Below are 144179 nucleotides of genomic sequence, written 5' to 3'. Positions count from 1 at the left end.
CACCAGCAGCCAACCAGAAAATCCCCACTTTATTCCCACTCTTTGCCTTCTGTCAGCCAGCCTTCTAGTGCCTTTCCTGTAATACCATTAGTTCTTATTTTGTTTTGCAGCATCATCTGTGGCACCTTATCAAAGGCTTTTGAAAATCCCAGTAAACAACACCCACTGACTCTCCTTTGTCTATCCTGCCTATTATTTTCTAAAATATTTCCAACAGATTAGTCAAGCAAGCTTTCCCCTTTAGGAAACAATGCTGACTTTGGCCTATCTTATGTGCCTCCAAGAACCCCGAATCCTCATCCTTCATAATAGACTCCAGCATCTTTCTAACCACTGAAGTCAGGCTAGCTGGCCTATAATTTCCTTTCTTCTGCCTCCAACCCTTTTAAAAAAGTTGAATTACTAAGACATAATTTAATTTACTTTAATACTTATTAAAGTATTATTAAGACATTTACAATTTTCCGGTCCTCGGTAATTGAGAGGGATTTACTCATGATGTACTAGATCAAATCCATTACTTTTTGTAGGCTTTTTCAATCAAGGGCATTGGTGTTTCCATGCCAGGCTGTGATGTATTCAGTCAATATATACTCCATTACACATCTGTAGATGTTCGTCAAAGTTTTACAGAATCTCTGCAAACTCCTAAGGAAGTAGACACAAGAAAGCTGGGCTTTCTTAACAATTGCACTTACATGCTGGGCCTAGGACAGGTCATCTGAAATAGTAACACCTAGGTATTTTAAGTTACAAACCTTCTCCACCTCTGATGTTCTGATGAGGACTGGCTCATGGACCTCTAGTTTCCCTCTCCTGAAGTCTGTAATCAGTTCATTGGTCTTGCCAAGAGGTTGTTATTATGACACCAATCAGCCAGATTTTCAATCTCTCTCCTATATACTGATACATCAGCACTTTTGATTTGGCCCATGACAGTAGGATCATCAGCAAACTTGAATATGGCATTGGAGCTGTGCTTAGCCACAGAGTCATAAGTAAAATCATTAGAGCAGGGGGCTAAGTACACAGCCTTGTGGTGCACCGATGCTGATAGTAATCATGGAAGAGATGTTGTATTATGGTGGTGTCAGTGATGTTCTGTGGGCTGCAGAAAATTGTTCCAAAGATCCTTTTAAATTGTTTTGTTTTATTCATAACAATTGCATTTATTTACAGTGCATCTTAGTACAGCTTTGTCTTAGCGAAGTTGGGTTTACTCAGATCATACATGCTGTTTGTATAGAGCTTGCACATTCTGTCAGTGGCTTGGTGTGTTTCAGCTAAGTATTCTGGCTTCTTTTCAGATACCAAAATCAAAGTACTCAAAGATGATCTGGTTCCTGTAAATGACTCTTTAGTTTAGGTCTGTGACTGAAGAATCAAGGGAGAGTTAGTGAGCACACAGGAGGGGAGAGACTTAAAAGAGACCTGAGGGGTAACTTCTTTATCTAGAAGTGGACAGTTCCTGGAAAGGACTGCTAAAGGTAAGTACAATTGCATCAATTGCATCATCTGAGGCTTTTGGATATATATATATATATATATATATATATATGGAGGGTAAGGATTTGCAGGATTATGGGCTGAACATGGGCAACTGGGACTAACAGGGAGGATACTACGATCAACATGGACAATTCAGACTGTAGAGCCTGTGTCTGTAATGTATTTCTCTAGGAAGATGACTCTATGAGAAATAATTAGTTTCAGGACTGCGGAGAATTAAGGAGTGTGGAAATAGAGCTGATGGAACTGCTCTGCCGGCTGCCCTCTTCTTGTTATTACGATCGGGAAGGAGGTACAGGAACCCAAAGATATGCACTCAACATTTTAGAAATAGGTTCTTCAGCTCTGTCATCAGATTTCTAAAAAAGTCAATGAAAACTACCTTGCTATTCCTCTTTTGCATGACTTATGTTGTATGCATTTATTTATTTATTTGTTTGTTTGTTTGTTTTCTTGTTTATTAGTTTTTTATAGAAACTTCTAGTGGTTTATTTATGTCTTGCACTGTACTGCTACCACAAAGCAACATATATCAGTGATAATAAAACTGATTCTAATTCAGATTGATTCAGATTCAGTTTATTATCAGTTAGAAACCACAAATGCAATGCAGTTAAAAAATGAGACAACGTTCCTCCAGAATGATATCACAAAAGCATATGACAAAACAGACTACACCAGAAAATCCACATAAAGTTTGGCAATCCCCAATCCAGAGTTCAGAGAGGCTGCTGCGTATTAATATCACGCTACCATCTTAGCGCATTTCCCGGAAAGGAGCTCCAAATCCACCAGACAAACAAGACCAAAAACTAAAGCTACAAGATTTGCACAAAACCATATAGTTACAACAGTGCAAACAATAGCATAATTGATAAAAAAAAAAGACCATGGGCACAGTAAAAATAGTCCAAAGATGTTAAAGGACTATAAGTTCAAAAGAAATCATCACACAGTTTCCACAAGTCTCTAGGGTCCCGACGGACTCACCATCCCACGCTGGCGGCAGAAGGGAATACCCCCACTATGGACTTCCACGGCATCACCCGACTCAGCCTCGCAGACGCAGCACACACTGAAAGCGATCTGACTGCAGTGGACTCCGAGTCCGTCGAACCTCCGAGCCAATGACCATCCCCTCCGGCACAGCTTCTCCGAGATCATCCTTTGCCGAGGGTATTAAGACCAATGGCCATCGGCAATGCGATCCCGAGGACTGGGGACCTGTTCTTCCCAGTAGAGTCCCGGACCTCACAGCAGCAGCAGCAACGAAGAAGGTCTTCCTGGAGGTTTCCCGATGTTCCTCCATGCTCCCACGTCCATTTTCAATCGATTATGATTGCGCATGGCACCCCACTTCACAAATAACAGATAATCAGCTCCGGGGTGGTCACTGCGAGCTGCATCGCGCCGCCATCTTGGAAATCAATTGATGATAGACTGATTGCCTCCTGTGACAAAATAAGTAGCTAAAAGACATTGTACTACTATTTACCAGGTTCATATTACATCAGTATGTTCTTCTTCTATTAGTACAAAGCTAGTGCACTGAAAATGGATCATTGTGTGAGATGTGTGCAATTTGGGAGACTTCCAGTCTCTCTGATAACTACACCTGTATGAAGTGCATCGAGCTGTAGCTCCTTTGAGACTGTGTTAAGGGACTGGAACTGTAGCTCAATAACCTTCAGCTCATATGGGAGAATGAGGACGTAATATATTGGAGCTACAGGGAGGTAGTCAGCACTAAGTTGCAGAAGGCATGTCTCTGGATGACTAGCAGGAGAGGGAAAGGGAATAAGCAGCCAGTGCTGAGTACTCCTGTGATCATTCCCTTCAATAATAAGTATACTGCATTGGATATTGTTTGGGGACTGGGGTGACTTTATCTCTGGCACCGTGTCTAGGATTCCATAATTTGAGTAGCAGAAAGATTCCATGGACATGAAAGAGATGTGTGTGCCTCTCAGGTAACAGGGTCAGGGATGTCTTGGATCAGGTCCAAGGGCATGCTAAAAGTTGTGGGACATATTGGTACAAATGACAAATTTAGACAAGGGAAAATGTCCTGAAGAGAGAATATAGGAAGTTAGGTAGAAAGCTGAAAAATGAGATGTCCAGAGTAGTAATCTCTGGATTGCTGCCTATCCAGGTGCTACTGAGGGAAAGAATAAGATACCTTGGCAGATGAATGCATGCCTGAAGAATTGGTGCAGGGAGCAGGATTTCGAATTTCTGGATTCTTGGGATCTCTGTGGTGAAGATATGACATGTATAAAAAGGACAGTTTACATCTTAAACTAAGTTGACCAGTATCCTTGCAGACAGCGTTGCTAAATCTGTTGAGGAGGGATTAAACTAATCTTGTAGATGGATCACCATTGGAGTGATAGGACTAAGGATGGTGCAATTGGTATACAAGTAGGTACAGTGTGTAGTGAGACTCTTAGAAAGGGCAGGCAGATGATAGGACAAATCTGCACCTAGTAAGATGAGCTAAACTGTAACAGGGGCCAAAATCAAAAAGACTATGAATATAGAACTGAAGGTGCTATATGTAAATGCACAATGTGTACAAAATGAGGTGGATGACCTTGTAGTGCAGTTAGATATTGGCAGGTATGATATTGTAAGCATCACTGAGTCGTAGCCGGAAAAAAAAATCATAGTTGAGAGCTTAATGTCCAATGGTACACATTGTATGGAAAGTACAGTCGGGTAGCCAAAGGGGATGGGTAGCTCTATTGGTAAAAATGAAAACAAATCCTTATAAAGAGGTGAACTAGGATTAGAAGATATAGAATTGTTGTGGGTAAAAAGACCCTGATGGGAATTATCAGAACAATAGCCAGGATGTGGGATATAAATTTCAATGAGAGATTGTAAAGGCATGTAAAAAGTGCAATGTTGTGATAATTACTGGGGATTTCAACATGCAGTTACTTTGGGGAAATCCAGTTGGTGCTGAATCTCGAGGGATCTTTCTAGAGTGCCTGTGAGATAGATTTTTAGAGCAACTTGTGAGTAAGCTCACTAATGGAATGACAATTCGAGATTGGATGTTATGTAATGATCCAGATTTTATTAGGAAGCTTAAAGTAAAGACCCTTAGGAGGTAGTCTTCATAATATGATAACATTCATCCCATAGTTTGAGAAAGAGAAGCTAAAATCAGATGTATTGGTGTTACAATGGACTGACTAGAAGTAATTACAGAAGCATGAAGAGGAGCTGGCCAAATTTTATTGCAAGGGAACACCAACAGGGATGATGCAAGAATAGCAATAGCTGATGTTTGTGAGGGAAATTTGGTAGAAGTGGGAAAGACACAACTTAAAGAGGAAGAAGTATTTTAAAGGGAGACGGTGGCTGACAAGGGAAGTAAAAGACAGAATAAGAGCAAAAGGGAGGGCATATAATATAGCAAAAATTTGTAGCAAGAAAGAGGATTGGGAGGTTTTTAAAAACCAACAGAAGGCAACTAAGAGGGCCATAAGGAGAGATGAAATATGAAGGAATGCTAGCCAATCATATAAAAGAGGATACTAAAGGTTTTTGTCAGATACACGAGTGGATATCAAACCATTGGAAACTGCTGCTGAAGAAGTAGTAATAGGGACAAAGAAATGTCAGAGAAAACTGTAGAAGACACAGCATGCCAGAAGTTCAATAGCATCCGGGGGTAAAAGTGAGAGTCATTGCTATTACTAAGGAGAAGGAGCTTGGGAAGCTGAAAAGTCTGAACGTACATAAGTCACCTAGATGAGATGGACTATATCCCAGGGTTCTGAAAGAAGTAGCTGAGGAGATTGTGGAAGCATCAGTGATGACCTTTCAAGAATTAGTAGATACTGGAATGGTTCCTGAGGACTGGAATTATGAAGACATAATTTAATAAGTATTAAATACTAAATATTAAATTCTTACTTGGGATAACTCTTTAAGAAGAAAAACTCATTGAGAAAATCGCCAGGATACCCTTTATTTATTTGGGTCATTATATTGTTTAATTGGGAAGGACACTGCTGCTGAACAGTTTCTAGTTAGTGTCGGTCATGTACACTTGCAAGACATTACACTGATTTTTGAGCAAATATTCTTTAAATAGCACGAGTTGCATGTGCTTGTGTTCAAAAAATCTGTGATTTTTGCCACTGATAGTTGGTGAGAAGTAAGCAGTAAGACAATTCAGAAATCTTTTGTTCACTTTGATTTTAAGCATTCACGCTTGGAGATGCCAGAAATGGCCAGGAGTGAACATGAGATGATTTCACTATTTCAGCAAATTAGGAACTATGAAGCATTTGAAGATTTTGGCAATTATCTTGAATTGAAAATAAAGATTTGGAGGATGCAATCATTGAAGGCATTGTATGAAAGCAGTCCTTTATCTGCACTGATTTTGTTCATTTACAGTTAATCAGAAAAAATATGGCAGTGTACACTAGATAAATTCCTTTATTAATAACTATTAGGAACTAATACAGTTTTATTGTACTGTAGTCATATTGGTAATGTTCTGTATTTCATTTAAATACTTGATTTGTTACTCAGTTAAACAGTAATTTATCTCTTTTATACCTTTTTAACTATTTCCTAGAAACTTTGGCCAATTGGGGCAGCAGCTTAATTGAGACAAAATGTATTAATCTCAATGTTTCCCTATTAACTGGAATCAACTGAATATATTTATTGGCAGCACAGTAGCAAATTGGTTAGCATAATGCTATGACATGCTATCTTGCTGTATCTCAAAATAAAATGGGATACCCATTGCGTCCACATAATACTTTTATTTCATCCTTTGCAGGAGAAACAGGGCTTACCTTCATGTTGAATGTATAGATATTTAAATGAACTACAGGCCAATATGTCTTGAAGATGGCCTGGATAAATGGAACTGCGTATTTGTGTAATCTTTTGCTGATTTGAAGTTCCATTCATCTGTAATCTAAAAAGAAATGGGAAACAGATGGCAAAAATCAATAGTTAGATATAATATGTAAACGTCAGCTGAATGTGGGGGTGGACTTACTTAGGAGGATTGTTATAATATCAGTGTTGTGCAAGGGTGTTAAATCTGCCTCCTCTCTGCCAGCTTTCTTCTTTTGTTACAAGAACACCCAAACAGCTGGCAGAATAATAACATCCCTAGCTTCACACTACATGGGGTGGTTAGTGTTGGTATTGTTTAAAAATTTGCTGCTTTTTGGAAGTCAGTTGCTATTAAGATATTGGACTGTTGCTATGTAAGCTGAAATCACTTAAGGGGCTAAAATTTGCAGTCAGCAGTAAGCCACCTGTGCTCACCATGGATTAAAGTGTAAACTTAGAACATGAGAAACTCAAGAAATAAGGCTACCAAGCCCCTTAAGATTTTATCCTCTTTCAATATGACTATGGCTGATTGACATTGGTCTTAACTATTTGTCCATGTAAGTTCCCCACAACCGTCTCTTCCTTGATCTTTCAAAGATTTATTTATAACCTTAATAAATATTTTTAATGACCTGCTCCTCACCAACTACAGGGGTAGGGAATTCTAGAGATTCCCTACCATCTGAGAGAAGAAATTTCTATATATCTCCTTTTCAGGTAATTATGTCTTCTTGATGTGATTCTTCTGCCCCATAAACCATCTCAGTATCTATCTTGTCAAGCTCCCTTACGATCATTCATATTTGAACAAAGTCAAACTTCTAAACTCCAATTTTAAAAAACTGTCTAGACCCTTAATAGAACAATTCTCTCATCCTAGGAATTAGCTTGGTGACTATCCTCTGGATGCCTCCAATCCATTATATCCTTTTTTCAGTTATGGTGACCAAAATTGTAAACAGTATTTCAGGTGAAGCCTCACCAACACCCTATACAACTCTAACAAAATATTCATGTTTTAAACTCTATTCCTTTTGTAACAGAGGAAAACAATCCATTTACCTTCTTAAGTACTTGCTAGACCTGCCTGCTAACTTTTTTTGTGATTCTTGCACTAGGAAACCCAGATCCACCTGAACTTCACTTATTTGCATTTTCCATCCAACTAGAGAGTAATCTAGCTTTTGAACCTGCTTATAAAAGTGCAGAACCTCATACTTGCCTGAATTAAACTGTATTTGACCATAAGACTATAAGAGCATAAGCTATAGGAGCAGAATTATACTATTAATGCCCTTATTAATCAAGAATCTATCAAGCTCCATTGTAAATATACCCAATGACCTCCTTGTTAACACAGCTTCTACCTTTTTTCATAAAATCCCTCTTTCTAAATGGGATGAAGCAGCTGTTCATCTCCTGATCTGTCTCTACTAACATCAAAGGTGAAGCAGTCCTGATCCCAGGTGCAGAGCATTAATATTGATATCCCACCCAAAGTGATAGAAGTCCATCAGTGAAACATGCTCAGAGGAGGAGCAATGAGCTAGGTAAAATCTGGGCCAAATTTTTGAAGTGTAAATAGACAAAGGTTTAGCCTCACATCTGGGTGAGGTGTCTTCATTGCACAGGCGGACTGAATCGTTATTTTTTGTCCCCTGAGATCTAGATTAATTGCTTCTGACAGAAATGAAAATATCTGGAGGAATTTCACCAAAGTTAAAAGGGCAAGATCAGAAAAATAACTAACAATTCTGGGAATCCGTCTGTATCACTGCAAAAACAAAGAAAGTACATTCAAACAGAATGATACAGATCAGCCGATATCACATACTGTATATATTTGAATGCACTAAGTTGGATCATTATGAAATCAGTTCTTTTATAATAGCATAATACATGAATTATAGAAAATTGTTCTGTATTTTTCTTAATTGTTGGCTGGAATAGAGTAGGAATTATGAAAAATCATTGAGTGAAGAGGAGTCAGCAATTAACTGACCTTGACTGTCTAGCAAGTATATATTCTTTAACCACAAAAATTATGTCCAGGTCAACAATATCCCAAGTACTTTAAAAAAATTTTGACAATATATTACATCCTCAGAGCTTATAGTATAGAGTAATTTTTATTACTACATGAGGTTATTCTGTGAATGATTTTCATTTAAATCTTTCCAAATTAGAATAATCAAATCACCTGAAACAGCTGGATGATAATTATACTTAAAACAATTCAAAGATCAAGCAAACCTTATTTACAATGCACAGCTGTAAATTTGCATTTGATGTAAATTTACACCTGACTAGCTGTTTCAACGAAAATAAACAGGAAATGTATCTAAAGACAAAGGGCATTGTTAATTGCTTTCAAATAATTAGTTTGCAACTTTGAAATAAAATTGAATTATAAACTGAATTTAAGTCCTCTCCGTCTGTTAATATGACTCACAGTATCCTCCCTCCACATGATCACAAAAGTAATCCACACAATTCGGAGATGCAATGGAAAACTATAACCGTCTTGGTCTATACAACAGCCAGTGGGAATGAAAGCAAAATACTTAACAGTTACAGAATATAATCTACCATCCAGTTCCTTGAATATTCAGCATTTGGTTCTTTGGGCTGAACAAACTCAATTTCAATTTACTGGGATCCCAACTCTCAGTTTCCTTTTAACTTACAGTATGCCACTTTCAAAGCTTCTTTTCAACATATAACCATATAACAATTACAGCACAGAAACAGGCCATCTTGGCCCTTCTAATCTGTGCCGAACGCTTACTCTCACCTAATCCCACTGATCCGCACTCAGCCCATAACCCTCCATTCCTTTCCTGTCCATATACCTATCCAATTTTGCTTTAAATGACAATACCGAACCTGCTTCTACCACTTCTACTAGAAGCTCATTCCACACAGCTACCACTCTCTGAGTAAAGAAATTCCCCCTCATGTTACCCTTAAACTTTTGCCCCCTAAGTCTCAACTCATGTTCTCTTGTTTGAATCTCCCCTACTCTCAATGGGAAAAGCCTATCCACGTCAACTCTATCTATCCATTTAGCAAGTCCTGTTAAGCAGGAAGAGAAATGTTAAAATTTCAAATTATTAAGATCAATATAAATGCTCGCAACACAAGAGAATGCAGATGCTGGAATGTAAGCAAAAACAAACTGCTGGAGGAACTCAGCAAGTGAAAAATCATCTTTGAGGGCAAAGGGATGGTTGACCTTTCAGGTTGAGATTTTGCACCAAAGTATGAAAAAGAAAGATTAATGCTGCCGAGAGATATCTTGATTGATAGAAACTGGCCATTGAACATTATCAAAACTAGCAGAACACATCTTTAAATTTAGATATATCAATGAGCGAATGTAATTTTATGGTTGCTGCTGGGCCATTAAAAGCCCTTAGACACAGCTTAGTTGGAAGCTAATCACTCCTTTCTTCTCCCACAACCCTGGCTCAATAAGAAGAGGGTATTTTTAAAGGTGTCTGTGAATCTGTGTTCTATAAAGATTTTAAATACACAAAACAAGATGAAAATATGCAAACAAAATATATTTTAAAAAAAACATCAGACTGAATCCCTATTCTCTGTAAGAACTTATCTATCTCTTCCAATAATAGGTTTTGCTCAGTAAAGGTCTTATCTGAATATTTTCTGAAGGAGTTTACAAATTGACTGTCATCTATCCTGTGTTATTACATGTCAAGAATGCTCCATTGCCTGTAAAGCTCTTTGGGAGGCCTGAAGCACGCAAAGGGTACTCTTAAAATTCAGCTGGCGGATTTCAATGGAGATGATACCAGAAAATTTCATTTTTGCTACAGATAGACTTGACAATTTGAAAATTAAAATTTGTGCTTTGCTTTTAAGTGTTTAGCTGCACTTCTGCTATCTCTGATACTAGTGCCTTACTGACACTCTCTCTCTTTATATATATATATATAATTTATTTTAAATATTGCTTTGCTGCAGCAAAAGATGATGTTGTACCCCATTTTTAAAGGGAATACCAACCAGGCAAACAAGCCTCTAGAGAAATTCCTTTACCTTCCCGGAACATGAGAAATAAGCCATTTTGAACAGAAGGATTCATTAAGGAGGAGATAATTTTCACTTATCAGCCAAGTACTTGGTTTATTAAAAATAATATCAACAGGAGTCTTCTGTTTTCTTTGCGGCTATGAGGAAATATTCTGGATAAATATGTTTGTTACAGTAGGTGCAATCAGCTGCCCTTTTTATGTTAAACAGTTGCATATGCACGATGTACATTGTATTTGCCATCTATAACTTCAAGTATGTTCTAATTTAATACTTATAGGTTAGATGCCAGTTTAAAATAAATAAATACTAGCTTTTAAAGTTGCAATGTGTTACATGTAAATCGTATATCATTTTCATATGCATTAGTTAACTTAAATTCCGGAAAACTGTAACTCTTATCACACCTCAGCTCTTCCCTCTGCAGCTGGATCCTGGACCTCCTAACAGACAGGCCACAATCAGTCCATGTGGGCAGAAGCATCTCTAGTCCCACTACACTAAGCAATGGCACTCCCCAAGCTGTGTGCTCAGCTCGCTGCTGTTCATGCTGCTGATGCATGACTGTGTACAGGATTCAGCTCAAACCATGTCATCAAGTTTGCAGATGACAAAACAGTGCTGGCCTCATCAACAATGACGATGAGTCAGAGTACAGAGAGAAAATGGAGTGCCTGGTGGACTGGCGTGAGAAGAACAACATAAGTCTGAATGTGGAGAAGAATGGGAACTTCAAGAAGATGAGCCATCTCCCTTTGTGAATACCTGGCTCCTCTATAGAGAGAGTTAAGTGCACCAAATTCCTGAGAGTTCACATCATGCCCCTTAATATCACCACCCTGAATAAGAAGGCACAGCAGCGTCTCCACTTCCTATGGAAATTGAGGAAAGCAAAGCTCCCCTGCCCCAACTACACATTATAAGAGCACCATTGAGAGAGTCCTGGCAAGTTGCATCTCCATCTGGTACGGGAGCAGCCGAGCATTGTCCAGTGTTGTAAAATCATCTTTTGATGTTGATAGATATTGGGAAAAATGCATTCATGATATTGAAAAATCTATTTTTATATGTTTCTGAGCCATTGCATTAAATTGGATCTGCAGGAAGAGTAAACTAAGGGAGAAGGTGCATGTTGCAGGTGTGGACTTCCATTGTGTAGAATATTTTTATTGAAGACGAAATGAAATAATGGGTCTGATCTTGTTTAGATCCCTGCAGTTCTGCAGATTCAAGTGGTGTGAGTTCAAGAATGCATGTTTAGTGGTAGAAACCTGCCACTAGTTTTGAAGTTCCTCAACACTGAAGAATCTGCTTACAGATCCTGCTCCAAGTTAGATCTTAAGTGAGATCAATATTTTCATTTTAATGAACAATATGCAGCCTTAAAGAAGATAAGGAAAATGTATTTATAGTCTATAAAAGTTTTGTTTATATTATTACTTACCGTAGATGTCGGATTATAAGCCGCTACTTTTTTCCCACATTTTGAACAGCTTTGAACACTGCGGCCCTTACTACGGTGCGGCTAATGCATGATTTTTTTTCATGCCGCCAAAAACATTTAGCCTCGTAACAGTAGACGAATAAAATTGATGAGTAGTTCACAGAGGTCCAATGAAATTGTACGATAAATCAAGCGCACTTTCACAATTAAATTATTGTAAATCAGTCATTTGTACTCACCCTCATCAACATGAAAAACACTCGAAGAAAAGCATTGTGCTGCCTTTATGGCAGTTATTTAGTTTATAATATTTTCGCTTAGTAATTCATTTGTTAGTATTTTCTAGTTAAAGTTAGAAGTACTACATCCCGGGATACTATGACGTCACATCCGGTTTCGCTGCGTCTTGTGGGAAATACCGGTTTGCGATAAACGGGAAGGTGGGGGGGGAGCGGCATTAGACCTGATCGAAAACGCTGCTTTTAAGTTAAAGGCGATCAATAACTTTTCCTGGTAGGCTGCAGTGTATATTTTTTTTACCAGTCCTAAGGAGATATTGGAATGTTGTTCGTGCACTGTTCAGTAAAAAAGTATACGCAACGTAATTTGTGTGTTACCGATACGTATGTATATTTAAAAGTAGCCATGTTAGAGGCACGGTTATAAAAAAAGCATTTACAATATGTATTTGTTTATGTTACCACATGGATTTAATTAAAAGTTAAAAAATCCTCACGTGTAGTATCTTTCTGTGTAAATATCTCATATTACAACGTGGGACACCTGCGGCCTAAAATCCGGTGCGGCTTGTACAAGTACAAAATTGATTTTCTTTCTAAAATTAGAGCCAGCGGCTTTTAATCAGGTGCGCTCTGTAGTGCGAAATCTACGGTATAACACTTTCAAAATGTATTTGCTGACTTTTAATTTTCAAGCACTATGTTTTTAATTTTTTTGAATTTTAATAGTTAGTGATTGCTTCTGACTTTCCCATATATCCTGAAGTACTTCAGTAGCAGGACAAGATGGCAATAATGGAGCATGACTTTGTCATCTGTCAAATATATTCCACAAGTTTCTTAGACAGGGTTTATTCTGGTTGGCACAATCTGTTGTATGATTTGCCACGTGGATCAAGGATGCTGTCACTAGCAAGCGTTATGTTTAAAAGCAAGTAAATATGCAGCATTGGCAATCTGAAAAGCAAGAGGCAGAGGTGGGCTCCACTTTGCAGAATCAAAACTTCTGACTGCTTATATCTTACAGATTCATGATTAAAAATATGGCTCTCTTCTTAATGAAAGGACACACTGATAAATAGAAAGAGATATTCCTATATAAGGTTACTGATCTAATGTATTAATCTGTTTCTCACTGCAAAAATGTTGCCTCAATCCGAAGTATTTCCAGCACTTTCTTTAATTTTATTTCAGGTTTCCAGCATTTGCAAGGTTCCTGCAACAATGTAAAATAATAAATGCATTTCTCCAGTTCTCCCGATAATTTTTTTTGGGAACATATAGTGTGTTAATATTCAGTAAGATGATAGCATGAGATGATATGTCAAAACATTTAAGTCTCCTCCATTTGTTTTTCTCAAATAGTACCTTCCCTGAACTTATCTGGTGTTTTGGAGATCTTTATTTAGCAATGCAGTGCAAAGAAGGCTCTTTTAGTCATGCCACGTCAGCAACCCACGACAATCCCAATTAACCTGAACCCAACATGGAACAATATACAGTGACCAATTACCCTACTAACCTACTAATTGGACTTTGGGAGGAAACCGGAGCACCTGGAGAACACCCACACATTCCACAGGGAGGACATATGAACTCCTTACAGACAACACCGAACTCCGAACTCTGATGTCTGGAGCTAGAATAGTGTTGTGCTAACTGCTACACTACCATGGTGCCCAAATGTTGCTGGATTTGGATATTTATTACTCATTAAACAAGCCAGAACTCATAATTAACAGCTTAAATATCTTAATGGCAACATAATCACTACCACAATGCCATTGCCATCTGCAGCACAGAAAGTGAGCAATTTAAGTTCTTTACTGCAGTTTGTAAACTGCTAGACATTTAAAAAATGTTGAATGTCTGACAAAATTATAGTTTAACACTAGTGCAGATGAACAATGACTTTATCTGGTTCAAAATTCTGTATCGATAAGGTCAGTCAAATTCTATTGAAAATCATACAATGATATAGTATGATTGTTATTCAAATTTAATAAAATATGTGCATAATAGGCACAATCTTAAATGTGCACTATTCCAGGCATAAGTAGGAAGTGTGTTTTTAAAGGGAATGTGCAAAGAATGCCAGTTTGTTACACTTTGAGAATCACACCAACTGGTTAGTAGGAATGTGGCATCAACAAGAGAAAGGGTGTGAATGAGGAAGTGAGACTGGATCCATTTTTAGCCTGCAATAAAATAATATTATTTTTCTATTTGCTTCATGGCATGAGGAAAAGTTCAAAGTTCAGAAGTTCAAAGTAAATGTATTAAAAATGTACGTCACCATTTGCTACCTTGAGATTCATTTTCTTTCAGGCCATCACAGTAGAATAGAGAAACACAATAGAATCAGTGAAAAAGCTACACACAAGGACTGACAACTAATGTGCAAAAAAAGATCATCTCTGCAAATAAATAAAAAAAAAAATAAACAAACAAATAAATAAACACTGAGAACATGAGTTGTAGAGTCTGTGAAAGTGTGTCCACAGATTGTGGGAACATTTCAATGACCGGGCAAGTGAAGTTATCCCCTTTTCTTCAAGACCCTGAGGTTGAGGGGTAGTGTCAGTACCTCCAGTTGAACTTTGTCTTTTTGTGTGCTTTCCCTCTAGCCATCAGTCTGTGGTTTTGTATTGCCATGTGCTCTTGTTTGTTTTCACATCCCATGAGCTGCTGTCCCCACTTTGGCCCTACTCTGGCCCCTGTATCACTGAGTACTCCGTCTCTCACCTGTTTCTCATTGTTACCTGTATTGCTGCCATCTGTGTCTCATTGTGCTCCACCTATCATCTGCCTCTCTGTTTATTGCTCAGTGTATTTCAGTCCTGTGTTTTTACCTGTTTGTTGCCAGATTGTGCCAGTGAATTTTCCAGAGCCTTTCCAGCATTCCGATCTGTATCCTGTCTGTCTGAATATTGACTCTGCCTGTTTCCCGATTCTGGTTTTTGGATTTTTCTGGATATTTTGATCTCAGCCTGAACTTTGATGCCAACTTTATTTCTACCTCAGAATATGTCACTCAGTTAATATTACAATGTGTACAGTACTGGGTCTGTGATTGGATCCCTGCTCCATAGTCCTGACGGGTAGTAACTGTTCCTGTTATTATGTGGTAATAACCTGGTTGTGTGAGTCCAGAGGCTCCTGTTCCTTCTTCCTGATGTCAGCTGCAAGAAGAGAGCATGTCCTGGGTGGTGGGGGTCCCTGATGATTAATAGTGATTTCCTGTGACAAAGCTTTGTGTAGATGTGCTCAATGGTGGGGAGGGCTTTACCTGTGATGGACTGGGCCATATCCATTATTTTGGTAGGATTTTCCATTCTAGGACATTGGTGTTTCCATTGCAGGCTGTGATGCAGCCAGTCAATATACTCTCCACTACACATCCAGAGAAGTTCGTCAAAACTTTAGATGCCATTTGTGACAAGGAACACAGGCAGGGAGAAATGATGGCAACAAGCATAGGAAAGGGGACTGTAGTGCAGATTGTTGCAGATGTTTGGGAGTAGTCTGGATTTATGTCAATATTGCCAATATTAATTCAAACAAGAACTGGTCTTTGGTTCTTATTGACAATGCAAGTAAGTTTGGGAAGCTTGCAATTAGGCTTCGGTTTTTTTGGGAAATCACAAGCAGTAAATTAAAGTTAAAAGCACACACTGCTCCACAGACTAAGAGGCTGAATATGCTTGAGTCAAATGTTAAGACAATGGGGTTGTATTAATTGGCTTGCATCAAACAAGGCAACATGGCTAAACTACTTGCACTATTGTGAGCTGAGTTCAAGCTGGCAGACCAGATAGAAGTTGTCATTTAACATGTCAAACATGGTCACAGATATAAGGTAATCAATAGTTTTTGTGTACTTAAGATACTAGTGTACTCAGAGACAGCCCTGATAACATTACTTAAGGGGTCTGGAATTTCTGTCCCCAGAAGCTTTGACTATATGTGTGAATTAGTTTGTGACAAAGGTGTTTGAATATTCAGAGATGCCTGTCCTTGTAGATGTGTAATTCAAAGGAAGCATTGTCAACCTAAAATATTGGAGAAAACAATACCTTTGTAGCTATTGAAATTGTATTGGATCTGCTAATGTTACCTTTGATCTTAACAATATAAAAATGGGATGTAACTTTGCAATTGTGAGTCACTATTGAGAGTATTGCCAGAATGGTGTCTGCTTGTTGTGATGAATAAAGACTTCTATATTACTAGTTTCAATGACTCTCTAGTGACTTCGTTCACAGTCACAACAGAAGACACGGTAGCAGAGATGCAATTCTGTGCACTTGACGTTACATCTTCAAACTCCAAAACAATCTGCAAACCAATTATTTTTGTTTTTCAGTCTTCTAAATGATTATGATGACCATTATTGACCATAATGGATATCTGTCTTACATAGGTTCAACTTCATTGACTGTGCCCATTTTTAAAAAAAATCATATTTGACACACTTTATTTTGTGTTCCAGAAACTATTATTTCTCTTGACTAAACAACTTAAATACAATAATTTGAAGAAACTTGTGTTTTCACTTGAATCAGCTGAAATTTGTATAACTGAATTCAAAACTACAATCTGAATTGCACCTGTTAGGAAATGCCTTTCATCTTTACTAGGAATAAGATTAAACCATGATGATGACACCTTTTGATCACTAGAAAAAAGTCTTTCAAGAGACATGCTCACCAATTTAAAGGGCTGATCAATAATTCAGCTTAAAGGTTGGCATGTCATCTCATAAATGTTAACCAGGATAATCTGTCTTTACAGCTTCAAAATATACCAATATTAAATACAATATAATGTTTCCACAGGAAACAACAGTTCAAATGGAAATAGAACTTTCAGAAGTATAACCTGGAATGCATATGGTGTCATGAATGTGAAATTTTGAGAATTTCCCTAAATTATACCCCTTTCCTCTAATTGCACAGTTACATCTTTCAGGTGACAACAAGGAATTTAGGAAATTAAAGGACAGATGGGAAGAAGGATGTGGTGAACTACATATACCTGTCTGGACTGCTCCTGTGGCTCCTCCCACAGACCCCTGTATAAAGGCGATTGAGGCCTGAGCCCGGCCTCATTCTCCAGGATGTAGTGTTGTTCATTCTTCCAGTCAATAAAAGCCAGTATCTCGCTTCTTACGTCTCAGAGTGAGTTATTGATGGTGCATCAAAGGACCAAAGTCTTTAGGAACTATATACACCAATCCCAACCCTATTAGTCCCACAATTGGGTTTAAAAAAAGCAATAGCTAGTTTTTAGCTTGTCCACACCCTCATCAATAAATGTAAGTGGCTTGATGTTTGCTAAAGATAACTAGCAATATCTCCTGTAAAATCAGTTTTCTGAGTTTCATGAAAGTAGAATATTTGAATTGAATTGACTTTATTACTTGCATCCTTCATATACATTTGTACATGAGTAAACATTTTTACATTACATCTCTGTCTAAATGTGCAAATTATTGTAATTTATAATAAATATTATGTACAATAGGACAGTCAGTATAACATAGAAATACAATTGCATCAGCATGATTTAATCAGTCTAGCCTGGTGGAAAAAGCTGTCCCAGAGCCTGTTGGTCCTGGTTTTTATGCTGTGGTATGGTTTTCTGAGTGGTGCCAGCTGGAACAGTTTGTGGTTGGGGTGACATGGGTCCCCAGTGATCCTTCGGGCCCTTTTTACACACCTGTCTTTGTAACCACCCAGAAAGTACAAACAATGAGGAACAATTTTTACAATGATTGATTCTTTCAAGCCAGCTTGGAAACAAGGCACTTCCCTTAATGACAATATATCATTATACTTCATTGATAAATTTCATTGTGAATCACAGTGATTCAGGAGCATCAAGAGAAAAAGCTAATTTATATGCAATCATATTTTTCATGTCTTTAAGTGTACTTCTGGTGTCTTCGCATTGTTGCCTGGTGACAAGATATCCAAACTTATTTGTTTGATTTTATATCACTTCCTGCTGACATTCACTGAAATTGTGTTCATGATTTTTATATGGGAGAATCCAATTATGAAATGCACATTTAAGCTGATTCAATGCCATTGTAATACAATATGTAATGGAGCAGATATTTGTAGTATGTTTCTTTTTTCACAATAAGTATAGTTAACATATGTATTAATGGTTATCGTGTTTGTGCTAGTTTTATTGCATAAATTGGATACTATAGCACAAAAGCACAATTTCTCATTTCAGCAAGAAAAAATACATAATAAACTTTCTAAAGGCTAATGTTTAAGCTGTACAGCTGGATGTTCTGATTTCTGTTTAATGATAAACTTATCCGACCCAGGAAGTCTCCTAGTGTAAATGACAAAAAATTGATTTGAATCTGAATCTAATTCTGAGGCAGCAGCATACAGCTTTTAAAAAGAAGCTGCATAGAGGTTGGAAGGTATATAATGATCATTTTTCAAAGCTAATTGGTGGTGATAATACTTGAAGCAATGGCTGAACATGCAAGGTATTTGCTTAACAAGATTCTCAATCAATACACTATCCTTCCTTGATATGAGGGCTACAATATAAGGGTGCCTGGGTGGCATTTGGGAACAGGTGCATTCACAAACATTGCAGATAGATGCTAATGAGACAGGGGAAATAATTAACCCAGGGACATTGTTTCAAAGACAATAGGATCCACTATACTATGCAGGAAGAAGTTTAATCATGATTCAAATTACCAAGATGAAGTAATTCATTTTTCAGTGGACCTTCCTACTAACTGTACTATCAACTTCATGTACAGCATGGTTCTCTAAACCTCTATCACCCATTTATGAACAATCTCTGTCAGGTCTGGAGTAATCAAATGATATATTTTTTTGCTTATTTTCAAATGACTGCAAATTCAGTGTTTGTAACATACAGCTCAGTCTTACTGGCAGTTATTCAGCCATGACAACCACAACACCCAAACAGACTGCATGACACACTCACTGACACCTTTTCCATTTGCAGGGAAAGGTGACACATAGCAGGAAGCAACAGAAAAGGTGTGGAGGAGGACAAATATGCATACATTTTAATGCCCATACAGTAGACAGTGATTGGCATAACTGGAAACAATAATATTGTGGCTATGACTTAAACTGGTACCGAAGACATTAATGTTAACAGAATCCACATGATTAGCCTAGCACCAGTAGAGTCTCATTCAAGTTGTAAACCATTCTATTTGGAATTATATTTCTGTTCATTCACTTTTTTTAAGTTAAAGTCCTGTAACACAATACCACCAAAGCTTCAAAGTATATTTATTATCTACGTACCGTTGCAGTATACAACCCTGAGATTCTTCTTCCCCACAGACAGTCACAAAACCATGAAAACCATGGAACTTGTTCAAAGAAAATTGTCAAACCCACTCACACGCACAAAATGAATTGCACAAAACAGCAAAAAGAAACAAGCAAAAAATGCAGATATAAAAGACAAAGTCAAAGGAGTATTGATTTCAGCTCGGTTCAGTTCAATCTAATGCTGTGTCCATTCATTATTTGCAGACCACCATGATCGAAATCGCCCAAGATAGCAATGGGAAAAGGAGTGCCCAGAAACCAGGAACACATCATAGGGTGAACTACAAAGTCCAAATCATGAACCACATCAGTTAAACCCTGCCTAAGACCCAGAACTCTGGCACCATCCACCTACAGCGTTGAGGGGGAGAGAGAGACCCTTCAAATGCAGGGCCCTTCCTCTGGCAGCAGCAAGGGAGAGGCTGATAGATGGCACTGAACACCTGATTGCCTTGATAATTTCAGTCTTCCTCAATGCTTTAATCAGTGAGAAATGGAGTCAATCATGGGCTTATGTCCCGTCTTCAGGATTCTCATTATCAAGCCACATGCTTCACTCAATTCCTCACTGAACACCCTTGGAGACAGCAAAAAGCCAGATCTCTCAGTCGGCCCAAAAACCCTTAGCCAAAGTATAGATAACTGGCCCCAACAGTAGCAAAAACACACTTGAGGGAAATAAAGAAGAGAAAGAGAACATTCTGGAGAACATTTACCAGAAGAGTCACAATGAAATGCTTCCCAAAGCTATTGAAAGTAGTTTAGGAATATTTGCCTTTTCAACAATGTGCATAGACTGCAAAGTAATTACAAAACTTCACTGAAAAATTGTTCTGGATGTACATCACTCACACACAAAGGAAACAGCATGTCTCAGCTCAGGAAAATCACGGAGTTATCAAGAAAAAGAAACTTTCAATCCACACAGGTCCTCATCGAGGCATCAGTGGTGGAAAGCGTGAGTATCTTTATATCTGGGATGTCAAGACAATGCAGTTGCTGGGGTGTAATGTTAATGGCAGCACTGAGTTAAATTAATATTGCTTACCGATACAGATCATAATCAGTATGCCATGCATGCTCTGGGGGTTATCTGATGACAACAGACCAGTATATCTTGGACCTGATTTTTGTTTTGAAATATCAAAGAAAGCCCACAATCTTCATTCTACGGAACCCAAATTGATCCTGAAAATGTTTTCTTCTCCTCCTTCCCTCGATCCTTGCATGTTTCACTAATTAAAATATTGGTGTAGAATCAAAAAATGTAAAGTCTGCAAATGCTTCTAGCATTGACCCATGAAATTTATTTGACACCCATTTCATTAAGTTGTTCATCAAAATATTAATATTAATCTGCATGATAAATTAGTGCCCTAATATACTATTCTCTGAAAAATACTTCCAGTTGCAGTTTCAGCCTTTTTTTGTTCATTTCTCTAAAATAAGGCAAAACCATACTGTTATCTGTTTACTTTCCCCGCTAATGCTTGATGGTGTGCTGCATTTTGCAGAATTTGCTGATTTATTTCTGGTGTGCAGCTTTTTTAGGTTTTTGCTGATCACACTTATCTGTCCAATTGCTGGTTATTTCTCACATACTGCTTAGTACTGAGGGGGAAAGGAAACAAAGGTTGTGAGATCGTTCATTTGGTTCCACTCTTTTCACCAATTCCCTCACATATCTCTACACCTCTTTGTAAATTGTGTTACATTATCTGACCCCTCAATTCCCTGTAGCCTATTCTACGTCATGATCTTTTTCATGAAAATGTTTCCTTTCTCTCCTTTCCTTTGAGCTTGGACAGAAGCTCCATTCCAGTTAGCAGAAAATTCAAAACACGTGTACCTGGTTTGATCCACTTTCACTGAGGATGTTGTCTAGTAGAGTTATAACGTGCTTCTGGTGAATCCAATCAGCAACAAAGGAACAAGATGAAGGCAAAGCAAATAATACCCAGATGCTGAATATTATGTTTGCTTTTGGGATTTCCATATGAGGAAGGTTTTCCAACTTGCATTTAAAGTAATCTACCTGAATATGAGGCTCATTTGCAATGAGATGTGAGAAAACCTATATTTTTCAACTAGATAGGGGATTAAGAAATTCAACAGAGAGATGCAACTTTATGTAAGTCATTAATGAAGTTAATTATGGTAATAATATTTTGTTCCCTGACCATTTTTTGGCAAAGGAAAGACAGAAATACACCCAGTGGCTACTTTATTAGGTATACCTGTACACCTGCTCATTAATACAAGCATCAAATGATTTGGCAGCAATTTAATGCATAAACATATGCATATATAGTCAAAAGGTTCATTTGTTGTGCAGACCGAACAACAAGAATGGAGAAGAAATGTGATCTAAGTGACTTTGATAGTCAAATAAATGTTGGTGACAGATGGGGTGATTTGGGGATCTCAAAAACTGTTCATTTCCTGGTATTTTCATGCACAACTGTTCCTAGAATTTACAAAGAGTGGTTAAAAAAATTAAAAAACATCCAGTGAGCAGCAGTTCTGTAGGCAAAAACACATGGTTGATGAGTGACATCAGAAGAGAATGGTCAAATTGTCAGACTGGTTCAAGCTGACTGGAAGTAGACAGCAAATCATATAACCATGCATAACAACAGTGGTGTGCAGAAAAGCATCTCTGAATGTACAACACATTAAACCTTAAAGTGGATGGACTACAGCAGCAGAAGATCATGAACATACACTCAGAGGCCATTTATTAAGTACCATCTGTATGTAAAAATTGAGCCTCAAATCTTCTTTAAGTATTTCTCCTCTCACCTTAAATTAATATTATCTAGTTTTAGGTGACCCTACTAATGGAAAATAACTGTGACTATCCCCTCTATAAATGCCCCTCATGATTCTATAAACTTCTATTATATTACTTCTCAGATTCCCGAGGTCCAGTGAGAATAATTGCAGACTATCCAATTATTCTTTACAAGTACTCCACTCCAGTCTGGTTGACAATAGGGAAGAATAATTCTCTTAGGCATTGTCATAAAAATGGACATACAGTGTGTTTAAGTTTTTATGCCTTTTTCAATGTGAGGTTAAGATTTATGTTTTTGTCAAATGCTATCCGTCAAACATGAAGTCATTGACAGTGCAAGACAGTTGTCAAGTTCAAGTTTAATTATCATTCAACTGTCATGAATATAGCCAAAAGAAACAGCGTTCCTCTGCGGCCAAATTACAAAGCACATTACCCACAGCACACTGCACATAAAACAAGTAGCACATAAAGCTACAATTTCATGTACAGTGGATACCATTTAATTGGGCCATTGATTAATAGGGGCAGACACTTATTTGGGACAAATCTTAAAGAACAAAAATTAATCAAGAAAATAGCTGGGATTCTCTTAATTTATTTGGGATACCATACCACTTAATTAGGTCAGGAGCCTGTTGCTGAACAGTTCCTAACTAGCGTCAGTCATGTGCGCCTCTTGTGGCAGTTAAGACATTACACCATGCTTAGAGTGAACAATTTTTAAATTGTGCTACTTGAGTGTGCTTGTGTTTAAAAGGCAGTGTTTTTGTCACTGATAGTTAGAGAGTAGTAAGCAGTAAGACAATACTGGACTGTTTTGCACACTACGGTTTCAAGCATTCAAGCTTGGAAATGCCATATAATGACTGGGAGTGAACATTAAAACATTTCACCACCTCAACAGTTATGAACTATAAAGGATTTGAAGGTATCGGTAATCTTCTTGAATAGTACAATCAAAATAAAGTTTGCAGGATGCAATCGTTGACAGCATTGTTTGAAGACATTCCATCATCTGCACTGGGTGTCTGTGATGATTTTGTTCAATTACAGTTAATCAAACAAACACAGCAGTGTCAATAGATGAATTCCTCTGTCATGACTATTAGGAACTAATACATAGTTTTATACTACTGCAGTAATTTTGTTAGTGCTCCAATTTGTTCTGTATTTTATTTAAATACATATTTTGTCAATCAGTTAAATGGTAGTTTTTTTAAATTCCTTTTTAACTATTTCCATGAAACTTTGGCTAATTGAGGCAGTTACTTAATTGGGACAAAATATACTAGTCTTGATATGTCCCAATTAACCAGAATCTACTGCAGATGCAATCCTCCAGATTCAGGTGAAAATGCATTAATTATTAAAAAGTAAAAAAATATTTTTTTCCTATATATGAATAAAGGAACAATGCTGAAAGAACTATCAGCTTCATGATAGCATGATAATTGGTTTCTCATATTTATTTATGATAAAGTTTAAGCAAAAAAACAGCTCAATATAGAGAACTTCCTTGAAGGGACACAAATCGCTCTAAATGATTTCCTCAATATTTTGATCAGAAGGTTGACAAATTATGAATGGGGGGGGGAATTTTTGAAATTTTCTTGAGGGTCCATATTAAAGTTTGGAAAAATCTGTTTTATGTTACTTTAAGAGTTACCCATTCTATTGGACTGGCTTTACAGATTTAATCTACTCAGTGATCAACATACTAAATTATAACCCTAAATATATCCCAGTTAAATCAATAGTGATGTGATGAAGTTTTTGCAATGAGTGCATTGTAATTTACTCTTAATCTTTGGAATTACTTCAGTCACTAAATCAAAGTAATAACACTCTAAACACACATTTGATTTCTACTAAAGAAAATCAGCATTTATTTGAAAGCAGAAAATGTATTAGATTCTTTGTTACAGAACACATATGCTATAAATGGAAGTTTCCTGTACTTCCTTTAATGGCTGTAAAAAGAATCACTGCACTGTCATGAATCAAAAATTAAAGCCTAATCTATTTCACTTCAATTAGTTAAAATCTTCTCACTTGACTTTTAACAAATTTCATGGAAAAATTGATAGTGCAGAACATTTTTTTGAAATACACTTTTCAGATCACTTCTGAAAACTGAGTGCTTAAAATTTCCAGATGTTGAAGAGTGTTTGGTTTATTTTTCTGCGCTTTGCATTACAGAATCAATGGCAATATTTTTTGCTTTATTTATTCACTTGATGTGGCTTTCACTGGCAAAGAAAGCATTTATTGTCTATTCCATGTTTCCCTTGAGAATGTGGTGGTGATTGATTGTACCATTGTTTCCCTGCGGTAGAGATATACCAGAGTGCAAAGGAGTCTTGTCAAGCTATTTCAACTTCAGTTTTAGAATTGATCACATTGATGTTAGTCTGAAGTCAAATAGTGCCACATCTTCCTAAAAAACATAATAGCTCTTCTGCTAAACAGCAGTTAACATTATTGACACCAGCTTTATTCTCCAAAGCAGCTTAAGTAATTGATTTCAAATTCAATAATGGGACTTTAACTCATAAAAGTGGATGGCTTGATATTGGGGAAAGGATAAAATATGAGAAAACTATCAAGGCACAAGAATGACAGTACAGAATTCCAGTGGGAATGACTGGGAATCTCCTGGGGCCAAGGCAAGTTAAGAATTTACTGTAAATAGGTTAATAGAAACATAGAAAACCTATAGCACAATACAGGTCCTTCGGCTCACAAAGTTGTGCTGAACATGTCCCTACCTTAGAAATGACTAGGCTTACCTATAGCACTCTATTTTCCTAACATCCATGTACCTATCTAAAGGTCTCTTAAAAGACCCTATCGTATCTGCCTCCACCACCGTTGCTGGCAGCCCATTCCATGCACTCACCAGTCTCTGAGTAAAAAACTTACCCCTGACATCTCCTCTGTACCTACTCCCCAGCACCTTAAACCTGTGTCCTTTGTGGCAACCATTTCAGCCCTAGGAAAAAGCCTCTAATTATCCACACAATCAATGCCTCTCATCATCTTATACACCTCTATCAGGTCACCTCTCACCCTCCTTCACTCCAAGGAGAAAAAGCCAAGTTCACTCAACCTATTCTCATAAGGCATCCTCCCCAATCCAGACAACATCCTTGTAAATCTCCTCTGCACCCTTTCTATGGCTTCAACATCTTTCCTGCAATGAGGCGAACAGAACTGAGCACAGTCTTCCAAGTGAGGTTTGGCCAGGGTCCTATATAGCTGCAACATTACCTCTCGGCTCCCAAATTCAATTCCACGATTGATGAAGGCCAATACACTGTATGCCTTCTTAACCACAAAGTCAACCTGCACCACTGCTTTGAACATCCTATGGACTCAGACCCCAAGATCCCTCTGATCCTCCACACTGCCAAGAGTCTTACCATTAATACTATATTCTGCCATCATATTTGACCTACCAAAATGAATCACCTCACACTTACCTGGGTTGAACTTCGTCTGCCACTTCTCAGCACAGTTTTGCATCCTATCAATGTCCTGCTGTAACCTCTGACAGCCCTCCACACTTTCCACAACACCTCCAACCTTTGTGTCATCAGCAAACCTACTAACCCATCCCTCCACTTCCTCATCCAGGTCATTTATTAAAATCATGAAGAGTAAGGGTCCCAGAACAGATCCCTGAGGCACACCACTGGTGACCGCACTCCATGCAAAATATGACCTGTTTACAACCACTCTTTGCCTGCTGAGGGCAAGCCAGTTCTGGATCCACAAAGCAATGTCCCCTTGGATCCCATGTCTCCTTACTTTCTCAATAAGCTTCGCATGGAGTATCTTATCAAATGCCTTGCTGAAATCCATATACACTACATCTACTGCTCTTCCTTCATCAAGATTTTAGTCACATCCTCAAAAAATTAAATCAGGCTCGTAAAGCAAGACCTGCCCTTGATAAAGCCATGCTGACTACTCCTAATCATGTTATACCTCTCCAAATGTACATAAATCCTGCCTCTCAGAATCTTCTCCATGAACTTCTAACCACTGAGGTAAGACTCACTGGTCTATAATTTCATGGGCTAACTCTACTCCCTTTCTTGAATAAAGGGACAGCACCCACAACCCCCCATCCTCCAGAACCTCTCCTGTCCCCATTGATGATGCAAAGACCATTGCCAGAAGCTGAGCAATCTTCTCCCTCGCCTCCCACAGTAGCCTGGGGTACAGTTCATCCGGTCCTGACAACTTATCCAACTTAATGCTTTCCAAAAGCTCCAGCACATCCTCTTTCTTAATATCTACATGCTCAAACTTTTCAGTCTGCTGCAAGTCATCACTGCAATCACTAAGATCCTCTTCTATAGTGAATACAGAAGTAAAGTATTCATTAAGTACCTCAGCTATTTCCTCCGGTTCCATATACACTTTCCCACTGATACACTTGATAGGTCTTATTCTTTCACGTCCTATCCTCTTGCTCTTCACATACTTGTATAATGCCTTCAGGTTTTCCTTAATCCTGCTCGCCAAGGCCTTCTCATGATCCCTTCTGGCTCTCCTAATTTCCTTCTTAAGCTCCTTTCTAGTAACCTTATAATATACTAGATCTCTAACATTATCTAGCTCTCTGAACTTCTGTATGCTTTTCTTTTCTTCTTGACTAAATTTATTACAGTCTTTGTACACCATGGTTCCTGTACCCTACCATAACTTCCCTGTCTCATTGGAACATACCTATCCAGAACTCTACACATATATCACCTCAATATTTGCCACATTTCTTCTGTACTTTTCCCTGAGAACATCTATTTCCAATTTAAGCCTCCAATTTCCTGCCTGATAGCCTCATAATTCCCCTTACTCCAATTAAACGCTTTTATAACATCTGTTCCTATCTCTCTCCAATGCTATTGTAAAGGAGATAGAATTATGATCACTATCTCCAAAATGCTCTCCCACTGAGAGATCTGACACCTGACCAGGTTCATTTCCCAATACCAAATCAAGTACCGCCTCTCCTCTTGTAGGCTTATCTACATACTGTGTCAGGAAACCTTCCTGAACACACCTAACAAACTTCACCCCATCTAAATCCCTTGCTCTAGGGAGATGCCAATCAATATTTGGGGAAATTAAAATCTCCCATCATAACAACTATTATTATTACACCTTTCCATGATCTGTTTCCCTATCTGCTCCTTGATATCCCTGTCAATATTGGGCAGCCTATAAAAAAAACCACAGAAAAGTTATTGACCCCTTCCTGTTCCTAACCTCCATCCACAGAGACTCCGTAGACAATCCCTGCATGTCTTCCACCTTTTCTGCAGCCATGACACTATCTCTGATCAATAGTGCCACACCCCCACCTGTTTTGCCTCCCTCTTTGCCCTTTTTGAAACATCTAAAAGCCAGCACTTGAAGTAACCATTCCCGTCCCTGAGTCATCCAAGTCTCTGTAATGGCCACCACATCATATCTCCAAGTACTGATCCATGCTCTAAGCTCATCCGCTTTGTTCACAACACTCCTTGCATTAAAATAGACACATTTCAATCCTTCGGTCTGAGCGCGTCCCTTCTCTATCAGCTGTCTATCCTCCCTCTCACACTGTCTACAAGCTTTCTCTATTTGTGAGCCAACCTCCTCTTCTCCAGTCTCTTCAGTTCCATCCCCACCCACCAACAATTCTAGTTTAAACTCTCCCCAGTAGTCTTAGAAAACCTCCCCACCAGGATATTGATCCCCCTGGGATTCAAGTGCAACCCGTCTTTTTTGTACAGGTCACACCTGCCCCAAAAGAGGTTCCAATGATCCAGAAATCTGAATCCCTCAGAACTGGATTGGAATTGGATATCGTAAATACAGTCACTTCACAATTTATTTGAATAACTCAACATTAAATATTACTCAATGTGCTACCTTATGCACCTGTCTCTCCCCACTGATCTCCCTCCTGGCACTTATCCCTGCAAGCTGGAGAAGTGCTACACGTCCCTCATCACACCATCCAGGCTACAAATATTTTTACCCTACAAATCCGTGGGGTCATCTAATATATCTGGTGCTCCTGGTGTGGCCTCCTCTACAGTGATGCGACCCGGCGTAGATTAGGGGATTGCTTTGTCAAGCACCTTTGTTCTGCCCAACACCAAAGGTGGGATTTCCCAGTGGCCACCCATTTTTAACTCTACTTCCCATTCTCATTTTGACATGTCATTTTACGGCCTCCTCTACATTCATGATGAAACCACTCTCAGGTTGGAGGAGCAACATCTCATATTCCATATGGGTAGCCTCCAAACTGATGGCATGTATATCGATTTCTCTAACTTCAGGGAATTTCTCCCCTCTCTCTCCATTGTTCCTTTTTCCATTCCCCATTCTGACTCCATTCTTACACTTACTCTTTTCACCTCCCTCTGATATCCCTTTTTCCTTCTCTCTCCTATGGTCCACTGTCCTTCATCTTCAGCTCTTTACCTCTTTTACCTATCTGTCAGCTTCTCACTTCATCTCCCCTCCCCAACAACCCACCTTCTCCCTCATCGTGATCAGGCTAGGATTAAATTAGGGGTTGCTGGGCTGTGCAGCTCGAAGATCCAGAAGAGCTTATTCTGCGCTGCATCTCAATAAATAAATCAGAGATCTGGTTTCACCTGCAACCTTGTACTCCTTCCTTCTCCCCAACCTTCTTTAACTACCTTCTTCCCTTCGAGTCCAGATGAAAGGTCTTGATCCAAAACACTGTTTATTCCTCTCTATAGATGCTGCCTGCCTGACCTGTTGTGTTTCCCCAGCACTTTGTATGTGTTACTCTGGATTTCCAGCATCTACCGAATTCCTTGTATCCACAATAAATATTTTTTTCACAGATACTGAGTTGACAAACTTTTGGAAAACTGGAGAGGTTTAATGCCAACATTTTTGTTTAGCATCTACACTTGTAATCTTGCATTAGGTGCTCTCCACCAGGACCAGTAAAGTGGACTAGCTGAGGCAGCTAATCTTTGGAACTCACAGGAGCGGTGAGCTGAGCAACTAGACGATGCTCAGGATAAACAACAACCAAATGTTGGTCCACCAGGTTTCTGTAGTCTCCTTATTCTGTGATGGTACTTCTGAGACCTGACTGGCATGTTTAGGTTTGTATTAATTACAGGCTAAGGCACTTATGCATAACAAACACCCAAGTTTAATTGTGTGGGATATTCTGAGGAATTTTCAGTCATTCACATGCAAATATAAGTGACAAGAAATAGAAGTATTGCTAACTAGGCTAGCTGTATGCATTTAATCTTTCAGAGATGGCGCCTGGCAGAATGAGGGGTCACTTGGACTTATGGTGCTGAATGAATCTGTGCAGTTCTAGTAGATAATAATGTCCACATATAAGAAAATTGGGACAGCCCTTCTCACAAATGTCCAATAGCAAGCCATACTGGACTATGAGAGTGTGACAAGAATACATGGTTCAATGTACGAATGATGAGTGAGCAGGTAGGTAGAGACAAAGGAAAATGTATGCTTAACCAAGAAACTAAAAGCAAAACAACTGCAGATGCTGGAAGCCGAAATGAAAACAGGAAATGCTGAATTAGTGAAGGCAGCCACTGTGAAGTGAGATAACAGAGTTAATATTTCAGACCTGAAACAAGTCTTTTCCACTCTCCATAGATGCAGTCCGACATGCTGAGAACTTCCATTGTCTGTTTTGCAGATACCAGATCTAATACTTCACAATCCACTCATCCCTCATTATATCCATCTCACATTCTCCTCAAAAGGTGTGAAAGGCTGACTTATTAATAATCAAAATATGTTGAAGCTTATTAGAATTTATGTATACAATCTGATTTTTCAAAGTTCAACATAAATGTATTATCATAGTACATATAAGTCACCATCTGTTACCTTAAGATTCATTTTCTTGCAGGAATTATGAGGAAAATAAATACAATAGAATTTATGAAAAACTATGTAAACAAAGAAAAACAAACTTCCAAAGTACAAAAGAGAATAAGTTGTACAAACAATAAATTTGAAAAATAAATAAATAATGCTGAGTTGTAGAGTCATAGGATGTGAAGTCAGTTCAGCATTGATGTGAGTGAAGTTATCCACACTGCTTCAAGTGCTGTTGGTTGTAGGACAATAACTATTGCTTAACCAGGTGATGTGGGACCTGAGGCTCCTGTACCTCCTGCCCAATGTTAGTAGCAAGAAGAGAATATGGTCTGGAAGATCGTTAAACATTATTATATGTTTAATTAGGTTGAAATAGTTAAATCTAGCTGTGTAGAAGAATAGCAGATAGTTTACTGCTTTACAGCACCAGCAATCCGGTTTCAATTCCAGCCATTGTTTGTAAGGAGTTTGGTCTTCAACACTATCATTCCACAATACATCAGGACTGATAAGACAGTTTCAGATCCAGCCAAAAAGCATTCTAGCAGCAAAAAGAATTGGATGTATTGTAAGTTTATTTACAGGATGAATAAATGATCCATCTGTATTTACCAATGGCACTAATACAAAGAGAGAACACATTCTGAGGTGGGAGTGAAAATGGGCAGAAATCATCGTCCATTGAGGTACTAATGACAGGGTAAAGTATGAAGAGCTGTCGTCAGAGTTCAAGAGCTGAAGAAAGAAGCAAAGAGCCTGTTCTCAAGTGTTGTATCAGCTGACTTACATGCGAAAAGTTGAGTAGTACAGGAAGCAGAAGTTCAGAGTTGTAGAATATTGACTTAGCTCTGGGGTAGAAAAGAGATATTGAATATCCTTTTTTCAATAGTTGAACCTGGAACGATGTCTTTTAGTAAAAGTTTAAACCAGGTAACCGGGTGATGAGTGTCAGGATGTAACATTTGGAAGAGACATACTGTCTGAAAGAGACACTATGTGCCAGAATAAAGTATGTCACAGACACGGAAGGGATAAGAAACAAAGGAAATGCCGGGCACTCAGTGATAGATTTTTGAATACATTTGCATATATTAGTAGGGCATATTAAATACATCTGGTGAGCTGCAAGCACAGACCGTCACATGGGATTATAATAAACTAGCATTAATAGAGACCAGAATTAAAGGTGGATTGGAAATGATAATCCTGAATAGGATGCACTGGAAAGTGATGTGCGATGGAATTGTAAATGATATTGGGTCTACTACGCTAACTGCAGATGCCCAATAGAACAGAAAAGGGTAGAAGAACAAATGTTCAGCTGAACTTCAGAAAAAAACCCAATAACTGCAGAATTAGAATAAAGAGTAAATTATTCTGAAATATACAGGGCAATAAGGCAGATAATTTCCATGTGCTTATAAAGAACACTGATTGACATTTCAGACTAAAGATGAAGTAATACTGGATCTAGCTTCACTTTAGACAGTGATATGTTTCAAAGAGTGAATATTGGGAAGAAGTGACACTAATGCCATAAAGAGTAGATTTGAAGAATAAGACACAATCAAATGTGGAAAAGTACTTTATTGGAGAACAAGCTAGCTAGATTCAATGCTTATAAATAATTGAACCCAGTTATATTGGAATTTTGGCTGGCGGGGTGGGGATACAGCCATACCAAATGAGGCGTAAGGCACTGCTTCTCTCCACTAGCCTGCAGGTCACCCTTGAACAAAGTGTAGCACCTGCTTATCACACCCCCTACCCCCAATCAGGGTCTATTGAAGCCATGGGAGCAGGTGATGGATGGTTGTATGAGCAGCTGGTGCATATCACAACTGGTTATGCGACCACTATCGTCAGGCAGACCATCTCTGAAGAGTATTAATAATGGCTGGAGTCACCCATCTTGTAAAGACACTGCCCAGAAGATGGCAATGGAAAACCACTTCGGCAGAAAAATTTTCCAAGAACTATCATGGTCAAGATTATAATCACCCATGTCATACAACATGGCACATAATAAATGAATGAATATTGGAATTAAGATTTGATTGAGAAAAGAGTAATTGAGCAGTAACCAGAAAATAAAGTACAGAATAGAGACACTTCTAACAAAAAAAAGGAATGGATCCAGAGCTAAACTCAGTGGCTAAAGAAGGAAACAGAGAGAAAAAGATTTATAATAAGTGAATTAAAAAACTGTAGAAAAACAAAACTGGGGAAAATAGCAAAATAGCAAAACTTAAGCTTTATCAGGTATCTCCTGTACCCAATAACGTGGCTACTGAGTGTCCGTTCATGGTAATTTGCTGTTGTAGCCCATCCACTTCAAGGTTTAATGTGTTATGCATTCAGAGCTGCTCTTCTGCACACCACTGTTGTAACACGTGTTTACTTAAGATTCTGTCACCATCCCGTCATCTTAATCCAGTCTGGCCATTCTCCTCCGTCTCTCTCATTAACAAGGCATTTTCACCCACAGAACTGCCACTCATTTGATTTTCTTTTGATTTGTTGTTCATCCCATTCTCTGTAAACTCTAGAGAACGAACATTCTAGTGAAAATCCCAGTAGATCAGCAGGTTGATATTCAAACCACAATTTCTGGCACAAAAAATCATTCCATAGTCAAAGTCACTTAGATCACATTGCATTGCCAATCTAAAGTTGTTGTCTGAACAACTGAACATATCGCACAACGTCTGCATGGTTTTATGCATTGACTTGCTTCCATGTGATTGGCTGATTAGATAGTTGCATAAATGAGCAGGTGCACAGATGCACCTTACATAGGCACTCAGTGACCACTTTATATGTACTGTATATATACTATATGAAGTGAATTATAAAAAAAGCTGTAGATCTGAAAACAAGGAAAAGTGGGATCAAAAGAAGAGCCCTTGTAAATAGTAATCCTTTTCTAAACATTGGCCCACGAAAGCCTACAGCTTCCTCAAGTTCTAAGCAGGTTCTAAAATAGAAAAGTAGAAAAGTCATTGGTAACAGATGAAATGCATCAATGAAATGAATGAAAAGCACAGTGATGAAATCATAGTGTAATGCAGCACCGATATAGATCCTCTGGTCCAACAAGTCCATCCTGACCACAGTACCCACACAGCTAGTCCCAATATCTTGTATTCAGACCCTATCCCTTTAAGCCCCACCTCTTCATATATCCTTTCAGCTGTTTAAATGTCTCAACTACATCCTCTGCTAGCTCATTTCATACATGGAACAGGCCTCCTTCTTGCTTCAGGATCACCTGTTGCAGCCACTAAAGGAGGAAACAGCAGAGCAGGATTCCACACTGGGCTGGAAGCTGGACACTCCTGTCAGTGCTGCCCTTCAGTATTTGCTCAGTAGGAGACGAGCAGGATTGCGTTTGTCCGCAGCTGCAATACGTGATATGAGAAATGGCCGTAAGGTGCTGTGGCAGAAACATAGCTCCAGCACAACACCCATGCACCATCAATCTACCAGCCATGACACTTATCTTTTTATATATTTCTTGTATCTATGTATTTCTGCTGTCGTAACTATATGCTCTATGTGCTGTGTGCTGGTGTGACTGTTGGTTCCGTGTTTACATCTTCACCCCAATTCAACACTGTCTCATTTGGCTGTATTCATGTGCATGTTTGAATGGCAATTAAATAACTTAAATTTGAACTTGAATAAGTTGTCTCTCACGTCCTCTTTAATTCTTTCCCTTCTTATCCTAAACCTAGACACCCTCTCTAGTTTTAGAATTACGGATTTTGAATTTTGAAATTACAGATACTGGACTTATTATACATGACAATGGAAAGGAAATTCTTAAGATATAATGATCTGGAACAAAATTAATTCACATCTTGGAAGGTGCGGGCAAACAGCATAGATTTGTCATCCTTGACCAACCTGAATGAGAAATTTGATAAATTATCAGGAAGGGTTGATAAGGATGTTAATGTAGGATAAATTATCAAAAGGGAAAGAACAAGTAACAAATTGCATAACACCATCAGAGATCTGGCACATGCACAGAGGGGCTGAATGACTTCCTTTAGTGCTTTATCATTCTATGTATTTCGATCTTATTGTGTGTTTTTATAACTTAGAAAGACATTTTCTGGCATTGCTGATGGATACAATAAATAAAGAATTGGACATTCCAGTCTGTTGCCAGCCTAAATCAGTTTATCTTGAGACATACCATCTATCAATCAGTATGAAATCCTGCCTTCTTTCGAGCATGTGCTTCAATGAATCCAATTTATCTTGTGGCTAGAATGATTTGAAACAGAGATATTATTGGATTCCTCATTAATGGCTGTATAATATCTATAACAGATAATCCCTCATCCACAAATGAGCAAGTTCTCAATGAAAGGCATTATTCATTCCAGGACTTTCGTTCACAGAAAATTAATCAGGTCCAAAACAGACCCAGTGTGGTTACATAAATGGTTGAGCGTGTGCTAATTGCTCATCATTTGATTGCAGCTTGAACAGATGCTCCACCTAAAAACTGAAACCGCATCACCTTAACATACCAAGAAAGAGAATGTGAAAGACACCATTAATCTAACTAGCTGCTGTGCACCATCCAGCAGATGGTTATGTATGGGCCATAAAGCAATAAGGCACCTGTCAGACATGCTTTCAGGAACGGTAAGTGACATGGGCAAGAGGTAAAATGGCAGAAAATAGTACGTTAAGAATGAGGAATAATCCCTCAGCCTTCCAAAAAAAAAATCAATATAATTCTCTTGGAAAATATAAAGTGCAGCAAAGATTGAATTGCACTGCCATTATCTTTTACGGCTTTTTCTATGGCACCTTAATGCTGAGCATCAAGAGTAATGTCTATTGTCATGGAATAAATATACTTATAGATGAGTAGCCAGTCTCACAACAAATCCCCTTTCTGAGAAATTTACTGTCATAAACCACAATAAATATGGCTGAGGATATAAATGGTTCATTATGAATACTCAATTAGATTAGATTTTTTTGTTCCATAAGCATACTTCCTGGTACTGCATTTTATTCAAATTCATACAGAATCTGGGCAAACATTGACACAGTATGAAGTATTTCAGCAGTGGAACTGTAGTTCATTTAGAAGTCCACACATGTTTAAAGTCACCTTAAATATGCAGCATTTGCTAAAAAGAAATCTGATTTACCTCCACTGCCTCAAAAATTCCATCCCTTAAACTAATGTTATGAGTACATAGTTGTGTGGAGTAGAATTTCAACACAAGTGCATAAACATTAACTACTTTTGCAGTCCCATTATCTGAGAATATGTTTGGTATCATTGCCATATTTTACAGCTAATCACTATCAATAAAAAAAGCTTTATTTTAAATTAAAGGTGCACATCATTACTTTTCAGAATCCATGGCTATAAAATTAGTTGTTTCAAATTTAAGATTAAGATTTTGCTAGATTTCACATCAAACTGAATGTAGGGGTTATTGTCTTTCAAGATCAAAAGAATATCAGATGAATATTGCAAATGAAACCTTGCATTTTCTCACAATCTTCTCCTGTTGTGTGTTTTTTTCTGAAAATGCCTATTCTTACTGGGCCACAAGAAAAATCATGATGACTATTTGTGTAAATCTTATTAACAACAGGTCTTAATTTCCTTTAAAAGGGAAAATACATTCCAGGGGTACAACCAACAGAAGTTGGGGGGGGGGTGAGGGAAGGGCATTTAAATGCATGTTCTTGCAATGGATGGAATAAATATATACTGAATGATGTTTGTTCCCATCCTTATTGTCAGTCTCAATATTTTTATCGTGCTTTTGGTCTGCCATGAGACCAAGTTAATATAGAGGAACTGGTACTCACTGTGAAGTGCAAAGGAGTGTGGGAGGGGCTCTTTGAAAGTTGTGTAGGAATAAAGTACACTGGCATTAATACTCTTTCTGTATCAACAAAGTTCAATAAAACAAAATTCAATCACTGTTTGGCAGATGAGGCTTGAGATTGGGAAACAATCTCAAGTTATGGGGCCTCCTCCATGGTGGTTGCATGAGTTGACTGAGACTGCAGGAAGTTGTTCTGATAGCACTAGACACCTTTATTCTCCAACAACTGACTGTCTTCCTCAACTGATGAGAGGGTTGCCCTTCAGATGATATCAGACACAATCTCCACTGTGTAGGAGTGATCCAGTTCCATCTTTAATCTTTCCGAGTACCTGCTTTTGATCCCTCTATAGTTCCTCGCCAGGACTGCTTGTTCAGGAATGAACCATTGAACCTTCTTGCTTGAGGAGTCTTCAGTTGGTTTCAGCTCTTTGTCCTCCATATTCCTTCTGAGATTGGGTTTGAAGAGATCCACGTGTGAACACAAGGGGTAACCCAGCACAGATGGTGAGTTGTTGGTAGTGGAGTGTGCTGCTTTGCAAAGTACATGGCAAGCCTGTGATTCAGTGTTAGTGTAGTCTGATCTGCTGACATTGCTTGCAGTGTGTTCTTTAAACTGTACAAACTTTTCTGCTAAACCATTTGTAACTGGGCAGTATGGCACAGATGTAATATGTGTTGTTCCACATATTTTCAGGAATGACCCAAACTGTTTTGCCACAAACTATGGTCCTTGTCACTGACCAAGTGTTCTTGAACACCAGTCCTTGTGAAGAAGCTTCTTAATACATAAGTGGCGATGAGGTAGTTTTAAAACAAACCCGAAACAGCTACTGTCTTGAAGTGCAGCGAGATTTTCCAGATATAAAAAGAAACTCCTCTCCCTAACACAAATCAAAAGTCTTCCTATTACAGCAGAGATAATCCAAATGGAAACCAAAAATGCCTTACACTATCTCAGGCATACATAGCCACCCATTATGGGCCATTCTGCAAAGGATGAGATTTGAGCTGTGTATTTCATGCGATTAAACTTGTATTTGGAAAACTGTCAATTAGTCTCACACTTGCTTATTGCCTTTGCATGGGCTTTTGTCTTGGAATTTATGCAATCAAAAAGGGAGGCATCTGTTGGGGTAGAGGGATCTGTACTCTCTTCAGATTTAATTTTCATCGCTGAGGCAGTACTATGTCTAAACAAGAAATTGGGAGGTAGGGTATTGAATTCAATACAAAATTAACCGAAAGCAAAATGTCACATGAAAGGAAGATATAAATGGGCAAGATATAATGGCCTTAGGAAAATGATAATAACATTCATATAATTACCATTTCGAACATCTAGCACAGAAACTGGCTGTTCTGTCATGGAGTAGCCAGAGCTGAATGAAATCCTCTGCATGCACTCTCAACTATTTTATTAAGCTGAAACATAATGGCCTAACTCTTGAACTCAGAGCCTCAACTAATAAAAGCAAGCATGTCATGTGCCTCCTTTACCACCCTGTCAACTTGTAGTTTTCCTTTATATATGATCTCCCTCACATTAAAACTCCATGTGCCACTTTCTCCATCCATATCTGCAACTGAACTACAGCAGATCATGTGTCCTTTGGCAATCTACTGCACCAGAGGTGTCGAACTCAATTGCACATGGTGCCAAAACTCAAAGCACACTTTAGGTTGCGAGCCGAACAGGATAAACATTTATTGAACACACTAAAACTAAACATTTTTTGAACATAAATATGAATAAAAACAGACAGGAATATTATTCCAGAAAAAATAAACTAAAACTTTAAATAACTTAAATATTTTGCTCTCCATAGAAATATCTCCTGTCAGTATTATACAAGTTAGAAATATGAGCATGCTGCAAAAAAACCCTGAAAATATAAATAAAATTTGTGCTTTTCAGCGAAAGTTAAAACAACAACAAATCAAAACACTCAGTTTTCTTTGCTCTTATGCTGTTTTGTCAGAGCTGGATGCTTGGCATCTTTTCTTGGCAATAAGTTTGTTTAGGTTTGGTGCAAGGTTCTGTGTTGTGGAGATTCTCAGGATGGACTGCAGGTGTTCATCAGTGAGATGACTCCTGTGTGATGTTTTGTTAATCTTCATCACTGCAAAAAGCTTCTCACACAGATATGTGCTACCAAACATGCACAAGGTTCGAGCTGCATGTAGACGGTGCTGAGGCATTGCTTCAGGAATGGAGTGAATAAACTGTACGGGCCCTGCAGTGTCTTACTTTGCCTTTAGTGTCCCATTACACTGCAGCTCTATCAGCTCCATCTGAATCTGTACAGGTGCAGTTTCCACGTCGACGGCAAATGGGTTGCGAAGCAGCTCGAAATTAATTTTTTGTGCTTCAAAGTCACCAAAGCGCCGTGCGAACTCAGTGCGAAGAATAGCGTTGTATACAGCAACAGACGCTTGACGCGGGAATGTTCCCGGGTAGCCTATCGGCAGCTGTTGCGCTGCATTATGGGATCTGTAGTTTGTGTTATCAGCGCTTCATATCGCCGGGCCATTAGTAATTAAAATAATAGATCTATCTAAAATGATCTCACGGGCCGGATATAATTGTACGCCGGGCCTTGTGTTTGACACCTATGTACTGCACTATGCATTACACCATCAATCTTGGTGCCATCTGCAAATTTCCTAATGAATCCAAATTTTCAACATACAAGTGATTTACACAATCTATAGGACCACTAGCCAGAATAAGTTCCAACTGACCAAAACCTCTGTCATCTATGACAATTTCATATACAAATAGGCAAGTCACATTAGATCACATGGATTTTAATCTTCAGGATGTCTTGAAATCTCCAGAAATATTTTAAACAAAAAGTAATTTTTTGAAGAAAATATGGTGTCTGTGCTAGAAATATAAAGATGTCAAGTATAATGGAGCATAGAGATAGACCACATTTTTTTTTAATACCCCCTAAAGTATAAGTATTTGTTTCTATTTCAACAGGTTTCAATAGGTACATTTAAGGTCAGGGAAATGTATACAATATACATCCTGATTTTTTTTTGTTTGCAAATATGAAAACAGAGGAGTTCCCCAAGTAATGAATGACAGTTGAATGTTAGAACCACCAAAGTCCACCAGCTTCCCCCTCCCACACATAAGCAGCAGCAGCAAAGTGATGACTGCAGCCCCCCCCCCCCCCATCAAGTACTCAAGCGTGCGGCAAAACATCAATAAAGACAGACTTGCAGTACCCCAAAGACTGCTCATTCACCCAGTATTGGACATACTACCTCCCTCTCGCCCCAAGGCAAAAGAGGTGTCCCTGTTTCGCAGCAAGAGGGGAGACATAACCAAACAGGTCGCTGATTTATGGTGTTAAAAGTCTGTTGCGTCACTTCTTCTGAGCCCTGTGCCCAAAGATCTCTGGACACAGCCAGCTCGTTGCTTTCACTGCTTCTGATCTTCCATCTCCCACGACCACACCAGTTTCCTACGGAGGCACCAACCTTGAGTCCGCCTGCCTCCATAGCCGTGAAATCCCAGAACCCTGAAGGTACGCTAGTCTTCTAGGCCTCATCCTAGACATAATCGAATAGTGGCCAGTCATGAGACCCCCAAGAGCCCATCCCATTTCCACAAAGAACAAATGTCAGCATGTAACTCCAGGTCAGGGTCTTCAAAATAACTCTGAAAGGGAAAAATAGAGATACTAAAGATAGAAATACAGCTGTTTCTGAAGATGCAAGCAAAGGAGTTGCCATTAAGTGCTTGCAATCACTCATAAAATAGAAAATGTTGAAAATACACATCTGTGGGAAGAGAAATAAACCCAATGTCTCAGATTATTCTTGCCGATTCTGTTTCAGATTTTTAGCATCTGCAATTTTTTTTATGATTTCTTACATTCAGTCAAATTTCTATATGATGGAGATAATACCATTTACAAACACAGAAGTAACAATGCTATTAATTTTCATTTTCTAGATTAGTTTTAGCAAACTGAAACCTCCATCCAACCATTAGAAGATCCTCTGCTGTTTTAAGTTGGTCTAGATTATAGAACAATATGGAGTGGAATTAATGATATTGACCTGAAATAGCCTCAGAAATGGCCAATATTACCACCAGACTGAAGAGGAGATCTGGAATTCTCAACCCCTTGTTTCCTGGAATCCAAGATTTGTAACCATTGTTATATCAGTATAAACTCAAATTTGGAAGGCAGTCTTCTACTGACAAATAAGTGGAATATTTAACACTAATACTTGCAAAATTTCATGGTCATATTTTTAGGATAATTGGCAAAATGCCTGGAGAAGAAAATCCTTTATAAATAACTACCTTTATTTTGAGGGAAATAATCCTTTCACATTTCTTGATTGCAATTCTTATTGATTTGCTGCATTTTAGTATTTTTTTGATCAAATCATTTGGCTTTATGCTCCATGAACACACATGGCATTTTCCCTCATAACATTGACACAATGTCCAATTGAGACAAACTTGAAGTTATATTTAAAACGTATCTTAAGTAGCAAAAGAAACCCTTTCTGATGTGATGTCAATTTCTACACATTTGAGAAAGAAATCTCCAGATGAAACAAACTAATATTTCAGACTATGTCACTGAATGATAATAACAAACTCTTACATCTGTTAAATATAATTTATGTTGCCTACCATTTACAGGATCAGAAATAACTTAGCAAGGTTAAAGGTCAGTGACTGAACAAGCAATGGTTTGAAAATCTATCTAAATGCTACATTCAACTCACATTTTCATGCTATGTTTAACTCTTAAAATGAAAAAAAATCATATGTATTTATGACTAATTAATTTCTGCATGTGGCTAATAGACTTCAGTCAGGCACTAATCTGGTTGATTGTGATTCTCAATAAACTGCTGCTGATAATATTTAATCAAACTGCCAGATTTTTGAAAAGTTCACCTGGACAATATGCATTCAAGTAACACACACAGAATAATCAAGGAGCTCAGTAAACTAGGGAAAAGAGTACAGTCAATGTTTCAGGCCGAAACCCTTCAGCATGCTGGTGCAAAAAAAGTTGAGCAGTAGAGTAAGAAGTTGGTGGGAGGGGAGGGAGAAACACAAGGTGATAAGCAAAACTGGGGGAGGGGTGAAGTAAAGATTTGTAGGGCTGGAGTAGGGGGAACCTAATAGAAGAGAGGATGGAAGAAAGAAAAGGGGAGAAGGAACACCAGAGGGAGGAGATGGGCAGGCATGATATGAGGTGAGAGCAGGAAAAGGAGATGAGGAATGGTGAAGAAGGTGGGGTGAAGGAAATGAGGTGGAGGCCATTACCAGAAGTTTGAGAAATCGATGTTTATGACATCAGGTTGGAGGCTACCCTGATGGAATACAAGGTGTTGTTCCTCCAACCTAAGTGAGCCTCATTGCGACGGTAGATGACTTATTGGAATGAGAATGGGAAGTAGAATTAACATGGGTAACTTCTGGGAGATAATGCTTTTTGTGTTGGACAGAGCATAGGTGCTCAGTGAAAAAATCTCCCAATCTACATCAGGTCTCACCGATATACAGGAGGCCACACTGAGGCTACCGAATGCAGTATATGATCCCAACAGACTCACAGGCGAAGTGTCGCCTCACCTGGAATGACTGTTTAGGGCCCTGAATGGTAGTGAGGAAGGTGTATGGACAGGTGTAGCAATTATTCTGCTTGCAAGGATAAATGCCCGGAGGGAGATCAGTGGGGAGGGATGAATGGACAAGAGGGTCGCATAGGCAGTGTTACTAGTAGAAAGCAGAAAGTGGGGGGAAGGGGGAGGGAAAGATGTGCTTGGTGGTGGGATCCTGTTGGAGATGACAGAAGTTGCAGAGAATTATTTGCTGGATGCAGAGGCTGTTGGGATGGTAGGTGAAAACAAGAGGAACCCTAGGCATTCAATACAAAATTATACACATTCAAATAGATAGATAGATAGATACTTTATTCATCCCCATGGGGAAATTCAACTTTTTTTCCCAATGTCCCATACACTTGTTGTAGCAAAACTAATTACATACAATACTTAACTCAGTAAAAAATATGATATGCATCTAAATCACTATCTCAAAAAGCATTAATAATAGCTTTTAAAAAGTTCTTAAGTCCTGGCGGTAGAATTGTAAAGCCTAATGGCATTGGGGAGTATTGACCTCTTCATCCTGTCTGAGGAGCATTGCATCGATAGTAACCTGTCACTGAAACTGCTTCTGTCTCTGGATGGTGCTATGTAGAGGATGTTCAGAGTTATCCATAATTGACCGCAGCCTACTCAGCGCCCTTCGCTCAGCTACCGATGTTAAACTCTCCAGTACTTTGCCCACGACAGAGCCCGCCTTCCTTACCAGCTTATTAAGACGTGAGGCGTCCCTCTTCTTAATGCTTCCTCCCCAACACGCCACCACAAAGAAGAGGGCGCTCTCCACAACTGACCTATAGAACATCTTCAGCATCTCACCACAGACATTGAATGACGCCAACCTTCTTAGGAAGTACAGTCGCCTCTGTGCCTTCCTGCACAAGGCATCTGTGTTGGCAGTCCAGTCTAGCTTCTCGTCTAACTGTACTCCCAGATACTTGTAGGTCTTAACCTGCTCCACACATTCTCCATTAATGATCACTGGCTCCATATGAGGCCTAGATCTCCTAAAGTCCACCACCATCTCCTTGGTCTTGGTGATATTGAGACGCAGGTAGTTTGAGTTGCACCAAATCACAAATATACTTTATTCTTTCAATGTGACAATGCAATATGTAATAGAAGTCTCATGTTTCATATGACACTAATATATTATAGTCTCCTGAAGTGTGTCATTGAAAATGTTCATACATAGAACAAAGAACTTTTATTTTCTGGAATACACTGTCTGAAAGGTGGTGGAAACACATTCAACAATGACTATTCAAAGGCAATTGAATTTATAATTGATGAGGAATGGTATGCATAGCAAAGGGACTAACAGAAGACCTTTTCAGAGTTTCAATGTAGGGTTCAAAATTTCAAAAGGTTCGGAGGTTCATTTTATTGTCAAAGTATGCATGTACAATACAACTGATATTAGCCTTCTCCACATAGCCATGAAATACAGAAAAGCCACAGGAGTTGTTAAAAGACATAACCCCCCCCATGAAAAGAAAAAAGAAACACTCAAACCCTCCACCCCATCCCTCACAACAAATACTTAACGGATTGCCCATATGATAAACAATGGCTGCAATAGCAAACCTTAACCCACCCCCAACCCCTCCCTTGCACAAAAACCCACAGACCACCCACATAGAAAATGGCAGCCCAAACCCCTCCCTCATTTGATAAAATGAACCAAGATTTTTTTTTCTGCACACTGTCATTCCATTTACAATGGGAGGTAAAATTTATTAATGTGATTTACTCATGGAATCTGTCTTATCTTTGCATCTGAATGTTGGAAAGCTAAAGAATCACAGGGTCCCTTAATAATTACCTGGTTTCACTGCAGAAATTGCAGGGAGTATCTTAATTGAAATCTGATTTTTACTGTGTGAAATTGCAGGTTGCAAGACAATAATTTTCCTTTAGCTTCAGTATCTTATGAAACAAAAAATCTAATGACTATTATGTTTTCTGCTGTGGCTTAAGATAATATGCAACTGCATAGCAATGGCAGCCCACTTGCAAAAAGGACAATTGAAAAAGGACATAGGCATAGCAAGTTAAAAATCTGAGCCTCCGACCACGGTTTTCTTTGGAATGATTTGCCCCTGTATGAGCACATTCCACATTTCTTCTTGCAATCCAAGTAATTTGTGCTATCTGATTCCATTTTATATTTCCAATGTTGGTGCCTCCTTCACAGTTTGATTAAGCTCAGAGAATTAGATTTTGGTAAGAGTCAATGCTTTCTCAAACTAACATTTGTTGCCCTGAAGTGTTCCTTAGTGCAGCCTGAGGCCTTGATTGGTGGCAGGATTTCAAATGACATAATATACAAATCAAATTATCACACGATTCTGACTACAGCTTTGCAGCAGTGAGAGTTAAGGGTATTTTATTAACTGAATAATTCTTATCTTCTCATCTTTATTCTCCTCTTCTCCAAGTTCCAAATAGAATTAAGGGGTTCATGGATTCTATAACCCGATTTAACCCAGCTGTGAAATCTTAGTGAGATGGAGTTCTGCAAATTGATTACATGGAGTTCCGCCAATTGATTCCATGGAGTTCCCAGTTGTACAAGATAATCAAGAAATGGGCACAGCAGTAAGTGGGCTGAAGTGTTAACTATTTATTCCTCTGCTGCCCGAGTGTCAAGTTCCTCCAGCATTTCATGTAAGTTTGAAACTTGGAGTATTTGTTTGGAAAGCAAAATTGACACTTTGCTGAGAAAACACTGACATTGCCTTGCAACAGACCATTTTAAGGCATTGGAAAGAAGCATCCCTTGCAATTTTTGACCTCTATTTTGGAAAGAACATCAATAACTTGCAGTTCATTCAAAAACAGCAAATACAATTAAAGGGCTACATTTATATTGCAACTCCCATGATCTTAGTGACCCACTAACTTCCTGTTTCCTGTACTTTATTCACTATAGTAATGGAGAGCTATGACAATAAAATTATATGTAGCAAGCTCCTCAAAGCAGAAATAATTTATACCATCAAATAATCTGTTATAAGGATAACTCTTCCTGTTTACTTCCTGCAGTAAAGAATCACTCAGTTCCACCCAAAAGGACTTTGGTTTGACATCACAAAACAAGATAGGACATTTACATTTTAAAAGAGCTCCACATAAATAACTTCAGTCAGTGACAAAAAACAAATTCATGTGAAGACATCCATCTTTGGGGTGTAAACTTTCTGACCAGACTCAATGAAGCTGCTCTAAAGCTGGTCAACATTGCTTGCCATCCATATCACTAGCAATCTCACTAAGTCCCTTCACATCAATGCAGTGAGAAAGAAAGGTCATCAGTGTATTTACTTCCTCAGACATCTAGGAAGATTTGTCTTATTCCTCAGGAGTAATTCAAACTTCTACAAATGTGCTATAGAAAGTATCCCAATGGGTTGCAATCACCATCTCAGCCTAAGATAGCATCTGTTCATTTCTTGACTGATGGATTCTCTAAAGAGTGGTGAACACAGCCAAAACCATTATAGACATCACTTTATTCCATTCAGTCTATCTTCATAGTGTATTACTTCAGAAAGGATAAGAACATCCTCAAGGATACCCATCCTCCTGGCCATTCGCTTATCTCTTTTGACTTCTGTGAGAAGATACAGGAAATTGAAATCCCAGATTCCCAGACTTACGAACAACGTTTTCCCCATTGTCCTCTGATTTCCAAAACAATCACCATTTTTAGATCCCCTCACATAGGTACTACTACATTCTCAGGCTCTTATTTCTCGCTCTTCTGCTGATGAAGGGAAAGGTAAACTTAGGTAGAGGGATAGGTAGATGGGGGAATGGATTAAGGGGTGTGATTAGCTTATGATCAATTGTCTTATAGGTACTTTGTTACTGAGCAGTCAGAAAGAAACTGCCTGGCAACAGCTGACACACTAGGCATTGTTCTCTAAAAGTGCTAAGCATTACTAAATATGGGTATAGTATGATTGAAGGGGCATCTCAAGGCATAACTAAATATGGGACAGAACGTTTGAGAGAAGGAGTAAGTGTCAGGGGGAGGTGCCAATATGAGGAAGTTGTAACCAGGCTAGTCTTGGCAGAAATAATAACCAACCAATAATGATTTTACATCTAATTGTATTTCAGCACGAGATTGAAACTACTCTAAAACTGTATTAACTCATGTAATTATAATATTTCCTGTAATGATCAATGTAATAAATTGTGTGGAATTGTGTCCCGGAGTGGGCAGCGTCCAGACTGTTTCTTTGGGAGATCAGTCTAACATCCTCTATAGCATGCTATGAATAAAAAGTGACATTTGATGAAGTATCACTTGTTTTATGGTTTTAAGAATTTGTGGTACCTTGCACTATTGCATCGAGTCAATCTGCCTTTACACTGTCACCATCACTTTAGCATTTCTTTTTGCACGGCTTCAGGATGCACCACCACTGCTACACCATTCTACTGTTTGTGCTTGTTGCTGTAATAGTTGTAATTATTATTGCTGTGCATACTGTTTAATCTATGAGCTTCATGCTCACTAATACACAGACTTTCATTTGTAAAATATATAAAACCTCATGTACCCCACCTCACTCCACTCCCCAGAATGCTACTCCAGGTCAGATCTGCTGCAATATCAGAAACCCAGTGACTTCAAGAGGCCACAGTAAAAAAAAGTTACTTACTTAGCCAGAAGTGATTTTGCTTTACTTAAAGACAGCTTTAAAAATACTTCTTTATGGAATCAATTATCTTATTTTTAATATTTTTAGTTTCTTGCTGAATGTTAAAGATATTTAAAAATGGTTTGGATCAGAAAAAATACTAATATGGATAGAAGATTGATTAACTTGCCAGAGGCAAAGGGTTTGAATAAAGGGGGTTTTTTCTGCTTGGCTGCCAGTGACAAGTGGTGATCTGCATAGGTCTGTGTTGGGACTGTTTCTTTTCACGTTATATGTCAATGATTTCAATGATGAACTTGATAGCTTTGTGGCCACATTTTCATATGATACAAAGATATGTGGAAATATAGGTAATGTGGAGTCTGTGAAAGGACTTAAACAGATTGGGAGATTGATCAAAAGAGTGGTGGATGAAATATAGTGCAGGGAAGTGTATAGTCATGCATTTTGGTAGAAAGAATAAAGTCAAGTTTATTGTCATTTAACTATGTATGTTCATACAATCAAATGAGACATGGAATGGAACAACCAGCTCTACCACCCAACAAACCAAAAACTAAAGCTACAAGACCTACACAAAACCACATAGTTACAACAGTGCAAACAATACCACAATTGATTAAAAAATGACCATGGACACAGTAAAAATAGTCCAAAGATGTTAAGACTTAGTTCAAAAGAAACCACCACACAGTTTCCACAAGTCCTCATGATGTAGCAGGGAGTTCAGAAGCTTAATGGCCTGAGAGAAGCTTTTCCCATCCTGATCATTCCCGTCTTTATGTATCAGAGCCTCATGCTTAATGGTAGAAAGTCAAAAAGGATGCTGGATGAATGGGTAGAATCCTTGATAATACTAAGGGACCTTTGTACACATGTTGCTGATAAATATCCCCAATGGATGGTGGGGAGACTCCTATGATCTGCTCATCATTTTTACTGCCCTTTGTAGGGCTAATGCAGGACCAATGCTCTGCTGCTCTCATACCAGATGGAGATGCAACTTAAGGATGCTTTCAATGGTCCTCCTGTAAAATTCAATTAAGATGAGGGTAGCTCACTTGCCTCAATATGCTTGTGAACTGAAGGTACGTGCTGTGTTTTCTTACTTAGGGAGATGATAATAAGGGACAAGGTGAGGTCATCTATGATGAAAAATCCCAGGAACATGGTGCACTTAACTTGGAGCTATTGCTGCACAGAGGAGGCGAGTTCATTTTCACCTTCCTAAAGTCTACAATCGTTTCCTTGGTCTTCTTCATGCTCATGTTTCGGTTGATCTCACACCGGTCCACAGGCTCTCCACGCCCTCTCCGTATTCAGACTCATCATCATTGTTGATGAGGCTAATCAGTGTTGTCTCATCTGCAAACTTGATAAGTTTGAACTGAATTCTGCGAAACAGTCATGCGTCATTTCCGTGAACAACAGTGGGCCAAGTACACAATCCTGGGGAGTTCCAGTGCTTAGTGTGATGGGACTAGAGACATTGCTGCTCACAGACTGTGTCCTTTCTGTTAAGAAGTCCAGTATCCCTGAACCCTAATGTTCTTTTCAGCATGGCTCCAACAGAGTGCTGCACTACAGGCTCCATTTGGGAACTGCTCAGATACAGGTTTATTCACCAACAGAGAATGGTAGGTTTCAGGAGGCATTGCCTTCAATATCTAATTTAGCCTCACTGGATCTTAGAGAACAAAGTTTAAGTGAACTCTGCAATGGAAAGCCTGCAAAGAGTGGTGGATACAACCCAGTCATTCATATGAAATGCCCCCCCCCCCCCACCATTAAGCACATTTACAAGGAACACTGCTACAAAAAAGCAGCAACCATCATGGTCCTGAACCAGCATAGATGATTTCACTCATCTCAACATGGAAAAGATTCTATAGTCTATGACATGAGGAAATCTGCAGATGCTGGAAATTCAACACATAGAAAATGCTGGTGGAACACAGCAGGCCAGGCAGCATCTATAGGGAGAAGCACTGTCGAAATTTCAGGCCGAGACCCTTCATCAGGACTAACTGAAAGGAAAGATACTAAGAGATTTGAAAGTAGGAGTGGGAGGGAAAAATGCAAAATGATAGGAGAAGAGTGGAGGGGATGGGGTGAAGCTAAGAGCTGGAAAGGTGACTGGCAAAAGGGATACAGAGCTGGAGAAGGGAGAAGATCATGGGACAGGAGGCCTAGGGAGAAAAAAGGGGAGGGAGCACTAGAGGGAGATGGAGAACAGGCAGAGTGATGGGCAGAGAGAAAAAGGGGAGGGGGAAATCTAAATGTATCAGGGATGGGATAAGAAGGGGAGTAGGAGCATTAATGGATGTTCATGCCATCAGGTTGGAGGCTACCTAGCTGGTATACAAGGTGTTGTTCCTCCAACCTGAGTGTGGCTTCATCTTGACAGTAGAGGAAGCCATGGATAAACATATCAGAATGGGAATGGGATGTGGAATTAAAATGTGTGGCCATTGGGAGATCCTGCTTTCTCTAGCGGACAGAGCATAGGTGGCCCTCTAATCTCCCTCCCGGCACTTGTAAGTGGAACAAGTGCTACACCATTCAGGGCCCCAGACAGTCCTTCCAGGTGAGGTGACACTTCACCTGTGAGTCAGCTGGTGTGGTACACTGCGTCAGGTGCAGCCTTTTACATATTGGTGAGACCCGACGCAGACTGGAAGACAGTTTTGCTGAGCACCTACGCTTGGTCTGCCAGAGAAAGCAGGATCTCCCAGTGGCTACACATTTTAATTCCACATCCCATTCCCATTCTGATATGTCTATCCATGGCCTCCTCTGCTGTCAAGCTGAATCCACTCAGGTTGGAGGAACAACACCTTATATACCAGTAGGGTAGCCTCCAACCTGATGGCATGAACATTGACATATACAAATATACGCAAAGTCAAACCTGCCTCTACCACTTCTACTGGAAGCTGTTCCACACAGCTACCACTGAGTAAAGTTCCCCCCTCGTGTTACCCCTAAACTATTACCCCTTAACTCTCAAATCATGTCCTCTTGTTTGAATCTCCCCTGCTCTCAATGGAAAAAGCCTATCCATGTCAACTCGATCTATCCCCCTCAATTATAAACACCTCTATCAATTCATCTTCCTAACTAACCTTCCGTGTAGAACCTTGTCAAAGATGAAGCCACTCAGGTTGGAGGAACAACATCTTGTATACCAGCTGGGTAGCCTCCAACCTGATGGCATGAGCATTGACTTCTCTAACTTCCATCAATGCTCCTCCTCCCCTTCTTACCCCATCCCTGATACATTTAGTTTCCCCCCCCTTTCTTTCTCCCTAGGCCTCCTGTTCGATGATCCTTTCCCTTCTGCTCTGTATCCCTTTTACCAATCACCTTTCCAGCTCCAAGCTTCACCCCACCCCCTCCGGTCTTCTATCATTTTGCATTTTCCCCATCTCCCCCCCCCCCCCACATACAAATCTCTTACTATCTTTCCTTTCAGTTAGTCCTGGCGAAGGGTCTCAGCCCAAAACGTTGACAGTGCTTCTCCCTATAGATGCTGCCTGGCCTGCTGCATTCCACCAACATTTTCTGTATGTTGCTACAGTCTATGAACTCACTTTGAAGGACTTTAAATAAATAAAGCTACGTACATGAGTTGTAGTATTTGTACAGCTTGTCCTCTTTTGCACATTTTTTCATGGATTCTATTTTTTTCTACTGTGAATACCAGCAAGAAAATGAATCTTGGGGGTTGTGTCCAGTGGTGTATACAAACTTCAATAATAAATTTACTTTGAACTTTGTTCTTATTTGAAAGAATGGTTTACATATATGCAACCCTGTCACTGTAGTCATGTAATGAGTTAGCTAGTACTCTGAATGTAGACTTACAGTAACAGCTCCACAATGCTTGGGGAATAATGAAATTGGCATTTCCAGCAAATAAACATATCTGAGGTAAATATGATTTGGGCAAGAACAAAACTTAAAAGTTTGAATATTTTAAGGGATAGAAGGTCTTTTACTTTTATGAACACTGGCATACCCATGGAAATTTACTGTTCAACAGGAGGCAATAATTTATCTCACCAGTATAAACTTAAATTGAAATTATATAGACAAAATTTAAATTATAACAAGCAAAACAAAAAGGGCCCATTACATATACATTCTCTCCTTGTTGGATCTCATTGTTGCATAATCAATCCAGTTTGCTTTACTTTGTTTACTTAGTACCAAACAGTTCTGCCTAAAAAGTCTAAATGAAACAAATATCCAGGAAACATCCAAGGACTAGATGTTGAAATTTCTCCAAATTCATGTAGTAACTCGCTAATGAGAAGTTATCTGTACATTCACTGTAAGACCATTGTTTGCATGATTTTCTGACATCAGTATCTGTCCTTCCAAATGAGTTCAGTATCTTCTGCTATGTTTGTCGTCTGTTTCCATTTTACTTTTCTCCTTCTTAAAACCATATAACAATTACAGCACAGAAACAGGCCATCTCTGCCCTTCTAGTCTGTGCTCACCTAGTCCCACCTACCTGCACTCAGCCCATAACCCTCCATTATATATATATATATATATATATATATATATATATATATATATATATATATATATATATATATATATATATATATATATATATATATATATATATATATATATCTGTTTTATTTATTTATATATAAATAAATAATGACAAAGTCAAACCTGCCTCTACCACTTCTACTGGAAGCTGTTCCACACAGCTACCACTGAGTAGTTAACCCTAAACTATTGCCCCTTAACTCTCAAATCATGTCCTCTTGTTTGAATCTCCCCTACTCTCAATGGAAAAAGCCTATCCACGTCAACTCAATCTATCCGCCTCATAATTTGAAACACCTCTATCAAGTCCCCCCTTAACCTTCTATGCTGCAAGGAATAAAGACCTAACTTGTTCAACCTTTCCCTATTACTTAGGTGCTGAAACCCAGGTAACATTCTAGTAAATCTCCTTTGTACTCTATTTTGTTGACATCTTTCCTATAATTTGGTGACCAGAGCTGTACACGATACTCCAAATTTGGCCTTACCAATGTCTTGTACAATTTTAACATTACATCCCAACTCCTATACTCAATGCTCTGATTTATAAAGGCCAGCATACGAAAAGCTTTCTTCACCACCCTATGAACATGAGATTCCACCTTCAGGAAACTATGCACCATTATTCCTAGATCACTGTTCTACTGCATCCTTCAATGCCCTACCATTTACCATGCATGTCCTATTTGGATTATTCCTACCAAAATGTAGCACCTCACACTTATCAGCATTAAACTCCATCTGCCATCATTCAGCCCATTCTTCTAACTGGCCTAAATCTCCCTGCAAGCTTTGAAAACCTACATTATCCACAACACCACCTACCTTAGTATCATCTGCATACTTACTAATCCAGTTTCCCACCCTATCATCCAGATCATTAATGTATATGACAAACACTGGACCCATGCAGATCCCCGAGGCACACCACTAGTCACTGGCCTCCAACCTGACAAACAGTTATCCACCACTACTCTCTGGCATCTCCCATCCAGCCACTTGAGTCCATTTTACTAATTCAATATTAATAGCCAACTTTTGAACCTTCCTAACTAACCTGCCATGTGGAACCTTGTCAAAGGCCTCACTGAAGACCATATAGGCAACATCCACTGCTTTACCCTCGTCAACTTTCCTAGTAACCTCTTTTTTAAAAAAAATTCAATAAGATTTGTTAAACAACTTTCCACGCACAAATCCATGTTGACTGTTTCTAATCAGACCTTGTCTATCCAGATAATAATATATACCATCTCTAAGGATGCTTTCCATCGACTTACCCACTACTGACATCAAAGTTACACACCTATAATTTCTAGGTTTACACTTAGAACCTTTTCTTAAACAATGGAACCATTTTCTTCCATAACTGATGCACTCCCTCTAGAAAATAGCCACCCCCAATCCCTCTAGAATGTTTTGGGGCATCTTATTGAACAAAATGATAACAAATCAAATCTTATTAGCTATTACAGTAAGCCTAACTTAATCAAATAAATTTTAAACAGCAAAAATAGAAATACCCAAATGTAATTAGAGGAACACATTGCATTTTGAGAAAATCTGCAGAAAAATACTCAACAGTAGAACTGTAATAATACAATAATTATGGACTTAAACCTGTGTATAGCATACATATCAGTATTCTAACACTGCTAGACCATTTCCAGAATTTTCTGCTTTGATGACTGCTTTATGCATTCTATAGGAGAATTTTACACTAACTTGATCAGAAATTGTATTTGTAGCTTCTACTCTTAGTTTAGTAATGAAAATGTTCTCAGTTGCATTAAATAATTTCTGAAGCATTAAGTTAATTAATGCCTTCAGATGTTCATTTGGTGCTTGGTAAGGGTAATGAGCTAAAAAGATTGCAGCAAACAATTAATCAAAACACATAATTAATTTTTGTGGTGTTTGCTGAATAAACATGTTTTCAATCTCATCATTTTTGCTCTTTCCTATGTTATTTCTAGTGATTTTTTTTTTCCTGGAGGCTGCATATAGAACTAATTCCATCATTTAGAAATAAGTGTTAACAATTATGCATATTTAGGTTAACACTACTAAATTGATTTACTAATACATTTTTCCTTAATTCATAATTTTTGCAAAAAATAGCATTTGTTTTACTTCCAGCTAAACCTTAACCCTAGAACTATAGACCATTTACAGCACAGAAAAAAGGCCATTTGGCCCTTCTAGTCTGTGCCAAAACATTATTCTGTTGGTCCCATTGACCTGCACCCAGCCCATAACCCTCCAGACCTCTCCCATCCATGTATCTATTAAATTTATTCTTAAAACTTGAGCCCACATTTACCACATCAGATGGCAGTTTGTTTCACATTCCCACCAGTGAAGTTGCTCCTAATGTACCCCCCCAAACCTTTCCTCTTTCACCCTAAAGCCATGTCCTCTCATATTTACCTCCCCTTGTCCAAGTGGAAAGAGCCTATTCGCATTTACTCTGTCTATACCCCTCATAATTTTGTAAACCTCTATTAAATCCCCCCTCATTCTTCTATGCTCCAAGGAATAAAGTCCTAATCTGTTCAATCTTTCCCTGTAACTCAACTCCTGAAGACCCAGCAACATCCTAGTAAATCTTCTCTGCACTCTCTCAATCTTACTGATATCCTTCCTATAGTTAGGTGACCAGAACTACACACAATACTCCAAATTTGTCCTCACCAAAGTCTTTACAACCTCACCATAACATCCCAACTCCTATACTCAATACTTTGATTTACGAATGCCAGGATGCCAAATGCCTTCTTTACAACCCTGTCTACCTGTGACACCACTTTCAGAGAATTATGTATGAACTCCCAGATCCCTTTGTTCCTCCGCATTCCTCAGCGCCCTATTATTTACTGTGTATGTCCTACCTTGATTTGTCCTTCCAAAATGCAACAGCTCACATGTCTACTTTAAATTCCATCTGCCATTTTCTGGCCCATTTCTCCAGTTGGCCCAGATTCCTCTGCAAGCCTTCCTTGCTGTTCACAACACCTCCAATCTTAGTGTCATCAGCAAACCTGCTGCTCCAATTTACCACTATCTAGATCATTCATATAGACAATGGTCCCAGCACAGATCCCTGAGGCACACCACTAGTCACAGGCCTCCAGTCTGAGAAGCAATTATCCACTACTACTGTCTTCTCCCACAGAGCCAATTTCAAATTCAGTTTACAACCTCTTCATGGATACCTAGTGTCTGAACCTTCTAAATTAACCTCCCTTGTGGGACCTTGTCAAAAGCCTTACTAAAGTCCATGTAGACAACATCCACAGCCTTTCCTTCATCTATTTTCTTGGTAAACTCCTCAAAAAACTCTACAGGATTCGTTGAACACAATCTACCACGCAGAAAGCCATGCTGACTATCCTTAATCAGCCCTTGGCTGTCCAAATACTTGTATATCTGATCTCTCAGAACACCTTCCAATAATTTACCTACTACTGATGTCAGGCTCACTGGCCTGTAATTACCTGGTTTACTTTTGGAGACTTTTTAAACAAGGGAACAACATGAGCTACTCACCAATCCTCCAGCACTGCAGCCATGGCCAAGGCCATTTTAAAGATTTCTGCCAGGGCTCCTGCAATTTCTACACAAGTCTCTTTCAAGGTCCAAGGAAATATCATGTCAGGCCCAGGGATTTATCTACCTTTATTTGCTGTAATGCAGCAAGGACCTCCTCCTCTTTAATCTCTATATGTTCCATGACACTACTGCATGTTTCCCTTCCTTCCATATACAGATGAGTCATTAACTTCAAACTTTCTGCATTATGACTGAAGGAGTTGAACTGCATGTGCATGTAACAAAGAGTGTCTTGGACCTCCAGGTGGTCCACAGCAGGGCCCAAGGTAGATGATGAGTTATACAGCTCTCATTACATGCAGGTGCAGTTCAACTCTGAGTGTTAATGCAGAAAGTTTGAAGTTAATAACTCATCTCCTTCTACCCAAGGCCATGAAATTATCAATCACCACATGCTGTGGACCACTTCTGGAGATCCAAGATGCTGACTTCTACAAAGAAGGGATCCGTATGCTCCATGACTGCTGGACTAGGTAAATGTAGGAGAAATAAACGTGCTAGTTTTTCTAAAATTGACTCCTTCTACACTAGGCCACGAACTTACCAATCACCCCTCATGTATTGATTTCGAAAACTTTCCTGAACACATTTGACAAACTCCAAGCCATCTAGCCCTTTCAGTGTGGGAGTCTCAGTCAATATGTGGAGTGCAAAATCCCCTATTACAACTTACTGTTTCTTACATCAGTCTGCTATCTCTACAGATTTGCTCCTCCAATTCTCTATGACTATTGGGCAGTCTATTGTACAACCTATTAGTGTGGTCACATCTTTCCTGTTCCTCAGCTCCACCCATATGGAGTCAGTAGACAAGCCCTCCGGGCTGTCCTGTCCACACACAGCTGTGATATTTTCCCTGACTTGTAATGCCACTCCTCCCCCTTTCATCCCTCCCCCTGTCATGTCTGAAACAATGGAACACCAGAACATTAAGCTGCCAGTCCTGCCCCTCCTGCAACCAAGTCTCACAAATAGCAATAATGTCATAATCCCATGTGGCAATCCACACCCTAAGCTCATCTGTTTTACTTACAATACTCCTTGCATTGAAATGAGAACATTTCTATCGTGCACAAATCTTTGATTTATGTCTATACATGAAGTCCTCACATGACCTTTATCCTCCTCCAGCTCACTCTCTGCTCTAACACTCTGGTTCCTCTGCCCCTGCAAATCTAGTTTAAACCCCCCAGAGCAGCACTAGCAAACCTACTCAGAAGGATGTTAGTCCCCCTCCAGTTCAGGTGCAAACCATCCCATCAGAACAGGTCCCACCATCCTTGGAAGGAAGCCCAATTGTCCAGAAACTTGAAGCCCTCCCCCCACACCATCTCCTTAGCCACATACTTAGCTGCATTATCTTCCTATTTCTAGCCTCACTAGCACATGGCACAGGTAGCAATCCTGAGATTGCAACCCTGGAGGTCCTGTCCTTCAATTTTGTACCTAACCCTCAAAATTCGTTGCAGGACCTCCTCCTCATTTCTAGCCACATCATTGGTCCCTACATGGACCTCAACATCTGGCTGCTCACCCCCCCCCCCCCCAAAATACCTAGAGCTCAGTCTGAGATATCACAGACCCTGGCACCAGGGAGGCAACAGACCATCCAGGATTCTCAATCTCTCCCACAAAACCTCTTATCTGTTCCCCTAACTATTGAATCCCCTGTCACAACTGTTCTCTTCTTTTTTCTCCTTCCTTTCTGAGCTGAGGGTCCAGTCTCAGTGCCAGAGACACAACCACTACAACATGTCCCTGGTAGGTCATCCCTACCAACAGTATCCAAAACAGTATACTTATTGTTGATGGGAACAGCCACAGGGGTGTTCTGCTCTTTCTATCTATTCCCCTTCCCTCTCCTGACAGACATCCAGCTATCTGCTTTCTGACTTTTAGGGGTGACTATCTCCCTGAAATTCCTGTTTATTTCTGTCTCCACCTCATGAATGATCCAATGTTCATCCAGCTCCAGTTCCCTAACTCTGTTTGTCAAGAGCTGCAGCTAGATGCACTTTTTGCAGGTGTAGTCATCAGGGACAATTGTGCTGTCCCTGACTTCCCACATACTGCAAACAGAGCACTCAACTGCTCCCTCCATTACCTATTTCTAAGTTAATTAAATAAATGAAAGGAACTTACCCTGCCTTACCTCACTGAGAATAAGCACAGACTCTGCTCACCACTGACCACTCCTCACTAGCTGCTTCTCTTCAAATACCCCTCCTTTTATTTGTTCCTGCCAATTATCTCAAGTACTCACTCCCTCTAATCAACCAATCAATACTCTGTTTAACCCTTCAGTTGCCCTCCACGCTCCTTTTAAAACACACTCATCTAGTCTTTAAAGAACTTGTCTTTAAATATTTTTGCTCATTTAAGAGTTTATAGGTGAGTTAAAATTAATTTGTATCATTCAAATCTGTTCTGTTGTTTCTTCCATTTTATGTTTGCATTTAATATCTTTTTATTCAATATAAGCATTTTGAATTTAATCCATTTGTGAGATCCAGGTACGTTATTAGGACTATGATTGTTTCTGGATCTTTAAATGTCTTTCAGTTTTGCAGATGGCTTTGGAAATTCCTTCACTGGTAATCACTTTGCAGTTAGGTAATTAATGATGAATTGTGCTGGATAATTAAATATGAGGATACCACAATTAATTAGAAATCAAACTTTGTTCTTTGTGGTTCTGTGCAATTCTAAATCAAGCAAGTGCTGCAATTTACACTGTTACTTGTCATATTCTCAAGATAATTTGAATAATAAGTGTTTTTACTGCAGCCTTACCAGGAATACATTAATATAAATTTACTGTAATGTAACTGCAGGGTAACATAATTGGGAAAAATGTTCCTAATTCACAAGCACTGACATTGAGTTGGGGGTTTCCCTCTAAGAGGTTGGTCTGGCATGATGATGTAATTACATAAAAGGGTTTTAGTGAGCTTTGAGTTCAATTTTCTAATGTTCAGTAAATAAATTCTTATGGATTTTCTGAAACAAAGAACAACTCTGCTATTTTAAACCTCTGATGCTCTTGGGTGATTCCAGAGTTATTGAACATGACGGCCAACACAGCTGCTTTGAAACTGCCAGAGTTTTGGGAGCAAAATGTCATCACTTGGTTTGTACAAGGAAGGCTGTATTTGTGCTTTAAGAAATCTCCACTGACCACACCTAATATTTCTAGGTAGTAGCATTGCTCATCAGTTCCACAGCTGTGAGAGTGGTGAGTCTATTAGAACACCCGTCTGGACACGATAAATAGCGATCACTAAAAACTCACCTTTTACAGACCAGGAATATGTGAGCCTGAGCATGCTAAATAGTTGCTCTCCTTGCCCTGCTTCAGCAATAGTAAGCCTTCAGAGCTAATGGACGACAAGCTGCCTCTCCTGGGAAATCACCATTCTTGTTTTATTCTTAAAGAACTCTTCATACACCAAATGCCTGATCAAGTTATCACAAAGGCACCCACGATGACCTATAGGGAGCTTGCTAAAATGGCTGATAGTCGATACTGAGCGAGGCAGCGACTCATCATTCTTTCTCCTTTCTCTACCTTAATATGCCCGATCAGCAAGACCCCCGACATAACGATGCCCGCGCCTGCGAAACAGACGACGCCGGAACTGAGATTTTACCACGCTCGCTTTGGAAGGAATGCTAAGGAGTACCAACTGCCTTGCAGCTTTGACTGTGCCACCGCATCGGGATATCAGGGGTCTGTGAGAAAGGTAGGTTCCAGCTGACAGGCCGACGCTTCCTGTATGACATGGGTGCTCAAGTGAGTGCGCTGCCAGCTTTGCCTATTGATGAGAAGGTAAACAGCAATGAAACCTGACTGGTCGCTGCAAACGGCAACAGGATCCAGACTTTCTCAACGTGTGACACTTCAGTGAATGGTGTTACACATGGGACTTCGTCCAGGCTGAAGTGACTAGACCTATGCTTGGTGCAGATTTCCTGTGCGCCCAAGAACTTTTGGTCAATCTTAAGAACTGCTGGCTTGTGGATGTCAAGGACTTTGGGTTGTTACCCTGCTCCCCCAGTAAGTTCTCCATAATGACTCTATCAAGCGCATGCACCACCGTATGTGAGTTTACTCGACTGCTGGGTGAATTCCCAAACCCTTATCAAGCCCACATTCCCCACTACAATCACAGAACATGGAGTGAAGCACCACTTTTCCACAACCAGCCCATCAGTCTATGCCCATGCACGTAAACCAGAGACAAAGAAGCCGGCAATTGTGAAGGCTGAGTTTGCCAACAAGGAAAGACTTGGCATTATACGCCCGCCAAATAGCTCCTGGGCGTCGCCCCTCCATATGGTCCCTAAGTCCAATGGTGGTTGTCGCCCATGTGGTGATTACCGACACCTTAATGAAGTCTCCACCACTCATTGCTACCCGGTCCCACATATCCAAGTCTTTTATGCATGTTTAGCTGGAAAGTCAATGTTTTCCAAAGCTAATTTAGTTAGGGGCTACCATCAGGTGCCTGTGTGCTCAGAGGACATTCCCAAAACAGCTGTGATAACCCCATTTGGTACCTTTCAGGTTCTGCACATGCTGTTTGGGATGAAAAAATACAGCACAGACTTTCCAGTGGCTGCTGCACTCTGGATTAAAATACTTATTATTTTTCTTTTTGTTTACCTGAATGATATACTTGTTGGGGTAGATGGAGCTCTTCAGCCTGGGAAGGCAGTCCATCTAAGAGAGGGAAAACTCTGATTTCAAACCTCCACTGCTTTGCGGCCATATCCACTCATGGGAAAGGCTTTGGGAGTAAACCTTGAGGACAAATCTGGACGAAGTGTCCTGACGAAGGGTCTCGGCCCGATACCTCGACAGCGCTTCTCCCTATAGATGCTGCCTGGCCTGCTGCATTCCACCAGCATTTTGTGTGTGTTGGTTGGACAAATCCGGAGCTGGAGTCCCTAAGGCAGTCCGACGTCGCCTTCAACCTCGTTCTGGCAACTCCTGCGACGACACTGGTGCCAAGCTGTATCGGCCCTTGCTCTTCCCTTGGACAACATCGGTGGCGTGGAGAGGGGAGTCTTGCTGCATGGGCAACTGCTGGTCTTCCATATAGCCTTGCCCAGGCCTGCGCCCTGGTAATCATTCCAGGCGCAGATCCATGCTCTCGCGAGACTAATGGATGCCACTGTATTTGTTGGAGATGTGTGGTAGCCACTCCTTTTCTTCAGCTGCCAGCTCCATCCCCCTGAAAGGAAGTACAAGATGCTTGACCATGACTTTCTTTGGTCTCTATCCGGCTATCCGCCATTTTTGTTTTCTTTTAAAGGGTCGCCAATTCACAGCATTAGTTGACCACAAACCCATTGTACGTGTGATGACCAAAATATTGGGCCCTTGGTCGGCATGGCAGCAACCCCAGCTGGCCTACGTATCTGAGTTCACAATGGTATAAAGCATATCAACGGGAAAAGTAATGCCATAGCTGATGCCACTCATTGCCAGCCACTGAGGCTATAAACATAGCGGTTGACTATGCTGGTTCTTCTGGCAGACCAGCTGACACAGAGGTCCAAATTCACAGAACTGCAGTCATGGGCTGTGGTTTGCTGACGTTAAGTTTGGGGTTTTCTCCTGTATGATGAATCAACTGGCCACCTTAGCCCCACCATGCCCACAAACTGCAGGAGGATTGGTTTTGACTCCATACATGGCCTCTTGCATCCAGGCCAGAAGGCCTCACAGAAACTGGTTGCAGTAAAGTTTGTGTGGAATTGCCTTCGACAGGACACACATGATTGGACTGCAGCCTGTGTGGAGTGCCAGCGGGCAAAAATTAACTGTCATGTTCAGCTGCCATTGGCACCTTTTGAGGTCCCTGAGCGACAGTTTGACCATGTCAATGTGGACCTTGTTGGGGTGGAGAAGGACCAACCAGTTTTGGTTTCACCTACCATACCACCAGGTGGCTGGAGGTCGACAATGGCTGCAGACGTAGCTCAGGCATTCATCAGAATTGGGTTACTTGGTTTGGCACCCCATCTGATATTTAATCTGACCACAGTCCCCAATTCATCTCAAAGCTCTGGGTGGTGATGGTCCCGTACCTCGTCGTTAGTCTAGTCACAGCATTGCCACATTGCCTGCAGTCCAATAGCTTAAGCGAGCGGTTTCACCGCCCCTTAAAGGCTGATCTGAGGGCTTCTCAGACTGATGAGTGTCGGCATGATCGTCTCCCATGGTTCCTGCTGGGGCTCAGAACAGTTGCAGTCGTTCGTGGCTGAGTTGGTATATGGACAGCCATTACGAGTGCCAGGTGATTTCAGTCCTGATGCCGTGACTAACTGGTCAGCCTCTGAAAAGCGTTCCCCCCTCCTCAGTAAATTCAATTCCTTTGCACCCAGTCCTACTTCGCATCAAGGTGTACGGCACTCCTGGGTTGCTGTTGACCTACGTTTGTTTTTGTCTGCCATGACACACACCAACATTCCTTTAGATCCCCTTACAATGGCCCATTTCACATTTTGGAATGGGAGGAAAAGACATTTATCAGAGATAAGATGGGTAAACCTAAATGTATTTCAGTCGACAGTCTTAAACTGAAGATTTGTATTCTGCTGCCACGCCCCTGGAAGCATTAAATGACCAGGAGCGAGTCAATGCACCTCTGGATGAGTCAGAGACTCCCGCAGTTCCACCACCAGCCAGCTTTTTCGAGCTCTGGACAAGCTCACGATGCTGGTTTTAGTGAATTCTGGGGGAAGGTGGCGACCAGTGTACAGTAACGTAATTGGGAGAAATGTATATAATTCACAACCACTGACATTGAGTCGATGATTTGCTTTAAGAAGCTGGTCTGACGTAATATCATAATTAGGTCAAGGGTTTTTAGCACGGTTTGAGTTCTGTATTGTTTCGGTGTTCAATAAAACGAGTCGCTATGGCTTTTCTGAATCATTAAACACCTCCTCTAGTTTATTTGCAAAAACATACATAACTACTTCTGAAAACTTCATCACATGTTGGCAATGAAGTAATTTTATTTAATGATGCTGATCATTGAATAAATGTAGATTAAATTTAAATAATCCTCGGTTTTTATTGAAAATTTCTGAGTTTTTAGACCGAGAGAATAGAGACAAATCAGGAACATAATGGGGTACTTTCCACTTGTCTAGGTAAGTGCAGCTCCAAACATGTTCATGAAGCTCAACCATCAGGGACGAACTGGTCCCTAGGGTTGAGGCTGGCTCCATTTCAGTGGGGCTTTTTAAAGGGTGTTTAAAGGGCATTTAGACAAATAGTTGCATCCGATGATATTGATTTATGGACTTACATTTAGTAGCTAAATTGCAGTACCCAGCAATGAAGTTCACATGTTTCACTTTAAAACAAGTTGTAAACATGTTCTTTCCACTGTGATTTACAATGTTGTAAAGTGACCAGAGGAATCTTCCTATCAAAAGAAAGCGAGAGAAGATTGTAAAATTAAGCAATCTTCACTTTCAAACATCTAGACGTAAAAAAGGATCACAAAAGTAATTGGCATTCTCTTTATTCATGTCGGGAAGCAGGATATCTAGCAGGAAATTAAAGGGAAATCAGAAGAAAATGTAATCATAAAAGAAGAGAGAATAAACTTCAATCAAATAAGTGAAAGAAAATTTCATTCAACACTTTGAAATTGCTACAGAGCTAATGACACTGTGAATTTTCTCATTATTTGCTGATTCACAGAGGCTATAGCATCTTATAATTACAAAATGAATACTACAGTTCTTATGTCTAAAGCTGTTTTCAAAGTCAAGGAAGAGAAATGGTGATGCTGTGTTTTTATAGGTGGGTGCAATGCCTGCAGGAATATCTGGATTTACAGTATATCTGGAACTTGTTGAAGTCCTATCCTTCAGTTTAAAAAGTGGGTTTGCTTCTGATTTTGAATGCAATCAAATTTCAAGATCATTAGCTCCAACCTCATTTAAGGTGCTAAGAGTAAAGTGTTTTTCTCCAGATCAGGTGAGTTTGGGCACATGGTGTCTTAAGCACACAACCTAAACTGGTGCACTAAAGGAATGCTGAATTGTCATCAAGGTTATTGTTCATTTGAGACTTTTAACAAGCCTGATTTGTTCACTCAGGCAGCATTCCTTTCTCCTAACCAATATTATTTCTTGACAAACCTTACTATAGGTTTCAAAAGTTTTCAAAAGTAGTGTAGTTGTATTAAGTGTTCAGGACCCTAATCAGACTTGACAGAGAACTGTATGAACAATCCTGGTCTACATCCCATAAAGAGGGTGTACATGCACTGTAAAACTAGTAGAGAGATACACATATTCCCTAGGACCTTGAGGGAAGTTGGTGTAGAAATAGCAGGGGCTCTGAGAGAAATATTTCAAATGTCCTTACAAACGGGGATGGTGCTGGAGGATTGGCGTATTGCTCATGTAGTTCCATTGTTTAAAAAGGGTTCTAAGAGTAAATCTAGCAATTATAGGTCTGTCAGTTTGAAGTCAGTAGTGGGTAAATTAATGGAAAGTATTCTTAGAGATGGTATATATAATTATCTGGATAGACAGGGTCTGATTAGGAATAGTCAGCATGGATTTGTGCGTGGAAGGTCATGTTTGACAAAACTTATTGAATTTCTTGAAGAGGTTACGAGGAAAGTTAACAAGGGTAAAGCAGTGGATGTTGTCTATATGGACTTCAGTAAGGCCTTTGACAAGGTTCCGCACGGAAGGTTAGTTAGGAAGGTTCAATCGTTAGGTATTAATATTGAAGTAGGAAAATGGATTCAACAGTGGCTAGATGGGAGATGCCAGAGAGTAGTGGTGGATAACTGTTTGTCAGGTTGGAGGCCGGTGACTAGTGGTGTGCCTCAGGGATCTGTACTGGGTCCAATGTTGTTTGTCATATACATTAATGATCTGGATGATGGGGTGGTAAATTGGATTAGTAAGTATGCAGATGATACTAAGGTAGGTGGCGTTGTGGATAATGAAGTAGGTTTTCAAAGCTTACAGAGAGATTTAGGCCAGTTAGAAGAGTGGGCTGAACAATGGCAAATGGAGTTTAATGCTGATAAGTATGAGGTGCTACATTTTGGTAGGAATAATCCAAATAGGATATACATGGTAAATGGTAGGGCATTGAAGAATGCAGTAGAACAGAGTGATCTAGGAATAATGGTGCATTGTTCCCTGAAGGTGGAATCTCATGTGGATAGGGTGGTGAAGAAAGCTTTTGGTATGCTGGCCTTTATAAATCAGAGCATTTGGTAGAGGAGTTGGGATATAATGTTAAAATTGTACAAGGCATTGGTAAGGCCGAATTTGGAGTATTGTGTACAGTTCTGGTCACTGAATTATAGGAAAGATATCAACAAAATAGAGAGAGTACAGAGAAGATTTACTAGAATGTTACCTGGGTTTCAGCACCTAAGTTGCAGGGAAAGGCTGATCAAGTTAGGTCTTTATTCTTTGGAACGTAGAAGGTTGAGGGGGAACTTGATAGAGGTATTTAAAATAATGAGGGGAATAGATAGAGTTGACGTGGATAGGCTTTTTCCATTGAGAGTAGGGGAGATTCAAACAAGAGGACATGATTTGAGAGTTAGGGGGTAAAAGTTTAAGGGTAACACAAGGGGGAATTTCTTTACTCAAAGAGTGGTAGCTGTGTGGAATGAGCTTCCAGTAGAAGTGGTAGACGCAGTTTCAGTATTGTCATTTAAAGTAAAATTGGATAGGTATATGGAAAGGAAAGAAATGGAGGGTTATGGGCTGAGTGCGGGCCAGTGGGACTAGGTGAATGTAAGTGTCGGCACAGACTAGAAGGGCCGAGTTGGCATGTTTCCGTGCTGTAATTGTTATATGGTTATATCACTGAATTCCCCATGATAAATAAGCTGCAATGCTCCATTGATGAGAAATACAACCAGACCAGTCAAATGAAATAAGTAGCTATAAGAAAAGTCGGAGGATGTGTCTCTCACCTTCTGACATCCTGAATTCATTCCACCACTTACAAAACAAAACACAAGTCAGGGACATGATGGAGTACTCTCTACTTGTCTGAGTGTTTGCAAAAAAAATATGTTCAAGAAGATTCACACCATCTGGGTCAAAGTGACCTTCTAAGTTGATATCCTACTTATTCCATCCACTACCATTATATAATGGCTGTAATGTGTGCCATTTACTAATGCTTTCCAATTACTTCCTAAGACTGCAATGTATGTTAGCATGTTCAAGCAACAAAGGAAGATAAGGACATTAAATGCAATGGAACACTGTCCCAAGGCCCCAGACTTAAAAATGTCTAATCGATTTACCATTGTAGCTGTGTCTAAATTTTGGATTGCAGGAGTTCTTTCATCCCTCCAAGAGGGCTACAACTTTGCTGTGGTTTGGAGGCTTGCATGCCTCAAAGATTAGAGGACAGACTAAGAGTGGTCTGCAGGTCCTCCAGGTTTGGGCATTCAGCTCAGTGCTGACAACCCTGACTGGTAAGACAAAATTGTTATGGAAACAGCAATAAAGAATCCTTCTGCATCTGAGTGTGATGGTATTCCTGAATTGTATGACTGACAGTAGTGAAAACTGAGAAGCTACTGACATGATGAAGGAAGCCCTGAAAACAGCCAGAGATGGAGGAGCTTCATTGCTGCCCTAAGTGCCAGTGGGTGGAACAGGCAGTAACTAAGAAGGTACTTTCACCAGAACAACTTTTGTGACTTTAGAAGGCAGCTGACTGCTGCTCTCTTAAGGATGATTAGGGATAACAATAAAAGCTGATGTTATAGTGATGCCTAAATCCCAAATTAAATGGATAAATAAGAAAATATGTATAATATCAGATGACATGTGAATGATGAAAGAGTCACTGGGTGATTGGCCTCTTAAACATTGTGTAACCTGTAGAACATAAAACAGCATAGCTTTGTGTAGGCCTTTTTGTTCATGTTGATGTGCTAAGCTTTTAAACTATTCCAAGGCCAATCTAACTATATTTGGCACGTACACTAGCTCTTCATTTTTCTTTCATCCACGTGCCTATCTAAGAGTCTGTTAAAAATGCATGCACTTGCCTCTCTCTGTGTTAATAGCCACCTCTGAAATCCACCCGATAGTTTCCCTGAATCACTTTAAAAGTATGTCCCCTTGTATTAATCATTGTCACCCCAGGAAAAAGGTGCTGACTGACTGCACTACAATGCTTATCTTCTTAAGCATCTTTATCAAGTCGCTCTTCATCCTCCTTTGTTCCAAAGAGAAGAAGTCTAGATCTTTGATTTATCACATGTTATGTATAAAACCTTGTGGCAAATTAATTTAAAATTGTATTTCCTGCAAAACGATAGTGACAGTTCATAGGGTATGATGGAGGAATGGTGTTTGAACCATGGGACTACCATGCAAACACTAATTCATTGATGCTGAGCATTGAATTTGAATCACACTGTGCAGTCTGAGGGATTAAAATTCATGTAACTAAGTAAATCTGGAGTTGACAGTATTATTAGTGGCGGCTATGAAAACTGCTGAACTGTGGTAAAGATATGTCTCATTCACTAATATCCTTCAAGAAATATTCTACCATTCACAAACAAGAGAAAATCTTTAGCTGCTAGAAATCCGAGCAACATACACAAAATGCAGGCCAGGCAGCATCTATGGAAAAGAGCACAGTCAACATTTTGGGCCAAAACATCGACTATACTCTTTTCCATATATGCGGCCTAGCCTGCTGAGTTCCTTTAGCATTTTGTGCGTACTTCTACCATTCATACTTGTTCTGGACTATACTTGCCTCCAACGTGGTTACTTGCTTACTGCCCATTATGCTGCTGTCGTTTAGGGCAACAATGAAGGTCCTCCATCTCTGGTGGAGTTTTGGACTTCCTTCTTCAAGTCAGTAGTTTTGTCTCAGTTTTCACTGCTGTCAGTCATGCAAATCCTGGGTGGAGACTCAGGAATATCATCGCACTCAGATGTAGAAGGATTCTTCATTGCTATTTCCATAACAATTTTGTTTTACCCTTCAGGGTTTTTATCCCTGAGCTGAACCTCCGAACCTGGAGGACCAGTGGACCACTCTTAGTCTGGCCTCTACCCTTGACCTGTTTGGCATTGGTGACCCTATCAAGAGTTGAAGCATAAAGTTCTCCAGGTCATTGAGGCACACAAGCCTCAGAATTCAATGGCAAGGTTGTGGTCCTTTTGGAGGCCAATGTGGTTGACTCTTTCAAAATGCACTACAAATTTATTTATTCAGAGGCAGTTTGGGATGGATGTTGATCGCTTGTCTTGAGCGTATTGAACAACATTTTATCAAAGGAGTTATTTCTTTATTTTAGTGGAAAAAGGTCTGCCTCTTCCTTAAGAAGCTAAGTTTTCTACTTCTATTTACTGCTGAAGTTTTAATTTGACATTAACATTTAGAAGGACATTCCAATTCCTTGATCAAGTAATAGATGGAAATATTTATTGTGTTTATCTTAAATTACACATAAATAATTTGAATGTGCTATTAAAATGAGAGACACTTCATAAGAATGATTTAGCTGCTTATATGTATATATTATCACAGTGCAATGCCAAGGCCCAAGTGAAATAATGTGAAATAATCTGGCGGAACAGTAATGACGGATATCCAACAATGCAAATATATCTTTGCAAAAGCCGGTTTAGTAGGCTTTGTTTTTAAAGTATGTGTCAAGAGGAACAGTTAAAAAACATGAGGACATTTTTTACCAAAAGAATATAAATCAAGAATTGCTTTCATTATCCTGTAAAGTAATATAGTGTTTTTGTTTTGATTTTAACTGGATTTGTCAGAACCTTTAGTATGCATAGAAATGACACCAATTCATTTCTCTGAAATAAGCAAAGGCAGCTTGGAAGCAGCAAGAGTTACCATTAACACTTCTTCCAGCTCAGAAAGTCTGCAGTAACACATAACAATTAATGCTATCCTGACATGATTTGCACAAAATAACACTTAAAAGATCAGTAAGCGATCACCACTGTAGTTTTATGAACACATTTGAAAAGGAAATATTGCACAAAAAATTGAATACAGGGTAATAATAAACAAGCTTTATCTTGGGCAATATAATTCTCTGTTATTGATTCCAAACTGTGCTAGAAACATAGCTACATGGTAGAAATCCATTGATATCAGTTATCAAAATAACTGTAGATATATTAATGGAGATATTAATGGACACTGCCAGTTTTGTTTATCGATAAGTTTTAGGAAAAGTGAACAAATAAAAGCCAAGGAAAGGGCATTTAAGGTAGATAAAGTGAGTGGGAGGTTGGATGATTGGGAAGCTTTTAAAATCCAACAAAAGGCAACTAAAAAAACTGTAAGAAGGGAAAAGTTGAAATATGAGGGCAGACTAGCCAATAATATAAAGCAGGATTCTATTTTTTTCAATTATATAAAGAGTAAAAGTGAGGTGAGAGGTAATGATACTAGACCACTGGAAAATGATACTGGTGAGGTAGTAGCAGGGGACAAAGAAATGGCAGATGAACACTAAGACTAACCTGCCCCTCCACCTAGCTTTGTATCATCTGCAAGCTTGGCCATAACACCTTCAATTCTGTCATCAAAATTATTGACATACAATGAGAAAAAAAAAACAGTCCCAATACTAACTCCTGCAGAATGCAACTAATCACCAGCAGCAAACAGTATGGGTCCCCTTTATTACCATCTACCAGTCAGCCAATTTTGTATCTCTATGAGTATCATCATGGAGTAGACATGGGATGGAGATTAGCTTCTAAAGGCATAATAAAATTAACAAGACTCTCCTTAGTCACTCTCTATTGTCAGAGTAGTGACTTCAACTCTTACAAACCTGATTAACTAGCAGATCTGTCCAGCAGTAATCATCTGCTAAAGCATAGACAGTGCAGATAATCTTTCAACACCTTACTCAGCTGATAGTATAATCTAATTTGTGCCAGTACCAGGATCTAGTGAGTTGTAATGAAATCATGAAGTCATATATTTATCTCACTCACAAAACAGTGAATTGGTGATGACAAAGTCAGGTTCAAAGTATTTTTTGAGAAGGATAAGACAATCAGAATCTCAGAGAGCAACTTGCAGTAATCTATTCTGGCTAACGTCACTCACTGCAATTTTCCTGGAGAAGATCACTTCCATTTTGTCACTTGCTGGACAGAATCTACACTATTATTCATGATCTAACTTTTCAGCCTCTGGGAGAAGTGTCTGAGGGACATGGTAATGAGTTTCTATTTGGAACACTGCAGGGCAATCCCTTTATTTTGTCAATAAGACCTGTCTCTGTATTTGAAAATGATCATGAGTAGGCCTTACCATGGATCTCCGGCATGTCCCCTTCACAGATGTGGGAGATGATGTTGTGACTCTGACTTCCCAGCCAAGTTTAGAATTCTAGCAGGAATAGCATTTGCTTTAAAGACTGAATTGCTTTTCAGTTGACATTGTTGTTTCCACTTCTTGTTTGTCTGAGGTGATGGGGAGACCGGACTGAATAATGAAATGTGAGAGTAATTCAAAGACAGTGGCGATATATTGAGTTCTTTTGGATTTTTTTTTTTCAGTGGGCACTAAATGCATCTCTATCTTTGGTAAGCTCTGTTATAATTTTTGCCCTCACCAGGGTGGGCCCTCGGTTGTTTGAGCATGAGGTGGTTCTGTGAGAACTGAGAAACCTATATGTGTCACAATAATCAATGAACTCACTGGATATCCCAGGCTCTTTCTACCCATCATGTGTTCTTTAGGAGAATATCAAGATGATTTAAATCTTAAAAAAAAAACCTTACGCAGCTCCTGGAACTTGTAAACATTCTCTTCAAACCAACCTAGATAAGGAATTCAAAAATCTCTTCACAGTTTCTGTTTATGTGGATTTCTGAGAAAACCAGGAACTCTGTGGCTGAGAGTCATTATATTGTCCTTGAGGTGCTCCCTAAGAAATCCAGTGGAGATTTCCTCTATAAAAAATAGTTGTAATATGACCTTAACTCTATTAAGAAATTGAAGTTCAAAACCTCATAGCAACACCCTTGATTAAAGTGGAGGGGATCTATATCATTATCTGAGCAAAAGGCTGCAATTATGACTCCATTATTCACATAAGGACAGTGATCAAATATTGCTGGAGATGCTACTACTTAATATATTCTATCAGTATTTTGCAAATCTCTTATCTATAAAGAGATGCCTACATTGTGAGATTGAATTGAAAGAAACACAAGTAAACCACTATTTCACCTAAAAGAATAGTTAGATCTTTCGATAGCAGAAAGGAGAACTTAAAAGGGAGAGTGGTGCAATTGCACTGGAAGGTGCCAGAGGAAAAATTGGTGTTGCAAAGGAGATTGAATAGAAGATTAAACAAAAAGAGAAAAGCTCTACTTCATTTGAACTTTCCTCTTGAAACATACTCTCCAATCCAGGCAGCATCCAGATAAATCTCCTCTGCATCCTTTCAAAAATGAGGTGACCAAAACTGAACGCAATACTCCATGTGTGATCTAACCAGAGTTTTATAGAGTTGCAACATTATCTCATGATTCTTTGAACTTAATCCACCAATGAACAATATGCCTTCTTAACCACCTGATCAAAACCATATGCCTTCTAACCATCTTATCAGCTTTTTTGTCAACTTTGAGGTATCTATGGACCATGAACACCAAGATCTTTCTGTTCCTCCTTGCTTCTAAGAATCCTGCATTATTCTGCCTTCAAGTACAACATTCCAAAATTAATCACTTCACACTTTACTGAAACGAACTCCATCTGCCAATTATCATCTCAGTTTTACCTCCTATCAATGTCCTTTGTAAGCTATGACAAAATTCTACACTATCCGTAACACCTACAGACTAAATGTCATCTGCAAACTTACTAACACACCATTCTAATTCCTCCTCTAAGTCACTCATAAAAATATCAAAGAGCAGAGGTTCCAGAACAGATCCCTTAGCGCATCACTAAATATGGTGCTTCAGGCAGAATATGTGTCATCTACTAACACCCACTGTAATCTGTGGACTAGCTTTTTCTGAATCCACGCTGCCAAGTGTCCTTGGATCCACGGGGAGCCTTGTTAAACATCTAACGAAAATCCATATACATCACATCCATTGCTCTACTTTCATCAACTTGTCTTGCCACTTCCTTGAAAATGTTAATCAGACTCACATGGTATGACCTGCCCCTCAAAAGCCAGGCTGACTATCCCTAATCAAACTATATTTATCCAAATGCTTGCAAGTCCTATCACAAAGAATCCTCTCCTGTTGTTTGCTTTCCATTGATGTAAGATTAATGAGTCTAAAATAACCAGGATTATCCCTATTACCTTTCTTGAAAAAAAGTACCAGATGTTCGGAAGGTCATCTTGCAAACATCTGGTACTAATCCTATGGCTGGTGAGGACTTAAAGATCATTGTCAATGGTGCAGTAATTTCTTCCTTTGCTTTCCATAGTAACCCATTGTACATCCCTTCTAACCTGGGGGACTTAACTATCCTAATGTTTTCCTAATGCCCTCTTTTTTAACCTTGACATATTCTATTACAATAGCATTATTCTACACAAAACTCACTTTTTTCAAGGTCCTCTCACTGGTGAATATTGTATCAAAATATTCATTCAGACCTCCTCTGACTCCAGGCACAAGTTTCCTCTTTCATCCCTGCTCAGTCTTACCCTCACTTTAGTTAGCCCCCTGTTCTTCACATATGATGTCAATGTGTTGCACTTTTCCTAAATCCTATTCGCTGAAGGCTTCTCAAGTCCCCTTCTAGCTTTCTCAGCTCTCTTCTTCACTCTTTCCCAGCTACTTTCAGGAGCCTTGTCTGATCTTCACTTCCTAAACCTTAAATATGCTTCATTCTCCTTCTTGATTAAATGTTCCACCTCTCTTGTCAATCAATATTCTTTCATTCTACCACCCTTTCCCTCTGTCAATGGAACAAACCTATCCACAACCCCATGCAAGTTTTATTTAGTTGTTTGTTTATTTGCTTATTTTTAGATACAGTGTGGAACTGCTCCTTCTGGTTTTCAAGATGCGCTGCTCAACAACCCACCCATTTAACCCTAGCATAATCACAGGACCAATTAACATACTAATAGATAGGTTTTTAAACTGTGGGAGGGAACGGGAGCACCCCAGAGAAAAGCTACACACTCCATGGGGAGAACATACAAACTCCTTACAGAGAACGCCAAAATTGAACACTGAAATTCAACACCTGGAGCTGTATTAGCATCTCACTAATCCTACAATACCGCAGCACCTAAACAACTTTTACATTTCCCTGAGAACATCTGTTCCCAATTTATGCTCCCAAGTTCCTATCTAATAGTATCATAATTAGCCTTCTCCCAATTAAATACTTTCCCAAACCATATGCTCTGTATGACAGAACACCTTTTTAGGAATCTCAAAGTGCTTCACAGTCAGCTAAATACAAATAGTACAAGGAAGGTTAAAGGTTAAATAGTGAAAAGATATCTGGAATAAATCATTTACTTTTCTTCAACATTCTTTTAAGAGGGACCATATCTTGCCTCACTTTAATGCTACATCCAAAAGACCACATTCAAATAATACATGACTAGCAGTATATATCGGGAAGGCCCTTGAATCAATGTCATTTAAAATGACAATGCATTATTTTTAATATAAAAAAAGTCTTGTTTACACCAGGTCTTTTAAGTTTTAATTTTAAGCAAGTCACTGTGAGATTTTCCTCTAATCTGGTCATCGAGTGTTTTTAGAAATATTTAACGAATGTTGCATAGTATTCCTGAATCTTTCGCATTTGGAATATTCCACTGAAGAACATTTTCTATATAGTTTACATCAATATATTCTACAGCAGTTAATATGCAGTACATAAATATACACAGACAATTGCAGTCACCTTTTTACTTTGTTACTTTATACTAATTTTGTGCAGTTTTATCACTAATTTATAACTAATTAGAATATGGAAGATCATGGAGAATTAAGTGTAAGTCTATTTGGATTTTTAAAAGCAAATTGTCTTTGACTAACTTCAAGGTATTTATTGAATAACAAAGTGGGTTGAAGAATGTATTGAGATTGGTGTGTAGTTGAATATTCAAGCGATATTAAACAAGGTATCTCATAATGGTGGCTGTCCATCATGCCTGAGGACAACAGGAGACCTGCGTGGGAGGACTTTTAAAGTGGAAAAGTCATTGCACTGGGGCAGTTCCATTCTCTTGACTTCAGAAGTCCAGGTCCAGTGGTACGAACAAGTGTCACAAACTGGGGTCTTCCTTGGTGCAGTGGATGGCCATGACACCTTCTCTGCCTTGTCATGCCCTTCGCTCTGCACGGAACATTGCAGTATCACCTTCCTAGTCACTGGATTTCACTCTAGATCTCATCTGCACAGTTTACCGGAGCTGACTTCACATGCTAGGACAGGCATGTCCATACCTCACCGGGGTATGAGGTTGCTAGTTACCTTCACCTGGTTAACCCACCTGTCGAAGCAGTGTACCAAGGCATGGCCTCTGTTGTGTGCAAACAGCTACTGGAGCTACAGGTGAGAGCTAAGTGTCCAGTGGGACCAAGATGAGTGTGCTGCTCCAGAATGGTCATGACAAGCCCTGAATGTATTTGACTATTTATACCTCAAATATAACTAGCCTCTTAAGGATTTGAAAGGAATATTGCAATTTATGTTGAAAAGTCTGCACTTTTAGTAAATTATCTTGATTCAATGGTTTATGACAAAATGTGGTTTATTTCTTGTTAATTTAAAAACAATTGTATTAAATCTCAAGCAGAAGTTATCTCTTTAGAGTACTATTCAATTCCATTTTATGTAACACATTCAAAATTGCTCATTTTCAATATTAGAGTTTCAAATAAAAACAACTTACTTCTTAAATAAATGTAAAAATTAACACATAAATTCAAACTATAAATAAATTAATGTTCAGCTTGATAAAATGCAGTTTAATTAAACCTCAATATATTTCAATATTAATAGAAGAGATTCTCTTCAAGGTAAATAATTTCCTTTACCTTCTTGTTGAATACAAAATGTCATGCAAAATCATCACTATTGTCAACTTCTGTTTTTCTTAAAGCTGTCAGGAAATGTAAAGGAGGCTTGCCTCAAAGGCAAAGCAGCAGAGACAATTTAGTAGGAAACATTATTTTACTAATAAATTGCAAAGTAACAAGCTACAAGTCACAAAACAAGAGAAAACACACTTAACATGTAAAGGTAACTGAAAGCTACAAGCAACTTGTTGAGGTCAGGTGGTTTAGTGGGTGAAAAAGACTGTGGATGAAATTTGGGTTTAAATAGGCTGCATGAGATGAGTTGGAAATGAGTGGTAGGTGACTCATGTTAGCTGGGTGGAGACTGGGAGTGACAGTCAACGCAGGCCTGACAGGAATACCCTCCTGATACTAGCTACCGACAGCCCAGAATGATTAGGATGAGTCTGGTGTAACTCCTCAATGAGCGATGGAGCCAGGATGAAACTGCACAGCACCCAAGACCTGTCCTCTATGCTGAGCCCTTCTCAGTCAACCAGATAATGAACACCCCATTCCATGATGATGTGAATCCATCAGCCGGCAAATTGTGTACACTGGACAACCTTCCACTATCATTATTTCTGGAAGTGCAGGCTCAGGTGTGTTGAGTGGCCCATGGACAGTGAGCTTGAGACAGGACCTAAAGAAGATAGGTGTGACCCTGAGGAACAGTAGCAGCAGGAGACAGTAAGTGACTGGATGAATACAATGGGTAATCTTAATGGAACCATTGAACTGGGGCGAGAGCTTGTGAGAGACAGTGTGCAATGGCTGATCTTGGACCGACAGCCAGACATGGTCCCCTGACTGGAGTAGTCTGGTATGGTGCCAATGGCAGTTAAACTGGTGGCAGTAGGCAGATAGGGTGGCACTCCATGCCTTTTTCCAAGCATTCCAGCATTGCCGAAGTAGGGCCCTGGCAGATGGGACCACCAGCTTTGGTTCCTCCAGGGGAAATAATGGGGGAGGGGGATTTAGCCATGAAGTACTTAAAAGGGTGAAACACCTGTGGCATGGAGGTGTGTACATTGTGGGACAGTTTGGCCCAGAGCAGATACTTCTTCCATGTGGAAGAGCTAGAGGTGGCAATGCATCACTGAAACTTCTGCACTCTCTGATGGGTTTCTGAATAACCAACGGTCTACAGATGATATCCAGAGGGAAAACTCACTGAGGTGCAGAGCAGGGAGCAGAACACTCACCGGAAGTGGAAGAGGAATTGTGGGCACTGGTCTGACTCAATATCCTGAGGAGTGGATATCCACATGTAGTGGAGGCAAACTACATGTTGGAGAACCAGGTCCACCATCACAGTGGCAGACAGAAGCTTGGAGAGGGCAATCAAGTGGGCCACTTTGAAGGACTGGTCCACTCCTGCCATAATCACCATGGCCCTATTGAAAGGTGGCAAACCCATGATGCAGGAGCCCAGAGGGTCACTTTTGAAGGAATTAGACTGAGCACATTGAGGGCAGAATGCAATGAACTGATGTACATCTGCACCCACTGGCACGTACATGCAGTTTTTAGACATATTAGAGTAGGTTTGTGTTGTAGTGCCTGGAAGATTTAGTTCTCAAGATCAAAGATGTTCAAGGCAAAAATTTGAGAAGATGGAATGATGGGCTGAGGGTTGATCTTCATTTCAGTTGGGATGAACTGTCATGATAGGGCATCCACCTTAGTCTCCTTGGAGCCAGTGGGAAATGGGGAAGTTGAATTGCTCAAAGAAGAGCAAACCCAGCAAGCCTGACATGGGTTAAGTAGACAGGTCTGTTGAGGTCTGTTGCTGCTTAGTCCAGATCAGGAAGGGCTTGGTGTTTCCCAACAGACAATGTCTTCAATCTTCCAATGCCCATTTAATGATGAAAAGCTTCTTGTCTCCTACTCCATAAAAGCACTGTAATGAGCGGAACTTGCACAAAAAGGAGGCATAAAGGTTTGTCTTCCCATATAATCTCGCTGGGAGAGGATGGCCCTGGTTCTCATTGCCAGATACATCTAAACCTACCATGAAAGGTCCAGACAAGAACAAGTGGCAGAGAATGGGAGTGGCAGTGAAGTGTTTCTTCAACTCCTCGAAAGGACGGTTCACAGCAGCAGACCAGGTTATCTATGAGGTGGGTGATTTGGTGCAAGGAGTGGGGGGAACTGTGAGTTGGCTGCAATTTCTGATAAAATGGTGGTAGAAGTTGGGGAAGCCCAAGAAGCATGGTACCTGTTTGACGAAGCATGATCAGGGCCATTCAGTGATGGTGCACACTTTCTCTGGGTTCAAAGTTATACCGTAAGATGGAACTACATAACACAGGAAGGAGATGTCTGGGGTGAGGAATTGGCATTTTTCTAACTTATATGTTTTTCAAGGAGACATTGAAGGACTGAATGGACATGATAGATATGATCTTGGGAGTCCTTGGAGAAGATGAGGATGTCAACGAGGAAGACAAACAAATACCTGTGTAGTATGTCTCAGAGGATCTCATTGATGAAGGCTTGTAAAACAGCTAAATTGTTGGAAAGTCTGAAAGGCATCAACATATTTGTGTAGTGGCCAGTGGGTATTACAAATGCTGTCTTCCACTCATCCATCTGGCTGATGCAGATCAAGTGGTACACACTCCAAAAATCTAGTTTGGTGAAGATTTAGACCCTGTGGAGTGTTTTGAACATGCTATCCATCAAGAGAAGAGAGTCATAGTCCTTAATGTTGATTTTGTTGAGTTCATGGTAGTCAATACAAGGATGAAGACCCCATCTCTCTTTCTGCAATAGCTAGGACTAAGATAGTTGAAGGAGCAGTGAGCTGGATGACCAGGTAAGCTGAGGGTTGAGATTGGAGACCCTCGGGTAACTCAAGATGAGAGGACTGTTGGTGAGTCAATAAGAAGGAATTGGATGGATCTGCGGTGCTCTCCAATGATCGTGAGCACAGGCCATGTGTGTGCTCTGACCATCCCAGACCCCAAACTTTGGTCATCAGTGGCTGTGATGCGGAAGGGGTGTGAAGAGGTGTGGAACACACATTGGGGTGTGGAGGAAGACAGAGGAAGTGATTTAGACAGCCACACTCTGCTGCGGGGGTACTTAATTCTACTGTGTAATCCAATGTTAACAGTAAACCTTGACACAGGCAAAGTATCCGATATACTGCCCCCCCATTCCACCCTTCCAGGATGGTCAAAAACCGTGCACATCTTAGCTGTAAATTATTCATATTTATTTATTATTTATCGCAAGCCACGGCATTGGGCTGGGGATCTATCAAAACATTCAGGCACCAGAAACTGGGGCTCTGAGGGAAGAGGTTGACTCGCACAGAATTGCTGTGTTGAGATGGAGAGTTGGTTGAGAGAGTCAAGCAGATGTTCATTTAATTCCTACTGGTTCAGGATTATGGGCTCCTGTCAACAGATGACCTCCTTTAGGAGAGCATACTCTGTTGTGTCAGTCATTGAGTCACCCATCCTGTTAGGAAATGTAGAGGAGTTACAACGCAAAAGCAGAGCAGCAGAGAAAAAATAACCGTAAATGACTTTTTACTAATAAACTGCAAAATGACAAGTCACGAGGAGCTGCAAAATAAAATAAAACTGATACATAGTGTAACATGATATAGAAACAGGTAATTTGAGGCTAACAGCAGCTGTTTGAGGCAAGCTGGTTCAATGGGTGAACAAAGGACTATGTTTGAGAGCTGGGATTAAATAGGTTGCAAGTGATAAGTTGGAAATGAGTGGCAGGTGACTTCCATGGCCTTCTGCCTCTTTCACTAATCAACTTCCTAGCTCTTTGCTTCATCCCTCCCCCTCCACGTTTCAGCTATTGCCTGGCATTTTTCTCTCTCCCCTCCCCCATCTTTCAATCTACTCCTCAGCATTTTTTTCTCCAGTCCTGCCAAAGGGTTTCGGCCCAAAATGTTGACTGCACTTATTTTCATTGATGCTGCTTGGCCTGCTGAGTTCCTCCAGCATTCTGTGTGTTGGCAGGTTTCTCCTGTTAACTGTGTGGAGACCAAAAGGTGCTTGCCTGTGCAGGCCTAGCAAAACCAAGATAACACAAGTTAGTTTCATTTCCTTTGTGCCAATTTGCCTTCAGTGTATATTTCTTTTAATACAATGATAACAAAATGTTTGACTATGAAGGGCAACATAATTATTTTGCTGCTTGATTAGAATCAACTTGATACAGATATTAGTAGATATTTCATGCCATTATGTCAAATGACTCTTAAATAAATACAAAGTAAATTATGGTCCATTGTTGGATATTAACTCTGCCAGAATGTAATGCAGTGAAAAGTTTCAATCAGCTCTACATTGTAACATTTTTACCATACAAATACGAACATGTCTGCCCACAATCCACATTTGAATATGCATTGAAGAATCCAAGGACATGAGCATTTCCCTTTAGACAAAATATGATAATAACCTATTTTAGAGATCATGTCAGCCATTTCCATAACCCTGAAGGTTTCTCAGATGATATTACTTTGCATTGTTGGCATTCCTCCAAAATATTATTAATGTACAGCCAATATACAAATCTCTTTCATATTATTGATTCTATTGTGTTCAGTATGGGGCTTGTCGACAATCTGTTTCCTGAGAATCCTGGAATAACTTCCTAATATCCCTTTGTTAAAACCTTAACTGAGCAACCTCAGGGGTTATCACCAGAAAATTCCAATCTACAACCTGCAGTGTGAAAATTAAACTTTCATTGCTGATGTTAGATGATTCAGGTGGTGACCTGGAGGGAGCATTCTCATTACTAGTAACTTTTGTACTAAATCAGCTGCAAGTCTTATTAATCAATCCTTGTCTATTATTATTGGCTGTTCAAACAGGTCCATAGCAACTATGGGTAACTCAAGATAATAGTTGTCATAGCATGTCAGGAATATTATTTGACTGAAGGCTTTCAAAAGCTGTCCTGAGTAACTTTTAGAACTAACCTATTTCCTTCCTAAGTGTAAATGAATTGCTTGTCATGTGTGAATTTCCTAATAATGGAAGAGTTGGTGGCTCTATCTTTAATAACTTAGTGTCAATTAGGACTTCACATTCCTATTATCTCACTCTACAGTTGCTTCTGTCATAAGAGGTATTCAAAGTACAAAATCATTAGAAGCAATCATAGTCATGGAGCCCTTAGACAGTTTTGCTATTCAATAAATCACAGCTACTCATTGACTAACGTGTATGTAACTCCTCTGTACTTCCCTACCCCTTGATTACCTCAATATTTAAAAATCTATCAATCACTTTGATAACGAATTCCAACAATTCATTTGTCTGAGCAAAGAAGAGTCTTTTAATCTCTGACCTGAATGAAAGACAATTTGTTCTGAGACTTAAGCAATTAGTTTCAGATACTGTATCCAAGGAAAACATTATCATTGTGTCTATTGTCAATTGTGTATGTTTCATTCAGCATCTATTATTTTTCTGAAATCTTAAAACGTATGGGCCTTCCTAGCCAATAAGGTTGAAAAGGCTATCATCCGTTGAGCGGAAGCAGGAATATATCCTGCTTCCGATGGAATAATCCCAAAAATAGCTATAAACAAGTTTGGTTGTAAATCCAGGTCCAGCACTTTTGATAAGGTTTTTAAAACATCTTTCCAAAAATTCTCCAACTTTATGTAAGACCAAAACATGTGAGTTAAAGTGGCCACCTGAGTATTACATCTATCACAAATAGGATTAATATTGGGAAAAATATGGGCTAATTTATCCTTTGACATATGTGCCCGATGCACTACCCTGAACTGTATCAAGGAATGACAGGTACAAATAGATGAAGTATTTACCAGATGAAAATTTACCAGATAATTTACTCCATTTATTATCTGAAAGTGACTCTTGAAATTCCAATTCCCAGGCAGCTTTAATTTTATCATTAGATATTATTCGTAAATTCAATAACCATTTATAAGTTATAAATTGTATATTTATCAATTGTACATTTATAAATTCCATTTTGCTTAAATAGAAGGACCATTACCCTCCTACCACCTTTTATTGGCTTTCCTCTATTATGTCCTGTTTAAGAAAATAAGAAGTTGGACATTGGATACATCCTTTAAATTTGAAGAAATCTGGTGACCTTTTATTCAATATTTTCATATGATCTGATTTCTGTACTGATTTCCTTCCAACTATTTTTTCAGAATCCTGGATTTGATCAGACAGACTCTCCTCTTTTGGTTTTTCTCTCAGGATGGACTGCCCAGTCCTTTTTTTCTGTTTAGAATATTGTTTTTTTTTCCTATTCTTTTATATAAAAAATTCTAATAATCCTTCCTTTCTTCATAAATTGTTAAGAGGAGAATTATACATTCTATATGAAATTTATACTTTGTAGATCAACACTATGTGTGATTCTGATATTGTTTATTTTACTTTCTGTACATACTGCTATTGACATATATACCAGAGATATTCTCCTCCTGTTTGTATAAACACTTTTTTTAATTCAATAAAAACATTGAAAGAAAGAAAATGTATGGGCCTTGTAAGCTTAAATATTCCTCATGGTGCAATGTCTCATTAAAGGAATCGGTGTGATTAACTTTCACTACACTCCCTGTTTTGCAAATCTAGCCTTGGATAAGATCAGATTTTTCCACAAAATTCCACAAAATTGTGGTCACACAAGCATGGACAAGATGCAGTGTACAGAGTGAATTGATATTGCAACTAGTGGATTGGATCAAGCACTGTTGTCCAATCACAATGGGCTGTAAATGGTACTGGACAATTAAACAGGAAGCAATTCCAACCAAAATGTCAGCCCTCTGATGAATTCATAAAATCAGACACCAAATAAGTGATCTATCTTGGCTTTATCCTGTGATTTCACCATTACTGAAGTCAGTTTTCAAACATATCCAAACAATATGAAAAAAAAATGAGGGGAGGGAAAGATGTGCTTGGTGGTGGGATCCCATTGGAGATGATGGGAAGTTAGGGAGAGTTATATGCTGGACATGTAGGCTGGTGGGGTGGTAGGTGAGGATAAAAGGAACCCTATCCCTGGTGGGGTGGTGGGACGATGGAGTGAGGGCAGGTATGCGCAAGATGGAAGAGATGCGGGTGAGGGCATCATTGATGGAAGGAAGGAAATCTCCTTTCTTTGAAGAAAGACATCTCATTAGTTCTGGAATGAAAAAAAACTCATCCTGAGAGCAGATGCACCAGAGATGGAGGAACTGAGAAACGAGAAGAGCACTTTTAAAAGTGACATGGTAGGAAGAGGTATAATCCAGGTAGCTATCCAGGTAGTCAGTTTATAATTGATATCAATAGATAAGTTGTGTCCAGAAATAGAGACAGAAAGATGAAGAAAGGGGAGGGAGGTGTCAGAAATGGACCAGGTAAATATGAGGGCAGTGTAGAAGTTGGAGGTAAAGTTGATGAAGTTGACAGGCTCAGCATGGGTGCAAGGAGCAGAACGTATTCAGTCATCGAGGTATCGTAGGAAAATTTGGAGAGTGATACCAGTGTAGGCTTGGAACATAGACTGTTCCACATAACTGGCAAAAAGGCAGGCATATGAGTACCTATGACTACACCTTTGTTTTGAAGGAAGTGGGAAGAGCCAAAGGAGAAACTATTGAGAGCGAGGAACATTTCTGCCAGATGAAGGAGCATGGTGGTAGAGGAGAACAGGTTGAGCCTATTGTCTGAAAGAAGAAACTTTAAGGCCTTCCTGATGAGGGACAAAGGTGTATCGGGACTCGACATCCATGGTGAAAACAAGATGATCAGGGCCAGGAAACTTGAAGTCATTGAAAATATCTGTCATGGGCCGGTCTGTGAAATCCGCATTCTGGCTCACGGTCCAGTCCATGTTTCTTATTCCAGGTTTTCCAGGTTTCTCCAGTTTCTGTTGAGGCAGCTGATTCTGGTTTGGGCTGGCCTCATAAATAGCTTCAGGATTCAGCCTCTGGCTGCTGGATTGCCCTGTCCAAATCTCTCTGTATTCCTTGTCCTGTTTAGAACTGTCTAGCCATGCCTTTGCTAGGTAGGTCTGGCTGTTTTGCTGTTACCTAGTGTTGGGAACTGTCTTGTTGTGTCTGGTGTTCTGTGTAATGAGTCCTGGCCCTATGTCCTGTACCCAAGGAGGGGTCCTGGCTTGGTGTTCCATATCCCTGTCTCTCTGTAGGTTTGGTGTCCTTGTCATGTCCATGTGCCTTGCCCAGCACAGGAGTACCTTGCCTAGCCTGGTGTTGGGATTCCCTTGTCCTGTGCTGGGGTTCCCTTGTCCTGTCCATGAGTCTCATGTCCAGTCCTGTTTCCTCTCTTCATCCTATAACCTTGCCATGTCTTTGCCTGGTTCTGGGGTCTGAGCTTGAGTCAAGACTAAGGTTCTGGGTCCTTGTCCAGTCTCTGGCTTGGAGTCCAAGCCCAGGCTCCTAGTCCCCAGTTCCATGTTATGGTCCCCTATCCTTGTCAAGTCCTAGCCTAGGCCTGAAATCCTTGTCTTGTCCTGGGCCTGTGTCATGTCCAGTCTCCTTCCTTCCCCACTTTCCTTGCTTCCTTCTCATGCTTAGTCCTGTTTCTAGTAGATCAGTGTCTGTGTCTTGCCTTTGGGTCCACTCCCAATGCCCCCCCTTATGACAATATCCAGAGCATGTGAAGTGTCATGGATGTAGGTAGGAAGGGACTGAACCAGTGGAGATAAAACAGTCAAAGTATGCAGATATAAGTTCAGTGGGGCAGGAACAAACAGAAACAATGTGTCTTCCTCGATAGGCAGGTTTGTGGATCTTGTTTAGGAAGTAGAAATGGGAGGTGTGGGGTAAGGAAACCAAGAGGTGAGTGGTAGTGGATGGAAGATCCCTAGAGGTAATAAGGTCAGTGATGGTGTGGCTGACAATGGCCTGAAGCTCCTTAGTGGTATCTGTTTGAGGGGTAAGGAAGAGGAGTCTGAGAGTTGTCATCTGGTCTCAGCAAGATAAATTCTAGATAAAGGTTTTAGGAGCTATCCTTTACTGTTTTCTACTGATCTATCTTGCTTAGTACAGGAAGAAATACCCAACATTCTTGGATGACAGCTCTATGAAATTACAACACTCTACAGTTTGCCAAACAAAAAAACAATTTTTGTGCCTAACAGTTTTTGATTGCATCTCTTTAACGTTTGAACTAAATATAAAATTGTTTCCAAATGTACAGTCAATAGGTTCTCTTATCTTAATAGAAATTTCAGTAAATGGAACAGTTTCTCTCTGCTTTTAATTGCCTGTGCCAAATGTATTGCCAACTCCCATCTCAGCTGCAGGTTGAAGTACTTTCCAGCCTCCGATCAAGGTCTGCAACTGTGCAATGCACTTCAGAGCCACATTCCATTGAAAATGAAGATTGTTTTCTCATTCCCTTGTAGCAGCATTCAGCACCTGTATTGTCTTCCTGTTCAAGCACATTGAATATCACCCCTCTTCTCTCCAGATAATATGTACAGCACAGAAACAAGGCATTCAACCCAGCCAGTCTGTGCCAGTATGTTTTTCATTTCTCCTAGCATCAAAAGTGGGTTTATTATCACCTTTTATATGATGTGAGTTGTGTTGCTTTGCAGCCGCAGTAACACAATCAAGGACATAGAACTGCGGTAAGTTATGAAATAAATAAATAGTACAAAAAAAAGTGAGATAGTATTCTCACATTCATGGACTGTACAGAAATCTGATTGCAGAAGGGAAGAAGCTATATCTGAATTGTTGTGCGTTGTTCTTCAGTCTCCAGCACCTCCTTCCTGATGGTAGTAATGAGCAGAGACCATGTCCTGTGTGGTAGAGGTTTTTAGTTATTGACTGACTTCTTGAGGCATCACATCTTGAAGATGGCTTTGATGGTGGGGAAGGTTCTGCCTGTAGTAGAGCTGGCTGGGACTACAACCCCATGCAGCCTCATGCAATCCTGTGTATTGGATCCTACATACCAGGTTATGATGACACCATTCAGACTGCTCTTCACCACACCTTGACAGAAGTTTGGTCTTTTTGATATTAAGTTGGAGGTTGTGGTAGTGATATCACTCAGCCAGCCAATCTGCACCCAGTGGCCACTTTATTAAGTACATCTGTATATCTGCTCATTAATGCAAATATCTAATCAGCTAGTCATGTGGCAGCAGATCAATATATAAATGCACGTAGACATGGTCAAGAGGTTCAGTAGTTGTTTGGATCAAATGTCAGAATGGGAAAGAAATGTTATCTACTGTAAGTGACTTTGGTGGCAGACAGGATAGTTTGGGCATCTCAGAATATGCTGATCTTGGGATTTTCATGCACAAGTCTCTGGAGTTTATAGAGAATGGTGTGAAAATGAAAAGTATCCAGTGAGTGGCTTGTTTATGAGAGAGGTCAGAGGAGAATGGCCAGACTGGTTCAAACTGACAGGAACTCAAATAACTGTGCATTACAATGGTGGTATGCAGAAGAACATCTGAATGTACAACACTTCAAATATTGAAGGGGCCAGCAGCATTCACTCAGTCACATAGCTACAGAAAGTACCTAATAAAGTGGCCTCTTAGTGTATCTCACTCCTGACCACCACCTTATCATCAGAGACTCTCCAATCTTTCCTAATTTAAATCTGTCATCATAGCACTCTATTCTTTTCTCGCTCTTATACGTGTGTAGCTTCTTAAATATTTCCATGAATATTGATTGCTTGTGTAAAGTATCATTACAAGCAGTCTCTTCGGTTCAGAAAGGGCAATTTTAACTCAGCAAGAAAGAAAAAGTTGCATATCTAACTTTGATTTCTGTTTTTGTTAATTAGTGATGGCATCACCAATGTGTTTCCGGCAGATTCAAGACTGTTTGATGCTATTTCAAGTCGTCACTTTTATTGTCATTTCTACCATAACTGCTGGTACAGTACATCATAAAAACAAGACAATGTTTTTTCAGGACCATGGTGTTACATGACACCGTTCAAAACAAGTGTAAAGGACAATGAAATAATTGTTACTCCAGATCTGATGCAGTGCAAACAAAAATGCAAATAATAAACACAATAGTAATAAAAAACACAATAAATATAAATACATAAGAAAGCTTATATACATAGATTGATTGTATGTCCAGAAAGAGCCAATTTAGGTGACTGAGAAAACTGTCAGATTCAGAATTGGAGCCGTTGGCAATAAATATTAGTTATTGTAATCCTGAATTTAATAGATGATCAGCAATACTTTAATCTTGGCCAGACAAGTGTCTATCCACTGTCCAATGACAACAGAGGTCCTTCAAGGTAATTGAAATAACTTCCTTTGTAATACCTGAAGTATCATGAGACCCTACATGGAAGAATTGATACTTTGGCATCCCTATCTCTATGCCTTCTACTTTCTCCCTCATTATAACACCCTGAACATATGCCATCTTCAACTTAGCTGCATGTTGACAAGCTTTGCTTTAAAAGTAGGAGGGAGCTTCAGTGTGGCCACTGGGCACCAAAGATTTTCCAGTTTGCCCCATTTTTTGGATTTTCCAATTTTAATCTATTCTGAGATGGACAATAATTAATGAGACAGAGCTAAATTTCCAATTTGAAACTCCGTACCATTGGATGCATTTCACACACTGCATGAGGTCTAATAAGCACTCTTTATTCAGTTGGTTTGTAATGTGAATTGATTTCACTTTATTTCTTACATCTTTCATATACGTGAGGAGTAAAAATCTTTACATTAGGTCACCATCTAAATTTTCAATGTGCAATTTATAGCAATTTGTAATAAATTGTATATACAACAGGATAGTAAATATAGCATAGAAAGAACATAGATGGCAGTTGTCTACAGGCCTCCCAACAGTGACTGGGAGCTGGACCACAGATTACGATAGGAAATTGAAAAGGTGATTCAAAAGGGCTATTTTATCGTAGTCATGGGAGATTTTAACATGTAGGTCGATTGGGAAAATTAGGTTGGTAATGGATCTCGAGAGTGAGTTTGTTGAATGCCTAAGAGATGGCTTTTTAGAGGAGTTTGTTGTTGAGCCTACTAGGGGATTAGCTATATTGGATTGGGTGTTATGTAATGAGCCAGAGGCGATTAGGGAGCTTAGGTAATAGAACCCTTAAGAACCAGTGATCACAATATGATTGAGTTCAACTTGAAATTTGATGGGGAGAAAGTAAAGTCTGATGTAGCAGTATTTCAGTGGAGTAAGGGAAATTACAGTGCTATGACAGAAGAGTTGGCTAAAGTAATTTGGAAGGAGCTGCTGGCAGGGATGTCAGCAGAACAGCAATGGAATGTGTTTCTGGGAACATTGAGGCAGGTGTAGGACATATGCATTCCAAAAATGAAGAGATACTCAAATGGTAAAATAGTATAACCATAGCTGACAAGGGAAGTCAAAGCTATTGTAAAAGCAAAAGAAAGGACATACAACAAAGCTAAATTTAGTGGAAAGATACAGGACTGGGAAGTTTTTAGAAACTTACAGAAAGCAACTAAAAAATCATTAGAATGGAAAGGATTATATGAAAGCAAGCTAGCAAATAATATCAAATATATGTGCAAGTAAAAGTTTTTTCAAGTATGTTAAAAATAGAAATGAGAATGGATTTAGGACTGCTAGAAAATGAATCAGGAGAAATAATAATGGGGGGAGGGCAAGGAGATGACTGATGAATGAAATGAGTATTTTGCATCAGTCTTCACTGTTGAAGACACTAGCAGTATGCCTAATGTTGTAGTCGGTGAAGGAAGAGAATTGGGTGCAGTTACTATTACAAGAGAGAAGGTGCTCAAAAAATTAAAAGTACATAAGTCACCCAGACCAGATGAACTGCATCCTAGGGTTCTGAAAGAGGTAGCATTAGAGATTGTGATGGCATTAGAAATGATCTTTCAAAAATCATTGAATTCTGGCATGATGCCAGTGGATTGGAAAATGGTAAATGGTACTCCACTCTTTAAGGAAGGAAGGAAATCAACAGAAAGGAAATTATAGATTAGTTTGCCTGACCTCAGTGTTTGGGAAGATGTTAGAGTCAATTGTTAAGGATGAGGTGATGGAGTACTTGGTGACACAGGACTAGATAGTACAAAGTCAGCATGGTTTGCTTCAGGGAATATCCTGCTTGATGAACCTGTTGGAATTGTTTAAGGAGCTTACAAGTGGGATAGATAAAGGGGATGTAGTGGATGTTGTATATTTGAACTTCCAGAAGGCCTTTGACAAGGCGCCACACATGAGGCTGCTTACCAACTTAAGAACCCATAGTATTACAGGAAAGTTACTAACATGGTTAGAGCATTGGCTGATTGGTAGGAGGCAGTGAGTGGGAATAAGAGGATTCTCTTCTGGTTGGCTGCCATTGACTAGTGGTGTTCCACAGGGGTCAGTGTTGGGACCACGTCTTTTTATGCTGTATATAAATGATATAGATGATGGAATAGATTACTTTGTTGCCAAGTTTGCAGATGATATGAAGATTTGTGGAGGGGCAGGTAGTGTTGAGGAAACAGATAGGATGCAGAAGGAATTAGATTAGGAGAATGGGCAACAAAGTGGCAAATGAAATGCAATGTTAGAAAATGCATGGTTTTGCACTTTGGTAGTACAAATAAATGTGCAGACTATTTTCTAAACAGGGAGAAAATCCAGGAATCTGAGATGCAGATAGACTTGGAAGTCCTAGTGCAGAATACCCTGAAGGTTAACTTGCAGGTTGAGTCGGTGGTGAGAAAGGCAAATGCCATGCTAGCATTCATTTTAAAAGGTCTAGAATACAAGAGCAAGGATGTGATACTGAGGCTTTATAGGAGACTAGTGAAGCCTCACCTTGAGTATTGTGAATTGTTTTGGGCCCCTCGTCTTAGAAAAGATGTGCTGGCACTGGAGAGGGTCCAGAGGAGGTTCACAAGGATGATTCCAGGAATGAAGGGTTATCATACAAGGAACATTTGATGGCTCTGGGTCTGTTCTCACTGGAATTCAGAAGGATGAAGGTGGATCTCATTGAAACCTTTCAAAGTTGAAAGGCTGAGACAGAGTAGATGTGGAATGTATGTTTCCCGTGTTGGGAAAGTCTAGGACAAAAGGACACAGCTTCAGGACACCCTTCCAAAACCAATTTGGAGAAATTTCTTTAGCCAAAGGGTGGTGAATTTGTGGAATCTGTTGCCATGTGCAGCTGTGGAGGCCAGGTTGTTAGGTGTATTTAAGGCAGAGATAGCTAGGTTCTTGATTGGACATCTCATCAAAGGCTACAGGGAGAAGGGCAGGAACTGGGGTTGAGGAGAAGGAAAAAAAAATAGGCCATGATTGAATGGTGGAGCAGGCTCAATAGACCAGATGGCCTAATTCTGCTCCTATGTCTTGTGGTCTAAATACAATTGTATCAGCATGAATTGATAGCCTAGTGGAAGAAGCTGTCCCGGAGTCTGTTGGTCCTGGCTTTTATGCTGCGGTATCTCTTCCCAGATGGTAGCAGCTGGAAGTTTCTAGTTGGGGTGACTCAGGTCCCTAATGATGCTTCGGGCCTTTTTCATGCACCTGTGTCTGTAATGTGCTGGCCTGTCTGCACAACTCTGAAGGGTCCTGTGATTGCAGGAAGTACAGTTCCCATTACCAGGCAGTGATGCAGTCAGTCAGGATGCTCTCAATTGTGCCCCAGTAGGAAGTCCTTAGTATTTGGGGACTCGTGCTAAACTTCAACTGTCTGAGGTGAAAGAGGCACTGCTGTGATTTTTTCACAACACAGCCGGTACGTACAGACCATGTAAGATCCTCGGTGATGTGCATGCCAAGGAACTTAAATTTGTTCACCCTCTCAACCCCAGATCTACTGATGTCAATAAGGGTTAGTTTGTCTCCATTCCTCCTGTAGTCCACAACCAGCTGCTTTGTTTTTGCAATATCGAGGGAGAAGTTTTCTTGACATCACTGTGTCAAGTTCTTTCATGGTGGATCTTTTGATTTAAGCATCAACCTTCCAAAAATCCCTCCAGATATTATGGATCTCATTAGATTTCTTAGAAGATTATCTACATTGCTTCTAAGATTAAGCTTTTAACTCAAAATAGCAAAACAACAATGTCTGTGCTGATTTTGTGCAAGGTTGAAGAGTTCAAGATTTTCTAGCATATTTTCCTATCTACATGAGTATTTTCCACTATTGCATTTATTCAGTGGCAATGCACATTTGCTGAAATGTGCCAGCATTAAACTTGATCATAGCATCAAAATAATCTGACCACAATTATAAAACAAATTCTCTACTTGACATCAATAAAACTGTCAACAACAGATAACAATGTTCTTTATAAGAAATGACAGCCTTGGGCATAGAAAGAGAATTTTTCTTCAGAATAATCAGTATTTACTATAGACTCTTGTACTCTTCATGGTGTAGAGGTGCCCTATTCTTTGCAAGGTACAGTCTCTTAATAAGATCCTGAAGGAGAAAACTTTTCGCACTTTGTTCTTTTGGACAGAACTGACATTGCATTATACACTGAATGGAAGTAGTAATTATTCAATATATTGCTCTTTTCACATACAAGCCTTGGAAATCTCCCCAGGTGTCATTGGTATACACTTAAATAAAAGTGTATTAATATGTTTAGCTGGCTATGGAAATCGTGAACTCTCTGCATGAGGTTGTATATTCTTCCCTTACCACAACTTCCAGCACCCCTTTGGGGTCATCTTGAGAGTACATAAGCTGTAGATAAAGGTCTATTTCCAGAACAAGATCTATTATTACCTTTGGTTGTGAACCGTTTCGGAAAGTTTATCAGCTCAAAGAACATCTTGTCGTCCTGGAAATGTGTATTAGCTGATGTATCTGTCACAATTCAATAAAAACAATTTCAGCTTTATGTCACTATCAAGCAATGTTTCCACAGGGAACTGAACGTAAAGGGTCAGAGTAATATATCTGGTAGGTCATTATGATAACCACTGTACTCTGTGGCTTATTTAAATGCAATGCTAATTAATGTTTGCTGTTCTGTTCATCACATTTTGTCAAATGGCACAGCCCAGAATTTTCTGTCACTTAACGAGAGTCCAGAGAAGTTTCAGCAGTTATTTAAAAGTTTAGGATTTTCTCATGCTTTTCAATTTTTTTTTCAAGGCTGGTCTTTGTGGAATCCAGCAAAGCAGCACAACATTTTAATGATTTTAATGTTTTGTATTTATAATTTTGTAAATGTATCCACATTCTTCAAATGGTTGGAATTCTTCCAAAGCTCTGAAAGGTGCATACATATTTTCGATTATCAGAAACATCAAGAAACATTCCATATCAACTGTCAAAGACTACACATCAACTCTGTGGCTGAATTTTTTCAACATTCCTGACAAATACTTCCAGACTGAGCTTCAGGACCAGCTCTCCATCACCAGCTTCATCAGCGTTACGTTTGCACGGATGTGCCACCTAAATCAGGCTGACTAGACCATCCAGACCTTTCAGTGAGTCATCGACAAGGAAATGGGAGGTGAATGTTGGAATATTTGTACTCAGCTGCTAGAAAAAGTGGTTGAAGCAGGTACAGCATGGAAGTTCAAAATCCATCACCAGCACATGCTGTCATATTATTACTATCATCAGAGAGGAGACAGGAACCTGAAGACACACTCAACGCTTCAGGAATAGCTTCTTCCCCTCCACCATTAGATTTCTGAACAGACAATGGCCAACCAGTGAACACTACTTCACTATTTTGCCGGCTTTTTGCACTATTAAGTTTATTTTAATTGCCACAAAACAATAAATTTTATGACATACTGGTGTCAGTGATAATAAACCTGATTCTGATATTTAGACAGGTATTTGGAGAGGAAACACTTAGAGGAGTATAGGTCAAACAATGGCAAATGGGACTAACCTTTATGGACATCTTGGCTGACATGGGCAAGTTAAGTTGAAGATACTGATTTCAGCATGAATTACTTCAACCTGCACATGGTTTTAAGATCTGGAACAGATCTCCTCTAAATCCATAGTGTGCATACACACTTTTCAAATAATCTTGTAATACAGAATATCCCCCTAGCTGGGTTTTATTTTGCTTATGTTAAAAATTTACTTGTAAGTACCTTTCCTCTGTAAATGCACCCAGAATTTAAATAGAATTCCGGTTGTGAAGAAGAGAAAAAAATTTCAACAATAATATAAGTTCTCCCTCTGTGTTCTGCACATTTCAGAGCAGAATAAGACATGTGTCCATGCCTCCTTCTGCAATCCAAGGTTTGCAGCTACTATAAATGGGGTCCTACTATCATCCAAGGAAGGAACCTTAGGAAATACTAGAACAACTATGTTGGAATCTGACAATGAAGAGTGGGGGTTTGAATGGAGGTGAAATTCATCCATGGTGGTACGGTGTACTTCAGAGTAAATGGCTGATTATGCAGCTTGCTCTGCCCTTTGGAAAAGGGAAGGAAGTCAGACAGTATGTAAAATATATGGGGTCTCCATTGAGTTCACAGGGCAAAACTAAATCTTGCTCTTCCCCTCATTCCCCCCCCCCCACCACTAGATCTGCAACAGATTAACTAGCACTACCCAGGTAGACTGGAGAGGAAATTGTATGTATGTATATTTGCTACTGTTTCTGTTGCCGATGCTGTATTGAACTGATGTAAATATGCCTGTCCAATCCTTTCATCAATACATCTATCACATGCAAGATTCCCCTACAAAGAGTGAGTTGGCTCCTATAGGCTGGAAAGGAGTCATATGTACAGGGAAGCAAACCAGGTTATTTTCACTGAGACAGAAGGCTGGCACAACATCTGCAAATATTTAAATACCTTGGAGCGAATGTCAGAAAAGAAACAGAAAGATGTATCTGGTCCAGTGAATGAGTTAATTGTGAAAACAAATTGATCATGGATCAAAGGTATTCCTGCATGCTGTTAGTTTCCCTTTCACTCCTTGTTATCATGCTGCAGCTGAAAAGTCAGAGATAGGCAGCAGAAAACAGCACAGCAGCTTCATCCTGCTTCATTCACCTCTTAAAAGTCATTATTTCAATACAAGCATTCTCTTATCTCACAGTCCATAAACCTTACATTTAAAGGCTCAATGATAAGAAATAATCAACATGGGAACAAACTCAGTTTCTCCCAGTAAATGCAGTGACCATGTTGAAAAACTACTTTATGTATCATGGAGCTTTAGTCCATTCAAAGGTCTGCTGTTGGTAACTTGAACCACTCTACTTGTTCATCATTTGTCTCATTGTTAGCCTTCACTAGCACATAATTCCACTGATTAAAATTCTAATTTTTGTGTTTAAATCTTTTATGTCCCTCTCTACCTCAATAACATCCTCCAGGCCCAGAACTTAAGGCCCCCCTCCCCCACCCATACTTACACTCTCTACATCTTGTCACATCCGTCATCAATTGCACCTCAGATCAATAGTAGTTGAGAACACATTCCCTAAAAGCAACTCTTTCCTCTACTTCCCAGAACCAGAGGTAAGCCATTCAGACACGTGTGCTCAGCACCATTCAATTAGGTCAATGCTTATCTTTAAACAAGAGATCCTGCAGATTATGGAATCCAGAGCAACACACACAAAACACTGGAGGAAATCGGCAGGTCAGGCAGCACCTATAAACAGCCTATGTTTTCGGCAGAGCCCCTTCATGAGGAGTTACTGTAAGGTTTATCTATCAGCTGAATTCCAATTTCCTGAACTAACCTTGATTCCCATAACATTTAAAAATCTAACTCTGTCTTGCATATATTCAACTATTTGGAATTTTTTTTTTCCTTACATCGTTGGGTCTGGGTTGTTTTTCCAACAGCAACAGTGATATCTAAATGTATGTTCCTGCTATAGATTTTCCAGACCAAGATCAAATGGTGACAAACTACTTTCATGTTGATGTGACATGCAGGTAGTGGAGTTGAAGGACTCCTTTGGAAGGTTTGTCCTTCAACTATATTTAATGTTCAGTATAGTGCACAAGGACGTTCTTTGTTGCTTAATTTTCCATTTGCAGGATCGTGACAGATTGTATGAGCTTGCAGTTTCTTTGTCTATAACAAAGAAGCTTGTAAAAGGCTCCAGCATGTCAGTCATTCATCACAGCCTTTTGTTCATCGCATCCCATCACTGAACATCATCGCTAAACATTGCTAACATGTATTTCTCTGATATTAGACTGTAAAGCCAGCCACATCCTATCTTAATCCTATCAATAGTCTATGTATTGATCTTTAATGTGTATAAGTGTGGCATACAATAAACTCTCTCAGGACTTTTTCCATTGCTTTCATGCTTTCTGTTCCTGTATTGGTATTCATCCTCCTAAAACCTACCTTCAAAAATACTTTGTTGGCTGAATTAAACATGGGATAAAAATGGAAGTTAACTTTAGCTACTGCAATGCTGCTGATGCACCATCAATAACTCACTCTGAGACGTAAAAGCGAGGTATCGGCTTTTATTGACTGGAAGAAGGAACAAGCAGTGAGTGACCACCATACTAGATCCTGGAGACTGAGAGGCCGGGCTCAGACCTCCATCACCTTTATACAGGGGTCTGTGGGAGGAGCCACAGGAGCAGTCATCAGGGGGCGTGTCCAGACAGGTATATGTAGTTCACCACAGCTGCACAGAATAAGATTATGGAGATGCACTCTAATTTCGATTGAACTACTCTTGCCATCATTGCCAGTCTCATTCAAAGAGGGGTTAACATTGGGTATTAATATGTTTCTTCATATAACACACTTCACTTGCAAGAGCAAGCTGAAGTTGAAAAATGTTAAATGGTTGTATGTGATTTAATCCCCTTGGACCATTTTCCATCCACTCTGGCAGGATGTTGGCAGGATGTAGTAGATGCCAGCTGCTGATGGAAGATGATGTCATTATATTTACAGAGCAGCAAGTTTGAAGCAGTGATCAGTCAGTGAGTACTTGTAGAGAAATAATCGGGAAACACCAGTTTTGATACTCCGAAAGAAATTAGCCCTGAGTTTCTTTAGCATAGTTTTTCTACAGATTTCCTGTTCAACAAGTAGTCTGACTAGCAGGATGCCTGTTTGTTATTTCAGCAATCCTACAAAAAGAAAACCAGTCAGGGAGTATGGGGAATGGGGGTCAGGAGGTAACAGGTTGCAGCTGTGTGTGAGGGGACAAGTGTCCCTGTGGACAGTGGGGATTAACGGTAAGTGGTCATCAAGATTGGTGAGTTAGCAATGGCGAACCTGAAAGCAAGTAACTATGGTTGCCTCCTGTTCCACAAGCATTTCAAGTTATAGAACACCACAGCTCAGAAACAGGCCCTTCAGCCCATCTAGTCTGTGACAAAATATATTCTGTGATTACTATAATGCTTCCCTACAGCACAGCACAGAACACATCTTTTCTTCTTACATCCACATGCCGAGCTAAGAGTCTATCTGTTGTGGAACAACTTAAAGTGAGCTTGGTCTGTTCCAAAAAACTACAACACTAAATTCAGACAAAAGGTGCAGACCCGAAACATTGACTGATTTTCTTTCTACAGATGCTGCTTCATCTGCTGAGTGTTTTACATTTCTGACTTTACATTTAACTGGAGTAACTTGAATCGGTCACTAACCTGGTTATCTATCAAAATCATCTCAAGTATGATACTTTAAGAAAACAATAAATCTCATCGTTGACATGATATGTTAAAATAGGAAAATAATACAATGGTCCATAATAAGACATTAAAATCAAGCCCTGTGTGCTCTGGTTGACAACTTTTGCTAGAGAGTGAGATTTTTAGGAAAGATATGTGACTCAAAGATTTAAGAATGTAAATATTTATATTACAATCATTTTCCAAATGGGAGTGATTTTTGTGGTTCGCCTAAATTGGGAAATTCAACATATGCAGTGTTTATGCATGTGGTGATCTGGGATGAGGTAGTCAATAGAATTGCACTATTAACTCGAGTGATGGTTGAGTGATAATTGTGGATCGCTTTTGTTCTATATAGTGGAGCCGTGTTTTCACTGGCAACAATCCATGAAAGGGAATTGCTGTTCACGTCTCTAAAGTGTAACTGCCCACTGCTCAAGGTATTATTGTTAGCTCTTGTTAGACATTGAACATCACACGCTCTGATGGGTAAGTATCCACAGGCATTTAATCGATTAAAAGAAAGCGATCTAGAAATCAGATTGTGTAGTGCAGTAGTTTTTGATACTATGGATGTTGATTTGCTTGTTATTTCAATCGTAAAGTGAAATCTGATTATCATAGGGTACTTCATGCTGCTTGCCATGTGGAACTGTTCAGCTTAAGCGCAATGTGTGTACAAACTGCTCAGTTATTCACACTGATTTGACACTTGCCTTGTGAAACTGGCCATGTCTATGTATTGATATGTTGATTAAAAATAAAAGACAAGAATCATAGTATAGCAGCTGGATGAAGGCCACCTACATACCCTCCTTGCAGAGTTATTGAGAATTGGGAAAGAGTCAGAGCATTTGTCAGGCCATGTGCTGTGCAGCATTTTTCCACTGTGGTAAGAAATTTGCTTGTGGTCCTGTTGTGGCTCTTGCAGTCACAAAGAGGAAGAGATTCCTCAAGCACAGTTCATTGCAAGAAAGTGAGATGTTGGTTGCAACTGTCAGATCATAGCTCAGAAACTAGGGTCTAGCTTGGTGGGTTTCCCTGAAAGGCACTCAACAATGGTGATGATACAGGGAAGTTAAGGGAAAATATATGCTAAACAGACTATGTAATGCGAGTGGTTAAATAAGGCTCTACAACTGAGTCACCCTTAGATGGAGAACTAAGTGGATTAGTTCTATCACCTTCTGAAAAGTCCAGGATTGTTCTGGTCTAAAATTTAGCAATGGGAAATCCAATATAAGCCCCCATGCTCTCTTCCTGATCTGCCAGCCATTAATATGGGTTTTTGTGTGATGCACCCAGACAGTGAAGAGAGTTAATGAGTGTTTTATGTAATATGCCTGCCATAACTTCAGAACAGGGAATGTATGAGGATTTTATGTAGCCAGTATTTTTCCTGATATTGTGGTAAATGGCTGGGTGTTATAGGGAATATGAATGTTAGCTAGGATTGCTGATTGATAATGATTGCTGTTAGATGAGCAATACATTTTTCTAGTTTAGACCGGAGTGTGTGCATTGTGCTATGCTGGGTAAAAAGATTTGCTAATGTGCTCGCTGACCTTGAAAAGACTTTTGATGTCATAAATGTTTCCGAGGTTAAATCTCTGCCTAGTATGCCTTAGGCACCTTCTGTCAACAGCTCTATGATTTTTGGGAGAGGGTAAGGATGTGGAGGACTTCTCTATACCTTTCTATCGTTTTGGGCTCTGTTTTTGGAATGGCATCAGAAATGCAAGATTCCTGCTCTAACCTGATGCAAATTTACCAAAGTTACCAATGATATTCAGTAGTGCTTGTAAAGAATGAGTGCCTTTCCTTGAAAGAGGTGCAGGCACTGTATCAATTTGCCCCAGGTAATGTGCCAGCTCTTAAAATTACAACTCACTGACATACGTTAATATAGTAATGCGCTGGTGCTGGCTCCACACTTCAATGATGGCAAAAAGATCAATGAATGCATCCATGTCAGTTGCAACCTGCATTATATCATACCGGTCTGGATTACTAGCATCTTTTTGATTTAAATGATGTTTTCCAAAGCAGCAGAAATCCTGTTATTCTTTTACAGGAAATAGCACTGTCAAAGCCAAATCCACTAGAGTTGGTGTCTGTTTCAGATTCACACTCAGTAAGTAGCCAGTGATACAAAGCGTGATACCAAATTAAAGTGCTCATTTTAAAAGAGGCTGGATTTATATTTACTATTCTTTGTTGTTGTTCCCCTCTGTGCCTTGTGATGTATCAGGCAGCAACCTTGCCGTTTCTTTAGTATTTGTCTGTTTCTTTTTACCAGGCTGCAGCCCTCCCTCCACCCCCACACCTTTTTACACTGGCTATTTGCCCTCTTTTTTTCCAGTTCTGCTGAAGGGTCGCAGCCTGAAATGTCAATTTCCTTCATAAATGCTGCACAACCTGCTGAGTTCCTCCAGCAGTTTGTGTGTTGCATCAAATTACACTGCTTTTGAGAAAATACAACAGGATACACTCATGTGATTCTGCACAGTATTCCTTTCTTTGATTATACCATCTACCTGCTGTAGATTTGTTGTAATTTCACCATCTAACTAGTGAATTGTTATTAAGGAAATATTATTTTGTTACAAAATCAACTAGAATGATAAAGGATTTCTCATGAGATGTTTGGAGTTCGGCAGGCTTTTGAAGAGCTGAAGTGTCATAGGTTTCATCACAGATACAGTATAATTTGGGTATGAATGCTTCCAAAGTTTTGGGGAGTGGATTCAGTATTGGCAGAAGTCAAATATTTTACTTTTTTGTAAACTTGTTAGTCTCATACATCCAAACCAGAGAATAAAACATACTTAAATTTCACATCAACTCTTCCATATTTTCTGCAGCTCACAGCCTGTTAGTGGAAGCTTTTCTTCTATATAGAGATTTAGCACAATTATAGGCCCTTCTAGTGCAATAAGCCCACATTTCCCAATTACACAAATTACAAAGAAAAGTTCATTATTGTGGTGAACTAGATATACCTGTCTGACTGCTCCTGTGGCTCCTCCCAAGACCCTGCTGACTACCCCTGTGGCTCCTCCCACAGACCCCTGTATAAAGGCGACTGTGGCCTGCTGCTCTCCCTCATTTTCCCCAGGATGTAGTGTTGTTCTTCAGTCAATAAAAGCCGATATCTCACTTCCTAAGTCTCGGCGTGAGTTATTGATGGTGCATCAATTTTATTGACTGAAAGTTACAACATGGAAACCGCTTTACGCCCAGAACGCCTAGACTTGGACCCCCGAGACCCTGGAGCAGCTCGCAAGGTCGATGATGGACATCCTGGTGGAGGGGCACAGGACTAGCTGCCTGTTTGACACGGGCAGCACTGAGAGTTTTATTGACCCGGCCACAGTGAAACGCTGCGGACTCGTTACACGGCCGGTCCGTCAGAAGATCACCTTGGCTTCAGGGTCGCATTCCACAGACATCCGGGTGGGTTGTGTAGCGACATTGGTGGTGCAGGGCACAGAGTATCGGAACTTTGCGTTCCTGGTCATGCCTCGGCTGTGCGCACCTGTGCTATTGGGGCTGGACTTCCAGAGCCATCTCGAAAGTGTGACTATGGCATATGACGGGCCCCACCCACCACTCACTATCAGGAATCCTCAGTTTGGTGGGACTTCGCCATATACTCCGTTACCACACGCACATACACCCCGAACCCCACATCCCGCCCAGCACCATGTCGATAGCTGTGCTGCTGACACTATTTGCAACCTCTCCACCCTCAAGATCCCTCCCCCATCGCTGTTCACCAACCTGACCCCCGACTGTAAACCTGTGGCAACTAAAAGTTGGAGGTACAGTGCGGGGGACAGGGCCTTTATTCATTCAGAGGTGCAGCGGCTGCTCAGGGAGGGGATCATTGAGCCAAGCACAAGCCCATGGCGGTCCCAGGTGGTCGTTGTTCAGACTGGGCAGAAAAATAGGATGGTTGTGGACTACAGCCAGACCATCAATAGATTCACGCAGCTTGACGCGTACCCCCTACCCCGCATCGCGGATATGGTCAACCAGATAGCTCATTACAAGGTGTACTCGACAATTGATCTGAAATCCGCTTATCACCAGCTCCCCATCCGCCCAGAGGACCGCCCCTACACCGCCTTCGAGGCGGGTGGCAGGCTCTATCACTTTCTGCGCGTCCCGTTTGGTGTCACAAATGGGGTCTCGGTCTTCCAGAGGGAGATGGACCGGATGGTGGACCAGTACAAACTGACGGCCACATTTCCCTATCTAGATAACATCACCATCTGTGGTCGCGACTGGTTGGACCATGACGCCAACCTCCAACGTTTTTTCCAGGTGGCCGATGCTTTGAACCTCACTTATAACAAGGACAAGTGTGTGTTCAGAACCACACGGCTCGCTATCCTTGGGTATGTCGTGGAGAACGGGGTCATTGGCCCTGACCCCGACCGTATGCGCCCCCTGTTAGAACTCCCTCTTTCCACTACTCTCAAGGCCCTCCGGCGGTGCCTGGGTTTTTTTTCCTATTATGCCCAATGGGTTCCCCATTACGCAGACAAGGCCCGCCCCCTGGTCAAGTCTACCACCTTTCCCCTCTCTGCCGAGGCCCGCGCGGCCTTCAGCTGCATTAAAGGGGACATTGCCAAAGCAACGATGCATGCGGTAGACGAGACCATTCCCTTCCAAGTAGAGAGTGACGCCTCTGACGTCGCGCTGGCTGCTACCCTCAATCAGGAAGGCAGGCCAGTGGCGTTTTTTTCTCGTACCCTTCAAGGCTCTGAACTTCGGCACTCCACGGTGGAGAAAGAAGCCTAAGCCATAGTGGAAGCTATTCGGCACTGGAGGCACTATCTCGCCGGCAGAAGGTTCACCTTGCTGACCGACCAGCGCTCGGTTGCATTCATGTTCAGCAGCCAACAGCGGGGCAAAATCAAAAATGATAAAATTTTGCGATGGAGAATGGAACTCTCCACCTATACTTACGATATCCTGTACCGGCCTGGCAGGCTCAATGAACCGTCTGATGCCCTATCCTGGGGACCGTGTGCTAGTGCCCAGCTCGACCAGCTGTATGCCCTTCATGCCCAACTTTGCCACCCGGGGGTCACCCGGTTTTATCACTTCATTAAAGCCCGGAACCTGCCGTACTCCCTGGAGGACATCAGGACGATGACCAGGGACTGCCAGATCTGCGCTGAGTGCAAACCGCACTTCTACCGTCCTGACACTGCGCAGCTTGTCAAGGCCACCCGCCCTTTTGAGCGACTGAGTATTGACTTTAAGGGCCCCCTTCCCTCCACCGACCGCAATGTCTACTTTCTCAGTATTATTGACGAGTACTCGCGATTCCCCTTTGCCGTTCCCTGCCCCGACACTACTACCACGTCGGTCATCAAAGTCCTGCGCCAGCTCTTCACACTGTTCGGATATCCCTGCTATGTCCACAGTGATAGAGGGTCCTCCTTTATGAGTGACGAGTTGCGCCGGTTCCTGCTTGCTAGGGGCATAGCTACTAGTCGCACCACGAGTTATAATCCCCGGGGGAATGGCCAGGTGGAGAGGGAGAATGCCACAGTGTGGAAGGCCATACTTTTAGCCCTTAAGTCACAAGGGTTGCCGGTCTCCCGATGGCAGGAGGTCCTCCCTGAGGCACTCCACTCTATCCGCTCCCTGTTGTGTACGTCCACTAATGCCACCCCTCACGAACACTTATTCTCTTTTCCCAGGAAGTCTGTCACTGGGACCACCCTGCCAGTTTGGCTGACGTCCCCGGGGCCAGTGCTGCTGCGTAAACATGCGAGGAGTAATAAGTACTCACCACTGGTCGAGAAGGTTCACCTCCTGCATGCTAATCCCCAGTATGCCTACGTGGTCTTGCCTGATGGGCGGGAGGACACGGTCTCTGTCCGCGACCTGGCGCCCGCCGGAGCAGCAGACCACTACCCCGAGCACTCCACGGTAACTTTGCACCCTGTACCCGAAGTGACTCCGCGCGCACCGTGCCCCACACAGACTCCGTATGCGTCTGTTCCAGGGACCTCGCTCACACGCGAGGGATCCCTGACACCTCCTGTTGGGACAGAATTAACCCACTCTCCGCCTCCGGAGCAAACACCACCTCCGGCACCTGTGCCGTCATCACCTCCGGCTCCTGTGCAATTGCAGCCGGAGCTCCGTAGATCGCAGCGAACGATTCGACCACCTGATCGACTTAACCTGTAAATATGCTTGGGAATTTTTTAAACAAAGGGGGGGTGAATGTGGTGAACTAGATATACCTGTCTGACTGCTCCTGTGGCTCCTCCCAAGACCCTGCTGACTACCCCTGTGGCTCCTCCCACAGACACCTGTATAAAGGCGACTGTGGCCTGCTGCTCTCCCTCATTTTCCCCAGGATGTAGTGTTGTTCTTCAGTCAATAAAAGCCGATATCTCACTTCCTAAGTCTCGGCGTGAGTTATTGATGGTGCATCAATTATAAAGCCCTTCATTCCTCATGACAAATATGGATATCAAGTTTAGTCAAATTTTGAGTCAACAGTTATGCAGACTTTACAGTGTTAGTTAAGCTACATGTCTGCTTGCTACAGGTTTGACTACAAGGTATGTTAATTTGATATAGCAATAATATTTGAGTAATTATATGTGTGTGTATGTATATATAAGTTGACTAGGTAATGCTTAAAGTTGGAGCTGCATTTCCAACTTCCATATCTTCCTTTGAATTAGTTTAATATTTTGAAGTTACACAACATTACACTGGTGATGAGGTATTTTCAAAACATGCCCGAGACAGCTACTGACCTGTAGAAGCAGAGTAAGACGTTCAAACTAAAAAGAGATGCAGCTAAATGCAGCGATGGTCTCCAGAAGGAAAAACATGACCGAGCTTTTTGAAGTTAGAAAAAAAAACTCATGCTTTCATAAAGAGTGTGTATCAAGTGATAATAATCATTTTAAAAAAAAAGAAATGGCTGGTTACATTGGAATGATTGACGAGTTTGATTACATGACATGTAATTGACTCAGTACTATTGGAGCAGTGTTTTGAATCAAATGAAATATCCAATGAGAAACAATCGCAAATTTTGCTAAGTGCATTGGGTTTAAAAGCATACAGTTTGCTTTGAAGTTTGAGTGTTCTAACTAAATCTGTAGAAATATATTTGCATTTACACAGTTTGTTGTTCATTGATCCTGTTTACAACTACTGTTCTATAGGTTTGTTATGCATGCCTGCAGGAAAAGAATCTCGGGATTGTATGTGGTGACATGTATGTACTCTGAAAATTTTATTTTGAACTTCAAACTTTAGAAATAAGTTTTCTTGACATTGTCAAAGTGATGCAGGAACATTTAGAAACAAAGCTATTGTTGATTGTAGATTGCTTTAAGTTTCATAAGCAGAATTTAAAAAGAAGTGGAGGCCACTTCAGCATATGTGGCTGAATTGAAGAGATTATCTGAGCATTGTTAGTTCAGTAAAGGGCTAGGTGATGCACTGAGAGATCAATTAGTTTATGAAATTATGCAATAAAACATTCCAAAACAGCTTTTAACTGAAGCACAGCTCACACTTAATTGAGCAGTGGAAATTACTGTTTCAATGGAAACCATAGAGATGCAATCGAGTTGCAGTCAGGAATCAAAATGAGTGTGACCAAACTTGAAGAGTTTAAGCAGTAACTGGCTTGGCCAAACAAATTGTGCTACCATTGTGGCAGGGGCTCACATACAACAAACACATGCAGAAAATGCAAAGAAGTAGGACACATGAACAGCGTGTCAGGCAGACAATAAATGGACTGCACAGAGAAGAGAAAAAATACAAAGTCAAGTTGCAGTTTCAAAAAGAGCTCTAATCTGCACACTGTTGATGAAAAATCTGATAAAAGATGAGTGTGACATGAGACTCTTCTATAAAGTCAACTGAAAGTGAATTAAGAAAGTTACTGGATGACCCCACAACTGTCTCCATGGTGAATACCATGAACCATTGCCTAACAGGTGTTGGTGCCAATCTGTGTTTCTGGTTGAAAAGCATATTGGACCAAGGAGGGACCATGCTGCTCAGAGGAGATGTGAAATTGACGAAAGCTGTGGTCCAACTGCAACAATTTTTATATTGGCAACATCCCTAAGAAAGCTTCCGACATATTAATCAAGCAGTTACTTGAAAAATGTGGAAGATGGAAGAGAGTTCAAGCAGCTTCAAGAAAGTTGCAAACTTTTGGCCTTTGAGCATAAACCAGGATCTACCCTGAGTGCATTAAGTTTATTGCATGAACTTCAAGTGGGAGGCAAAAAGCAGCTTGTAAAAGTCTATGCAAAGACCAAAGCTCAGCTGGATTAATAGAAGGTTAAAACAAAAGGAGACATGAAAACAAAGGATTTGTCAGATGATTTTGCAGATGAAGAAACCAAGAGAAGAGATCAGATCATAAAGGGAACAACAGAAGGATTTAAAAAAGAGAATACTCCAGTGATCTAAAAACACCTTCCCAAGATCAAGATGCACAAATTAGGAGAAGAAAAAGGAGAATAGACATGGAGAGAAAGGATGTGAACAGAAAAGAGAATGGTGTGAAAGTGAAGGAACTTGAGAAAGAAAAATAAATGGATCAAAGTAGATCTAGAGAGAGAAAAGGAGGTGTCCAGTAGCTAGCAGAACCATTTTCTGTAGTCTCAGCATCAACTCTTCAAACCACCACAGAGGAAGCCTCAGAACCTGAGATTGTTTTCACAGCCACAAGTCTTACCTGCCAAGCAGAGTGACATCCCTTGTCAAGAAAGATGGTTTTTTTCCCACAAGAGTAAGATATCCTCTACAGTGATTAAGTCTTTACGTTTGAATGGGATAATTTAAAATCTACCACGCTGTGGATGTCTGTATATAGTAGTTTTGTATAATATATTCTGTATATAGTTGAGCTGCATTCTATATTGTATTTGAGTTTATGGCTGAGTCGGGAGGTGTGTTGTATATTTACTATTTCAATAGTATTTAAGTAATCTTGTATATAAAAAGGTCGATTGAAGCATTCTTGTTCATTTAAATAATTCATTATGGGTTATTTGTATAAATACATTAATTGCATTCATCATCAAGCTACCATGTAATAAGTGCACACCTTGCTTAATGTAAACATGAGCACCAAATTTCTTGGTGTTTACCTGGCGGAGAATCTCACCTGGTCCCTCAACACCAGCTCCATTGCAAAGAAAGCCCAGCAGCGTCTCTACTTTCTGCAAAGGCTGATGAGAGACCATCTCCCACCCCCCATCCTCATCACATTCTACAGGGGTTGTATTGAGAGCATCCTGAGCAGCTGCATCACTGCCTGGTTCGGAAATTTCATTATCTCGGATCGCAAGACTCTGCAGCGGATAGTGAGGTCAGCTGAGAAGATCATCGGGGTCTCTCTTCCCGCTATCATGGACATTTACACTACACGCTGCATCCGCAAAGCAAACAGCATTATGAAGGACCCCATGCACCCCTCATACAATCTCTTCTTCCTCCTGCCGTCTGGGAAAAGGCACCAAAGCATTCAGGCTCTCACGACCAGACTATGTAACAGTTTCTTCCTCCAAGCTATCAGACTCCTCAATACCCAGCGCCTGGCCTGACACCTTACTGTCCTATTGTCCTGTTTATTATTTATTGTAATGCCTGCACTCTTTTGTGCACTTTATGCAGTCCTGGGTTGGTCTGTAGTCTAGTGTAGTTGTTGTGTGTTTTTTTTTTACGTAGTTCAGTCTAGTTTTTGTACTGTGTTATGTAACACCATGGTCCTGAAAATGTCTCATTTTTGCTATGTACTGTACCAGCAGTTATGGTTGAAATGACAATGAAAGTGACTTGACCTGAAGTTAGACATAGATTTCAGTCTCCCGTGTGCTCCTTTGAATTAGCTTAATGTTTTGAAGTTACAAAACATAAACACACTTGTATTGGATCATCCTAATGCAAAACACTTTTGCTTCATTACTAGGAAGTTGACAGTACTAGCACAATAGCTAATAGTACCCACATGTCCAATCAATCCCTGCTAATTTCTAAGGAACACATTTTAGAGACACTACAATATGCTGACAATGCAATGCAATTAACATCACCATGCAGAAATTAATTTTGATGCAGAAATTTTTAACCACTTTAAGTAGCCCAAATAGATAATTCCTTACTATTCTACAACCAAGTAAGTATAAGTCTGTCCTATATTAGAGTTCTCATATTTTAACCATTTCTGCTTCAGTCTCATTTTTCGTGAGGGTGTTACAACACTTGCAAGGCTGTTGTATATTTCTTGAGGTAGTGTGCTCAGATCCTTGAGATAAAAGCTGGCATTCAGTTCGATAAATATTATCTATAGTTGCCTATGAATCACTTAACAATTTCTCTACTTCTATCTAGAATGGCACAGTGGTACAGCAAATAGAGGGCTGCCTCATAGTGTTAGTCCTAACTTTCAAATGTTTTGTTTTCTCAAGTCTTTTTAAAGACAAAATAACTGTTGTATTTGTATAAATAAAATTTGGTTTTCAGTTTTTGCTGGTGTATCTTTTTAGAAAAGGCAATTCTATATTGCAGTATGTAATTTATTTTCCTCACTGTCTTTTTCATTCACAGTCTGAAACTAAACTTTGTTTTGTCCTCCTTATTTTCCTTCTTGCTTTTCATTTGACATTGAATTCACCTACTCGATACTTTCCCTTAGTCCTTGTGCCATTATATTTCACAATCCTTCAAGCTGATGGATTAAAGAGAAACACGGTTGTTTTCCCTGTTCACTCAGGTCTCAGATGCCCTTTCCCAAACTCAACATTATTTTTACTTTCAGTTATCACTCAAACATTGTAAAAGCTTCAGCTTACTAGGTCAATGCTAATTAATGTCAGACAACATTAAATGCCCTTCTCTAGCAAATTATGTCCCATATTTTAAAAATCTTGTCACTGCCATCAATTACCTGTGAACTTGTGATTACCACAAAAAAACAACTTTCTATTAGTAGAAATTTTCCAATTATTATTCCTGTGCTCCAACTCTCCCATTTTGATGCCATTGGATCTTCTATAATGTGCCAGTTTCTTCTGCTCCATTTCTGCATAACTAATACTGATGTATTTCTTAGTTTCATCTCATTATCAAAAGAAAATGCTGGATAGGAAAAGAGGACTCAACAGGACATGGACAGAAAAGGAGTTAACAATTTACCTTGAAGAGCCTTCATCAGATGAAGGATTCTCAACCTGAAACATTGACACAATTTCTCTGCTCGCAATTGCTGCCCAACCTGCTCAGTGCTTCCAAAGCTTTTCTGTTTTTTGTCTCAGATTTCCAGTATCTGTAGTTTTTTTTTTGGATCCTCATTGTCATAATTTGAGCTTGGCACAGCTCAAATGCCTTCTATAAATTTGCCAAAGGTACTACTGTTGTTGGCAGAATCTCAGATAATGATAAGGAGGCATACAAGAGCAAAATAGAGAGGCTGGTAGAGTGGTGTCACAACAACCTTTCATGCAACATCAGCAACACCAAAGAACTGATTATGGTCTTCGGAAAGGAGGAGTTGGTAGACCACACACCTATCATCATTAAGAGGTTAGTGGTGGAAAGGGTGAGCAGTTTCATGTTCCTGGGTGTCAACATCTCAGATTATCTATCCTGGGCCCATCGTATTAATGGTGAAGGCACAACACCAGCTATACCTCATCAGGAGTTTGAGGAGATTAGGTGTGTTGGCAAAGACTGGAGTAAAGTTCTACAGATGTACCATGGAAAGCATTCTGACTGGTTGCATCTCCATCTAGTATGAAGAGGCCAAGGCACCGGATCACAACAGGCTTCAGAGGATTATAGACTCATTCAGCTCAGTCATGGGCACAGATCTCCCTGCCACTGAAGATACCTTCAAAATTCAGTGCCTCATGTATGTGAAGGATATAAGTAATAAAGTCAACTCCTCATGTATATGAAGGATGTAAGTAATAAATTCATTTCATTCAATTCAAGAATATAGCATTTTTCATTAAGGACTCTCATCAATTGGGACATACCCTCTTCTCATTTCTGCATAACTAGAACTAACACATTTCTTACCTTCAATCTTACTATCACAGAAGAAAATGCTGGATTTGTACAGAGAAAGAATCATCAATTTATGGAGATGAAGGATCCTCTTTCTGGAAAAAATCTATTTCTCTGCTCACAAGGGAAGAGGTACAAGACCCTAAAGATCCACACTCAACATTTTAAGAACAACTTCTTCTCTTCTACCATCAGATTTCTGTACAGTCCATGAACCCATGAATGCCACCTTGCCATTCCTCTTTTGCTTTTTTTATTGATTGATTGATTATTGTAGCTTATAGTAATTTGCTGTGCCTGCACTACACTGCTGCCACAAAACAACATTTTTTATGATTAATGTCAGAGTCAATAAGCCTAATTCTGATTTAGACAATTTGGGTTGACATTTTGGGAATCTTGTTACATGCATAATGATTGGAGTCATAAATTTAGGCTAACTTTAGCTCTGATGCATGGCTAATGTTGTCTACTAAAGGCCATTTCTAACTATGACTTACACTAAAACAATATGCTGTTGTCTACAGCAGGGTATATTTCATTTTAACACTTAACCTTGCCCCATAACCTACAGGAGAATTAGACAGAGAAACTTCCTGTATCTACCACTCTGAAAAGATTAGATTGTATGTTGGAGTTCCAACATTTGCATTTTAATATAATATGCCATTATTTCTGGATGCATGTTTTGCAAGACACGCATCATTTCCAGATGAAAATCCCAAATTAGCCTTCAATGGTGCAACAAAGCTACTTATACAATAACACCAGCATACAAATCTTTAATTTCAAACTCCCAATGGCAGCACTGAAAAAGGGCTAAGGAAGGAAAGCACTGTAAGTGTGGCATGCCTCAGATATCGGAAAACTCCAAGGGATTTTGAGCCATAGCATTTACAGGGGAATACTGGAAATAATGATAGCGATGCTGCTATTTCTACATCTTTTGCTCCAAACAAAGAAAAACAGGCATTATAAATCCCCAGTGCTGCCATTTGAATTAACAAGACCATTTGAACTCACAAACTAAATAATTGCCTCATGCATAAAAGGCATTATTTCCCAATAACCCAGTGCACTTTATAAACCAGTAACCTTGTTATGTTGTGAATAAATGCTTTCTATCAAGTAAATTTTCCCTAGAAGAGTAAATACAAACTATATAATGTAGAGAACTGCCTCAGATTATTGCTTCCTTTCATGAACCCAAAGTGTATGTTGTCCAGAACAGGATAAATTGAAGAAATTAATGTATCATTATTGGAAAGTATCTATATTGTATAAATTTGTATTAATTTCTTATAATATAATCTTACACAGGGAGACCAAGCAATTTACTGAACTGTTAGGTGGTGGTGAACTCAATATCAACACACACAAACACTGGAGGAACTCGATGGGTTAGGCAGCATTTCTGGAGGGGAATTGCCAGGCAATGTTGAGATCTTCATCTGGACATCAAAGAAAGGTAGCAGATGGCTAATATAATAATGAGGAAAGGGGAGGAGCAAGAGTTGTAAGATGACTTTGGATCCAGGTGAGGGAGGTGTAACAGGCGGCTTAGAGGGAGGGGAAGTATGGGAATGAGTTAAACTCGAGGTCAAGTTCCAATCTGATCGCTCTGTCTGCAACCTTTTATATTATCCCACTGCAGCAGAACAGAAAGTTAAAGAGGAGCATCACACCTATCGGTTCACTAAACAGCCAGATACAGTGGAATTAGGTTGCTGTGGCTATTGCATTTGAAACCACTGGGGTTCAGTCATTGGAACTGGAGTAAGTGCAGGGTTACCATTCATGTGCTTTCAAGCCTGAGTGGAAAACCAAGTCTGTCAGTTCACCTGGCTGCTGTAATGAGAAATTCAATGTTAAATCCTGATCCTTGGAGGGATTTCCTGACATTAGTCAAGTCAAGTCACTTTTTATTGTCATTTTGACCATAACTGCTGGTACAGTACATAGTAAAAATGAAACAACATTTTTCAGGACCATGGTGTTACATGAAACAATACAAAACCTACACTGAAACTACGTAAAGCAACACAACAACTACACTAGACTACAGACCTACACAGGACTGCATAAAGTGCACAAAACAGTGCAGGCAGTACAATGAAGGCAATAGGCATAGTAGAGGGCAGTAGGTTGGTGTCATTCTAGGCTCTGGGTATTGAGGAGTCTGATGGCTTGGAGGAAGAAACTGTTACACAGTCTGGTCGTGAGAGCCCAGATGCTTCGTTGCCTTTTGCCAGATGGCAGGAGGGAGAAGAGTTTGTACAAGGGGTGTATGGGGTCCTTCATAATGCTGTTTGATTTGAATCTGGGATGCTTGGAGTTCAATTGGTAATGTAGGGAAAAGATTATGAAGGGAAAGAAGAAGCTAAGTTACCATATTTATAAATATGATTTATATTTATAAATATTCATAAATATTTTAGACCTTTTAAATTAACTTACTATGCTCTTACAACATTTTTATTTAAGAAAAATTAGTGGATTTTAAATGTGCTGAAATATCATTGACATGAAAAAAACATTAAAATTCATTTATAGCCTTTAGAGTTGTACAAAGATATATTATGAAAACAGGCCCTTCAGCCCATTGTGTCCAGGCTAGCCATCAAATATCCATTCACACAACCCATTTTACTCTCCCTAGGTTACAGCAACTCTCATGGATTTTACTTCTCACCTATACACTGGGGGCATTATACAGAGCCGAGTTAATATACCAACCTGCAAAACTTTTGGATGTAGGACGAAACCAGAGCATCTGGAGAAATTCAAGCAGTCACGGGGAGAACAAGCAAATTCCACACAGGCAGCAGTAGAGTTCAGGCTTGAATCTAGGTCTCTGGTGCTCTGAAGCAGCATCTTTACTAGCACCTCCACCACACTGCCTCAGGCAAACTGACCCCAAATTCAGCACCTCGCAAAGGCTGTCAAAGACAATTCAGTTACAGAATCTCCTTACTGTACTTATTGTATTTACATTGAGAACACATTTTTGAACTCTAGGGCACAAAAGGGCTACAGATCTGGAAAGGTAAGTTTGGATATGGGAGAATCATTTGCATTAATTTCATTTGAGGGAAAGACTTAAAAAAATCTAACCCTTTGAGATTATCAATTATATTTAACCATCCCACCATTTCCATTGGACCTGCATTTTATTTCATTAGTTGATTCATTGCTAAATCTTTTACCTTTTACTACCAAAAATAAGATAGTTGACATCTGTTAGTTTCTACCCACGTACACACCTTTTTCACTTCCTCTTGTGTCTCTGAGTTTTTTTTAAATTAAATGTGACAAAAGCTAGATTTTCCAGTTAAGTGAGAGGTCTGATCTGATTTTATCTGATCTGTAAGTATTCTAGGAACTGTTGTAAATTAAGCAGTGACAATATTTTATCAATATAAAAATTCCAAAAATTGTTCCCATAATCACCAACTCCAGGGTTGGCAGCATTGTATAAGTGATGCTGCTAGAATCACTGCAATAACATCTCCACTTTAAATGCTGCCTAGAAATTTATCCTGTCTTGTTTGTGCTAAGCATTCTTGTATTGTCATATCAGTATTTTGTACTCTCTCTTGACATTTATTTCATTAAAATCAATAGAATGAATTTTGGAGTCAGAAGACCTGACACCACCATGATTATTTAAAGCTCCTGACTGGGGATGAATTTCTGACAAGTATTTTCCTTTCCCCAAATTAAGTCTCAATTTATTCTAAAACACAGTGGATTCTGTGGTTGCTCAAGGTGCAAAGCAATGCACACAAAATGTCGGAGGCATTCAACAGGTCTGGCAGCATATACATAGAGGAATAATCAGTTGATGTTTTGTGTCGACACCCTTCATCATATGAAAACATATTGTGTTGAATATGATGACTGTTGAATATCATTTTTTATTGTTAAATGGCACTTATGTACTCAGCCTGGTAATGCTAAAATAGCTGCCTGTGCCTTTAAGAGAAAACTGTGGCATCATTATACACGTGCAAAGTAGAAAGAAGAGTTACAATGTTCTAGAAAAAATGCATCATACTGGTTGTATGGTGAGGAAAGATTTTTGTGAGAAAGGTATTGGCGCTGGATATCGTGGTTGTGCCAATTTCCTAATCGGCCTAGTGCAGAGGTGTCGAACTCAATTGCACATGGGGCCAAAACTCAAAGCACACTTTAGGTCGCGGGCCGAACAGGATAACCATTTATTGAACACACTAAAACTAAACATTTTTTGAACATAAATATGAATAAAAACAGACAGGAATATTATTCCAGCAAATATAAACTAAAACTTTAAATAACTTAAATATTTTGCTCTCCATAAAAATATCTCCTGTCAGTATTATACAAGTTAGAAATATGAGCATGCTGCAAAAAAACCCTGAAAATATTGTTACGTATTCAGGCAACAATAAATATAGATGAGATAGGCAAAGGTTTAACAACAAATAACACGTTTATTAAACACTGATAACAAACCCCCTTCAAATGTAAACAAACCCAAACAATGATCCGAGCTCAGCTGCTCAAACAGTCCTTAATAGCGTTGCAGTCCCAAACAGTCTTTAAAGCAGTATTGAAAAGAACTCAGTTCTTTAAAGCGATATGCCGAAAGAAAACAGTATTTTAAAACGATATGCCGACAGTTCAAAAGCTCACGGTACTTTTAAAAGGAGAGACTTTTTAAAGCGATGTAAATTCTCTTCCACGTCGATGTCCTTCGATTCCCAGCGTCGAACTCCCACGTCGAATTTTATTAAATATAACAGCTTAAAGTGACTGACCTTCCTTCCACAATATTCTCAATCTCCCGCTTTTTTCCAGCGGAGACTATCATGAGAATAGTAAACGAAATCCTTCCGAATGAGGATCACACAAGGTCGAAGTCAATCCATCGAAAATCGATTTTTCCTCGATCTCCATTTTCCAAACTTCACTCTCCCTTAGCAAAGAAACCGTTGGCTCTGACCTTTTAAACTTTAGGCATTATATAAAACTTCATTTTTAACTAAACTGTGTCATCACATTAAATCACACAGTAACATGAAGTCATTTTGGCAAATCTAGCCACGAACTGCCCCACCTGACAGGGTGGGTCTCCCTTTTATACCCTGTAGAAAAAACCTGTCACATGACCTCTACTGGCGGGAAAATGACATCACTCCACCATCACAAAACCATTACCTCATGTCCAGTATAACTTCAACCCCAATCACGTGACAAGGGTACCACTGTCACGTGTCACGGGTACGTAACACCTCCCTCCAAAAAAAAAACATTTTTGGTCCGTCAAGAACAAAATTTTTAACAATTACTTACAAAAAAAAAACCCAAAAAAAAACAAAGGTATAAATTATATAACATACACAATATACAATACAGTAGGAGTGTTACAATAAAAAAAAACACTCCAAAAAAAAAACATTGTACATTCAACATCGAGATAGACAATCAGCAACCACATTATCTTTACCTTTAATATGAGTTATCACAATATTGTACTCTTGTAACATCAAACTCCAATTTAACAATCTTCTGTTTTTGTTTTTCATCTTACTCAGAAAAACTAACGGATTATGATCAGTGTAAACAATAAGTGGTTTTTGAGTTGTACCAACATATACCTCAAAATATTCCAAAGCTAAAACAAGAGATAACAATTCTTTCTCTATTGTTGAATAGTTTCTTTGATGCTTATTAAATTTCTTAGAAAAGTAAGCTACTGGATGATCAACCTCATCACCCTCATTCCTTTGCATCAATACTGCTCCCGCAGCTTCATCACTAGCATCTACAGCTAATGAAAAAGGTTTTTCAAAGTCAGGTGCCTTAAGCACAGGTTGTTCACATATCATTGTTTTCAATTTTTCAAATGCTTCCTGACAAAACACTGTCCACACAAACTTCACATTCTTCTGCAGAAGGTTAGTTAATGGAAGGGCAACATTAGCAAAATTCTTACAAAATTTTCGATAATATCCTACCATTCCCAAAAACCTTCTGAGAGTTTTTTTCCCCGTCGGAGTGGGAATTTCCAAAATTGCCTGAACTTTTGCCTGAACAGGAGCTACCTTACCTTGACCTACAACATAACCAAGGTAAGTCACAGTGGCATGTCCAAATTCACTCTTGGCTAAATTAATAGTCAAGTTGGCTTTTGAAAGCTTTTCAAACAATTTCTCCACCGCAATAATGTGTGCTTCCCAAGTATCATTTCCTGTCACTAAATCATCAATATAAGCATCAGTATCTTTCAATCCCTGAATCACAGAATTAATCATCCTCTGGAAAGTACCTGGGGCATTCTTCATCCCAAATGGAAGAACATTATACTCATATAACCCAGATGGAGTTACAAATGCAGAAATCTCTCTACCTCTGTCCGTTAGTGGAACACACCAATACCCTTTCAATAAATCAATCTTTGTAAGGAACTTTGCTTTTCCAACTTTATCTACACAATCATCTACTCTAGGAATTGGATATGCATCTGTTTTCGTTACAGCATTCACCTTTCTATAGTCCGTACAAAACCTAATACTACCATCAGGTTTTGGCACCATAACACATGGCGAACTCCAATTCGAGTTAGAATGTCTAATAATATCATTCTCTAACATGTATTCAATTTCTTTCTCAGCAAGTTCACATTTTTCCATGTTCATCCTATATGGATGTTGTTTAATAGGTTTGGCATCTCCAACATCTACATCATGTGAAGCTATAGTAGTCCTTCTCCGAACATCTGGAAACAAATCCTTATACTTAAAAATCAATTCCTTCATCTGTTGTTTCTGCTCTAGCTGTAAATGTGCTAATTTCTCATCCATATTTTCCAAAATGGTCGAATTAGGTAACCTAACAGAAACAATGTTAGATTTAGAATGAAAGTCAGATGAATCATCTATCATGTTCCCAGTTAAATCAAACTCATCCTCACTAACCACAACAGTCACAGTATCAGATTGTTTCTCAAAATATGGTTTAATCATATTTATGTGGCAAAGTTGTGTTGACCTTCTACGATCTGGAGTTTTTATTACATAATCCACATCATTGATTCTAGACACAATTTCATAAGGTCCATGAAATCTAGCTTGTAAAGGATTTGTCTGCACTGGGAAAAGAACCAACACCTTATCTCCAGGCTTAAACATCCTCATCCTAGCTTCCTTATCATACCAAGTTTTCATTTTCTCCTGAGCCAACTTTAAATTTTCCTTGGCTAAGCTACAAGCTTTATGTAACCTGTCCTTAAATTTCAAAACATAATCCAACAAATTAGTATGCACTTCCTTACTAATCCATTGTTCCTTCAATAAAGCTAAAGGTCCTCTAACTCTATGCCCAAACACAAGTTCAAATGGACTAAAACCTAAAGATTCCTGTACCGATTCCCTTACTGCAAATAAAAGTAAGTTTATACTCTCATCCCAGTCACCTTCATTCTCCACACAATATGTCCTAATCATATTCTTGAGAGTAGAATGAAACCTCTCCAAAGCACCTTGCGATTCTGGATGGTATGCAGACGAAGTAATTTGCTTAGCTCCCAATTTATAAACTATCTGTTGAAACAATCCAGACATAAAATTACTACCTTGATCAGTTTGTATTTCCTTAGGCAATCCAAAATAAGTAAAGAATTTTATAAGAGCCTTCGTCACAGTTTTAGCTTTTATATTCCTAAGTGGTACTGCCTCTGGAAACCTAGACGAAGTACACATGATAGTCAACAAATACTGATAACCAGTTTTTGTCTTTGGTAATGGACCAACACAATCTACAATAACTTTAGAAAACGGTTCACCAAATGCTGGAATAGGTTGTAATGGAGCTACTGGTGTAACCTGATTTGGTTTACCCACAATTTGACAAGTATGGCACATCTTACAAAACATCGCCACATCTTTTCTTAGACCAGGCCAGTAAAAATGTTTTAAAATCTTGTCCACAGTTTTCCTTACCCCTTGATGTCCACCTAAAGGCACACTATGAGCTAAAGTCAAAATCTCATTCCGATAAACTTTAGGAACAACTACCTGATAAAAAACATTCCATTCCTCACTTGCAGGAATTGTAGGCGACCTCCACTTCCTCATCAACACTCCTTTTTCCAAGTAATATCCTACTGACACCTTCTCAATTTCACTACCTAGTAAAGCTTGTTCCCTTAATTTTATAATCTCAGGATCTCTATTCTGCTCTGCTATCATCTCCTTCCGAGACAGAGATAAATCTTCATAGTCAGACTTACTCCCAGAATCTTGTTCAAACAACGAAGGTAAGAAAGTCTCTGACACATCCTCAAAACTCAAATCCTGAGTTGAACAGTCATGAGTAACAACCTCATTCTGCACATCAATTTTTTTAGCCATAGCTCTAGTCACAACACAAGAAGAATCTGTGTTAGAATTCACCTCTGGTTCCTCTGATTCCATTGTCAAATGCACTTCAGGAAAAACTTGTCCACCTGCCAAGTCATTACCTAACAATAAAGAAATACCCTTCACAGGTAAGCTATGCTGTAGTCCTACTTTAACAAATCCTGTAACTAACCCTGACTTTAAATTTACTTCATGTAAATGTACAGGCATAAAATCACTTCCAACACCTCTTATGTAATTTACCTCACCAGTATCACTCTCTTCATTAAACTTCAACACACTATCTAACATCAGTGATTGAGAAGCTCCAGTATCCCTAAGAATTTTTATTGGCATCAGAGTAGATCCTTCTTTCAAGGATACAAACCCTTCAGTTATAAAATGATCATATCCCTTTCTAACTTGGTCAGACTCTAACAAATCCTCATTTGTGTTTACCAAACCCTGTAACTTTACAGGTGCTTCAGTATGTTGCACACAAGCATCTGGAACTGCTTCCTTCTCTTTCTTTTTCAATTTGAAACAGTTAGCTATTACATGGCCAGGCTTCTTACAATAGTTACAAATAAGACCAAACTGTTTTTCCTTCACAGGTTTTCCTTCCTCCTTACCTCTCTCATTAACCTCTAATTTAATTTCTGATTTACCTTGAGTCTCCATATTATTTTTCCTCTTAAAAATTCTACCCTGAGGAAATTTATTCTTATGGATTAAAACATACTCATCAGCTAATCTAGCACAGTCCTGCAATTTATCAGTATCCCTCTCATTTAAGTAGGTCCTTACTTCAACAGGAATGCTTCTTTTAAATTCCTCCATTAAAATCAGCTCTTTCAAAGTCTCATAGTCCTCATTTACATTTTTAGAAGAAACCCATCTCTCAAAACACATAGCTTTATCATAGGCAAATTCCACATAAGTCTTTTCCACAGACTTTTTCAAACTCCTGAATCTTTCCCTATAAGCTTCTGGGACCAATTCGTATGCTTTGAGAATATTCGTTTTCACAATATCATAATCTAATGCTTGCGCAGCAGTTAAAGCTGTGTAAACTTGTTGTGCCTTGCCTTTGATTACACTCTGTAATAACACTGACCATTTATCTTTCGGCCACTCTGACATCCGAGCAATAGTTTCAAAATGTTGAAAATATCTTTCCACTTCTGTTTCACTAAATGGAGGGACCAATTTAATTTCTTGGCTAGCAACAAACGGTTTTTTAGAATCAGCAGACTGTTCTACAGACCTTAATTTCGCCATTGCATATTCAAAATCTCTTTGCTTTTGCTCAGCTTCCAATTTACACCTCTCTAACATCATTTGTTCGATTTGCAACTGCATCTCCAGATTACTTATTGGAAACGATTCTAAAATCGATTCATCAAAAGCACCCGAAGCCACAAAATGTGATGCGATCTTTCTCTGTATTACAGCTTTTGATGTAGTCGACAAAATCCCTTTAAGATGCAACCGATTAGCAATTTCAGAGACTTCAGTTTTTTTCGCCTTCGCTAACAAATCCGCGTCTGGCGAATCCAGAAACTCATCAATATTCATCGTTGCCGAATACCACTCACAAGCCAATCAAACAAAAAAAAATCGAGCAATCCCCGTTACCAAAACACCGATTCAAAATTCAAAAAGCTTATTAAACTCAAACAATTCAATTCCGGACGTAGCCCCCATATTTAATGTTACGTATTCAGGCAACAATAATTATAGATGAGTTAGACGAAGGGTTTTATAAAAAATAACACGTTTATTAAACACTGATAACAAACCCCCTTCAAATGTAAACAAACCCAAACAATGATCCGAGCTCAGCTGCTCAAACAGTCCTTAATAGCGTTGCAGTCCCAAACAGTCTTTAAAGCAGTATTGAAAAGAACTCAGTTCTTTAAAGCGATATGCCGAAAGAAAACAGTATTTTAAAACGATATGCCGACAGTTCAAAAGCTCACGGTACTTTTAAAAGGAGAGACTTTTTAAAGCGATGTAAATTCTCTTCCACGTCGATGTCCTTCGATTCCCAGCGTCGAACTCCCACGTCGAATTTTATTAAATATAACAGCTTAAAGTGACTGACCTTCCTTCCACAATATTCTCAATCTCCCGCTTTTTCCAGCGGAGACTATCATGAGAATAGTAAACGAAATCCTTCCGAATGAGGATCACACAAGGTCGAAGTCAATCCATCGAAAATCGATTTTTCCTCGATCTCCATTTTCCAAACTTCACTCTCCCTTAGCAAAGAAACCGTTGGCTCTGACCTTTTAAACTTTAGGCATTATATAAAACTTCATTTTTAACTAAACTGCGTCATCACATTAAATCACACAGTAACATTAAGTCATTTTGGCAAATCTAGCCACGAACTGCCCCACCTGACAGGGTGGGTCTCCCTTTTATACCCTGTAGAAAAAACCTGTCACATGACCTCTACTGGCGGGAAAATGACATCACTCCACCATCACAAAACCATTACCTCATGTCCAGTATAACTTCAACCCCAATCACGTGACAAGGGTACCACTGTCACGTGTCACGGGTACGTAACAATATAAATAAAATTTGTGCTTTTCAGCAAAAGTTAAAACAACAACAAATCAAAACACTCAGTTTCTTTGCTCTTATGCCGTTTTGTCAGAGCTGGATGCTTGGCATCTTTTCTTGGCAATAAGTTAGTTTAGGTTTGGTGTAAGGTTCTGTGTTGTGGAGATTCTCAGGATGGACTGCAGATGTTCATCAGTGAGACGACTCCTGTGTGATGTTTTGTTAATCTTCATCACTGAGAAAAGCTTCTCACACAGATATGTGCTACCAAACATGCACAAGGTTCGAGCCGCATGTAGACGGAGCTGAGGCATTGCTTCAGGAATGGAGCGAATAAACTGTACGGGCCCTGCAGTGTCGTACTTTGCCTTTAGTGTCCCATTACACTGCAGCTCTATCAGCTCCATCTGAATCTGTACAGGTGCAGTTTCCACGTCGACGGCAAATGGGTTGCGAAGCAGCTCGAAATTAATTTTTTGTGCTTCAAAGTCACCAAAGCGCCGTGCGAACTCAGTGCGAAGTGCGCTCAGTTTATCAGCAAAGTGCGCATTTGGGAACATCATTGCGCCGACCTGGTTCAACATTACTTGGCAACAGGGAAAATGAGGCAAGTTGCACTGGTGCATTTGTGTCTCCCATAAGAGCAGCTTCACTTGAAATGCCTTCACTGCATCATACATGTCAGTGATCATGCGGTCATGTCCCTGGAGCTGAAGGTTTAAGACGCTGAGATGTGTTGTTATGTCAGCCAGAAACGCCAACTCACATTTCCACTTTTCATCCTGCAAAACTGTGGAGACTTTTCCTTTACTGTCCATGAACTGACAGATTTCCTTGTTGAGCTTAAAAACTCTATTGAGAACTTTTCCCCGACTCAGCCAACGCACCTCTGTATGATAAGGAATGTCGGCAAACTCTGAATCTATTTCCCGCATAAAAGACTGAAATTGCCGGTGATTTAAACCTTTAGCTCGGATAAAGTTTACGGCTTGTGTTACAGTGCTCATTACATGTTCCATCTTTAGGACTTTACCACACAGCGTTTCTTGGTGTATGATGCAGTGATATGTTGTTAACTCACCAGTACAGTTCTCCTCCTGCATCTTTACCCACATCCTTCCCACTTAGTCCACTTTTTTCACCGCACATCGCCGGTGCTCCAACTGTTGTAAGTCCAATAAGTTTGTCCCAGGGCAATTTCATGTCGGTTACACTTTGACAAACATTTTCAAAAATGTCTTTTCCTGTCGTTGAACCGTGCATCGATTTAATGTTCAATATTTCCTCTGTAACGCACAAATTGGAGTCCACTCCTTGGATGAAGATAGCCAGCTGTGCAGTGTCCGTCATATCAGCACTTTCATCCACAGCAAGCGAGTATGCAATAAATGGGTTGCTTCTTTCAATCAACTGTGTTCTTAGATCAGTGGCTATCTCACAAACTATACTCAGCAACCCATTGGTTTTGAAAGACTCTTTTTTCAGAATCAACTTTTCTCTTCGCCATTGTTAGGGGTTAGCTTTGACTTCAGAATAGCGTTGTATACAGCAACAGACGCTTGACGCGGGAATGTTCCCAGGTGGCCTATTGGCAGCTGTTGCGCTGCATTATGGGATCTGTAGTTTGTGTGTTATCAGCGCTTCATATCGCCGGGCCATTAATAATTAAAATAATAGATCTATCTAAAATGATCTCACGGGCCGGATATAATTGTACGCCGGGCCGGATATGGCCCGCGGGCCTTGTGTTTGACACATATGGCCTAGTAGGTTAGTCTTTCTAGTAATTAATTGCAAGGCAATATATTGTAAAAAGGTTTTGTAAAGGTTTATTTTAGTCTAACTTTATTGCCTCATGACCAAATGTAAATGTAACAGATTAATGTGAATGTGTTAATCTCTGTTCACATAGCATGAGTGAGGAGAACTTGTTTACTGTTCTAGCCTAAATGTGTTTGGAAGGCAAGCATGTGTGTACCAAACTGAGTATACATCTTAGTTAAGATGAGGTGTGTTCATTCATGTTTTTGATGTTCTGTATAAGGTACAAGGTTGGTGGGATTGTTTTAGTACTGGTTCTGTATATTTTGTTTTATTATTTTCATATTGCATATGTACCTAATTGATATGCAAGTGCATGGACCGAAATTAAGGTGAGATTGTAACAGCAGGAGCTGTGTTTTTCTAATTCATTTTGTCATTTTTATTTTGATACCCTCTTTCTGAATTAAAACATCTAAAACAGATAAAGAAATTAAAGACATGAAAAAGTAATTGTTGACCTGAGTATGTATTTTTCCTAGGCTATACATATACCCATCATGATTACCGATGAAGAGTTTTGGCCTGAAACATTGACTATTTATTCCTCTCCATAGATGCTGCCTGACCTCCTAAGTTCCTCCAGCATTTTGTGCATGTAGCTCTTAATTTATTCTTTTTTGGTTCATTCCACTTATAAGTGGTGAACAAAACACAAGCAATAAAACCCTAAACTGCTCTTACAGAGGAAAAAACACACTGATCTGCAACTTGATTGTTGAGATAGTGGGTTCATAATCTTTCAACTTCATTGGGATGAACCCCATATTCATTATGAGCTAAAAGAGTTTATAATGCTAAAATATAATTAATAACTGATTATATTTTCGGTATAATTTAAGACCAGAATAAGAAATCTATAATAAACCACTCAACCTATTCAGTAGTTACAGCAAGCAAACCTTTTCCCCTCTGATGCAAGATTTCAACTTGAAATGTCAATTCCTTTCCTCCCACAGATGCTGCTCAACCCAGGGTTCCTCCAGCCAATTGTTTGTTGTAACCTTTTCCCTCTAGCTGGTTTTTATTGTTTCTTGAACAATGAAATGCTGCAAATATCATATTCTTGATCAATTCTTTAGTCAGAAAGACATCTTTAGAACACAGAATATTTTAGTATAGTACAGGCTTTCCAGCCAATGATGTTAGACCATAAGACCATAAAACATAAGGGCAGAATTAGGCCATTCAGCCCATCAAGTCTGCTCCACCTTTCCATCATGACTGATCCCAGATCCCACTTACTCCATACACCCGCCTCCTCGCCATATCCTTTGATGCCCTAACCGATGAGGAAATGATAAACTCCCGCCTTAAGTATATCCATGAACTTGGTCTCCACTGTAGTCTGCGGCAGAGCATTTCACAGATTCACTACTTGCTAGGTATAAAAAAAAATCCTCCTTACCTCTTTTCTAAAAGGTCACCCTTCAGTTTAGAGGCTGTGCCCCTTAGTTCTGGATTACCCCCCCCCCACCATAGGAAGCATCCTCTCCACATCCACCCTATCTAGTCCTTTCAACATTCGTTAGGTTTCAATGAGATCTTCATGCATTCTTCTAAATTCCAGTGAGTACAGGCCTAAAACTGCAAAATGCTCCTTATATGTTAACCCCTTCATTGCCAGAATCATCCTTGTGAACCTCCTCTGGACTCTCTACAATGACAACGCAGCCTTTCTGAGATATGGGGCCCAAAACAGTTGACAATACTCCAAGTGCGGCCTGATTAGTGTCTTAAAAAGCCTCAGCATTAACTCCTTTCTTTTATATTCTACTGCCCTTGAAATAAATGACAACATTGCATTTGGCTTCTTTACTACAGTCTCAACCTGTGGGGTTGTGCTGACCTTCAACCATACTCTAATATCAATCTAACACTTGCCTGCTACATAGCCGTGTATTTTTGTATCATCCACGTACCTAGCTAAGAGTTTCTTCAATGATCCTAATCTTTATTGGCATGACCAGATAAGATTGGATCTTAGAATATAAAAATATATGTTAAAATAGTAACATAAAGTCAATCCTTATAATTCTTATGGCATTTATTCTGCTTTGTACACTTTGACCATTTGGATGTAAATAGAAGCAGAATGTTGAACTACTGTACAAATCTATGTTCCAGCTGCTCTTAATGCTTTCAGAGCAATTCAGCACAGTTGGAAATGGCTGTCAAATTGCTTTGAGAAAATGTTGCTGCATATGCCAGCACCAAGACTGCTGTGATATGAAGAAGAAAGGATTGATCTACTCAGTAGCACCATTCCACTGTAAGATGACTATTTACCAACCCGAGTCAGGATAGTGAGGAGAGTGTTTTCATTGAACCAATGCATGGACAATAATACATAGTTAAATTCTCTGAAAAATCAACATTACACAAAACAAGATTGGGGAAACTCTAAAACTAAAACTATTGGGAAGTTGGAGGTGTGAATATGGACAGTGAAAAATGAAGATCACAAGAGGATCACAACAACAAAACAGTGTAAATGAAGAAAATAATGAAATAGTCATTCGTTGGTAATGTGCTATGTCATATGACATGGGCGGGTATGGCCTTTCCATGACCATGATTATCCTTGACAAATTTTTCTTCAGAAGTGATTTGCCATTGCCATCTTCTGGGCAGTGTCTTTACAAGTCAGGTGACCACAGCCATTATCAATACTCTTCAGAAATTGTCTGTCTTGCATCGGTAGTCACATAACCAGGACTTGTGATGTGCACCAGCTGCTCATATAACCATACACCACCTGCTCTTATGGCTTCACATGACCCTGTTCAGGGGAACTAAGCAGGTGCTATATCTTGCCCAAGGGTGGCCTGCAGCCTAGTAGAGGGAAGGAGCACCCTTCATCTACTTTGCTTGATACGGATCTCCACCCGCCACCCAAACGAAATAAGAAACATGAAAAAGACAAAGAATGCAAGATGATTCTGAGGGGGAAGAATGAATTAAAACACAGAACTGTTGAAGCAATCAAGAAAGATGGGCTATAAGTAATAGAAGTGGCTGCAGATTGCTATGGGTTTTTGGTTAATATTCTTGACTTTGCTCTTTTTTTCACTAGGCCATCTGGTTGCAGATGAAGCAAAACCCATCATGATTGCATTGTTGATTTTACATACATGCTTTTGTAGCTAGTCTCTTCTCTGAGATAAAAGGTGGCAGGCTTTAAGCCCCTTTGTGGAGATTTTAAGCACAATAATTGGCTGATGGTTCTGAAGGAGACAAATTATGTCAGGTGGGAATTGAGATCTTCAACAGTGATCCAAGTTAAAAGATCCAATGAAAAATTTCCGCAAACAACAATAGAATGCTCCCCAGTGTTCAGCTCAATAATTATTCCTCAACCAGCATAATTAATAACACATAAAACACAATTTTATTCATGTTGATTGTAGGATCTTACTGTACAAAAATTAATGATTTCTTCATACAATGATGACAGCACTTCAAAAGTAACTTCTGAGCTATTATGCATTGTGGAACACCTGGAAGCAAAGTTCAAGTTAAATTATCATTCAACCATTCATGAATATAGCCAAATAAAACAGCCTTCCTCTGGAGCAGCACACATTACCAGAAGCATATTTCACATACGGCTATTATTTCAGAAAACATATAGTCACAAGGAAAAGATGTAACATAGCTCAAGTCACTGAGTAGTGTGACTATAGTCCCTGTCCAGCTTGTTTTTCTACTGGAGTGCAGCACTGAGCAAATACTGGAGAGCAGCACCAACAGGAAGAACCAGGCCCCAAACCAGTATAGATGACAGCAGATCACTCAGAGGCTCTCCCACATGGTCTTGACATTTCCTCCTCTGGGCAGCTGCAACAGACTTAGAAGTAGTTCTCACCGCAACCGTGGCAACGCAACTCCCTTTCTATCATTTTCCCCAATTAACCAGTGACCTGGACTTGCAGTATGACACATTACCAATGTCCAACATGGTCTCACAATCCCAATAAAAAACTTGATGTTCATAGTATCCAGCAGTGACTTACAGTCATAAGTAAGACATACAGGTTGGTTCCTCCACCTTTAATTGGATCTGGAGTAGCCCCTATATCCAAGTGCACTACCTTCTCACTGGAACAGAGTAAGAGTCTATAAAAGAATCTTTCTGCTGGAGAAGTTGTTGGAAGTACAATATTTATATAATATATGAAACAGGACTCCATTTACATTTGGTACTTTGCTGAAGGCATTCCATGATAAACAGGTATTAAAAGATGAACAGTAATAGAGAAAGCGTTTTATCAAAGTCACTCCACATAATGATACTGCATTACCGAAATATTTCACCTATGGTAATGATAATCAGGGCTCATGCAATTATATTGACAATTTTTAGAAACCACCTTGATATGTGTGAATTTGAATCTCATTAATTGTCCTTCTGTTCAGTTAGCCTAAGTTAGGTTTTCTCCCATTCCTTTTGACTCCACAGCAAGTGTAGCTATCTTGCCAGAGTGTTTTTTTTTTGTTTAGGTATTTGTTTAGATTTTGTGGATAGGGGTATGGTATCCAAAAACCTGGAGACATATCTGGAAATGTATATTATATTTCCACAAGAACAGAAGAAGAATTTAAATTCTGCAAATTGAATTAAAAAAAGAGAAATAACAAGCTAGAATGAACATGGGTGACCATGAAATCACTGGCTTGTTATAAACCTCATCTAGTTAACAGAAGTCACTTAAGAAAGGAAATCTGGCATCTTTATCCGTTCTGACCCACAGCACCACAATGACTTCATTGGCTCCTTATCTGGCCTAATCTGCCTCTCATTTATGGGCTATTTTGCATAGACAATAAATTCTAATCTTGTGAGTGAGGTACAGCTGTTGTATATTTTTAAGTGGCTATGTAAATGCGCAGATGAGTCATGTTGCTTTGAGCTTTTGAAGCTACAAAGCACCATGTGTATAAAAAGTATAACCCAAAATTAAATGTGCCTCATGATGTAATCCTTTTGATGGTAGCATTATGCACTATCTTGGATTCACATGATTTTTTTTCTGTATTCTAACTTCCCGTTCATCTGCATCACCAGTTAATCTTGAAAATACCTTGAAAATATTCACCATTTAGCATTGTTGTGTGTGTAGAATACAACCCAGAACAATTTATGTCCAGATCTGAACTCGCTGTTTCTCATGAAAGCAAAACATCTTCATCTAATGTTTTTGAATGCAAGATACTCTCTCAATCACTATGCTTGTGGCACTCTGTGCCTGTTGTGCCTGAACCTGGAGATCTGGCACCTGAGCAATGTTTTAGAATACAGCTCTGTGACTTGCCAAAATCAGAGTAGTATTAGCTGTAATTAAGACACAGGCACAAAGACAGCAGCATAGATCTGAACTAATGTTATTTTACTTTCTGGAATATATCTGCCAAATGCAGAACTGGCAAGGGGACAAGGAACGTGGAGAAAGCTGGTGAAATGAAAATGTAATTCCAGCATTCTTGGAATCATGCATCCGCTTTCCCATTATAGAAATTCTTCCCAGTTCATCTTTGCAATTGTTGGGATAGATACAGCAACGACACAGCACTGGAGAACTGGCCTAAGACAGTGAAGCCTTCCTCTCCTGTGGCATGATTCTGATATAACACCAGTACTGACATTTAACTATTCGATAGAACAAGACAATAATTTTATTGTTGCTTTGATACTTTATCTAATTGACAAGTACTGCAAGATGGTCACATCTTTGTCATTATGTTCTTGACTTTGTCTTTGCCACAGGGATGTTAAGAAGTTTAGAAAAGAAAACAACTATGATAGGATTGAGCCTTGCAGCATTTGAATGCTCCAGCGATACCTCGAATTATGCCCGTGGTATAAAAGTGATCACTACTGTAGACAAAAGCACAGTTGATGTGTAGTTCCAAATAGTCATCAATTTCTCAATTTCAGAAATCCAGAACCTACACTCTTGTGGTGAAATAAGGATAAATACATGGACATTATAATATTTAATCCATTAAAATGTTGAGGATAATTAGGAAGAACAAAAATAAATAATTAAACTGTGATGGGTTCAAATCACTTCTAGTCAAGTCTTTATTCTAAAAGGACATATTCAAGAATGAACAGAAAACATCACACAGTAGAAGATGAACAGAAATAATCAGCTGACAATGCAAAATAATACAGTTTTGATATACAATAAAACAGCACAATATTAATCACAAAAGATAGAATAGATTGTCCAAATGAATCTGCATACCTTGGGACAAAATGCACTTACTGTACCCAAATATCACAAAAATCCAAAAAGAAGAGAACTCCTCTCTACTTTTTGCCTGTCCTTGTCTGTTGTGGGAGATGGAAGATCACAAGCAGTGAGCTGGCTGCTGGCTGTGTGCCCAAAGACCCGAATTCTTTGGGCACAAAGCTCAGAACAAGTGACACAACGGACTTTTAACATTGTAAATCAGAGAGTTGCTTGTTATGTAACCCCTCTCTTTGTGAAATGGAGACACGCCTTTCTCCCTTATCAGGGAGAGAGAGAGAGAGCCTGTGGTATGTCAAATACCAGGTGAAAAGTAGTCTTTGGGATACCGCAAAGCTGTGTCTTTGCTGATACTTTGCTGCACGCTTGGTTGCTCGGTGGTGGGTGCCATGTTTTTTTTGCTGGTGGGGGAGGGGGAATCATTGTTTTGCTGCTGCTTATGTGTGGGAAGGGGGAGCTGTGGGGAGATTTGAGGTTCTAACATTTAATGGTCATTCATTCTTTGGGGGCAGTCCTCTGTTTTCATGGATCATTGTGAAGAAAAATTATTTCAGGATGGATATTGTACACATTTCTCTGATATTAAATGTATGAAACCCTTGAAACCTTAAAATCGATTATTTCACTTAACATAAAAGATTTGAATTTTTGACATGGCAAGATAAATCTTGTATTTTTTACAGTGAATAAAATGGATGAAATTTGAAGATATGAAAATATATTACAAAGAATCTGGGAAACATATTTAAAGAAAGGAATAAAAATAGTTATCGTCTGATAGCATTATTTTACTCTGGATGGGAGAGTGAATTTTCAACTTCACTTATAGCATAGAAAATCATGCAAACTATCAAAATGATATTGGCACTCACAGATTTATCATTCCCATTCTCTCCTTTTTTCTATTTAGCCCATTCTTTCTCATATACCTATCAATTCCATAATGATTCTCCTGACAAACCCACTCACACTGTTGCAATTTACAAGTCAATGAATTCCATGAGCTAACAAAACCTTGGGTTGCTGGCTGATACCAGATAACCAGAGGAAATTCACACCTTCATAAAAAATATTATGTAATATAAACATCACCTGAGGTTACCAGAGTTGTGAGGTTTGTTGTACCACAATCCTGAGTGTTGGGTGTGGACATTGCAGAGTCTTTGTACTTAAATTGCAAGAAGAACATTGGGCTTTGTGGCCTCTTCACTTCCTGTCTTACAGAATGCTGAGGTTAGATGAGAGGACAATTACTCCATGTGGCTTAGAATTCACTTCCTGTCTTCAAGACAAGACAAAGGTTAGAGTGCGAGGAATTTCTCTCCATTTGTCTGGATTACTGCTCTTGCAACAAAACTCAGGTTCAACACTAACTAGGGGAGAGCTGGGTACCTGAATGGTATTCCATCCACCCACCTGAAGATCACTTCCTCCACCACTGGTGTATCGAGGCAAAACCATGTAGCATCTTCTAACTGCTTCAAACTGAAGCAATTTTGGTCGATTCTTCCAAACTCCAAAACTGCAAGTGCACATTAGGCATGTAGGACAATCATCAATGTCTATAAGATTTCATCTAAGTAAAGGAAAACCTGATTTTGGAAATATAATGCTATGATTTCATTGTTGCTGTGTTTAATACTTGAATCTCCTAACATATCAGTGTTAACCATCCTCAAAAAAGTTGCAGTGCTTCAGGAAGATGACTCAACTTCTCCAGGGCTTTTAGACATAGGCGTCTAAATGAAGGCCGGCTCACAATTTTTTCTCATTTTATAAATTAAAAGAAGAAACCTAAAGCAGCCAATTGGAACTGCCATCAAAAATGTGACAACATATTTTGCAAATGTTGATACTTATCCCTCCAGTTTTTGAAAAAGATGTGAAAAGATTTGGAGAACAGTCTCAGGTTTTGGAAACGTAAGGAAAAATAATTGTCAATTTCCAAATACGCAGAAAAATAATAGAATGTAGGGCCTCCTGGACAGATTAGTGGAAGTGGTGGATACATGGTAGATAAAACATAATGCTAAGAAATAGGAAGAAGAATAGAGAAGAGGCATAAAAAGAGGCACTATGTTGAAAAGGTGATTATAATAGTGCATAAAGTTATGAGCTTTATAGGTAGGGAGAGAATATAGGAACAAGAAGGTCTTAAAGAAACTTTATACTTATGACTATGAGGCAAAGCACAGCTCCAATGCCATATTTAAGTTTGCTGATGACTCCACTGTTGCTGTCTGCATCAAAGGTGATGATGAAGCAGCATGTACCTGTAGGGGGGAGATTGAAAATCTGGCTGAGTGGTGCCACAACAACTTCTCACTCAATGTCAGCAAGACCAAGGAGCTGATTATTGACTTCAGGAGGCGGACTTCAGTGCTCATCGGGGGATCAGAGTTGTTATTATTTCAAAGGATCTCTCCTGGATGCAGCACATAAGTGCCACTGTGAAGAAAGCATGGTTGTGCCTCTAATTTCTTAGGGGACTGGGAAGATTCATTATGACATCAAAACATTGGCATTATTTCTACAGATGTGAGGCTGAGAGTATATTGACTGGTTGTTTCATGACCTGCAATATTAAACACCCATAGCCTTGAACAGAAAGGCCTACAAAAGTAGTGGCCATGTCCAAGTACATCACAGATAAAGACCTCCCCACCGTTGAGTGCATTTACACAGAGCACTTTCACAGGAAAGCAGCATCCAACATCAGGGATGGCCACTACCTAAACCATTCTGTTTTCTCACTGCTGTCATCAGGAAGAAGGGACAGGAGCCTCAGGATCCACACTTCCAGGTTCAAAAATAGTTATTGCCTCTCATCCATCGGGGTTTTGAACCAGAGGTGATAACTCCACTCAACTTCCCTCACTCCATCACTGAACTGTTCCGATAACCTCTGGACTCACTTTCAAGGACTCTTCATCTCATGTTCTTGTTATTTGTTGCTTATTTATTTGTTTGTTTATTTATTACCTTTTTTTTTTTCTTTTTGCCTTTGGATAGTTTTTTTGCACATTTATTGCTTGCCTATCTATTTGGCTGCGATCTTTCATTGATTCTATTGTGTTTCTTGTAGTTACTGTGAATTCTTGGCAGAAAATGAATATCTGAGTTGTACATACTGATGTTATGCCCTTGGCCCCCTCCTTTGTGAGAATCGCAAGAGCCCTAGTCAAGGGGGGGTCAACTGACCCAAGAGGGGGAGAGACGTGCTGAATAGACACAGGAAATGGGAGAGAGAGAGGGAGACTTGCGGAAGACCGCGTTCTCCCGAGAAGCAGAATAAAGGCGACATTGACTATTGTCTCATGGAGACCACGTGAAAAGCCCTCGGGCAAAGTGGGCTGGTTGAGAGAGAGATCGCATCACCTACAACCTGATTGACACCTGCGGTCCCGTGAAGAAGTATAAAGGAGGGTCTGAGGGGGGGACAACCCTCAGACGCACCAAGGAGACACCAAGGAAGCACGATACCGATTCCCGTGGGAGCGGGAAGCCATTTTGAAGGAAGCCACGTGCGTTAGATTCCAATTTTTGAATCTGTGGCTAGAACCAATGGAAGACCGCTTTTAACTAACAACGGGGAAGCCTGCTCCCCTGATTCCAAGGATTTGCTCTGTAAAGACAACGGGCAAGTGTTTATCCTTTCTCAACCATCTCTCTCTCTCCACAACGTGAAACCCCAGCAGTTCCCAAAAGGGAAAAGCCTGCAGACTTCTGAGTGACTCTTTATATTTCAATTGGACTCAGTATTATCCCCTAGACAACTATAGAGCTTATTTCTGATTGATTATTATTACACCGGTGTTTTAGATTGAGTTTTGACTATGTATATGATCTGAATGTTTTGTATTAACCATACGTTTGTGCCCCTTTTTGAATAAAATGTTTGAAAATAGTAGCATCCGACTCAGCTGATCCCGCTATCTTTGCTGGTAAGTTACCTGGTTACGAGGTTACGTAACACTGACATATATGTACTTTGATAACAAATTTATTTTGAAGTTTGAACTTTAAAGATATTATCTCTCCACAATTGTACTTGTATCAGAAGTTCTAATGTGAGTTAAGTTTTAGGAAAGTTTTTAGATTGGGTGCAGATATAATTTCCAGGGATAGGGTACATTAGATTTGACATATACTAGAGAAGCTAATGTTACTCCCCATAGAATAAGGAAGTTCAGAAGGGACGCTCTTCAAGTATTTAAAATCATGAAGATGTTTTAGATGGCATGGATAGAAAAAGACTGTTCCCATTGTTAGAAACCAGAAGGTATGGAATGCAGTTAATTTGTAAACTAACCATAAGTGACATGATGCAAAACCTTTAAAAGCAGCCAGTTCTCAGACTCGATTCCACTGTCAAGGGTGGTAGTGGTAGCAGATTCAAAGGGAGTGTAGGGTAACATAACTCGGAAAATGTATATGATTCACAACCATTTACATTTGAGTTGAAATTTTAAGAGGCTGGTCTGATGTGGTGATGTTATTATACAAAGGTTTTGAGCGCACTTCTGTGTTGAGGTTTTGGAACTCAGTAAATGTATTACAGGTTTTATTAAACATAAAACACCTATGTTTGTTTTATTTGTGAAACCCTATATTGGTGACCCTGATGCTTTAGGGTGATTCTAGAGTTACTGAACATGTCAGCCAATGTTGTCATTTTGAATCTACCGGAGTTTTGGGAGCAAAATGCAGTCACTTGGTTTGTACAAGCTGAGGCAAAATTTGCTCTGCGAGAAACTACTGCTGATGATACCAAATTCTGCTACGTGGTAACATTGCTCAGCAGTTCCATGCTTTGAGAGTGGTAGGTCTCCTTGAACTCAGACAGCCAGACAGACATATTTTATTGATCCCGAGGGAAATTGGATTTCGTTACAGTCGCACCAACCAAGAATAGTGTAGAAATATAGCAATATAAACCTATAAATAATTAAATAATAATAAGTAAATTATGCCAAGTGGAAATAAGTTCAAGACCAGCCTAGTGGCTCAGTGTGTCTGACACTCCGAGGGAGGAGTTGTAAAGTTTGATGGCCACAGGCAGGAATGACTTCCTATGACGCTCAGTGTTGCATCTCAGTGGAATGAGTCTCTGGCTGAATGTACTCTTGTGCCTAACCAGTACATTATGGAGTGGATGGGAGACATTGTCCAAGATGGCATGCAACTTGGACAGTATCCTCTTTTCAGACACCACCGTCAGAGAGTCCAGTTCCACCCCCACAACATCACTGGCCTTATGAATGAGTTTATTGATTCTGTTGGTGTCTGCTAACCTCAGCCTGCTGCCCCAGCACACAACAGCAAACATGATAGCACTGGCCACCACAGACTCGTAGAACATCCTCAGCATCGTCCGGCAGATGTTAAAGGACCTCAGCCTCCTCAGGAAGTAGAGACGGCTCTGACCCTTCTTGTAGACAGCCTCAGTGATCTTTGACCAGTCTACTTTATTGTCAATTTGTATCCCCGGGTATTTGTAATCCTCCACCATGTCCACACTGACCCCTTGGATGGAAACAGGGGTCACCAGTGCCTTAGCCCTCTTCAGGTCCACCACCAGCTCCTTAGTCTTTTTCATATTAAGCTGCAAATGATTCTGCTCACACCATGTGACAAAGTTTCCCACAGCCCTGTACTCTGCCTCATCTCCCTTGCTGATGCATCCAACTATGGCAGAGTCATCAGAAAACTTCTGAAGCTGGCAAGACTCTGTGCAGTAGTTGAAGTCTGAGGTGTAGATGGTGAAGAGAAAGGGAGACAGGACAGTCCCCCGTGGAGCCCCAGTGCTCACGCCTGAACATGAAAAAATCTGATCGCTGAAAAATCACCTTTTACAGACATTTGGACTATTTGAGTCTGAACGTGCCAAACAGTTGCTCTCCTTACACGTCTCAGTGACACTGAGCCATCGGAGCTAATAGATCACATTCTGTCTCCTGTGGGAAATCACCATCCTTGATTTATTTGTAAAGAACTCATCATGCAGCAAATGCCTGATCAAGTTCACATAGCACTCACTAATGCACCCCTAAACGACTATAGGGAGCTTGCTAAAATGGCTGATAGTAAACACTCAGCATAATTCCTCCTCTTTTCCCTGCCTCAATAAACCTGGTGAGAAAGGGTCCCAACATAACAACGCCTAGGACTGTGAAACAGATGAGATTTGGTCAGTGTTTTTACCACTGATGTGGTGATTACTGATGCCTAAACAAGGCCACCCCCCCCCCCCCCAATCATTGCCTGTTCCTACACATCCAAGTCTTTTCGGCATGTTTATCAGGAAAGTTGATTTTCTCCAAAGTCGATCTAGCTAGGGCTACCTTCAGGTGCCTGTGTGCTCAGGCAACATTCTCAAGACAGCTGTGATAACTCTGTTTGGCTTCATTGAGATTCTGCACGTACCGTTTGGACTGAAAAGTACAGCACAGACTTTCCAACGGCTGACAGACTCAGTATTAAAAAAACTTAGGTTTTCTTTTTGTTATTTGGATGACATATTTGTCACCGGTGCATCCAGATCCAAACACATATCTCATCCCCACAGAAGGGGACAAGCCCCTCCCATTGAAAGTAGCCACTATTGTGGATTTCCCACCATCCACACTGCAAAAAAACTAGAGATATGATAAATTTCTTTCTCCACTTCATTCTGTGAGCTGCTGAACTTATGCTCCCCCTATATAGTGTGCTTAAAGGCAATACCCATAATCAAGTGCTTGAATGGTCAAGGGATTGAAGTGCAGCCTTTGTGGAGTGCCCGTGGGGAAAAATCAACTGTCATGTTCTTGCAACATTGGCACCTTGGAATCTTGGACTCTAAGTTGCTTCAGTGCCTGTGGCTGCTTAGTAAATTCAGTCATTTTTGTGTCCAGCTGACTTGCCAGTTGTTTTGCCACTACTCCGAGCTAAGATGCAAATTCTGTCATTTTCATGTTCAACTGAGATTTGCTGGCCGATTGCCACCACTCCAAGCCGCCAAGAATAAGGGATCATCTTCATGAGCTTCTCTGTGTCTAGATTGTTTGGTTTCTGTCGTCTTGTTCCCAGCTGAGTAGGTCTGGCCATTTGCTGCTACTCCGAGTTGGGAATTCTGTCTCTTCGTGTCTAGCTGAGGATTGCTGGCCATTTGCCGCTCCTCCAAGCCAAAATATGAATCATCTGTCTTTGTTTGGTGTTGTTGTCTCTGTTTTCCAATTACAGGCTCCGTGTTCCGGGTCCAGGCTCAGTGTTCAAATTCAGTCCAGGTCCAGGCTCTGAGTCCAAGTTCAGTACAGGTCCAGGCTTCATGTTCCAAGTTGTGTCTGAGTCCCGTCTCTGAGTCCAAGTCATGCCCAAGTCTGTCCCCATGCCTGTGTCCGGCTCTTGGGTCCGCTCCCTATGCTCCATTGCAACAGAGTGTTGATTTTCAAAATCAACAAGGAGGGATTTGTGGAGGAAAAGGGCCAATAAGCTATGTGACTAGGGTCAACGAGACAGCAAAGCAAAAACTATTATGGGCAAATAGATGAACATTATGTGCTAACTCTTGTGAGATAAGGTATGAGTCTGATCTGCTGCGACCCTAGAACAAGAACTAATGTGCTAAGCTTTGCAAGATAGTTTAACTTGTAACTACTCCTTTCTCTCTAAGTTTTTTTTTAGTGAATAGTAACATATTGTTAGAGTGTGGTAATATTTCTATACAATGATTGGATATATTATGATAAGTCTGCTGTTACTATGCTGAACTGTGTAAAAGAATGCTATTGTAACAGGAGAGCAGAGTTGGGAGCTGGTGGAGACCAGCTCCCTCTCTCCTTGGTCCCAAGTAAAACAAAAGTCCTGAAATGAGACTCAGGAGTCACGTATTCTTTTCGCCCAACTAAGGTCAAATTTCCATGAAACAGGGCAATAGAGGCATGGTGCAGTTAAAACAGAAAGCAACAAATACTGGACTGGAAGTGTTGTATTTGAATGCACGAAGCACAAGAAATAAAATGGTGATCTTGAAATTCAGCTACAGATTGGCAAGTATGAAGTTGAGGCCATCTCTGAAACTTGGCTAAAGGATGGCTGCCATTGGGTGTTGAATATCCAAGGATATACGGTGTACTGGAACGATAGGCCAGTAGGCAGAGGGGGTAATGCAGCCTTGTGTATAAGAAATAATATTAAATTATTGGAAAAGGATGACATAGGATTGGAAGGTATAGCATCTCCATGGGTTGTGTTAAGAAATGGCAAGGGTAAAAGGACCGTAATGGCAGTTGTATACAGGCCTCCAAACAGCAGCCGGGATGTGGATTACAAATTACAGCAGGAGATAGAAAAGGCCTGTCAGAAGGGCTGTGTCATGATAGTCATTGGGGATTTTAACATGAAAGTGGATTGGAAAAATCAGGCCAGTATCTGACCTCGGGAGAGAGAATTTGTAGAATGTCTAAGGGATTGCTTTTTAGAACAGCTTGTTATTGAGCCCACTAGGGGATCATCTGTGCTGGATTGGGTGTTGTGCAATGATTCAGATGTGATAAGAGAGCTTAAGGTTAAGGAACCCTTCGGGAACAGTGATCACAATGTAACTGAGTTCATTTTGAAATTTGCGAAAGAGAAACTAAATTCCAATGTGTTGGTATTTCAGTGGAATAAAGAAAATTATAATGACATGAGAAGGGAACTGGCCAAAGATGACTGGAAAGGGACTCTAGCAGGAAGGCAATGCATAGAGTTTCTGCAAAAAATGAGGGAAGTGCAAGACAGATATATTCGAAATAAGAAGAAATTTTCAAATGGAAGAAGGTCATTACTGTGGCTGACAAGTGAAGTCAGAGCCAAACTAAAAGCAAAAAAGAGGGTGTACAAGGAAGCCAAAGCTAGTCAGAAGATAAAGGATTGGGAAGCTTTTAAAAACTTGCAGAAGGAAACTAAGAATGTCATTAGGAAGGAAAAGATGAATTATGAAAGGAAGTTGGCGACTAATATCAAAGAAGATACTAAAAGCTTTTTTTAAGTATATAAAGAGTAAAAGAGGGTCGAGGGTAAATACAGGACCAGTAGGAAATGCTGCTGAAGATATTGTAATGAGAGACGCAGAGATGGCAGAGGAACTGAATGCATATTTTGCATCAGTCTTCACAGTGGACGACATTTGCAGTATACTGAACATTCAAGAGTGTCAGGGAAGTGAAGTTTGTGCATTGAAAATTATGACTGAGAAGGTGCTCAGGAAGCTTAATGGTCTAAGGGGGGATAAATTTCCTGGACCTGGTAGAATGCACCCTCGGGTTCTGAAGGAAGTAGCTGGAGAGATAGATTGCAGTGGCACTAACAGTGATCTTTCAAGAATCGATAGATTCTGGCATTGTACTGGATGACCTGAAAATTGCAAATGTTACTCCACTATTTAAGAGGGGTGGAAGGCAGCAAAAAAAATAAACTATAGACCTGTTAGCCTGACATCAGTGATTGGGAAGTTGTTGGAATCAATTATTAGGGTTAAGATTACAGAATACCTGGAGGCACATGACAAGATAAGACAAAGCCAGGATGGTTTCCTGAAAGGAAAATACTGCTTGACTAACCTACTGCAATTTTTTGAGGAAATTAAAAGTAGAGTAGAGAAAGGAGATGAGTAGATGTGAAGTACTTGGATTTTCAAAAGGCCTTTGACAAGGTGCCATACATGAGGCTGTTTAGCAAGATAAGAGTCCATGGAACTACAGGGGAGTTACTAGCATCAGTGGAGCATTGGCTGGTCGGCAGAAAACAGAGAGTAGGAATAAAGGGATCCTATTCTGGCTGGCTGCCGATTACCAGTGGAGTTCCACAGGGGTCGGTGTTGGGACCTCTGCATTTTATGATGTATGTCAATGATTTGGACTATGGGATTAATGGATTTGTGGCTAAATTTGCTGATGATACAAAGATAGGTGGAGGAGTGAGTAGTGTTGAGGAAACAGAGAGCCTGCAGAGAGACTTAGATAGTTTAGGGGAATGGGTAAAGAAGTGGCAAATGAAATACAATGTTAGAAAGTATATGGTAATGCACTTTGGTGGAAGAAATAAATGGGCAGACTATTATTTAGATATGGAGAGAATTCAAAATGCAGAGATGCAAAGAGACTTGGGAGTCCTTGTGCAGGATACCCTTAAGGTTAACCTTCAGTTTGCGTCAGTAGTGAAGAAGGCAATTGCAATGTTGGCATTCATTTCTAGAAGTATAGAATATAAGAGCAGGCTCTATAAGGCACGCGTGAGACCACACGTAGAGTACTGTGTGCAGTTTTGGGCTCTTTATTTTAGAAAGGATGTACTAACATCGGAGAGGGTTCAGAGAAGATTCACGAGAATGATTCCAGGAATGAAAAGGTTACTGTGTAAGGAACATCTGGCAGCTCTTGGGCTGTATTCCCTTGAGTTCAGGAGAATGATGAGGGTTCTCATAGAAACATTCCAAATGTTAAAAGGCCTGAACAGATTAGATATGGCCAAGTTATTTCCCAAGGTAGGGTAGTCAGGATTGAAGGATGTCCGTTTAGAACAGAGATGCAGAGAAAGTACTTTCATCAGAGGGTGGTAAATCCGTGGAATTTGTTGCCACGAGCGGCTGTGGAGGCCAAGTCATTGTGCGTATTTAAGGCGGAGATAGATAGGTTCTTGATTAGCCAGGGCATCAAAGGGTATGGGGAGAAGGCAGGGGAGTGGAGTTGACTGGAAGAATTAGATCAGCCCATGATTAAATGGCAGAGCAGAGTCGATGGGCTGGATGGCCTGCTTCTGCTCCTACATCTTATGGTCTTATGACACCGACCTTCAATCTGCGAATTCCAGAGCTACAAAATCTCAGACCTACAAAGGCAAGCAAAGCCCACAGGCTGTGCCCTTGGCACGACGAATAAAGGCCGGTTGTGGAACCCCAAGACTGGGTCCTATTCCCTCAAAGAACCAATGTCAGCATGTAATTCCAGGTCAGGGTCTTCAAAAGTACCCTGAAAGGGAGAAATAGAGATATTTAAGATAGGAATAGAGCTGTTTCTGAAGATGCAAGCAAAGGAGTTGCCTTTAGGCACCATTGACTCTCCTAAGCTCACCATATGGAAATGGTGGGAGAGTGAAATCAGTTTGATTGCTTTTAAAGCTAACATTTTTTGATTAGCTGAACAACCATCTCCATTCTGTAACATTTATAATGATAGCGCTAAGCGATTAAGGAGTGAAGCACTTTGATTTCATTCAAAGGAAATGTCTCTCCCAAAGGAGAATGGTTGCAGAGCCCACTGGTTTTGAGAATGTCTGTATTTTATTCAATACGTATAGCAATGGGATTCACACCAAAGTCAGAAAGTAGGAGCTATTGAGCAGCTATGATTTCATTGATGGTGGACAAGCTTTTAGGGACTGGATGGCCCAGTCCTCCTCCTGAATTAATATTCTTGAAATCTCAGTCAATTTCTAATCTATTTGCATGAATTTCAAGAGGGTTTGAAATATTTCCACAGTAAAAGAAAAGAAGTCAAAGCTCATATTAAATCTGCATATTTTGTGGCTACTGACATAAATGGAAATCAGCCTACTAGGTTTTAATTTTGCTTCAGTTGTACTCTGCAAAACCAAACTAATGAACACATTGATGAGCAGTGTATACCATTTGTCAATAGCTTTTTAATGGCCATGCATGTTTTTATAAAATCCTTGTTCAAAAGAATATCTATTCAGCAATGCTGTGTTTTTGTCTTGTCAAGCTATATCCAGTGTGGAAAGCTGACAGCTATTGCTACAAATTGACAATGTAGTCAGCTGGCACATTTTGCTGTTCATTGCAGATTCTTACAATAAATCAACAAGTAAAATATCTACCAGACACATTGCAATCTGTTACGGCTCATCACTCTTGCCTTTCAAATTTTAATTATTGCTATCATACTTTACTTGGTCATAGTTTTAATGCCAATACATTCATTCAATATTAATAAATGTAGGTTCTTCATTGTTGATTGAGCTTTTAAATCCTTTGAAGTCAAGCACATTTTTATACCCTCATTTTAACATATTGATGATTCCGGCAATTATGTTCCATTTCTTGTTAATTTCTGATCACACTTTAATTCCAGCCAAGTTGCATTGCATTGAACTTAAAATCCATAATATTCCAAACTCATCACAGCCTTAACCACACCTGTTTCAGCAGCCTCTTACACTCTCCCTTCTGATTACCCTTCAGATTGTAGTTAATAATACAGCCTACAAACTTCTCAGCTCTACCATTTTAAACTTCATCCCTAATATGGGTTATCTGTTTTTTAACCTGCATCTTTAAAATCATTTTTAGACTTTCAAATGAAAGATTTCAGTAACCCGTACAAAGGTCTGCTAATGGTTCCTTTCTGTATTTTCTTACATTTCTCTGTAAAGCACATTGACGGAATTACAGTATCAAATTAATTTCATAAATAAAAGCACTGTTGTCTTTTACAAATTTGTTACTGAATTGATCCAATGGTGAATTTAATTTTAGGATAGACAAGAATGAGATATAAAGGTAGACTTGAACTTTCAAAACCTCAGCAAAGTATTTTAGAATGTTCACTAGGTCATTAGTTGTAGAGGAAACAGAACTAATCTGTCATTATGAGCAAGCAATTATTTTTGTAAGCAGTGTTGATTGATGTTTTCATGTTTATTATGTCCAATGTGCGACAAAAAATCAAGGCATGCTATTCTCATGTTATAACTGATTATTTCTCCTTCATCTGAACATTCTTAAATTACTTATTTATTCTTTTGACTGTAGTCTTTTTCTTCTCCAATCAAGTTAAACTTCCTTTTTACTCATCATATGAATTCCAACCTAATATTATGTGTTACATCATAGGAATTGGACATTCAACTTTTCATGTATGACACTAGGTGTATCATCTTTACCAGTTCTCTTTCTATACCCTTAACCTTTTTATGGAATATAATTTGACAATTAGTCATGAATGTTGACATTAATTTTTGCCAAAGGGTTGAAAGGAATTCCACCACCTTACAACTTCATGAGTTGAGTTGCTTTTTTCCCCTATTTTGTTTTCACTTCAATCTTTCCACATTTTACACGTGTTGAAGTATATCATGTTGTCCATATGGAGAAAAATAATGCCAGTCTTTTAAGACATGCTTTTTATTTGTACTGCTCAAAGGGATGATGAAAAAGGAAATTTGAGAGTCAAGGTGAAGCATAAGAAAAGACTGACTGCAAACATAATAACAAAAAAGAATCCACTAATATTCTGTAGAGCACAAGTGTAAGAAAGGGGCTCCAAGAGGAGAGGTGCACCAGCTAGTGATGAATAAGGAAATTAGAGCAGTGGAGGAGTGCAACAAGTGTTTTTACTGTGAGCTGGTATGCATTTGACAGGCTGAATGGTCTCCTTCCCCATTGTAACCATATTATGATTTAATAAATACTTTAACTGAGATTTTATAGCCTCATAATTGAGCTTTTATGTAAAATCCTAGAATTTTTTTAAGAGTTAAACAATCCAAGCTATTTCCTTGAATGTCCTTTTAAGTTATCAGTATGGTTCCCATAACTTTGATCATGAAGTTTGACAATTGAAGCTCTTTAGAGTGGAAGTTAAAGGAATTTATCTTCAATTTAGTGACAATGAAGAGGATTGCAAAGGATATTCAGTTTGTTTGGGATCCATGAACAGTTGCAATTCATCTGGTAAACAATACTGTTCGGAATATGATCTGGACTCTGAGTTAGTCAAGAAATAGCAATGTACTTCCAAGGTAGTTGTGGAATTCGAAGAGGAATATGCATGTGGTGTTGTTGTGGGCCACCTACCACCTTTGTCCTTTTTGACTGCAGAGGCAACCAATGTGGGAGGTATCATTGAAGTAGTCCCTCTGAGCAATGGCATTGCATTTTGTTGATCGGACATACTACAGCAGTAGCGCACCGGTGATGAAAAAAAAATGCATGTTTAGGGAATGGATGGGTGACTGAATAAATGGGCTGCCTTATGTCAGTATTTGGATATGCCCTGTCACAGGCAGATGGACAGTACTTCATCATGCTCCCGACTTGTGCCTTGTCAACTGCATAAAGGCTTTGGATATTGGGAAGTAAGTTATTTACAATAGGCTGTACTGTTTCTGATTTTCATCTGTTGTCATGGTGTATATGTGGATACATTAACTGATGACCTCATACACCATATTCAACAGGATTCTACCACCAAGCACACTTTTACCTCCCCCCCCCCCCCCCCCACTTTTCAGAGGGATCACTCTCTCTGTGCTGCCCTTGGTCATTCATCTGTCCCCAGTGATCTCCCTCCTGGCACTTATCCCTGCAAGTGGAAAAAGCGTAGCCTCCTTCCTCACCGCCATTCAGGGTTCCAAACAGTCCTTCCAGGTGAGGCAACATTTCACCTGCCAGTCTGTTGGAGACATCTACTGTATCTGGTCCTCCATATGTGAACAGGGGAACCAGATTGTTGAGTACCTTTGCTCCATCCATAACTATTCTAAATCCATTGGCCATTCCCGTTCCATCATGTCAGTCTATGGCCTTCTCTACTGTCATGATGAGACCACTCTCAATTTGAAGAGGTTTGAGTAGCCTCCAATCTGAAGGCATGAACTTTGGCTTCTCTGTCTCTGTCTTCCAGGAATTTCTCTGCCCTCCCCTTCCTTTCATTTTCCATTCCCTATGTTGTCTCCCCTCTTACCCTTTCTCCTCTCCTCAACTGCCCAGCGCCACCCACTAGTGCTCCTCCTCCTACCTTCTCTCCAATGGTCCACTCTCCTCCCCTACCAGATTCCTTCTTCTCCAGACCTTTCCTTTTCTGCCTATTATTTCCCAGCTTCTCATTTCATCCTACCTTCCCCTCACCTCTCTTCACCTATCATCTTCTTGCTTTTACTCCTTCTCCTCCCTCTACATTCTTTTCCTGGCTCCTTCCCATTTCCTTTCCAGTCCTGATGAAGGATTTCAGCCCAAAGCCCTTTATTCCTTCCCATAGATAGATGTTGCCTGACCTGCTGAGTTCCTCCAACACTCTGTGTGTGTGTGTGTGTGTGTGTGTGTGTGTGTGTGTGTGTGTGTGTGTGTGTGTGTGTGTGTGTGTGTGTGTGTGTGTGTGTGTGTGTGTGTGTGTGTGTGTGTGTGTGTGTGAGAGAGAGAGAGACTCTGGATTTCTAGCATCTGCAAAACTTCTTATTGTTAACGACAAATAAAGCTAATCTTATCTTAGAAGGGGTCCATTCAGCAGCCTATTTTCCTTGTAACTTCCTCTGTCACATAACATTATTATCCTCGGCCAAATGAGCTAATTTACTGCAGCCAGTGAGCCTACCAATCAACATGCCTCTAAGTGTGAGAGTAAGGTGGAGCACCCGGAGGAAACCCATGTGGTCCCAAGGAGAACATCTAAACTCCACAAAGACAGCATCGGAGGTCAGAATCCCAGGAGCTGTGAGATAGCTGAACTACACACAATGCCTCTGAGCTACCCTACAGTGAATATCCAGGGAAGGAAGGAAAGATTTAAGACTATAGTGCAGAGAAAATTTGCTCAGCAGAAAGAGCCAAACCTATTTTATAAATGTCATTGAAGCAGGAAATCTCATTACAGGTAAAACGTACTTGGATGAGCACTTAATGCATTGCAGCCCACGGGGCTAGGATCTGAGAACAGGGGAAGAGATTTGTCTGCAAACTTTTTTTTCCACTGACATAGACAAGATGGGCCAAGGGCCTTAGAGTATGTTATACATTTGTATCACCTAATAATTCTGAAACTAGAACTTCCAGGCTTTCTGCCCAAAACTTTGCTCCTGCTTCGTAAGTGAGGTGCGAGGTTTGCATACAACTGTATCTACCATCACCCGCATGGGACCGGTGTCTTTATACTCATTCATGTTCATGGTGACTTATGTGGCTTTGTCCCCATTTACTCAGTCGCTAAGAAGACATGGATTTGATTGCTATTTAAATATTATGGTATAGTGAGCTGAACAACCAGTGAAACAGATTATGCATGCATACTTCTGCAAAGTCAGTTTGAAACTACTCAGTTAATCGAATCCAGGTTTATTCCAGGATCAGACAGGGATTAAATGGCGGATCAGACTTGATGGGCCAAATAGCCTAATTCTGCTCCTATATCTTATGGCCTTATTGTTCATGTCACTATGCGCAAGAACAAAATATGAAGTATAGTTGTGGTGATGCACTAACTCCACAGATGCTAATTGAGTGTTCTGCTTGCATAAAGCATTCACTAAACATGCACTCATTCTTATCTTAAACCAGAATCAGCAAGTTGCTGGGGGATGATTTGTGCAAACTAAATACAGAGTGTCAAAGCCTGGCTTAATTTACCTTGCCTGTGCCATTGAAGGTGACTGCAGCATTCACCTTCTATGCCACCGGCAATATTTTGGACCCATGCTGAAGCCTTTGCAGGTATCAGTCAATCATCGGTGTCAAAGTATATTTCTCAGGTCACCGTGGCACTGCTCAGGAGAGCAGCTTAATTCATCTGCTTGCCTTCAACCCAACAACACCAACTTGAAAGTAAAACAGACTATATCACACTCAGGTATAATATCACTGGCATATGTCATGAAATTTGTTGTTTTGCAGCAGCAGTACAGTGCAATACATAATAAAAAACTTAAATAAGTAGTGCAAAAATAGAGCAAAAGAAAATAATGAGCTAGTGTACATGGATTCATTGTCCATTCAGAAATCTGATGGTGGAGGGGAAGAAGTTGTACTTAAAACATTGCGTGTGTACCTTCAAGCTCCTGTACCACCTCCTTAATGATAGAAATGAGAAGATGGTATGTCCTGGGTGATAGGGGTCATTAATGATAGATATATTTTGCTACTGCAAATTATCCAAAAACTTATGAGAATTTCAGTTTAATTGTACCATTCTCCATATATAGTTAATAAGGAAAGAAGTATTTTCTTCATATCAAATTCATCAATTCTTTAGCTGAAACAGTTTCTGCTTTTCTTACCTCTGTCAAGATTCTATACTAATGCTGCTCTTCTAACTGCAGTAATTTTTCTTTTCCTTTGTCCTGTGCTAGCATTTGTTTCACTTGGTCATCTGTAGCTTCTTCTTTAACGGGTAATGAAAGTTCTTGCTCACAACCTTGACTCACTGGTCAAGCAGTAAATCCATACAGACTCCAGCCCTCAAGCAGCAACATCAACCACATTAAGCAATGCAACTTACACTCAGCAATACTTTGGAGGGTTTGGAGAATGAATTCTTTATTAAATTATCCAGCAATTAACATAGTTACAATTTTTGAAAGTCTAATATTTCAGTTAACGTTGTAACAATGCATGTGATTCAGTAGTCCAAGCAATTGGCAAAAAACAATAAGAAATTGTGACTGTGTGGAAAAAACGAACCATGTTCAAGGTTTAGTGGTTATTAACTTCAAGGTTAATATGGTTCCAGTGAACATGTGTGAGAAGTGCTTTTTGGGCATTTATTACACAAAGCAAGGCGTTTCCATCTGCTGAGAAATTTCTGGGAACCAAAATTTAGAATTACGGTATAATTAAGTAGGCTAAATGTACTAATCCATGAACAAAATCAATATTTCCTTCTTTTTTAACATTCTTATAACTGCAGTTAATCCTTACATACTGTTTGGGTCAAATTTGACCCGTTTTGACATTTGGCAGCAGTAAAAACACCCTAAATGTCATTTTTTAGCCAAAATTTGATGACTGTTCCTAAAGTGACCCAAAATGCACAAAATGAAAATATTTTAAGATTTTATACTTTTGTACAGATGCTACAAATTTTTGTACATTGAGGCTGTTCCAGGTCAAATTTGACCCATAACTATTGAAATGGATTTTAGATCTCTGAAACAGTAATTAAGAATTAATCACCCATTCATTAATGTCAGATAGGCTATTTATACATTCTAAATAGATCTGTGGTTCAAAATTTGAAATAGACACTTGTTATGAGTGGATTATTGGGCCGGGTCAAAATTGACCCAGACCATACTGTGAAGGTATAGAATATGAACGGGTTTCCTGGGTTAAACTTGTACCATACTTCATTGATTTTACACTAACATGGCCTAGCATTTAAGTGATATTGTGTTGTTTTGTTTTCAGCATTAAACAAATGCTAACCTTTGCTCATGGAGCCACAGTATAGCATCCCTTTGGATTAGGTAGCAGTGGAGCTATAAAGAGTACATGGTGATTTACTATATTAAAACCATTATTCATTATGTTTAAAAAAGGGAATTATGCTTACAGTGATATCTTTGATCATAGTATGCCTGTGTTTCTCTCCTAATGAGATAAACTGATGCCAGTAATTGGCAGTGAGGAAGTAAAGAGAAAAGAGAGGATCTGAAGGGAAAAGATTAGATTTTGTTGAATCTTACATATTATTTAGTTTTATTTTATAAATGGCTGTCTTTCAAAAGTCAATACATATTTCACAGTTAATGTGCAAACATATTGTGAGCTGTCTGATGAAATCTTTACATACTCATAAGGATAAGTGTTTCTTTTTGAATTTAATGCCAGATTTGTCTTTCTGTTTTAGTGTTGTGGGACACTATGGCAAACTTGCAGTGGCTAGTATTAAGCTGCTCTGAATGAATCTTCTTTATACAACTTCATCGGCTACATGATATACTGGCAAAGTGTGTTGAAGCTTCTTAATCCTAAATTACACTTTTGG

This window comes from Hemitrygon akajei, chromosome 6 (genome assembly GCF_048418815.1).
Source record: "Hemitrygon akajei chromosome 6, sHemAka1.3, whole genome shotgun sequence".
Classification (NCBI taxonomy): domain Eukaryota; kingdom Metazoa; phylum Chordata; class Chondrichthyes; order Myliobatiformes; family Dasyatidae; genus Hemitrygon; species Hemitrygon akajei.
This window is presented reverse-complemented; position numbering follows the sequence as displayed.